Here is a 141,761-nt window from a genome sequence, read left to right on the forward strand (position 1 = left end):
CCACAGTAGATTGGTGTCATGTGTTAGTGATAGACTGCCAGCTGGAGGCAGGGTGAAGGGGTGAAAGGGCACAGGACTATCCAAGGCCACCACCTCCTTAAGTTACCCTCACCTGAAATAGTCACAAGAAAGGATGAACCATACACAATCCAAAAATAGAGATTATGAGTATAGCCTCTTTGTACAATATATGTAACTATATCCACATTTTAGTGTTAAATAAAAACAAATAAATGGTACAAACATCCAGCTTCTTCATCAGCATTTGGAGTTTCCTAGACTGAGCAGTGGAAAGCTTTGGAAAAAACTAGAAAGTGGACCTTTAGTCAGGTCATTTGGACTATTTGTAGTTTTGAGCTGAAATTTTACAAATATTGGATGGATTGTCATGAATTTTGGCACACACATTCATATCGCTCATCTAGTGCCATCATCAAGTTAAATTGTAAATTTGTCCAATACTTTGATGTATGAATAAATACCAATGACATTCCCATCAGTCTCAGCTGTACTTTGTGTTTTATGCTAATCAGAAAATGTTAGCATGCTAACATGCTAACATCACTAGGATGGTGAACAGGGTAAACATACCTGCTAAACGTGAGCATGTCAGCATGGTCATTGTGAGCATGTTGCCATGCTACCATTAGCATTTAGCACAGCCTCACAGAGCTGCTATCAAGGCTGTAGACTGTTAGTCTTGTTTTTTGTCAAACTTCATTAAACAAATTAATACAATCAGGTAAGAATTATATGGTGGTTTCATGTTTTGATTTTATAAACCAGGTTGCAAGTTCTCTGGTCTGTAATGCTTAAGGATCTTTACTTTTTTTCCAAATCCAAAATTCTGGTTGTGGAAGCTTGGGATCATACTAATGGCAATATTAAATTCATCTTGTACATCTGTCTGGTGCAAACAAGAGCAAGTCCTGGCCTGAGACACCTTACCTTACTTGAAAACATTAACTTAATATGACCCCAGGGTGGACCAGACCCAACCTGAGAAATTCTAATGTTTGTGTATGTGTGTGATTTGGTCTCCTAAGGACTTTAACAGTAACATTATGAGTTCAAGGTCCAAGAACAAAGACATTAAGAGGCATTTTCCCCTTTACAAATAAAAACACCTTTAATGGAGCTAACAGTTGACATGCAGGAAGAGGGTTGTGTCTACTATGAGCAGTCCCCTGGAGGCAAGATACACAAACACACATGTACAGTACGTATACACAAACCCACAATAAGTGGCGGACAACCTCAGGATATTACCATAGCTTGAGGTTCCTGTCACGCTCACTTGTGCTGCATTTCACATCCTGTTTGTGTCTTTACTACTTCCTATCTGTGTGTGTAGCTTTCACTGTGTGGATTATTTAAAGGATTTTCATGTCAGCCCCCCATCCCCAAGAGTCAGCTTTACTGTTTTCATGTCTGCTTAACTGATTTACCAGAGCATAAGAAACCGGAGAGCTGTAAACAATATCTGGATTTCTAGAAGGACAGCCACTTGCTGCGATACATATGTTGTGTAAACTCCTTCCTCTGTGGGTGAGCCAGAGGTTACTTTAGGACAAGTGGGACTTATCACCTGATTTTTGTTTGCAGCACTTTCTTTCTTGATCCATTTAGATTTTTTAAACTTGATAGGACGTCTTAATGTGCTTCCAATGATAGAGACAGTAAGCAAAACTCTCCTTAACATAAATAGGTGAAGGTTTCCATAATAAGCGGTTGTTGAGAGATTATTAAAAGATACACAGCTGGAAATCTGTCACTCTGCCTGTTGCTACCCACTTCCCTTTTGCGTCTGTCTGACAGCTGCAGTGTGTGTGACTGTACATGTGTGTTTGAGCCATGTGGCTGTGTCAGCTGTGTTTGTGTGATCTATGTTTCTTGTGTTTCTTCTTCTTTTTGTCCTCTCTGTCGGGAGTGTGGTCGTGTCGCCTCCTCTTGGATTTGCATTCGCTACTGCTGCTGCTGCTGTCACTCTCAGACTCCTTCCTCTCCCTCTTCCTTTTTTTCTTCATTTTCTTCTCCTGGAGGAAAAACATGCAAGAAGAGAATTTGTTTTGTGTGGCAATAGAAGGAACTTGACAATGCAGAAATACAAATAAAGCAGACAGCAGTTTCCATACCTCAAAACTGCAAATCACTAAACAATTCTTGTTCATTATATCAGCACAAAACCACACTGTATTCTTTCAAACAACACTTTTGACAGTTCTCAAAAAGCTGCCTTGTATCTCTCAGTGTAAGCAGCCACAGGCATGCACCATCATACAGAGATGTGTGGGCTGTTGCATCAAATGACTCACAGGTGAGAGACACAACAATAAAGGTGGAGGGAAGCTGGGGGGAAATAAGGAAGTGGGAGCCGTGTGGGACATTAACTGTCACATATTCACCTTCTTCTTCTTCTTCTTTTTGTCTGAGTCTTGCTGTGGTGCAACTGTGGAGGTCTGCTGCTGGGGCTCTTCCTCGTCCTCTTCAGGCAAAAGAGCGTACTGCAAGCCCGGAGCAGAGAAACAGTCCTTTGTAAAGTGTCCTGAAAAGAGTAGTGATTTATTAAAAACTGCTGCAGTGATTTGAAGCAAATTTCCCAGTAGAAAGTTGTAGGAAACAAATGCAGTCTCTCTGTTTTGTTCTTTTAAGATATGACTGTGGTTTCATTCACGTGGTTGTCGTACCCTTGCAGCCGCACTTTGAGCACGTTGTGTTGAGTACAGCCTCCAGTGTGATCCTGTTGCCTGTGTGATCTCTATACAGCTTACGTCGCCTCGCATCCTGCCTACAATCACACACAGACAATAATAACACACACCGGCCCATGCACCCATGCAGATACAAATATATATGGCAAAATAAAACTGTAAGCACATACTCTGCCATAACATTGTTTGGGTCCAAGTCCCGCCCTGTTCCCTGATTGACAGCTTTCATTGAGAAGGACAACTTCACCTTGTCATCCCGAATCTGAGAGACAGGGGACAGAGCTGCAGTCATCCAGCTCACTTCACTGACATGGCATGGTGTGTCTGAGTGTGTGTGTGTGTGTGTGTGTGTGTTGTTACCTCTCTCCCAATGACTTTAATCCACACCTGTTCCCCGACATCGACAACCTCTGAGGCATTCTCAACCCGTGTGGCTGACATCTCACTCACATGTACCAGGCCTGCATTTGTCAGGGAAAAAGTACAGATATAAATCTAAAAAATACATAAAATGCTGAGCAGAAGGATTTAGACACACAAATATATCTTTGTTTTGCTCACGATGAAATATATGCCTTCATTTCATCAAGACTCAAAGATTCAAACATTGTGTTTTGTGACCATTACAAATCTTAAAAGACATACAAAATGCTGTTGTCAGAATATTAACTAGAATTAGTTACATTAACCAAAGGTAAATTTTCACATTACATCCATTCTGAACTCCCTTCACTGACTCTCAATTTAAACTAGTTATAACTTAAATAAAATAAAACATTTCAATCTAAAATAATATTTTTGCTGCAAAAAAACAAACAAAAGAAGTTATTTTCTCAGGATTTGAACACCATGGTTTGGGTGCTGAATTTATCCCAGTAAACGTTGCTCAGTTCGCCCTCCAGTGGTGAAAATGAGCAGTTAGCATTCAGTTTGACATGCAGGTCCACAACTGTGTACCACAACAAATCATCATCAAAAAATTAACCCTTGTGTAAATATAGATATTAGACATCATCAATCTGTTCCACTTCTTAACAACCCTGCCTACCCCAAACCCCTCCTATTCTTCTCTACATGCACATTACCTTAGATTCATTTTACTAGGAAGTCATAGTGACTGGAATAAACTCAAATTGGGTTGAAAATTAATCTTAACAGTGATTGTGCTAATATATAAAAAAAGGTCCACATATTAAAAGCATGGGCTTGCACTGTAATATTTACTCCTCCACAAGAGCATATAACACACCAACTGTTTCTTGCAATCAGAGAAGGAATTCTGTGGAAATGTTGAAATCCTACTCTAGAAGCATCATGTAGCTTAGGCGCCTTGTGGTCTCTGGCTGAGATGGCACTGTCATAGGCTGACACAGACACTATGCACTTTGGCAATGAGGGCTGCCTCTTGGTTCCTGCATCCTCTGCACTCACTCTGCATTGCTTTTGGCTCTGGCCAAAGTCCCATCTCTGACACAGTGATTTGGACCTGGCAGTGGCTGCAGGTGTTGACTTAGCATCTTTCTGCCACTGCATGTTCCTCTGTTTTATAGTTTTTCTTATAATTGTCAATGTTACTGTAGGTTTAACTGTTTTCACCCATTGAAAGCTCTGCAATACTTTCCTAATAAAGATTTATTCTTATTGTCTCTGCTACTTACTCTTCTGTATTTTGTGGTGTTTTTTGCCTTATTTTACTGTACTATTTCTTCACATTATTGTGATTCATTTCACTAATTTTGCATCTGTGCATTCCTTTTGAATAATAAAATCTTGGAATAATACGTCTAGACAGATAAATGAGCTTCACTTTTTACCAACCTTCCTTTTTGTATCCTGGCAGTCTGACAAAGGCTCCGTAGGTCTGCAGAGAGACCACCTCTCCCTTGGAAATGCTGAACAATGGTGGCAGACCATCCAGTCCAGCCGGCTCTGTTGCTGGGCCATCACTGTCAGACATTGTTACAATGGAGGTGGACCACAGGTATCACTGAGTGGATCTAGAAGATTGATAATGAAACACATTTCAATATTTGCAGCATCATAAAAATAGAGAATGTCCTTTTTTTGAAATTGACATTTTAGGTTGTTTTTGTCCATAGGAAATCCTGCAGATGAATGCAAATCCAAAAAAAGTCAAGTTAGTTTGGGGTTACAGAAAACACACATAACATCAGTGTCTACTTTCAGTCTCTGTACAGTTTACATTTTAACAGGGTACATTAAATAAACAGACTAAACCAAACTAAATAATACAATATGTTTTTGGTACAGTGAAGACTTTATTCCAATTCATCTGCCTAAACAGTCCATTCCTCCCAATTTAACTGAACTTATAAACAATTGGGAGTAAGAAGAGGCAGTTTCACCATAACCTCTTAGAAGCTGAATCATACCAGAAGGAATTGCATTAAATATGGTGTGTAATTCAGTATAATAGGGACACTGTACTTAGTTATAAAGTCTTCCTAACCAGTCACCTGCAATATTTAGAAATTGTTAAGCAAAAAAAATGCATCCTGGTTAAAAAGGGTTTGAGAGTTATATGTCTTTATCATTATGATTTAAACATATATTTTAGTACTACTGATGGTTGCCAGAACTAAAAAGCTAAAAAAAATAACTTTAAAAAAATATGACCTATTTCTGTAAAACACCCCTGCACAATGACTCTTACTCTTATTTGTTTTTGTAATTTTATTTAGCAATTTTTTATTTGTTTAAATTAAGATAAAAAAAAGAGTGGGTACAGAAGCCTTCAGGTGACTTTAGAGGAACCTCAACAACACGAAGAATAGTTTATGTTAAGTTGCAAATTATTCCATTTTAGTGGTTAGCACAGTTAAATCCCTCTTTTATGCATTAGAATCACTTTTGAAGGCAGAGTCATTTAATCTCTCCTCCGCAGTATTTCCTTGCTTAGATGCTGCGGAGTCTATTTTATCCGTATGCGAGATAACATATAGCTGGTTCCCGTGACCTGAGACCCAGAGAGTACAAATGTGTGCAGCTAATTTAACTTTACATCTGCTGTAAGAGAGTAGCTTAGCTTTACTAGTAGCAGTGAGGCTAACGTTAGCTAGCTAGATTAAAGCACTGTCTTCTACCTAGCTAACTTGGTTAACTCGATAAAAACACACAAACGGGATAATTGGCCCGTGCGTGAAGTATAAATATCAATCTATAGAACGATAGACAGTGTAAAATATAGCGCTAATTCAGGAGAAAAATATATAAAAATGAAATATTGTTACCTTTCGTTTTAGCAAAGCTGCTTCAGCTTTACATCCAGTGCAAATGAGTTTAACAACAAGCCGTGTAACCAATCATCGCAGTCGGTGCAAACCTCGACCAATCACACGCCTCATAGCCAGCGGAAGTACTCCTTCTCTGTTCTTCTTTGGTGCTGCGTCGCTCGACGTCTCTTCGTGAAAGACGTCCATTCGTTTTTTGTAAATTATAGCATTAAAATTTAACACTTTTGCTGTTTCTTGTTGACTAACTCGGGATGATTGAACCTAAGAAGAGAGTGGCGGATATGGCGGTGGTTCCTACCGCCGTGAAGCGGCCCAGGACGGAGCTGGTGGCGGCGGCTCAGTCTCAGCAACTCGTGGCCATGGTACGGAGGGTACTATATACTGTATAACGTTACTATATATACTGGTGACTAGAAAGTACTCATAGCAACTTGTTAATGGCGACCAAAACATATACACCATCATTAACAACTGCACATTTACCCAACATGTTTTTAAGTGCACTAACTGGACTAGAAATTGTTTTTAGGCCCATAAACGGGACTACGGGCCAGCTAAAGAGATAAGCAGGAAAAGTAAATAACATTGTGTTAACTCAACAGCAGGAAATACTGTGATCTGTTTAATTCACATCCAGCCATGCTCAGCTAAAGCTAACATGAATGCGACACTCTTGCAATAGGTTATAATGTTCAGTTTTGTTGAAACAGTTTTAGGCAGTCTTTGATTACATTTTATGGTCATTTTGGAGTGTGTGGCTTCAGCTTTTACATGACACTTCACATTAAGTTCAATGTCAGATTTCTGCAATTCTTCTATTCTTTAAAAAATGCAGCCTTAAAATGATAAGCCCTGGTTGACTTCCTATTATCATGCAGTCCACTGTGATAAACATGGATAAACTAATATTGGGCTGGTAGGCTCTAATACTGAAAGATGGTCTTGTTATTGTTCTACAGCACAAATCTATTTAACAGTTCACCCAGCCGTAACCTCAGAGTCAGACACCCACCATATTTGACCATTGATGTGTCTCCCATAGGGTCCCCCTCGCAGCTCCAGCCTGCAGGCTCCCATTATGCTCATGTCTGGCCACGAGGGCGAGGTCTACTGCTGCAAGTTTCACCCCAACGGAGCCACGCTGGCCTCCTCAGGATTTGACAGGCTCATATGTATGATATTCAAAATTTAACTAGTGCAAATAATAGACTATCCCGCAGTTCACACACTTATTCATACTCCCAGTTACTGCGAATCACTTGTTGTCCACTGTGTTTCTTTGCTGCAGTGATGTGGAATGTGTATGGAGATTGTGATAATTATGCCACTCTGAAGGGCCATAGTGGAGCAGTGATGGAGCTGCACTACAACACAGATGGCAGGTACGAATGGTCATCGATGAAATAAAACGTAGATATACTCTGATGGACAAACAGTCAGAATAATAAGCTATATTAACAAAATGAAAACTTGAAGTTTGAAGCTGTGAGTGAATAACTTGTAATCATTGTTTTATATGCATGCAACAATTAAATTATTAACACGCAATCCTTGGAACTTCTTGAATGACAGTTGTCAGAATAAAACATAGTTACATTAGCTGCAAATATTAGCTTTTGGCAGCTTTAGTTTCATAAAAGCCTGTAACATTATCAGCTATCCATCACTCATATTAGTCTAAACCAAACTACCAAGCAAACCTGACTTTTTATTCGAGTTTCTGTAATCGATGGAGAGCAACACACATTTCCCATTTGTTATTTACTAGCTGGCTGAGATAACTGGTAAGCGACGTTTGAAACTCATGGTTAATCCAGCGGGTTGATAGATGTGTCTAGAAATGGGTTGAGCAACTGTGGGGTTTTTTTGCTGTGCATTTCAGCCTGCTGTTTTCGGCGAGCACAGACAAGACTGTAGGTGTGTGGGACAGTGAAACAGGTGAGAGGATCAAGCGTCTGAAGGGCCACACCTCCTTCGTTAACACCTGCTACCCGGCCCGCCGAGGGCCCCAGCTCGTCTGCACCGGCAGCGATGACGGGACAGTCAAGGTGAGATTTCCAACTGCCAATTAGTTTCATTAAATTCATTGACCTGTGTAGATATTGGATGATATTTAATTAAAACTTTTATCTGAGATCTTTGGGTTTAATTGTTGGGAGATTTAACCCCACTGGTCTCAATAATGGACTGTTTTGGTACATGACTGTTGTGTTGTTACTGATTTATCTCAAATACTCCAGTTCAGTTGTTGGTCTGATGGCTTTTGTTTATCTTTCTCTATGTTTTTGTCACCATGGTAGCTGTGGGACATTCGTAAGAAAGGGGCGATCCACACTTTCCAGAACACCTACCAGGTGCTGGCTGCAACATTCAATGACACCAGTGATCAGATCCTGTCAGGAGGCATCGACAATGACATCAAGGTACCAGGCTCCAGCATACACAGAAAACCCACTGAAAATGAAAATGTCCAGGAAAATCATTTTTCATTCAAAATGAATCTAGAAAATATCACTATCAGATCTGAGTTAAGACATATACATATTAGTTGATGCTGGCAAAATTGGGATGGGGAGTATAACCAAAAATCAATATCACTATCATTTTGTAAGGTTATCTCTAACTATAAATTGACAATAGTAATTTCTTTGCAACATTTTTTGAAAGCGCCTGGGGAAAGCTTTTGAAGAACATATCAGCATGGGCAAAATTAGGTCATTAGTTCATTCAGTGACTGCTATTGCTGGTATCTCAACGTTTAGTTTATCGTCCAGCTCTACTGGCAAATAACAATAATAATAATAATAATAATAATAATAATAATAATAATGATAATGGAAAACCTGCCACCTACTGTGGAGCAAGCATGGAAATTGATTGATAGAATTGAGTAGGATCAGATCAAAATTTGACTCTACAACTTTTTGGCATTGCCTCTCACAATCAAATTAAATGTGACTTTATTGTCCAAAGAAGTAACTGTATTTGGTCAAAGCTGTACATTGTCATGTGGTTCTCTGTTCTTTATGTTCTCCCTCCCTAACTGCTGCATTTTCCCTAATTACCCTCCTCACTGAATAAATAATATACCCTCCTCTAATCCACTGATGCACACAAAGTACCACAGTTATGACCATAGAAGTAATTTTAAAAAAGCATAACAAAAAGATTAAAGACCAGATCAATTAGATACAAACCACGAAACAGTGCTGGTAGCTTTTGTTACAGATTACGATGAAGAATGCTGGGGATAATAAACGCTGTGATAGCGTCAGGAACAAAGGATTGCTCACACTTCTGGTGAAGGTGATGAGTTCAGTCATTTAGGATGCAGTGTATCGCATTTAAAATAAGGTCATCGTAAACCCACGTCTCAAGAATAACACGGGTGTTTTGTGCCTCGTTCTGTCTTCTGCAGACCCTGCTGCAGGCTCCTTTTGTGATTTTGTAGTTGACGTCATGTTGCAGTGTGTTCATGTGCTTTAAGAAGATCAGTCTTTTGTTTTTCTTTTTTCCCCTGGACTCGGTCGGCAATCAAGACAGCTGGCTTTTGGCCTGTGGCTACTGCTACATATCTGACAATGACATATCAGCCTACTCTTTACATATAGACCTATATACTTTTGCATAAACCCTGTCAAAGCTGTTTTTTGTGTTGTGCAGGTGTGGGACCTGAGGCAGAACAAGCTGATCTACAATATGCACGGCCATGGTGACTCAGTAACTGGACTCAGCCTGAGCTCTGAGGGATCATACCTTCTCTCAAACTCTATGGACAACACAGGTATGATGTTTGTGTGTATATTTACAGCATAAGAAATCCCTTTTCTCAGGTCATAACACTGAATTTTCTATGGCTGAATCCTTTATTTGGCTTTTGTCTGTGTCTCTGTGTAGTGCGTATTTGGGATGTTCGGCCATTTGCACCCAAGGAGAGATGTGTGAAGATTTTCCAGGGCAATGTACACAACTTTGAAAAGGTAACATAAATACCTCTCTTTATAGTCTATGGCAGATGTGGTCTGCTTAAACTTACAGCACTGATACTACTTTCCATTGTTGATACCACCCAGGGTGAGGGATTGTATATATTTGGGAAAGTACTGGAAGGAACAAATCTTTTTTCTCACCTAGCAGAATCCTGGACCACTGAGTCACAAATGTATTTTGAGACTTAAGTTTCAAACATTCTCTTTTCCTAAAAAGGCATCAAAACATGTCACTTTCTGACTTGCAATAAACAACACATGGTACTTTCATCCTGAGAATTGACACAGTCTGTAACTCTGTCCATAAGTGACTAACAGCGGCAGTCCTGCTGGCGGTGTTTACGCCTGTTGTCGGCCACGGGTTGCATGACATCGCCTTTCATCCTCTCCCATCACTCTCTGCTGTCCTTTCTAATAAAGAAAAGATCATCTCTTCACTTTAAAAGCAGCTCACGTGTAGAGATGTTGTGTCATGTTGCTAATGCAGTTTCTAACATCTGTTCCTGTCTTTCAGAATTTGCTGAGGTGCTCCTGGTCTACTGACGGCAGTAAGATAGCTGCAGGGTCAGCTGACAGGTGAGAGGCAACGAAACACACACACCACATTTACATGCTCTTGCAAACACATAAACTAAGAGCGATTCAGCCCTTGCCTAAAGTCCCACACATGGCTTTTTTTAATGGTTTTGTTTAGTTTTTTTAGAAAAAAGAAAGGTTTAAGTAAATTAAGTGTAACAGCGTAACGTCAAATAAATACACCGCACAAAATGTTTTGTAACATGAATACGATAATCCTTCAGTCTCATATTTCTCCGCTTTGCATTGTCTCACATAAGCAGTCATTCTAGCTATTTACATCTCCGTGTTTATAGATTTGTGTATATCTGGGACACCACATCACGCAGAATCCTGTACAAGCTGCCTGGCCACGCTGGCTCTGTCAACGAAGTGGCCTTTCACCCAGAGGAGCCTATAGGTGAGTCAAACAACTGCTTTAGTCTCAGCGTACACGCTGTAATACATGTTAGCAGAATGGAATAGCAAAATTTGAAGACTTGAGGAACAGGTTAGTTTTTTTTTTTTTTTTTTTTTTTTTTTTTTTTTTAGTATGAACAGAGAGCCGAGGGATCTGGAGAGAAGATCGTTTTTATATTCATGTGGTTTTGCCAGAAATAAGAGTGTCGTCACCCAACACTCTTATTTTCTGTCTGTTAGATTTCATTTGACATTACTGGTTAGTTCACCTGAGGCTTATGACTAACAATAAGAGTTTAATCATCTTTTTCTCTTTGCCCCTCTACACAGTGCTGTCTGGCGCCAGTGATAAACGGCTCTACATGGGAGAAATTCAGTAGGGGGTGTGTGTGTGTGTGTGTGTGTAAACTTGGATGAGTGTGAAAGTGTGTGTGTCCTGCATTTGAGGGTCCTGCTTTAGAAGTGTATGGGTGGTGTTCGACAGTGAGTTAGGAATCTCTGTAATTTCATGTGCGTCAGCTTGTCACAGAACAACCTCAGGACATGTGTTTGAAGTTTATTATGCTCAGTCACAACAACCTCCAAAATGACTTGTTTTTTTATCCTGATTTGTTTCTTTTTAATAAACTTCAGTATTCTGTAAAAAGAGTTTGTTAGATTCCTTTGTCATTATAATACTTTCCTTTGTTTATAGTAGTTTTACATGCAACCTGCTGCATGTCTGATCTGTCTTATGCACAGACAAATCAAGCTGTTTTATATCATTCATCCACTTTCAAAGAAAACATTGTACCTCAGACTCCACTACATGTATTTGACAGTGGTATTAACTAGTTACTTTGAGTTCAAATTAAGCAGCAGTATATGGAGTACTTCTTACAGGTTAACACATTAATATTGTGTATATATGATGTATATAGATATTGATATAGAAGTTGAACTTCAATATGAGCACTGAGGCGAAATGTAAGAAAGGACAATAGATTGTATTTTCTGTGGGAGTTACATGTTTTAAATGTGGACAGGAAGTTTATGGTATCATTTTACATGTCTGTCCTGACCTTTTCAGTTATTTGTAGGTATGGGAATTTAAATGTGTGAAACAGGAATGCATTGAGCAAAATTGTCAAGGTGGGTGATAAAATCACGGGTGAGCAGCAGCCTTAATTTTTTAAAACATTTTTAGATAACAAATCACAAGGAAAGCTGAACCCATATTAGCTCATCTGGACTATCCTCTCTGGGATGTGAAGGAAAATTAGGTTCAAATTTTCACTAATTCTATGTGCAATTAATGCTCTTAATTCAAATATACAATGAACTGTCTCTCAGTTCCCTACACAACCTATCCCTTTATCTCATCCTGCACTTTATCTTATTTGTTGCAGTTTTTTAATGAACTTTTTACAAATCTGAATAGAGATATAGTTTACATACTTTTAATATCTTATTTTGTCTTATTGTTAAATTACGTTTATATTTTTTATCTGCCTTTCTCCAAAAAGAATGTCCTCTTGTCGGACAGTGAAGAGATGAACTAAACTGATAATTTAATATTGAAAGGACCGTGTTAAGAATGAGTTCTATTACTTTTTTTTTAAACGCTAGTGCAATTTACTGAAAATACTTCTATGAATTTACTTCTTTAAAAAATAAGGAGTTTTATTGGTGCGTCTTTTTTCTCCATCTTATGAGGTATGTCCTCTTTAAGTGCAGGAGTTGAGCTTTTCCAACTTCTGGATTAGTCTATGGTGATAAATTAATCAGGTCAGTTTAATTAGCACTACATAGAGTTACTGGCAAGTGACTGCTGCTGTTCAAGTTTGTTTCTTTCTCCAGTCTAATTACACAATGAACACGGGTTTACTTAACTAAGTAGGGCTTTGATTATGGGTCACTTTATCTATTATAATTCTATATTTTTTTGTTTTGCTCTGTAGTGAGGCGAAGCAAGTTTGTTTAGCACCTTTCAAACACAGGCAGGTGCTTTAAATAAGGTGGAGAAATGCATCAGAACATTTAAAAACACAATAAAAGGAAAAAGATCAGTTAAAATAGAATAAAATGAGTAGGGTCCATTATGAAAAATATTATACAGAGCACAGTCAAAGGTGAACATGCTTTAAAGGGACAGTTCACCCCAAAATCAAAAATACATATTTTTCCTCCTACCTGTAGTGCAATTTGTCCATCTAGATTGTTTTGGTGTGAGTTGCTGAGTTTTGGAGATATTATTTTTTTTAATAAGCCAAGTGCCACATAGTCCCATTAATATATTCATCTTTACCTGTTTAATCACTCTTTTATTTGAGAAACATATAGAGTGAATGTAAGACTGATTTTAGTCAACTGGATATGGCATTTATTTCTTAGTGTTGTTTTACCATTGATTGTCATATGGCCTCGCGATAACATCCTTTGCGGTCTTTATCTGCCTCTTCATCAGTCATAGCTGACTTAACTTGTGTGAAGCTCACTTTGTTACCCTGTCGCACTGCTCATGGTAAGTAGCTGGGATTAAACAAGGCTGTTAATTGTGTTTTTTTCCGCTCTGAATAACCGCAGGCTGAAGAGGCGAGCAGCAGGACCGCGGGTCAGTGCTCTCTCCTCGGTCTGTGTCCACACTCGGATGGAAGTGGGAGGCGATTAGACTTTATTATTTTCGGCTGTCTGAACCTCCTCCACCACCGCGAGCCCCCGTTTCTTTTGTGCTCCTTTCGAACGCCTCGCGGGGCTGCTGCTCGGCCGCGCGCACGCACGCGAGTCTGCAGAATCCATGCAGCTCCTCCTCGAGGGGGTCGCGGTGACTGAGAGCCCCCACCCCCTCGTCGTCCCCTCCACCCCCCGGCTCCTCCTGCGCCCGCCCCGGCACCGATTGTTGACAAAAGACGCTGCGAGACGGAGCGAAGGAGCCCGGACCCCGGTACTGGTGAGCAGATCTGCCCGTTAACTTGACTTCTTTCTCTGAACAGTTAGAAGAGAAGAAGACCGGGACGACGGGGTTTGGGGAGGGGGGGACGAGGACTAACGTTACAGTTCCTAGAAAACCGCGAGTCACAACGGACTGCTTTGTGTCCGTAGCGGATTGCATGTAGCCCAACGTTAGCCGTAGTAACACTGCGGGGTCGGTCCTCCTCCCCGCCGCCCCCATGTGATTCGGTATCATATGATGCTCATTTCTGTCTGCAGCCCGAGGCAGATTATGACAGCTTTCCGTCTCTCTTTGTGCCTTTGTGTGTCCCCTCTCCGGAAGGTGTGGCCGAGGTGATTCGGTTGTCGGTGGTGGTCGGACCGCAGCAGGCCGGCGTGAAGTGGACGCCCCCCCCCCACCCCCTCTTCCATCCTCCTCCTCCTCATCTTCTCTCTCCTTCCTGTAGTGAAAACCACCCGTGATTGGTATTTACCGACAAAAGCAGCGGCCGAGATGGGTCACTCACTGTGAGTGGAAGCGCCAGACCAGCGTTACAGGAGGAGGCGGCGGCGGCGGCCTTGGGCAGGTCTATTCAGCCGGGAATGGTGTGAGCTGAGACGGCCAGGCAGTCTGGATTTGACCGGGGACCCGTCATTCCCCAGGAGCCTCCGCGGCTCTAAGCCGCGTCCTGAGCCCTCCAAGATGGGGAAGTGCGACGGAAGATGCACGCTGCTGGTGATATGTTCACTGCAGTTGGTGAGTGTGTGTATGTGTTTGTGTGTGTGCACGACCAAAGCTGCCTCTTTACTCACTCACCATAAAGATATAATTAGAGCAGCGTGCTACAGACACGCACATTGTAATCAGGCATTTTTGTCCAGCCTCTCCGTACAGTCACACCAAAAAAGCTTTGAGCTGCAGCTGCCGGGGTGCCATGCTACATTACAGGCGAGGGTGTCTTTGAGGCAGAGGGATCAGGGCAGGGGGGCGCTTTGGTGTCGGGGTGGTCTGTATGTCTCCAGAGAGAGAGGGGTGATCCGGCAAAACCATGAGAATGTTAAGCACAAAAGGGACAAGGAGGCCCTGTTCACCATCTGGTCTCCATTCTGGAGTTAAAGTTAGCTGTTCCTTGTGCCTACAAATAGCTTGGGACTATCCCACTAAAATGTAATAAGTGTGTAATATGAGACAGTATGGGCCCCTCCTGTAGTGAGCATGAAGCAGGCATGGCAAGGAGCAGCAGTGTGAGGGCTAGTTGTCCAGGCTATTGTTTGCAGGGCCGATGAGTTGTTGTGTGGCAGGGGGATTCGGCCCATAGATTTCCATTAGTTTGGGGGAGCTTTTGGGGGGGTGCTCCTCTTTTACAGTCACTGGACTGGCTGGTGCTCCAGGCAGTTACCATGGAAACAACTGCGGCAGTCCTGTGTATGTGTGTCCCTGTCACTGTCTGTGTGTGTGTATATGTGTGTGTGTGAAATCTTGATTACTTGTGTGAGTTGTGTTTATGTGTGTAGCATTTGCACATGTCCTCAGATATGTGTGTTTGTATGTATGTATGTGTCTTTTCCTCTGATGTGTGTGTATATATGACCCCCTGTCCCCTGTCCCCTGTCCCCTAGGTGGCAGCCCTTCAGAGGCAGGTGTTTGATTTTCTGGGCTACCAATGGGCTCCCATCCTGGCCAACTTCCTGCACATTATGGCCGTCATCCTGGGCATGTTCGGCACTGTGCAGTTTCGCTTCAGATACCTCATCTTTGTGAGTATATCCTGCACCAGCTCCTGTTTACTTTAAATTGATAATGTATGAGGTTGTGTGTACTTTCATACAGAGACTGATCTCTGTATCTGTTTGGCAGTATGCAGTATGGCTGGTCCTTTGGGTGGGTTGGAACTCATTCATCATCTGTTTCTACCTGGAGGTTGGAAACCTGTCTCAGGTAAGTTCTGTGTGTTAGTACTTGTGGTTGTGTGTGATAACATTAACAACTTGGATATTTGCTCTAATTAGAAACACTCTCTTCTTCTATCTTCAGTTAGATTAATCGCTTAGGTGCGTTACATTTTGATAATCAATTGTTTAGCTCATTGGTTCCCAAACTTCTGTCTGTTTGCAACGTCTTGTTACAGTCAGCATTTATCCACATGCTGTTACGAGTTCACCCTAAGAGTGGTTATTCCTTCTCCATTTGTTTCATTTGAATGTTTTTTAGAGGCCCAAAGATGTAAAATTATTCAGTAATTCATAAGAAAAAAGCAAAGATTTGAAAGAATGAGCCCTAATTTTGTGTAGCAGAAATACCTTTATTTCTGCTTTCTTACCTTTTTAACCGTCTTACATTGCGACCCCTGACATTTACCTAGTGACCCCTTGGTGGGTCCTGACCCCCAGGTTGGGAACCCCTGGTTTGAATCATGTATCATGCAAAAATGTCAAATATTCTCTGGTACCAGCATCTCAAATCTGAAGATTTACTGCCTTTCTCTGTTTTATATCATTGTTTCTGTGTTTTATATCATTGTAAACTGATGTCACCTTGGGCTCTGGGAAATTGTGATGGATATGTTTCACCATTTTCTGACATTTTGTGGACCAATTGGTTAATCAAACATATAATCGACTGAGGAATCAGCAGCGAGAATAATTGTTAGTTGTAGCCCCATTTTTATGCGTGTGTGTGTGTGTGTGTGTGTTCAGGACAGGGACTTTCTCATGACGTTCAACACATCCCTTCATCGTTCGTGGTGGATGGAGCATGGTCCTGGTTGCATGGTTACGCCAGTGCTAGACTCTCGCATGGCCCCTGATGACCACCATGTCATCACTGTCTCCGGGTGTCTCCTTGACTACCAGTACATAGAGGTGTTGAGTTCAGCCATTCAGATCCTATTGGCTGTACGTATCTTAACACACACTCATACACAGTGTTTCTTTTACATTCAACACACAGCTACAATTTTCTAAACACTGTTAAACATTTTCCATGAAACACAGGACAGACACTCTTACTGTAAGTCAGCAGTGACTCAGCCTACACAACAACAGTCACCTAATTTCTGACCATCTCTCTTCTCTAACAGCTCTTTGGCTTTGTGTACGCCTGCTATGTGAGCAAAGTCCTCCAGGATGACGAGGACAGCTGTGAGTGCTTTTATCTTTTCCTAAAAGCTTGTCGATTCTCTTCCAGCGCCTTGTTCGGCCGATTAGGTTTACTTGTGTCATACTGTCAAGAAGGCTTTTGTGTTACGGATCCACGGCTTTGGATGTGAGTGCTGATAGCTCATTGTCTTCTCCCGCCTGAGTCATGCTGAGCAATATCACCACCGAGGTTTCCCTCTATGTGGTTGGGTGCGCTCCATCTGTGGGGAGTATTAGAGATGTCTGCCGGAATATGCCCACCGTCAGAGTGTCCGTCTGTCTGCTGGCGAGTGCTTGTCTGTCGGCTTGGGTGTGCCATCTGTGTGTCTGAACGGTTCTTCTCCTCACGTGCCTCTCGTGAGCGTTTCACTATCACTCAACGGAGGAAATTAAGTCCCGTAGTTAGGATATGACATCATAAGCTAGACTTCCTGTAAAAGGAAGTGTCATGCTGTGTCTGCGATGTCTTAACAGCATGCTATGTCATAATTATGTACATGTCATAACATAGTAGTGTTGATGAAATAACAATATTTTTTCACAACCAATACTGGATTTTTGAGGCCATTGCCGATATTATCTATATATTTGATAGTTTAAAAAAATCCAGTAATGACGTATGGGTGGATATATATACTTTTTTTTTTTTTACATAAATCCATAACATGAACTAAAATTTTGTACAAGCATCCCTTAAATTTGTTTTTATTATAAACTGTGACCAACATATGTTCTGAGCAGGACATTTAACAGTTGAAAAATAAACTGGTGGACAGACTATGTACCAGAAACACGGTTTCTAAATTAACTCAAACTTATCTTAAGCATTTATGTTCTGCAATATCTTTCTACATATTGGCATATATATATATATATATATATATATATATATATATATATATATATATATATACACACACACGTGATACCAATACGTGATACCAATACTTTGGCCTGGTTGATTTATCTGTCTTAACTAATTCATACTTGCACAAGTTTATTGCATTACATGTGTAACATGTTGTAAATTAAAATAAAGCGATTTTATAACTTTTTTTGCCTTTGGGCATGAAGAAAGGAAGAACTGCAACAATACAACATCACAGGAGTAATTTCATTAAAATGTTAGATCTTGCCTCTGGAGAAAACAAATCCCTAACTTGTGGTCTATATCTCCACTGATGTAGACAATCAGGGACTGTTGTCCTCTTCAGCTGGCACCACATAAGTTTGTTCCTCTGAATCGATTGAGAAAGATTAGAGCAATGTATCAGTGACATAGAAGCAGTGAGAAAGATGATGTATCGGTGCATCTCTGCAGATTCTGATGTCACAGTGGGTGTTATAAAGGTATACTGAACGCATTATGATACCATCTGATGCCTTAATAGATTTTCATGTCAAAATAGAATCTGATCTTGAAATACAGCACTTAAAGATTAAGGGAATGATGTCATCCCCTCTCTTTCTCTCTCCTGAAGTTGATTTCATTGGTGGCTTTGACTCGTATGGCTACCAGCCTCCTCAGAAGTCCTCTCATCTGCAACTGCAGCCTCTTTACACGTGAGTTACAAATATAACATCTTCCAGTTTCCCTCTACTTTGTTCTCCTTTTTGATCTTTTTGTTGAACATGTGTCTTTCAAGGGGTTACTCCAGTGATTTAGTGTTGCACTTCTAAAAAGTCTGGGGCCCCCACAGATTAAAATCAATGCAGCATAGGCCGAGCTATCATGGCTCCTAGTTCCCTAGTGTGGGTCAGTGCTCCACTATGCAACTCAACAGCACCTTAATTTAGACCCTCCCTGCCTCCTAAAGGCCCACTTCTTTTAAATCCCACACCTCTGGTTTGTAATGCATGATTCTTGTTAAAAATGTTAAGTCTCGAGCCCAAGCTGAGATAACCCTAATGACATCATCAGGGTTATTATTTCAAACTTTGGAAAGCCCCCTCCGGAGCCACAGAAGAGATTATACAACTGTAACTAGTAATAGTTATCATGACGAGTAAATCGAACTTGATGTGTAAAATCGGTGGGGTGCCCCTTTCATGCAGTTATATCAAAGTACAGTCTACTGTAACACTGATGTCTGACAATGCCAATTCCCCTGATCTTGTCCCCTCTGCATACCAGGGCTGGTTAACTGTTGGTAGCGCCCCCTTCAGGCCAAACCCTGACGGTGTCACTGTGGATGGAAAGCGGCGGTTGCCTTGATTACACTCACTCTGTGTGTCACAGTTTACCCGAGGAATGGACTTACCCCACCTGGAGGGAGAGACGTCTGTGCGTGTGTGCATGTGTGCTTGTGTCTGAGAAAGAGAAATACAGCCCTGAATAGAATGTACAGAGCTCAGGGACGAACCAGCATGCCAGGTGGTGTGATAAGATGAAGGAGAAAGGAGGAGGCAGGGGAGGAGAGATACAAGAGAACAAGAGCTGGGGACACCTCTGTCAAATCACAGAAGACACACTTCACTAAACTGCCAGCTCTCAACACTCCCACAAGTGTGTGTGCGTGTGTGTGTGTGTAATGTGTGATTGTGTAACTCCATAGGACTAGCTGGTGCTTTGTGGTTGCACCCTGGACGCTAACCACTCGGTGTCCCTGTGAATGATTTTTTTGGGGGAGCTCGTGTGTGGGTGTGGGTGTAGGTGTGGGTGGGGTCACATAATAAAAAGAGGCACGGCTCGTACCTGTTGTCGTTTTAGAATGTGGTGATGTCAAACTAGAGCAGTCTTACGATTCCATTCCCAAAGCCATCTTTCCTTCCTCCCATGCCGTTAAAACCACTGTTGACATTCAAGCTTTTTACATTACAGCCTTCGCCTGCTGAGGTAGGAAAACAGAGCTGGTGGAGCGGAAAGGATGAACCGCTTAAAGGATCAGGCTGGCAATATTTTATAAAATTTTTTATTGTCCAAAACCAACAATGCGTTCATCTGTCTCTCAATACTTTTTTCCTTTTCAGAGATGTAAATCTTTAAAAAAAATGAGTCACGGAAATATACTTTCATTTTAAAAAAAAAAATCTAAATAATTTCCTAAAACAGTAGATTTTAGCACATCTAACGCAAACCGCAGTAAGTAGTGCATTTGTTTAGGACTATTTAGATGCGCCAGCGAGTATTTACAGCAGCAGGACGGTGTATGTGGGATCATCTCTAAATAAACTACAGTGCCTGACTACATCATAATGAAGGAAAGTGTCACCCAGGGCAACAGTGGGGCTCACTGATGCGTTTTTAAAGGTTTTGGACAACATTGGATTTCACAGAGGAATACGCTCCATCAGGTTTGTTAGTGGGATTAATTCATTGTTGGTTTTGGTCTTTTCATGCGATTTGTTGACGATAAGAAAAATATAGAATATGACCAACCTTATCCTTTAAAGTTCTGGGTTACTGCAAAAATCAAGTCAAATGTCCACTGCCAGGATATTTTGTTTTCAGGAAAATAAATTCAGCCTAATGTACATGTAATGTTGTTGATTAGGGATGCAGATGGCTTTGGGATCAGGCATTAGTGTGTCTATGGTGGGGGTGGGGGTGGGGGGATACTGTGCATGTAAATAACCAGCCAATGATTGTTTTGTTGGTTTAGAAAAGGAGGGTTGCATTAGTGGGTGGGTAGTGCTGGGGGAGATGGGTACACATCAAAGTTTTTCTTCATACCCATTTCTCTTGTTCTCTCTTTTTGGATATCCTCGTGCTGCCCTCTTCGAACCCATCTGCAGATAATTCTCCCTATCGTCTTTCTCACTAACTACATTCACAGCGATAAAGGAGACCTAAGAGGTAGACATGTCATGAACATGCACGGTGACATGCTCTGAGTAGTTTTTGTAGATGTAATTGGAGACAGGAAGAGGCAAGGAGGGAGACAGGTATGAGGTGAAGGCCTTATTGAGTGTAAGGTGAAGTTTGAAATAATAAAAATACACTTTCTACATTAAACGTGACTTCTGTTGTTATCTGTAGACACATTTGTCTCACTGAGCGTAACAAAAGGTTTAAATAAAATGAGTGCTTTCATTCCTAGCTTTGATTACATTATATTAATATCTGGATTATGGGGCACAGAATTACATTTTTGCCAGATTAGTTTAGAAGATTATATAAATAATGCACTCTGGTGAGCTGATATTGTACAATGGGGGTTTGATTTGCCAAAATACTGTGATGCATTTTATAGATAGCCCAACATTACCAAAACAGCACTATGATATTCATAAAGAGACTTATTTTATGCCTGCAGTGCTAGGGAGTGAGCTCATTGTGTCCATTTCATTTAAGTTATTTTAATAGTACTAAGTTGATATTCTACAATGAAGATTTGATTGCCAAAATCAAGATCATCAACTTTTAGAATGAATATATGACTTTATATGTATACATTTCAGGCTATTTAATCTAGTATGGACCGCACAAGTATGTTTAGCAGCCTTTTCTAAAAATGTCCATATGATTACCATAGTTTTTCTTCAAGGGCTGCCATAATCTAGTTGCATTACGTCATCCACACACCGGTTTGAGACAGTCTTTTCTCGTCTCGTCTTCTGTCTCCAGCCTTGGGGTCGCCACTGGCTCATTTCCAAAAAAGCCAAAAGGGTATTTTTGTTATTTGGGCCACACGCTCCCCTTTTCACACCGTCCCCTTACATGCCGGAGGTGTAACGGAGCGTCCAGCAGCCACACACTCCCGGACCGTTGTCATGGTTGCCAAGCACCCAGTTACCGTAGAGACCCCGTACATGTGTACAGTCCATCCCCGACAAAATCAATATCCCCATATTAAAAGTAGATAATTACATTGTGTTTTACAGTGTTTTCTACCACTGTACAGTGTTTAGTATGGTAAATATATGTATATATATATATATATATATATATATATATATATATATATATATATATATATATATATATATATATATAATTTTGTTGTGATATTTTTTATTTCAGTAGGATTTGTTATTTTTGTAGTTTATTTTAGTCACGTCCTCTGTTCCAGTTACTGTACAGGCTGTACAGTCTATTTAAAAAACTAAAGATATTTTTTACACCATTAACAAATAATGTGAATTAAGTCAAAACAAAATCCGTTATAAATGTACACCATAATACAAATAGAGTACACACACATAACAAAGGGACCGGTCCGGTAAGGCCCTCCCTCCCCAACCGCCCCGGTTGGCGCAATGAACCGCACGCTCTCTGACATCCCTTCCCGTCATGCAGCGCTCTTGCCTGCTCCTCCGTCGAGCCGCCATGTTGTCGGAGTGAAAGCTTGGGGTGTCAGAAAGAAACTGGGGCCGAAATCCGCGACCATCCACCCTCTCCGCCGGTGAGTATCACCTCCTGCCCGGTCGCGGCACCACGGGACATTGCTTATTCACGCATCGGTGCGGGTATTGTTGTTATGGCGGCTCTGACAGGGGCTAAAGAGGAGTATTTCGCGAGGCTGAAGCGGCTGCCTCCCTTTCTGCTGCTTGCCTCCTTCCTCCCGTTGTGTCGGTCTTCCGCTCCAGACAGCTCTCGGGCCTTTGTTAGCATCCGCGTCACCGGGACCTGTGGGGCTGCAAGGTCTGCAGACAGGTAGAGACCCCCGGGTGATTATTAATAACAAGAAGGTGATGTAAGGGGACCGCTGCCGCTGTTTAAAACATTGTGTGGAACCCGTGTTTGGCCACCGGTTCGCCCGGGCTGAGCTTGTATCGGGAGGCCGTGTTATTGTTGGTAGACATGGGCAGTGAATCCTCCATAACAGATCTGAGACGGGCGTGAGTGGACGCAGATGCATGAAAATGAAATCCCCGGTAACTGTGACCACCCCTTCCACGGAACCTCTACATATTCCCTTTCGTTTTGATGTGTCATGTCTGTTAGGAGAGACATGTTTGGTCTGTGTTCAGACACCTAACGTTATCTCCTGCTAGCTGCAGGTTGCCTGCTCGTATTGTCACACCCCTCTCTGTGCCCGGTATGCGGTGGATTGATCTCCGGTGTTGAATAATGATTAACCCAGTTAGATTTTGGAGCACAGTGCCTGTTTCCGTGTGCTAAATTAAACTTGTAGCATAACAAGCCGTGTGCGCCTCGCTTTGGGGAATGGCCACAGTGTTGGATTTCCGGGTGTTTCTCTACCTGATTCAGAGCTGTAGCGAAGGAATAAAGAGCTAACATTTCCTTGTCGCTGAATGAAGACTGGAGCAAGAAAACAAACGCACGAGTAACTTGACATATGTGAATGATCACATGGCAAGATGGTTTGTTTTGTCTTTTGTGACAGCTCGTGGATTTTTGTCTTTTATGGAGGTGGTGTGTTGCACAGCGGTTTCAGCAGACTTGAGAGAAAGCTGCATGGGTTTGAAGATTCACAGTGTCAGACAGACTCTGGCAAAGTTAATTACTGTATATGGCTCGGTGTAAAAAAGAACTGCTTGTAATTTCCTTATGGCCTGTAGGGACACTTAATGTGAAACTGGTAATTTAGAGCTTGTTGGAGAAGGAGAGGTTGTAAAATACAAATTATATCCCTCTGACTCTTGAAAACCACCGAGGTCGTCGTTGACCAAGACCACCAAACAGATTGGTCCTTCCACATTGTGTATTTCTTGGGTTTATCAATGCCCACCATCCTTAAACCTGGGTTAAACCACAGGGCCTTTACAAAATACACCAGTTTGTCTCCATTTCTTGGTAAACAAAGTCAGTAACCCCCCCTTGCGCAAACTTACTAATATAATTTAAATTGTTCCCATTTACGCAATACGCGTAGTTGGCAGTTTATTAGGTACACCTAGCTTAAAGTAATGCAATCTATTACAGTTAATAACAGTTAATATTGGTTTAGAGAGGTGTTTATTCAACTTTATGGTCATTATCATGTAAATTGTGGTGCTGTTGAACTGCACTGTGCTACTCTCAGAGGTGTTTCTAATATTTAGCCTACCCTCACTGATATAAATGGGTTGGACAAAATATTAGGGACACCTCTCAGTATAATGCCATACAATTCAATGGCACCACAAACTGCAGCCTCCAAAATTACCATAAAGTTGAATACGCACCTCTCTAATAAAGCAGTTTCAACAAAACTGAACATTATAACCTTCATAAAGGTAGGATTTATTGCAGGACTGTTGAACTGCATTTGTTTTAGCTGGGTGTACTTAATAAACCACAGCTCTGGTGGTGGTATAACATATCAGCTGTAACACTTTGAACTTCTACAATGACCGGTAGCAGTGATCTGCAACCATGTACCACCTAAAGTCATACATACAGACAGACAGGCAGACAGACAGGTTTTCATAGCAACTAAATTTCTGTAGATAGCCTTCTCTGGTTTAAGGTGTTCTAGCAAAACTGTGGCCGATATGCAGATCTCTGGGATAAGTGTCTAAATAGTATTTGGGGTTGCTTTAACATAGAAACTTTTAAAAAGACTTATGAGTAACTTATGAGTAACAGGTCAGCAGTTAAATCACCTGCCTCCTCGGCTGGCTTGTAAAGTGATTTGCTGGTTTGTATCTGTCGATCCCAGCTCTCTTGTCCTGATTGTCGGCAGTTAAGTAGCTTTAATGGCAGGTTCCTACTTTGCTCCAAAAATGTTATGATTACTGTATGATTAATATTAGTGCTGTCCCTTGTGTGGCTGCAACCTACAAACTTAATAATGTACGTTGGGTTATTTAGAAGGATTAAACTAATTAGGCTTTAATTTGATATTTACATTAAAGTCTATTTAAATAGTACTGTGTTGCAGAAGGATGCAGTTCTATATTCAAAATAGACATTACATTCATTAATTTTACTAAGTAGACCATTTTCAATCAAAGAGGGACTGTTAGTACAGTGAACTGCTGTGGTTTTTGCTGGCGTGAAAATATCCGTACTCTTCTATGGCAGTTTTGGAAACAACTGGCTGAGAGGCAGCATCCTTTATTAGGTACACCTACCTAAAACTAATGCAATCTAAAACAACATCACTGCAACCAGTCCTTCCTTTATGCATGTTATAATGTTCTGTTTTAGTTGAAACTGTTGTAGAGAGGTGTGGATTCAACGTTTGTGGTTATCATTATTTATGAGACTGTGGTGCTGTTGAATTGTGCTGCATTATACTGAGAGGTGTTTCTAATATTTTGTCTACCCCCACTGATATTAAATTGGATGGACAATGGAGTATTGGAAATGCACATTAACCTTCATAAAAGTAGTTTTTATTGCAGTGTAGTTGTAATAGACTGCATTAGTTTTAGGTAGTTGTACCAACTGGAGTGTAGTTTGACATTAAAACCATTTTGAAGCTACAATATGTGTTGAGATGTTTTTTGCTTCTCTGGTGTGGCTTGAAGTTGTCAAATGTGGGAAGTCCATTTCTATTCTAAAATGACAGATAGATACTGGTCCCATTTACATGCAAATACATAGTGCTTACCTTTTTCATTCATGTAGGACTAATGTATTGAGAGATTTATAGAACAGCAACACTGACTCTGAACTTTGATCAGAAACCATTTGGAACAGGAAAATGATTAGACGACCCATTTGTTTTAGTCCATATTTTTTCTGCTGACACCACTGTTTTTTTATGAAGTAGGGTTGTAGAACATGGATCATAGTTTGTCTTTGTCATGATTTAGTTACTGTGAACATTAGCTAGTATAAGCCAACACGCTGGCATTAAGACCTTAAAAAAAAAAAGTTGTCAGTGCATGTGTTATTTTGGAATATAGTTACAAAGACTTTTAGCCTGACGTGCTGCATCACTCTGACTGGATTTATGTTGTTACAACAGAGGTTTGCATGCTTCAAACATGCTTAAGATTCAGTTGCCTGCAGTCAATATAACAGCACTGCAATAAATCCTGCAAAGGTTACAATGTTCATTTCTAGTTCATTTCCCTTTTTAGAGAGGTGTTGAGTCAACTTAATGGTCATTTTGTAGGCTGTACTTTGTGGTGCTGTTGAATTGTGCTGCGTTTTGCTGAAAGGTGTTTCTAGTACTTTTTCGCTGTTAGGTACATGGAGCAGGTGTGCTTTTTAAACCACAACCTTGTTACTGCTTATTGAAACAGTAGCAGTTTCTGTGAAAAAATATTATTAGACTCTTTATGACAGATTTATTGCAGTGAAGTTGTATTAGACTGCATTAGTTTTAGGTAGGTGTACCTGATAAACTGGCAACTGAGCATAGGGTCTCCATCCTGAATGAGTAAATTCTGTGTTAAACTGTTCAGAGCTTATCAAATATTTTCTTTGTTCACTGTATTGGCCCAGTATGCTATTGTTTGCATGTGACAGATGTATTTCTCCCTGGACAGGCTGTGGTGGAATGAGCAGTGTGTGTGTGTTGAAGAGGAAAGCAGTGCTCTGGCAGGATTCATTCAGCCCCCACCATAGAACTACATCTCCCAGCATGCCCGTTGTGCTGAGCAGCGGAGGACATGCCCCTCCAACTGGGCAGACCCCTCAGACCACACCCCCCAGCCAGCAGGTAAAATCTTGACATCTTTTACATATTTCATTCATTCATGGGCAAACATCTGTCAATTAGGAACATCTCACTGCTAATATGTGGCTGTCCAGTGTGTGCTTTTGGTCTTCTAGTACTATAGCCATTTAAGTGCCATTCATAAAGATAGAGACATTTGTATTCTCCCTCTCTTGCAAGCCATCTCACAATCCCTACATTTATTAGCGTGTGTCACAACATATTAAACAACAGTAGCCCACATTGGTCAAGCTCTCTTATCATGTTGGCCTAGTAAAATAATACGTATCAGTGCAATGCAAAACGACCAAATAATGGTTGTATTATTAAGGTTGGTAAGAGTCTGTGAAATGGTAAATGTCCATTTATTAGCTTAACTAATTAGCGTAACTGACTATTAGCAACTATACTTGTTATTTTCTGCATATCACAACAATAGAAAATGACCACCAATAACTAGGCAGGTTGTTGCCTTTAAGCGGAACCATGCTACTTAGGTTATCCCAGCTCATATAGCTAGCATCGTCGGTATGGCAAATGCTAATCGTAAGAGCCTCTGCTTGTGAAAGAGTAAATTATAACAACACTGGACAAAGAGTAGTAAATCAGATAGAATCTGTTGACATTGTTGAACTGAATTTGGGCAACATTACGTGTCTGTGAGTATATCAAACATGCTTGAGCATGCTTGAAGTCATCAGCTTGGGCTCTGGTCACTTATGATGGTCATTTGTCATTGATTAATTGAAAACAAAAAGGAACTGATAGATAAATGAATGAAAAGTGTTACTTTCAGCTCTAGTTAGGTTAGAGCAACACCTAATAGTCATCACTCTGTCTTTATTCTCCTGGCCAGTGGTGATGTCGATGTTCTTTATGTATTAAAACTTATCTGTAGTGTCCTCTGCTAGTTAATTGGGAAGTTTTTTTGCAGTCAGAAATACAGTCCACAACTCTGAACTCAGACTGCAATAAGGGTCAACAATGTAATGTTGCAGCTTCAGTGCACTGTAATGTCCCGAATGGGAAGATCTGTTAAGTGTTTCTACAATGTTACTTCTTGATAACAGGGTTAGCATTTGTCATGACAAATCCTGGAGAAAAAAAAAGTCCAGTCCATTTGATAAGTAACAATTTAGTCTGATTGAATGACATCTTGGTAGCTTGTTCTGCCGCACGCTTTGCGTGTACAACAAATGACCAAGCCCAGCTGTTTCCAGTACATGTTGACTGATTCTTTGATGAGTTTCTTGTGGGGAATTTTGTGTTTGCCCTCAAAATGAGTAAGAGAGGAAGTCACCATAAGCTTTGCCAGTGAAAAGAAATGATGCCTCCTATTTGGGTATAGTTGAGTTTTTGAACAGAGGATGTGGCTCTAAATAAATCAAACTACGGTGCTGTTTTGATGATGAATTTTTGAAAATGTATATGACAAATTTGGTCTCCTTTTAATGTGTTCATAAGGTTAAAAAAGACACTTGGATGAATTGTTTTCAATTACCTGGCAGAAAACCTCTGATTATTTCCACCTGGGATTTAATGTCTTTATCTTTATAATGTCCAGCAGATTAATGAGTATTAATACAGATATTGAAGACCTAGTATCCATCCCATATTCTCTGCTAAGAGACTAAAGAATGGGGTTTTTTTCATAGCAGCACACACAGTGGACATTAAATCATTTGATTTTTTGTGTTTGTATTTACATTCTGATTGAGCTGCCTTTTGATCTTTGTATTATTTATCACATGTATTTGGCTATTCAGTTACTGTATATTGATGTTGATTTGTATGTTCCACGTGCATTAAAATGTATGCATGCTCGAGTTTGTGTTGTTTTGTTTTTATAATAAACTCTGTAAAACATTGGAAAATACTTAAGGTCCTGGCGATACCTGCATGTCTCGAGTTGTTGCTCAGACACAGTCTGCTTGTTACTGTTGCCAGTAATTCCAGGATAATATGCACGTCTGTGTATGTCTCTAAGGGTGTGGCGGGTGCTGGACGTTCCCAGGATGATGCCATGGTAGACTATTTCTTCCAGCGGCAGCACGGTGAACAGCCCGGCAAACATCGCTGGCCCACTGGAGACAACATCCATGACAGCCAGGTGTGTGTGTGTGTGTGTGTTAGTGTTGCACAAGTGGTAACATACAGTATATTGCAGCACTGGTGCTGTTATCGTATTATGCCAAATGTACCATTGTTTGCTCAGACAAAGATCACAAAAAACTTTATTCTTCAAATGTATTCCTATGTAACCATAAAATCCTGCCTTAGACATACTTTAAAAAAAGAAGTTTTAATTGATGCCAATTTGAACAGTTAATTTTAGTGTCGCCTACTCTAATGTATGGGGCAAATCATTTATGAAGGTAATTACTAATTTTCATAGGTAATTAGAGTTTGAGTTTATGTCTCTACATTGGTATGATATACACAACATTCTTTTCATGTCTCACTGGGCTCTCTGTCTGCAGGTGCGGTCCATGGACGAGCTGAACCATGACTTTCAGGCTCTGGCTCTGGAGGGCCGCGCCATGGGAGAGGTGAGACCTCAGGGTTGATGGTCGGTGACACGTATTGTCTAGAAGAAGATGACTTATGTGACCATGTAGCTTAAATACCTCCGCTGATAATGGAGCATTTGGGCTGTGGTTACTCACGGCGTGTTAGTGCAGTTTTGATATTTAAACTTTGGATTAAACTCACTGGATTTGAAGAGGTCAGATGCTACATGGCAACACTTGTATTTTGTGTCTGGGGCAGCTGGCTGAATAGACACATGATCGATTGCTCGCAGAGAGTCAAACTTGAATAACCGGAAATCCAAGGAAAAAGAAATGGATCCGTTGCTCAGTACCTTTGAGCCAAAAGTATTGTGGAGTGAAAGATGAGAAGAAACTGAGTAGAGATGCCTTTTAATTTAAGATGGTTGGACTGAACGTTGGCATTTCTCAAACACAGTCTACACTCAGTCATTCTGTTAATGTTGGACCAGTGCCTACAATTAGTTTTTGCTCGTTGAACATAGGCTGATGTATTTTCGTTTGTATCTCATATTGGGTGAATATTGTTTGGCTGTTTATAGACTGTAATACATCTGTAATGAGCTGTATTAACATGTTACAAAAAAATAACATGCTACATTTTTTGTTTTCACCTAGAAATGGCAGATCAGTTTAAACAGATTTTAAGTCCCCATGCAACCAAGAGTTGTTGTCTTCTGTTGCCAGAAGATACTGATCACAGTAGTTTACAGAAACAAAGTCTTTTTATAGCACGAAAAGGTGCTGACTGTAATGGAAAATGAAGAGATATATGGATAGAGATATGTAGAGAAACACAAATGTGCTGCTAAGATGCTAGAGTCTCTCAGAGTAAGTCCAAACACTTAGAAGTAGTTAGAATTATTCAAAATGATTGACATTTTGTTAATAAAAATAATGAGCCCTAATTGTTTTATGGTTGCTCTTAGACACTGGCTTCAATTGTGGTAGTGTGTTATTTTGCTTTTGCTTCACTCATCCAGTTAGAATGGCCTGTACTTGTTTTTGCGGTGCAGTCAGGGGTCAAAGTACTTCCAACTGATGTGTGTATTACTGGAAATTGCAATGCAGCACTGGTGGCTGCATTGCTACTGACACCAAAATAAATAAAAGCAAAAGACATTTTGACATCTTATACCGTTCTGCTCAGATGGCCAGTTATACAAACTAATCACTGATATTTATTTTTATAAATATATTTCTTCCATTTTTCATGTACTTGCAATATCTGTGTAACCATTTTTAATTAACCTGTTTCTCCTCTGTGTTGTCCTGTGTCTTTGTAGCAGCTGCTAACAGGTAAGAAGTTCTGGGAGACGGATGACTCTGGGAAGGATGGACCAAAAGGGATCTTTCTGGACCAGTGGAGGGACAGTGCATGGGGTGCCTCAGGTATATACAAGTCTGGCCTTACCTTTGTGATAAGGTGGCAGATAGCTGGCTGTTAAGAATGCAGGAAGGTTTGTGAAACATGGAAGTTTTCTTTTCACCAGCACATCAAGAAACCAACAGAACAATCACTGTTTGGTGTTCATAAATATAGACTTAGATTCCTGTCAAAGTGAGATCACGCTTATTTTCTCCCAGATGATGATGAGATTTGACATTTCAGGCGTATCATATCAACACAGTGCAGTTATTTCTGTAGGCAAAAAAATATCCCTGTGTTTTAGAATCAGGACAGAGTCTTCAGTCCTCAGTTTATAGCTGTGGAGAAAGTAATACATACATTTGTAGAGTGAAATGCTTTGGTTAGTTAAAAAGTAGAATGCATAATAAGCATAAAATCTAGTAAAATACAGCATTTTAAAAGAAGTGCAGCAGTGCATAAATGCGAAGCAAAGAGCAATAGATATAGAATATCTATAGGTAGTGGCCCATAGCATAATGGGAAACAAAATGTAAGACACCTTAGTAGAGGCAATTCAGATACCCCCAACGCAGCTGTAGGCAGGAGAGACAATTACAAAAAAACAAACAGAAAGTTGTAACAGAAGTAAAACCCAGGGTGTTTATACTCCCATCAGTGGGATTATAATAAGACTGATACAAATAAAGTCCAATAAAAGACGTCTAGTAAAATAAGTAAAAAGAACAGGTTCAGTAGTGGTTAAATGGAAATGTCCATAAATATTTGTGAAGTTTAAAAAACAAATAATAAAAAAAAAAAAAAACTTCAACAATATTATCCTGTTAATGGTGCCTATGTGTTGGGAAGCTGTCGCTTTCATGCCTGAACAGTTCGTGGAGCAAATGTAGTGTTCCCCCGTGCACGAATGTTATTTAACAGTCCCTGTTCCCCTCACGTCAGATCACTCGGTGTCTCAGCCAATCATGGTGTCCCGTCGGCCAGGGCAGGGTTTCCATGGCGGTGGTGAAGTTGGGGTGGGCTCGGTGATGTCACCGCGCTCCGAGAGTGGAGGGCTTGGAGTTAGCATGGTGGAGTACGTCCTCTCCTCCTCACCGGCTGACAAACTGGATTCCTGCCTCCGAAAAGGACCCTATGTAAGTCTTGAAGTCTGTTCTCTCTTTCTGTCCATCAATGTTAGTCTCATTACTCATGTATTACACATTCGCATTAACTTTTCGATACTACTTCAGCAACCATAACACCTTCGACAACCTCGACTGCACACCCCATCTGTCATTTTTCTCTCACTTTGTGTCCTCACCGCCAGTGATCAAATGGGGACAGGTCTTTCACCATGTTAGTCTGTCCTTCCCACTCTGTCACTGTCAGGTTATCGGCACCTCTATATTTCATTTTTTCAAGTTTATCAGTTAATAGTAATTAGTTTTCTTGTCTCTCTCCATCACACGGGCAGAGGGATGGTGAGGTGGAGGAGGAGAAGAGGGAGAAACCAAAGGCAACATTTGAAGGAGAGAAACTGAAAGAGTTGACAGAAGGTGAAGCTGATGTCATTGGCGACGTCATCAACCCCAATGGGCTACCTGTGCAGAACGGCCTCGACGTCGATGTCAAAGAGTTTGGGTAGGACTCAGTGTGATAGAGGCGCACACATACTCACAAGTTGAAATGCTTCTCACTCTACAAACAGCCTTTTAGATGTAAACTGAACTACTCCTCCTCCTTTCTCACCCCTGCAGTCGTCCCCAAGGCAACATGCCGGCCCCTGGCCCCGAGGGTGACCTGCTTGGAGGTCCCGGGGGTGTAGGGCCTGAAGGCCTGACACCCCTGGGAGGTGGTGGAGGCCCCAAACCTCCCGAGGACTTCTCTGGCGTGGAACAAGGTGGTGTCACCATGGACCCCATGGAGTCGGTGATGGAGCCGCTTCAGTTTGACTACAACTCCCAGATGCAGATGGACTCTGCGCCCACTGTGGGCTTATTTGATTACACCAACCAGCAGCAGGTAAGAGCAACAGGCAGAGAGCAGTACAGCAAACAGTAAACATTTGTCATTAAAATGTGATTCACCTGTCGTTGTGCTGTTTGCAGCTGTTTCAGAGAAACAGCGCCCTAGCGGTGCAGCAGTTAACAGCAGCCCAACAGCAGCAGTACGCCTTGGCAGCAGCACAGCAGACTCACATTGGTAAGAGAGTGAGTGTGTGCATGCATGGACATGAGCAGGAGCGCTGAATGTCGATGTCTCATTTGTTATTTGACATTTCGTTTCATTCACTTAATTTTCTCTCTGTCGGATTTCCTTATAATTTGTGTCAGTTAAGAGCCTGCCGAGTTATTGAAAGTTTCTTTTAACACCATTGGTCTTATTTTGTAGCTTTCCCCATCATTCCTATTGATTTATAACATTCTACTCAGTAGTTTAGTAGTGATGGGATCACTACATACCACCATACATCACTATACACAGCTTTACAACAGAATGGAAAGTGCAACCACATGATTTTACACCATTTTGTTTGGTAGTAAAAAAAACAAAGGTAACTTCACCTGAAATATCAGCCCAAAAGTAAGACTTATACTGTCCCATAAGTAATTATATTATATTTGCCGTTTGTTGATCAGTACCAGTGACTCAGTGGGTGCTACAATTATCTAGTTTTTCATTTTGGAGCAAAAGAACACAGAAGTTACAAAAAACTACATGTTGTTGCAGTCCCATGGCAACTAATTAATGCTGGGTTAAAATTTCTTAGGTTTCCTCAAAGGCAAATAATGCTTAACAAGCCTAAAGAGTACGTGCAGAAACATTGTGGTCATGCAACTTAAAATCTGGAGAGCTTTATTTATTGCTTAGTATCTAGAGTCTTAATTTTTGCTTTGCTAGAGTATGTCCTGAAGTGTTTATCATGTGTTGAAGGTTCATTCGAGTTTCTATGAATTTATTCCATGTATTATGTGAAACCTTTCGGCCCTGGTTCACCTTTTCCCTCCATGTGTTCTCAGGTCTGGCCCCAGCTTTTGTGCCCAATCCTTACATCATCAGTGCTGCTCCACCAGGGACAGACCCCTACGCAGCTGGACTAGCAGCAGCAGCTACACTCGGTGAGACTTGTGGGTTTTTTTGTTTTGTTTTGTTTTTGTAAAATGGACCCTGAGCTCCATTTAGATGCTGTTGAATGGCTGTTGGAAGGATTTAGAAACATTAATGTTACTTAAAATTTTCCACAGTAAGGAGATGCATAAACACGGACACAGTGTTCACCTCTATTTTGTTTATTCGTTTGCGTCTAGGTCCGGCAGTGATGCCTCCCCAGTACTATGGTGTGACCCCCTGGGGGGTCTATCCTGCCAACCTTTTCCAGCAGCAGGCTGCTGCAGCCAATAACTCGGCCAATCAGCAGGCGGCTAACCAGGGCCAGCAGAACCAACAGCAGGTCAGTTGGCTGCTCGCCAAAAAAACTGGCTCAAGATGTTTCTATCAGAGCTCTCCTTATGTGCCAGTTAAAATGTGCATTCAGTCTTACTGCTGCTCTACTAGGATCTATAAGCAGAGATAGCCTATGTACACTATGTAGCCTGTGTACACTATAGGCCAATCAGGAAATGTTTCATCCAACTGCTGTTTATTTACTTCTGCTTTGCTCATATATGCTTATGCTAATATAAGGAATGTGCCCTTATCCTGGCTATTTATTACATGGCTCCATTTGTCTTGTCATTGTTTTAGACATTAACAACCAGAGAATATGAACATGATAGAAACTCTAATCTACTAACTCTAATCTAATCTAGGTTCTTTGCTTTGGAACTGATTTTGGAGCACTGTTTCTGTATTAATTTGCATACTGATAATGGCAAATACCTCTTGTTTTTCTTACTTTGTAAAGGTGATGCGTGCTGGGGGCAACCAGCGACCTTTGACCCCCAGCCAGGGTCAGCAGGGTCAGCAGAATGACCAGCTGGTTGCAGCAGCAGCAGTCAACTCAGCCCTTGCCTTTGGGCAGGGGTTAGCAGCAGGAGTTCCTGGTGAGTATGACACTCTGCTCTCTATCACACTTTTTACTGCTTTGGCAAAACTCCCAACAAACCCAATTACAAATCGCTATTACAGCAAAATTTCCAGATCTTAGTTATATATATCCAAACAAGAGGCAGTCTTAAATGTCACTCTGAAATTGAAATGACTCTTCAGTCAGTGAAAACTAAAATAACCCACAGCCACCCATAGCTACATGAAAGAAACAACATAAGATCAATTTAGGTACACTGAATATTCCTTTGTTGCCCTCTCTTTCTCAGGTTACCCAGTCCTGGCCCCTGCAGCCTACTATGATCAGACAGGGGCCTTGGTGGTCAACACTGGAGCTAGGAGTGGCCCTGTCCGCCTCATGGCCCCTGCTTCTGTCATCATATCTCCTTCTGCAGCACAAGCAGGTAAGACAGCAGTGCACGGACAGCGTTGGTCGAAGGTCTGGCCTGACTGTGTTGTTTGCTTCAGCCAACAAGACAAAGAAGGATGTCATGCACACAAAACAATGGATTGCACATTGTGTTCTTTAAAAACATGTTCTGAATGTCCCATTCACCCAGAACATGTAATTAAGAGATTATGAGACTGTACCATTGAGTCTGGCCTTAGATTTTTACAAGGAGTTCCCATGAGTCAGTGTTAATGTGTTTAAGTGTTTGTGATTTAAAAAAAAAAAAAAAAAAAAAAAAAGTCTCCCTAAAATGTATCTCCTGAAGAATCTATGTGGCACTTTGAATTTCATTAAGTATGACTATTTACTGTTTATATGACTATTTAGAGTTGTTAGAAACAACACTTTGGTGGGCCAGAAGGAAAACCTGTGAAATCACTTATTCTGTTTTCTCTCCCTCCAGTTGCAGCAGCAGCAGCCTCCGCCGGTGGTGCCAACGGTGGTCTGGGTGGTGGGGCCAATGGTCCATTTCGTGCCATGACGTCCCAGCAGCCTCAGCAGCAGGGTGGCCCTGGTGGCGCTCTGGGAGGAAGCTCCTTCTACGGATCCTCCTCCCTCAGCTCGTCCTCCCAGAGTTCCTCTCTTTTCTCACAAGGCTCTGGCCAGCCTGGACCAGGTTCTGCCTCTTTGGGCTTCAGCCAGCCTAACTCCTCCTCCCTCGGTGCCACGCTGGGGGCCACCCTGGGAGGCTTCGGCACAGCAGGTAAGAATACACCTTTCTGACATTGACTCACTGCTGGAGAGTCTGTCAGGTCAGCTGAAGTTTTTTGGTGTTTCATAGTTTTAAATGAAATAAAAGTGCATTAAAATGTAGCTGTTAATGGTTAAACAAATAAAAGAACAGTAATTAACATTTCACTGTTCCTCCAGATACCATGGTCTAATTTATATCTTTGTCTCCCTCTAGTGGCCAACTCTAGTGGTGGCAGCGGTTCCAGGCGGGACTCCCTGACAGGCAACAATGAGCTGTACAAACGCACGCCCTCCAGCCTCACCCCGATTGGCCATGGAGGCTTCTATAACGGCACCTTGGGCTTCAGTCCTTCCCCTGGCCCCGTGGGCATGCCCCTACCAAACCAGGGCCCCTCCCATTCCCTCACACCCCCACCTTCCCTTTCCAATCACAGCTCCTCGTCCAACCTCAATCTTGGTAAGTGTGTTTGATTCAAGTGATTGAGATTACCAGTGTCGTTGGTTGTGTGTGTTAACGTGCCTGAATATGCCAGCTGTGACTATCAATTGGCATAATTTACTGCACCTAATTGGTCCCAATATTTTCATTGAGCATGTGTAGGACAAAGCTGTAAAGACTCCACAAGCTTCCCTGCAGCATCAGTTTGAGTTTAGTTCCAAGTTTATTGAAGCTTAACACATGGAGCTATCTGGAATTTTAAATTATATGGTGTTAATATGCACCACATGCATAATCTTTTGAGTACTAGGCCTAAACAGGAAGTTTTTGTAGATGCCCTGGTGTAGTCTTATAGCCAAGGAATGTATTGTTCACACATCTACATTTATTTTGTAATGTATGTAATTAGATGTTAACATTTTCACACTGTTTTTAAAATAGTGTTGCTATATGTGTCCTACCTAGCTCAAAATCAACTGCTGTTCCAGTTAACAAGATTTTCCAAACTAAAAGACTGAAATGTGACAGCAGATTTGTAAAGCAGCATGTTTTGAGGGATTAATTACCGACTGAGACTTTTATTGCTTCCTCTGTGTTTTCCATGATTGACAGTTGGCAGAGTGAAGTGTAATACAAACACAAGCGTGATGAATCAACAATCAAAGTGACAGTACACAGATATGAACTTCAGTAAATAGCAACTTTTGAAGGAAGGAAACTGAGACCTGAACTACACTGTGTACAGACACTAACTGAAATATTTGTATATATTATTCTTCAAAATAAGACGGTGTAGTCCCTCATTCGTCCAGGAGTGTTCTATCGTAGAAAAGGTTTCAGTCGTAGTCATCTGGACACTGATTTCAGAATCAAGACGTTTCGGCTCCCATCCGCTCCCATCAATTGAGAATGACTTCCGGATGGGAGCCGAAACGTCTTGATTCTGAAAACAGTGTCCAGATGACTACGACTGAAACCTTTTCTACGATATATATTATCATGTTACAAATCATGCTTCACCAACATTTAGCTATCACCTGGTACAGATGTTGCTTCAGTTTTATGTACGTTCACAACGCATTCATTTTAAAATAAACAGATTAGACATAATGTCATTAACACTTACACAACATAATCTAATGCAGTTGAACAAATTAAACAATACATTTGTTTTTGTTATGACTGTGTCAGAGAGGTGTTAATTTTTCTTTGGTTTTGAGACAATACTTTGTGTTGTCACTTTTTGTGTGTTCAGGACATTTTCTTAGTATAGACCAGCTTAATATTTGAGGCATTGCTGCCATCCAGTGCTATGTTTCTGTGCTGCATGGCTATAATATAATTTTCATTATACTGTCTCAAAAATGTAGTACTGCAGTGTCATCAATTTAAAAAAAGAAAAAAAAACATGTTAACCCATGGAAGTAATCATTGCAGCAGTATTTGACAGTGCAATGAGAGAGAAATTCCTTTTCACCCTGCTTTTAAAAATTAGCATGCACCATGCCAAACTTAAAAAAGAAAAAACAAAAAAAACCCAAACAAAGCTAATTTAAAATAGCTGTCCACAAGTAAGACTTTTTTTTGCCTTTTTATAAGATGCACATGTCTCCACCACTCTGGATATTTGTATGAATATATGGGAAGAAAGTTACTGACATTCTGTTGTTTTTTTAAAGAAATATTTAGCATGGTCTTTGTTTTATGTTCATTGTTTTTGGTTCAGGCTTTGATTAGATTTCCTCTAAACCTAGAGCCTTTCTTTCTTCTGAGCACTATTGGGCTATTAGACTCTGGACAGTGCCAGTTCTAACAATCACCTCCCTATTCTCTCTGACCCCTCAGGAGGCCTGACCAATGGCAGTGGGCGTTTCATCTCTGCAGCCCCAGGAGCGGAGGCCAAGTACCGCAGCGCAGCCAGCTCAGGCTCCTCCCTGTTTTCACCCAGCAGCCAGCTGTTCCCGTCGTCACGGCTACGCTATGGCATGTCAGACGTGATGCCGTCAGGCCGGAGCCGCCTGCTGGAGGACTTCAGGAACAACCGCTACCCCAACCTGCAGCTCAGAGACATCGCTGGCCACATCATGGAGTTCAGCCAGGACCAGCACGGCAGCAGGTACGCAAATATCACTTAAAACATAACAACACAACATATAACATCAGTGCCCTGCAAGTCAGTCCCAATTTGCCTACCTAGAGTTTCACCGCAGATGGGGAAAAAACATAATGTAAGTCCACCAACCATCAAAATTTGATGGCTAAAGGCCCCTATTCACTGTGAGATCTTGCAGGTTCATTGCATGTCAAACAGTGCAAAGTAGGTCTAATAAAATCTTGGTTGTAATCTGTCAGATTGTATAATATACAGTTTTAATCAGGTCAGATTGTATGATCAATGCCTGGTAAATCAGAATCAGAAATACTTTATTGATCCCCAAGGGGAAACTCTTTTGTTACAGCAGCTCCCTATCACGTCAGGGCACACAGGAATAGAAGTACTAAGCAAAAAATATAATACACTATAATACAGGTCAGAAAATAAATTAAGTACCAAGTGGGTATAAGTATAAAATTTAAAAAAGTACAAAGTGGGATACCGGTTGATGATGATAATAATACGGTATAAGGTAATAGTCCATGAACTGTCAAGTTAAGTGTAGCTTATTAAGATTATTATGAGACGGTGGATATTGCACAGTAGTAATAGAAGTATGAATAAATATCAATAAATAGGGAATTTTAAACTGAAGAGTATATTGCACAGGAGTATTAACACAGAATATTGCACAATTATGTCAAGTATTGCAGTGATGTTAATGATCCAATGTCCAGTTCAGTGACCTAGGGTCACATAGACTGACACTTAGAGGGAGGAGTTAAATAGTCTGATAGCCACAGGCAGGAATGACTTCCTGTGGCGCTGTGTGGTGCATTTTGGGGGGATGAGTCTTTCTCTGAAGGTATTTGACCAGCACGTCATGGAGTGGGTGGGAGACACTGTCCAAGGTGGCATGTAGTTTGGCCAGCATCCTCCTCTCTGACACCACCGACAGAGAGTCCAGCTCCACCCCCACAGTGTCACTGGCCTTACGGATCAGTTTGTTGAGTCTGTTAGCGTCCTACCCTACCCTCAGCCTGCTGCCCCAGCATGCAACAGCATACAGGATAGCACTGGCCATCACAGACTAATAAAACATCCTCAGCATTGTCCGGCAGATGTTGAAGGACCTCAGCCTCCTCATAAAATAGAGGCGGCTCTTGCCCTTCCTGTAAACAGCTTGAGTGTTCTTGGTCCAGTCCAGTTTATTGTCCATGTGTACTCCCAGGCACTTGTAGTCCTCAACAATGTCCACACTGACCCCATGGATGGAAACCTGGCTCACTGGTGCCTTGGCCCTTCGTAGGTCTACAATCAGCTCCTTTGACTTTGTCGCATTGAGCTGCAGATGGTTCTGCTCACACCATGAAACAAAGTTCCCCACCACAGCCCTGTACTCAGACTCATCACCACCACTGATACATCCCACCACAGCAGAGTCATCAGAAAACCTCTGAAGGTGGCAGGACTGGCTGGTGAAGAGGAAAGGAGAGAGGACAGTCCCCTGAGGGGCCCCAGTGTTGCTGACCACTGTTGCTGTGGTCTACCAGTCAGGTAGTCAACAATCCAGGACACGAGGGGGGCCATCCACCTGCATCGCTGCCAGCTACTCACCTAGCAGGGCTGGCTGGATGGTGTTGAAAGCACTGGAGAAGTCAAAAAACATGATCCTCACCATGCTTGCCGGATTGTCCGGGTGGGTGTGAATGCAGTTCAGCAGGAAGATGATGGCCTCCTCAACTCCCAGCCGGGGCTGGTAGGCGAACTGAAGGGGTCTGACCATGGGCCGCAGCTGTTCCAGCACAAGTCTCTCCAGGGTCTTCATTATGTGGGAGGTCAGCGCCACCGGTCTGTAGTCCTTGGAGCCACTGGGACACGGCGTCTTCGGCACAGGAACGAGGCAAGATGTCTTCCACAGAATGGGGACCCCTTGAAGACTCAGGCTCAGGTTGAAGACATGTTGAAGGACTCCACATAGCTGGGGTGCACAGGCTTTTAGCACCTCGGGGCTAACGCCATCGGGGCCTGCAGCCTTGTTTGAGTGGAGTTTCATCAGCTGTCCTCTCACCTAATCAGCAGTCAGGCACACAGCAGAAGTTACAGGCGGGGGAGGGGGGAGTCATCAGTCTGAAGAGGGCCGTTAGCCTGAGAGCCAGGGGCTCTCTGGGGGGGCTGTATGTGTCCTTAACGTTAGCATACAGCAGGTCCAGTGTCCTCTCCTCTCTAGTAGGACAACTCACATACTGGGTGAAATTAGTCAGTGTTGTTGAAACACTGACATGGTTAAAGTCACCCGAGATTAATATGAGTGCACTCGGGTGCTGAGTCTGGAGTTGTGCTATGGCTGTGTGAATGACGTTGCATGCCAATGCTGGGTTAGCAGAGGGAGGGATGTAAACAGCCACAACAATGGCATGTGAGAATTCACGTGGCAGATAATATGGCCAGAGTCCCACAGCTAACAGTTCAATGTCCGGGCTACAGATACTCTGCTTGATAGTAACGTGACTAGGGTTACAACATCTGTTGTTGACCAGCACAACAAGCCCCCCGCCTTTCCACTTACCACACCTGGTGTGATCCCTGTTGGCCCGAACAGTCTGAAAGCCATCGATGGAAACGTTGTGATCCGGGATATCCTGGTGTAACCATGTCTCTGAGAAGCACATCAAACTACACTCACGGAACTCCGTCTGACTCCGGGCTAACGGCGTTAGCTCGTCCATTTTATTCGCCAGTGATCTCACGTTGCCCATTATGAGAGAAGGCAGACACGGCACAAGTATTAGTGCTACAATGTGAATAGAAAAACAAAATGCAAGTAAAAGAGGTCATCAACTTGCATCATCGATCTGCACCGCTTTCATGTTTTAAAAATGCAGCAAAACAAAAACCAATCTTTGGCCATAGCCGTGAATGTATTACGTGTTTTTTTTAGTAGGGCTGTACCGAATAGTTCGAAGCTTCGTTCATAACGTTGACATTCGAATTCTAAATCAACATTCAAATACTGCTCATACTATAAAAACGTACTAGCAACCAGGTTACATCGCTGCCTCCGTCTCTCTCTTCTACTTTCCATCTGTGCCTCAGATGCATAGCTGCAGGTCATTGCGTCTCTTTGACCGAGGGCGGGGCCAAGTCACACACACAGCAGACAGGCAGAGCAGACAGTGGAGACAAATTCCCTCTCACAGGATTGTTACGTCGATACAAAAAAAAAGATCATATCACTTTATTCAAATTGAGGATTCTGTTAGCGGAATTAAAACATTTTTTAGGGTGATGATATCATAAAATATGACAACAGACATTCGAAGCTTCATTCAAAACTCTCAATAGAAGCTTTGAATGTAAAATGACATTCGGTGCATTATTGGCCATAGCGCTGGCACTGTTTTTTAAACTTTATTCAGAAGTGGTGCATGGAATGTCATGTCAGCCAGTGTATAACACATCATTTCATATCTTATTCCAATTGGTTAATTTGTAGACGTGGGTCATAGCAGCAGTCACATTGTGAGAGTTGGGTCTGATTGCTGTACTCCAGCAATTTAGTGTTGCACTTCCGTAAATTTGGGGGACTTGCAAGAGACAGCATACAGAAAAACGATGCAGCTAAGGTCCAGAGATCCTGACTTTCAGTCCCTAGTGCGGGTTATGCTCCAAAAACACTGGATCCTACATTTCCCACAATGCAACACATCATTCATTAGATCTACTCTGACTGGTTTATGCCCACGTCTTTCAAATTTGACTTCCCCAGTTTGCAATGCAGGGATTCTGATAACATTTGTTATCGCCAAGCTCAAGCTGAAATGACAATTGAGTTATTTTCTCAAACCTGACAAAACTCCTCTTTTGCTCCTTTTAAATTCCTGACATTGCTGTCTTTGGTCTACAAAACTTTGTATTGGAACGTGATGTGGAATATTTCACACGGCCTCCTTTTACAAACAGTTTGGTCTGTGTTATGCTGCCTCTTTAGGCTGTATATTCTCAAGTATTGGTATTGATAATGGAACAAACTGTCATTGATATGTTTCCATCTCTGTGCTAATTTGAGGGGGGGCAGGGCACCCTGGAGGCCACTCTGGGGTCCTGGATTCTAGCTCTGTCTGGGTTGAACCAGCCCTACCTCAGATGCAGACTTTTCCACTCTAATGATCTATTAATACAACATGACGTCCAGTCTGCAAATTCCAGACATATTCTTTCCTCAGTCTCTTCAACATCTCTGTCCTTTTTATCTCCTTTTGCTTTTTGCCTGGCATCTATCACTTCACATCACAGGCTGCGTGGTTCCTTCTTCCTTGTCTTTTCCCCACTCTGAATTTCATCTCCTTTTGTCAGACTGTTCCCTCAGGTTAAAGATACAGGAGCAGCTCTCTCTCTGTTTCACTTTATTGCTCTGTCACTGTCTGATGTGTTTATTTGTCTTAGTCTACAAGTTCATCCAAACTTCGTAAATCCCCTTTATATACTAAGTAGGTTTTAGGAGAGCAGGCTGTATACTTTCTCATGAGGCTTTTATTTATTGCAAAAGCTAGCGAATAACAAAATAAGAGAGGTAATGTATCTCTGGAACTTAATACAGAATATATCTGTGGTTAATATAATGCTTATCCTCTCTGTCTCTTAAAGGTTTATCCAGTTGAAATTGGAGCGAGCCAGTTCAGCGGAGCGCCAGCTTGTCTTCAGTGAGATACTGCAGGCGGCCTACCAGCTCATGGTGGACGTCTTTGGAAATTATGTCATCCAGAAATTCTTTGAGGTGTGTATGAAACACCGGTCATTATCAACATCATTACAAAACTTGATTTGAGTCGCCAAGATTGAATTCATGGGAACATCTCAGTCAATGATTCTCTAGAACTGCACCTGATTTTTATGTGCTTTGTGGCCTGTGTGAATGTGTAATGTATGTGGTATTGTGTCATGTATTATCAAACGGATTTAAGGATTTACAGGCTTATTTTGTGTGTGTTTCAGTTTGGCAGCCTGGACCAGAAGCTGGCTCTGGCAGAGAGGATCCGAGGTCATGTGCTGTCCCTGGCCCTGCAGATGTACGGCTGCAGGGTCATTCAGAAAGCTCTGGAGTTCATCCCCTCTGATCAGCAGGTCATTGTAAGTACACTAGTTCTCATTGCACTTTATGAAAGTATAAATAATGGAAACAGATTGTAAATTTGCATTTAACTACCTTAATTAAAAAGATCTGCATAAAAAAGCAAAATATGCTTTGAAGTGTCCCAATTTCAAAGCATATCTACTATCCGTGTGCTCGTAATTCAGTTGTGAATGAGGATGCGTTGCTCATGGATCACTAATTTCTGTTTATATAGCAGAATGCTGCATCGATAAAGAGGTGATCCTCGTGCTGAAATGGCATTTTTCATCTACATTATGGGTTTTATGTTGGAGCTGCCTCGTGAAGCAGCAGGTTCCTTGCAGGCACTCTGTCATCAACGATGAATGAGGCTAATGATACCACAGTTTATATGCAAATGTTGAACTGCAGGTGTTAAGATAAATCTGTTTGAATATCATCAGGAAATAATTTTGCGTGTGTGTGTGTGTGTGTGTGTGTGTGTGTGAGAGAAAGGTATCCATCTCTCCTTAATGGACCTCAATAGATTTCTCCAGGGCAACCGTTCAAAGCCCAGTGTTATTTGTTGGGCTGTGAACCACTGTGAAAAATGAAGGAGATTGGAAAATGCTTTCAGGCAATATTTGACTTCTGACAACGATTACATGTCCCTCTCCACATTCTCCCTCTTCCTCCGCCTCTGTCCTCCTCCTCCTCCCTGCAGAGTGAGATGGTGCGGGAGCTGGACGGCCATGTGTTGAAGTGTGTGAAGGACCAGAACGGTAACCACGTGGTGCAGAAGTGTATTGAGTGTGTCCAGCCTCACGCGCTGCACTTCATCATAGACGCCTTTAAGGGACAGGTGGGGCCACTCTGTGTGTGTGAGCGCGCGCACACACACACACACAAAATTTCCACATTCAATCACTGAAGCCTGCTGGTGCTTGGCTGACAGCCACACACACATACATTTATTTGCACTCATACACTGTTACTGCCTTGAGGCAGCAAGCATATTGTCACTGCCAAAGTACATATACACAGTACTCAGTCCTTTCCAGGGACAGGGTAAGTTGCTATGGCAACAGAAACCTCAGCCCAGTGGCAACAGCCATCTTCTATCCACCAGCTAAATGTTACATTAATATAAAGTGTTGAAAGAAAGAATTAGTGTGTTCATGCATGTGCCTTTTGTTTGATACAAACGAAAGGTTTCAGTTTTCAGGAGTCACTCAGGATGCTCTGACAGTAAATGTCGCTGACGTGTGAGCGTTTTGCTTCTTACACATTTGCATGTTGTGTAACTGCATGTTTTCTACTCAATGGCTCAGAATTGTTTGTGTAGCTGAAAGCATATCAGGAATTTATTTTCACCTTCCCTGCAGGGGTGGGCTGGGTGTGTGAAAGTATGCTTATCATTTGGGGTTGTAATCCAGTGGACTTTCTGCACCTTTTTTAAGTGAAAACAGTTTGAACAAAAGTAAATTAGTGCCGTGTTCAACTCACTGAGTTCCAGGACCACTTGGTATGTGTTGAATAAGTAAAGATGTGTAATTATGTGCGTCTCTCAGGTCTTTGCCCTTTCCACTCACCCTTATGGCTGCCGAGTCATCCAGCGCATTCTCGAACACTGCCTTCCTGAACAGACGCTGCCTATACTAGAGGAGCTCCATCAACACACAGAGCAGCTGGTGCAGGTAACACACACACACACACACACACACACACACAGTGCACAGTTAGTGTGCATTCAGGTTAAAATCCCCACCGGGATATAAGAACATGAAACACACACACAAACTAGCACTCGCTGCTGTCTTTCTTCTTCCACCAGTTATGTTTTTCAGCATAATGACACCTCAAGCTGGCTTAAATAAAGCTTCTCTTGGTCCAGATTTTTGAAGTTGGCTGTGTGTTTGATGTGACGTCAGAAGCACCAGCTGGTTTCCTCCCGTTTTAGTTAATGTGTCTGTGTGGTTTGTTTTATTTAGGACCAGTATGGCAACTATGTGATCCAGCACGTTTTGGAGCATGGCCGAGCTGAGGATAAGAGCAAGATAGTGGCTGAGATCAGAGGCAATGTACTGGGACTAAGCCAGCACAAATTTGCCAGGTAAATTCCAGTTCAAATACAAGGTTTCGGTCTTATCTTCCCTCCTTCTTCGAAAAAGGGTTTTCTTTTGTTTTACCACAATTGCAATCAGACTTTTCTCTTCCTTGTTTTAAACGTGTCTTCACACTCACTCATCCCTTCCTTTCTTTAGTAATGTGGTGGAGAAGTGTGTGACCCATGCGTCGCGGGCAGAACGGGCAGTGCTGATAGACGAGGTGTGCAGCCTGACTGAGGGCCCCCACAGTGCCTTATACACCATGATGAAGGATCAGTACGCCAACTACGTGGTGCAGAAGATGATCGACGTGGCCGAGCCCACCCAGCGCAAGATCGTAATGCACAAGGTAGGTGGAAAGAAGAGGGTACTGTATTGACATAATCAGCTTTGGTCAATACAGTATAGCAAGGAGAGGAGCTTTCAGGCATTCAGTGTTACAATTAGTGTCTCATTTTGAATATTTTCCCTTCATAGCAAACAAAAGACTGTCCGTGTGATTTGAGAACATAATCAATTGTATTATGAAGTTAATGTTATGTGCAACCCTTTCATTCAATGATTGTGAACATGCGTTTGTAGGCTATTAAGAGTGCAAACAAGGCAAGTACAGTGCCACTGTTCTACAAACTATCTATTTATTTATTTATTTATTTTTTACAGAGGGCTACAAACTTGTGTTTTTGTATATATATGTATTCGAGATTACTACTAGATTACTTATTTACTGTTGATGTGTCTGTAAAAGAGGCACCACCAAAACCCATTAAAACGTAACAAAACTCAGTGATGTCGTAAAATTTGTTTTGGACTCACCAACAGACATAAAACACAGGTATATAAATTACAATGATACAAAACCTATAAACGGAAAACAACTTTTAAACAATAATCACAATTGTCTGATTAATTTTGTTGTGATTGACAAATTGTTTCAGCACTAAATATCAACCTGGGAAAAAAAGCACGTCTCTGTCAACCCATCGACCCAACCCTTCATTTACCTGCACATCAATAAATCTTAATCATGTCACTGGTGTCAGTGGTTCCCTAGGCAACGACACAGAAGCTGACATAAGTATAAGTGATCATTGATTTCCAAATAAATGGGTGGTGGTGTTGTGGTAGTGCGTAACGCCTGCACATATGAAGGGGAAACACCAAAAAAGGGTGTGTTGGAAGTGCTTACTGCCCATATCCAGTTTGAACATGTTCATCATGTGTGTTTTGGTCTCTGTACAGATCCGGCCCCACATTTCCACCCTGAGGAAGTATACGTATGGAAAACACATCCTGGCCAAGCTGGAGAAGTATTACATGAAGAACGGCGTTGACCTGGGTCCTCTTTGTGGCCCTCCTAATGGCATCATGTAAACCGACTACCCCTCCCCTCCAGCCTGAAATCATGTCTATCACCTGATCACCCTCCTAATGCTGTCACGTCTCCTGTCCCTATCTGACCCTTCAGGCACAGTGCCCACTTCCCTCCTCCAAATCCTACTGATGGAGGACGTACAGTACCCTTGTACCCTAGTTTCCATGACAACCCTTCGGGAGGAGCCTATTGCTACAGGCAGCCTTAGTTTTTGTCGGATTTTGTTGCCCCTCCCCCACCCGAGCCCAGGCCTTGTGAACTGGGGGAGGGAGGGGAGGAAGGCAGGGAGTGGAGAGAGGTGAGCCCTGTTCCACTCATCGCTCCACTCCCTCCTTTTGTGTTGGATTTTTCCTTCCTTTCGTTTCCTGTTTTCTGAAACTCAAAAATAATTTCACTTTTTGCTACTGCTGCACACACAATCCTAGTGTCCCCTCCCCCTCCTCCCATCCTAGCTATTTACCACTATGAGATGGAACGAGTATTTAATTTGTCTGACATCACAGAATCATAGACGAATACACACACACACACACACACACGCCATCAGCTAACCAGCAGACAGATCATTTAGCATGGGAGATTCGTTTTCTGGTCTTGCTTCTATAAATATAACGTGTATACTTGGTGTAGACCTTTGCATATATATATATATAAATATATATATAAAACTTTGTAGTTTTTCTGGTTTTTGATGTTGAATCTGTATCTATAATGTATCCTAGTAGTGACCACATACTTCTGACTGTATAATTGTACATTTGTAAACCCTTGTAATGTAAAAGTGCTTTACCACCCTTTTTGGTATGAGAAGAAAAAAGAAAAAAAGCTCACTCTGGAAAAAAAAATCTTAGAAAAAAAACCCTGTGCATTTCAGTGTATATTCTCACCTCCTTGGTTGTGACATATGAGTTGTTGTATATTGTAAATTGTAATATCAAATTTTTGTTTTGAAAAGCCCTTTCTATACAGCGTAGTACTTGTACAAAGATTCGCCACGCTTGGTTTTATCTTCATCTTGTCACTGCTTAACTTAAGACATCGATCTCCCACTGACTCCCAATTGGACACGTTATGTTAGACTTAGTGCTGTCTTCTGGTTTATGTTGAAGGTTTTGTTTTTTTCGACCTTTTTTTAAGATCTTTTTATAGGAATGCTTTACCCCCATGAAATGTGTCATGTGTATGTGTATGCTGGCTGGGTGGGAGAAATAACTTTTACTCATTCACCCCCCCAAAAACCCCTCAGTTACCCATGACTGTTTTCAGAGGGGTAAACCCATGGATTGTACAGAGGAGATTCTTGTGTTTTTTGGCATTTCTCTAGTGCTGTAAGTGCTGTATCATACTGTCTATGTCCTTTTGGGTGAGAGAGGCAGCCCGCCACAGCGCGGTGTACATTTGGAGCAGCCTTGTGTATATTTACTACGAGCACACCTGTAACCATATGTGTATAGTTAACAGAACCTGTGTATGCTTATTGCCTGGGCAACTATTTTTTGTAACTCCTGTTGTAGATTGTCTCTAAACAATTGTGTGATCTTTATTTTGAAACCAAACTGAACAAAAAAACTTTGAAAATTTAACTGTCTCAAGTGTGCTTCATTGATACACTCACACAGGGTGAAAGGACAGAGCAGACAAACTGCTGGTTTTCCTACTTATTTTTAAGTGCCTTGTAGAAAAAAAAAACTGGATCTGTGCCATAGTTTCTGTTCCAGCCATCTGAATGAATGTGTACGCAGTGATATGACTGCGATAACACACATCATGAGTCAGAGAGGGGCCCGGGGAGCTTGCTCCTGATGCTCCACTTTCTTCATAAATGTGACTGGTTAATCAGGCTGGCATTGTAGCATGGCATGGCCCTGACTAATGACAATCAACAGTGTTAATCAATTACAGTAATGGCTGCTCCCAGTAAGGAATAGCTTAAGTTTAGGTAATGGATAGAGATAACAGTGGCTATTACTTTGATTCAGAAACTATCCCTGGGTTCATTATCCAGATAATCATTTACATGATGACGACTGGATGAGCAACAGTGAAAGCCTTCCTGTCATAACTCTAGGCAGAAGTGAAAGTCTACTGGTTTTTGAAGAGAGAACAAAAGAAAAGTAAATCCACACAACAGCCTAATACTCTAAAATATGTTTGACATGAGTAATGACCCCAACGTTTGCAACAAGAGATTATCAGAATACACTGCAGTGGTGAGCAGGTGTCTTATCAGAACACGCCATCCCGCTTTTGCTTTCAATTTTATCTTCTAAGGAAACATGAGGACAAAATAAACCTGCCCTCACCTGTCCAGCTTTTGTTTGGAGCATGCTGTGCCTAAGCAGAAACAGCCAGGATGTTACTTTGAAAAACAGGGCAGCTGGGGTGTGATGTTTGTGGCAGTAATCCAATGGCATTGTTGATTTCTTAAAGTGGATAATAATAAAACCTGAAGAAGTGAGGGAGCACTATCGGCAGTGAATTTAAACCACCTGAAAAGAACTGTAAGTTTAGGCTGTGGTAGGCTACAGTAGTTAGGCCTATAGGCTGTTGTTTTATGGATTACCAACCGGGTAAAAGTGGGCAACTACCCCTGGGCCCTTTCCCACAGGGGCCCCAAATGCCCATATTTATTGTGTCAGTTGGTTTGTGGTAATTTGATTCATTGTAAAGTTGTTTGGGAATAGGCTATACAACCTCAACCTGTCTTGTAGATGGGCCCTGTGTCAAAATGTAGCCTACATGATGCATATTCCTAAATACATTTGTTGTATTACAAAAGAGGCACCTAATGGATTAAGTTGACAATGGTTTATGAAACAGCAACACACAACAAAACAAAGTCAACGGTATAATATATTTATATATAAATATTGATCACACAGATTTTAGATAGGCCTATAAAGTTGTAACTTAGATGAAAGTGGGCGTTAGGCTAGATCTTTCTCAGCTGATCAGATATTAATCAAATGCCTGTTTTACTAGTGCTTTAGCTACCTACAAGGTCACCAGAAAACCTTTAGTTGTTTGACAAAATAGTTTTACAAAGTCCAATTCAAGCTTTTTTTCGGGGGCTTTCAGGAGCATCTCACAAAAGTGAACAACCACTATCCACTACGGTAGACGGCGAGTGGACCTTGAGTAAAGATTATTTTGTCCAACTGCTATTTCTGGTAAAGAATAACTTTCAAGCTGAAAAAGTAGCTGTAGAATATTAGCTGTTGAATTAGCTAACATTATCCATCAATTTAAGGTGTTAACAGGTTTCAGTTTTGATTTTTGATAGGTTTTATACCCTTTTCAATAACAGGTTGTGGCTTTAAACAAATTAAATGCAAATTTTCCACTTTGCAATTGTCTTTGCAATTGTCAGTAACGGTTAGCTAAACTACACGGTAGCTAGGCGACACAAGTAGGCTACGTAGCGCATAAATATTAATTCTTGTTACGTAGGCACAGGTGTGAGCTCATCGGGGATTCTGTTAAAAAAAAACGGTTGACCGTGACTCAGCCAATCACAGCGGAGGACCGGAGCTGACCTGTAAAGGTGTGTAATCATGGCGTGCAGCCAGCCGGTACCACCTGAGCGCAAAACAAAAGGCACAGCCAGGGAGCAGCCATGAATGCCCTGCGGGTGCGCAGTGTGCCCTGTCTCCTGCATATGTGCTGTATGTTTAAAGGGCTGCGGGTGCCTAAACGAGCTGCAGGGGGCATCCTCGCCCTTGCTCGCGGAGATCTCCCACCTCTCTCTTAACACACACACACACACACACACACACACACACACACACACACACTCCTCCTGCCAGACTCCCAGGCCAAGCAGCGTCGCCATACGGAACATCCTGCCCTCAACGGAGAGGGGGAGAGAGAGAGAGAGAGAGAGCTCGAGTGTGTGTGTATAGAGAGAGGGGGATAGAGAGAGACTGTGTGTGTATTGAGAGAGAAAAAGAGAGAGAGACGAGGTCTGGCGTCTCCCGGTAGTAAATCTATCAGGTCTCGAGCACGAAAACTCGGAGAAACAGACAGGGAAGAGGGAGAAGAGGCCTCGCGGTAATCTCATCGTTTACTGGTGACCTGGACCAGCAGCAGCAGCAGCGCGTGAAGCCTTGGATTAAAAAGCCCGACTAGAAGGACGGATGGTCGCGCGGACGGGCGGCGCGCTCTGAAGTTGGACAGACTACCGAGGCACCGACAGCAAGCAGCAGCAGCAGCAGCTTTTGTTCCCCCCATCTCCCCGAACCCCGTGAAGGCAGCGGCGGCACCGGGACGCTGTGCCCGCGCACCCAGACCATGAAGCTGCCTTGGCTATTGGCGCTCACGGCGCTGCTTGCTCACGCCGCCACGGTAAGCGCGAGCCTCAGATCCTTTGTTAACCGTGGAGCCCTTGTGCACACAGGAGCCAGGGTATTTTTTGTGGATGCGTGTGTGAGTGCGGTGCGCTATCGTTGATGAGACAGTGATGTCGGTGATCGGTAGGAAATCCTGCACTCGACCTACTTATCAGCCCTTATTGGCCGTCCCTGACTCCCGCTAGGGGGGCTGGCGACTCCCGTGTACCCCCACCCCCCGCTTTTACGCACACACCCACAGACACACACACACACACCAGCCTTTGTGTCTCAATGTCGGGGTTTATTGTGGCCTGTGTCCCCTCGAGTCAGGAGGTGTGTGTGTGCATGTGTGTGTGTCGGTAATTAGCGAGTAATCTCTAATTGAGTTTGATTACAGGTCTTTGTGCGGTGCCTCGGTATGTGGTGTCTGTGTTACCAGCTCACATCCTGCCGTTAATTTGAGAGGCTCCAATCATACTGCGGCTTCAACGACTTTATTACCAGGTAGTCGCGCTGTAGGACGTCTGTGTGTGTGTGTGTGTGTGTGTGTGTGTTTGGGGGATTGGATGTGCGATCTCCAACCTGTGAGGTGCACGCTCCTTTAATTGCAAGATAACGGCGGCCTCATTGTCCGGATGCCAGAATCCGACCAGGGGCATCCTCCCGTTATAACCAGAGGTGTGTGTGTGTGTGTGTGTGTGTGCGGCAGTGTGTGTTTGTGGGTGGGGTAACGGGGAAGTCAACGGCGATGCGGTGCGCGAACGAAAGCTTGGATGGAATGATGTCATCGGGAATCGCGAGGAGGGAAGCTGATTAGGAATGCACGAGCCCCCCCCCCCCTCTCCACACACCTCCTCTCCGGAACCATCCACGCCGAGCTTCACGCGCCCCCCATAGCACGCCCACACCTTCCGTTACCGATTAATCCAGATTTATCCTATGAGGAGGAGGAGGTGGAGGAAGAGGGGGTGGAAGCTCATTGAATCATTGAGAGTAAAGGAAACAAGCACCAAAAACAGTCAACATGCAGATCTACTTTTGAATGTAAATTAAGAAGAAAACATCCTTTATAATATCATAATATCGGTGCTCAATAGCGATTTTATATTTATCTTTATAATTACTTTATACTGCATGGTGTTTTATCCTTTTTTTTTTTACCAGATTAAGGTGTTAGGGAGCTTTGGAGCAAAAATGTGCTGTTGGGCCCCTACTGATCCCACCTACCACCCTCTGTGCAGTGTGTATTTACCCTGTTGCCTCCAAGTTCCCATAAAGTCCAGTGCAACCAGTAGGCCTACTCCTTTGCTGGACTGATAATTAAAGATCCCCTCCAGTGTGCCATGATTGGCTTCCAAACTTGTGACATCACAGATCATGCTGGTACGTCCACGTTTTAAAACTCAGGTTTAAGCTGAGCACAGAGGAACTTTCCTTCTTCAGCAGCTTTAATTTGTGGTATTTTCATTGAACAGAACTTTATTTAGGAATATCTTGTTGTGAGCACAATATAAAGTAAAATAGTATAGCTCTTTAAAGTGGATTTTGACACTAGACACGGCCACAAAATTACATTTAGTCGTGCAAGTTCCCTAACAAATTTTCAAATAATTATATTAACAAAACCAACTGACATGCAGTGTATTTGAGGCTTTTTGGGGCCCCTCAAGGTCTGCAGCCCCGAGCCTTGTCTTGCCTAATTCAGCCTTGCCTTCATCTCTTCGCTTGGACACAGTATTTGTATTGTCAACATCTTGGAGTGTCATTATGCTGCTTCTGCTGTGATGCTGCACTGGTTTTGGCAGCACCACACACACACACACACACACACACACACACACACACACACACCACACACACACACACTGATTATTACTGGGTCAGCCGGTTGCAATCTTTGCCAAAGATCCTTGGCCTCCAGCTGACCTAATCTGTCTTTAAGTGTACAGATGGAGACCGGTGTGACACATATATACACATGCAAACACACACTTAACACAGATGGATGCAGGTAACACATACACACACGACAACAGTCTAATAATTTGCAGACTTACCTCAAGCAACCGAGGCCTTGAACACACACACACACACACAGACATGATCCACAGTCACAAGCATTTGCTGAAAAGATCTTTCTTTAGATGCCTCTTGGCTTGAAACCATCTGACGCTTGTGTGTGTGTGTGTGTGTGTGTGTGTGTGTGTTTCTTCTGATGAGTTATCCCCGGTGTCGTGTCTCTGTGGGTATTTCCTGTTATTGGAGTTGTGATATCATATCCGGTTGACTATATTTTACATGGGAGACCGATTTTCCCACAGACATCTGTTGTGTCCCACGGATAGCGAGTGTTTATGTGTGTGTGTGTGTGTGTGTACATCCGTCTGCCTTCATGAGAGCTCTGACTGTCCATCTGTGACTGTCTGTGTGTGGGCTCAAAAATAGTGAATCTCCACTGCCAAAAACTTGTTCTCGCCAGCCTTCGCTCTTGGAAAAGTGTGTGTGAGAGAGTGTGGCGGAAAAGCGTTGTGTTCTTGAGGATCATGTTTAACTCGTGGAATGAATCAGTGTTTTGTGCCGCTGATAGCTGACAAAGCCCCCCATAGAGAGACGCAGAAAGAGAGAAGGAGCAAGAATGAGGAAAAAATAACCAGAGTGAGGTGGATTGAGGGAGAGTGTGGAATGTGAGAGGCAATTTGACACAGGAAGTGGGTCCTTCTCGCTCTCCTGGAGGACAAAGTCCCCTCACACACACACTCACACACACAAGCTGGCAGGTAGAAAACACTCCCGGTGTGGAGGAGGTATTTCAGGTGTGTGTGTGAAAGGATGGGTGAGGGTATGGGGGTCACCTTCCAGTGGAGAGAGGAAATGAAAAGGATCACGGTTCATATCCGGAGCTGCATTCAGATGGCCGACGTCTGGAGGTGAGCGTGGTCAGAGAGAGAGAATAATGGCGGCCTTCAGTGAGAAAAACATCTACCCCCCCTTTGGCTATTTATGTGTGTGTGTTGGATGTGTACACATGCTGCTCGCTCATATCTGAAAGCAATTTCTTATCATATGGGAAGGACTGGCTTTCCGCATTCGACTGAAATTAGTTTTTCTTTCTCGTGGAGAAAGTTTTAGCATTTGATTCAACTCAGAAGGAATGGAATTTCCCATTTACTATTAGACTGATAACAGTGTGTGCCGATGGAGAAACCTGCTGTTATTTCTGTGTGTCCTCCCTCTGAGCTGAAAGAACAATGGGAACAATTTGCAGCTAAATCTGGAGTTCCACTAACTAAAAATGAACTAAAAGCTCAGATAGAAAACTATCAATTTGAATGAGGATGAAACAGAGGCCATCGTTATTGGCCCCTAGAGAGCTAAAAAGACCTTGCAGCAATCTCTGGGACCTTTAACCTAACCAAACTGCATACTGATAATTCAGGTGTCACATTTGAGTCTTGTCTGGATCTTTCTTCTATATTCTTATTAATAAACTTGTGCAATCAGGCTTTTTATAATCAAGCACATAGCTAAAAACTGCTATTTCCTGAATTTTTATACAATTATATCAATCTAGCAGATAAAACATGTGTATTGGTAGAAATTAGTAACTTTTAAGACCTAGTGTCCTCATCTCATCCTGTCAGGCTGCATAGTACCCCAACAACCTCCATCAATCAGAGGGTAGGGCAGCCTTTAGGTAGCCTGGGAGGCAAACCTCAGGGCATCAAAAATCCATAGAGCACTGTAAAACATTTGTAATCCAAGGAATTAATCCGTGCTTTTATAGACTACATTATTGTAATTCATTCTATACCTGCCTCAGCCATGGAGCTGTAGCTCACTTGCAGCCTGGGAACTCATTACTCCAGTCTTGGCCTCTCTCCATTGGCTACCAGTGGATTTTAAAATTCAATATAATATTTTAGTTATTACCTACCAGGCACTACATGGTGAATCCCCCTGAGTACATACTTTAATGGAAAGTCTCTCAGGTTGGCTAAACATTGTCCACTAGACATTAAACTGGAAGGGTTTACTTCTCACTTAATAGTTTGAGGCGTAAGGAGGAAAAACTCTCCAATATTTCACGGAAAAGCAAAGATTAGAGAGAAGTCCAAAAACCTAATACAAATATGTGTAGTAGAACACCTCAGATTGATCTTGTAAATACGTATACATTGATGCTTAATAATGTCAGTCACAGGGGCCATTTTACTGCAGAATGAGTACTTTTGATACTTTAAGTACATTTAGCTGATAATACTTCAGTATGTTTATTTAAGGATTTTAAATGCAGGTGTTTTACTTGTAAAAAGGAGTATTTTTACATTGTGTTATTGGTATTTAAGTAAAGGATCTGAATACTTTTTCAACTACTGGAAAAGTGCTACTTAACTAAATCTTTACTTAGTGATACCCAGGCTGAGGTGCCATATTGTTGTACTTTCTAGTCTGAATCTCTGTTCCCACTGCCAGTCACAGTTTTGAAAGTAATTGTTTTCTTCAATCATTTGGCTCCACAACATTGTGCAACACTAAACTTTCCCTGTGGAATGTGTTCAAGTCGTCCCACGATTAGAAAGAATGCAGTTATAGCCTGAATTCATCCAGCTGGAAACTTTGGCTCCTCTCATCACGACCAGTAACACACAAGTGCAGACACGCTTGCTCACATATATGCACCGATGCACATTAACATTAAAATCCTGATTATCATACACAAAGATACACTACATTCATACACACACACACACACACACACACACACACACTCACTACATTCATACACACACACACACTCGCAGTGCTAGTGGTGGTGTGCAGCAGTTTTGTTGATTCAGTGAGTCAGAGGGAGACGGAGAATGCTGGAGGTGTTTTAGGTAGGTCAAAATGGGCTAGAAACACAGCTTGTGTAGATACTAAACACACACACACACAGAGTCTCCCTTGCAGTAATTGGGCAGCACTGCGCAGACATACATATGTATTCTCTGGAGAGGGGGGGGTAGATGAATATAGAGAGAAGAGGAGGGAGAGGAATGGAAAAAAGGAGGTGTACAGGACACAGGATAATAAGAAAGAGGGATGGAGTGGAGGGAATAAAATGGAGAGAGGTAAGGATGGAAAAAGAGTTAAGGTAATGGCAAGATGGGGATGCTAGATAGCGTGGGGAAGACGAGCAGGAAAGACTGAAAAAACGAGAGCGCTGAGTGATCAAAAGAGGACGAAAAAAAGAAGGGGTCCAGAAACTGAGGGAAGGATGGGACCAGGAGTGGAAAGAGAGAGTGGGAGGCAAGAGGAAGAGAGGTAGAGAAAATGGAGATATTGGGACATGGAGATGGAGAGACGGGGGAAATGAGGGCTGGATGATGGGGATGACAGCGAGGGGATGGAGATGGAGACAGAGCCAGGATGGAGGGATGTTGAGCGAGAGTGTGAGGGTGGGGGAGGGAGAGAGGCGTGCACTGCTCATTCCCAGGAGACCGTGCTCTACCTGCTCTCCATGGCCGTCGCCATGACAACCAGCATGGCTGCCGCTGTCACAGCTTTATCGCCCCACTCTCCTCTCCATCCCCTCCCTTCCCTCTTTCTCTCTCATTCTGTTTTTTTCTCTTCTGCTGCCTCTGTTGCTTCTCTCATTCACAGCTTTTCATATCTCATTCTCTACTTTCTGACTCCTTTTTTCTTCTTCCTTTCTCTTTCTCTCTCTTTAAACTACTCCTTATACTCCTCTCTTCCTCCTCTCTTCCTTTCTTGTCCATCTGTTTCACTACAATAAATTAAAAAATAGAGAAGGGGAGAGCTGGCAGTTGTGTTTCACCTTTACAGTAATGTGTTTGTGTGTGTGTGTTTCATGTTCTTATATCCCGGTTGGGACTTTAACCTGAACATTAACCCATGGGGACTTGTGTCACTGTGGGGACAGAAATTGAGGTCCCCATAGGTAGAGACTGCTTTTTGAGGGTTAAGACTTGGTTTTAGGGTACAGGCTACAATTAGGTTAAGGTTAGGCATTTAGTTGTGATGGTTAAGGTTAGGGTAAGGGGCTAGGGAAGGCATTATGTCAATGACTGTTCCCCACTGGGACAGTGAAACAAACGTGTGTGTGTGTGTGTGTGTTTGTGCTATTACTGGACTCTAAATTAGAGAGCATAAACGCAGTGCCGGCTCCCAAAACCACAAAGCATACTGGGCTCTCTGTGAGTTAGAGCTTTCGCTATAAATGAAAACCTCAGAAACAGGGCGCCTCCTTCCCTCTAACAAACCTTTATGTGTGTGTGTGTGTGTGTGTGTGTGTTTGACAGAAGTTTGAGAATCACAGATGCCGTCCACCAGCATTATCATTTTCACTTGTATTATCATTGTGTGTATTTGTATCTCTTTAATACTACTCTCTTTCCTCACACGTTTCCGTAACAATGGGGTAATTTGGTTAATGAAGGGCCGGATGGGCGGGGTCATGCAGAGCTGAAACTCAGTGCGGTCCAATGGGACTGCTGGAATATGTATTTCCTGGCAGGCAGCTGATAAGAGCAGGAAGAGGCTGTGATAAGGCCGGCATTCATGCTCCCGACCAGACCCTGGACTCCATCTGACCTCCAACACGACTCCCTCCATCTCCCTCTCCATCTGTTGGCCTGTTTGTTTGTCTGAACTTTACATTTACTCTTTTGTGTCACTTGAAATTTTGTTTTTAAAATGTTTTTGGCCTCAATTTAACGTCTAGTTGAATCTGAAAACTGAGTCTATTAGTGAAATGGTTAGTTGATTAATTGCTTAATTAATTAGCTGGTCAATAGAACATTAATCTTGAATGTTCATTCTTAATCTTGGAAATAGTGGTTTGGCAAAGTCCAAATTACTAGCTTCTACTTCTTCCACCGCATCAAATGGTCTTCTTAGTCATCATGGAGATGGATCTGTTAACATACGAGCTCAGTAACTGTTTCATCCACAGTGCTATGGACTTTCTTTTTTTAGAAACAATGCCAAACATGACCTTGTTCCTACTTCTAAAATGTGAATATTTTCTGGCTTTCTTAGTTCCCTATGATATCAAACTGAATATCTTTGGGTGTTGGACTGCTGGTCGAACAAAACAAGACATTTGAAAACGCCACCTCAGACTTTTTGAAATTGTGATGGACATCTTTTACAATTTTCTGACATTTTATGGACTAAACAATTAATAGAGAAAGATAATTGACAGATTAATTGATTATGATGATTATGATCATTTTGTCAAAGAATATTAATTACCAACAATTTTTAGGATCGATTAATTGTTTAAGTCATTTATTTAGAAAAAATGCCAAGCATTTGAGGTACACTGGTGGCAGGCTTTTAAGGCGCGACCATCACAGTGTCCCCAGTTTGATTCCGGGTGGGGACCTTTTTTGAGTGTCATTCCCCATCTCTCTCCTCTCATTTGCTGTAATCACTCAACTGTCGAGTTGCTAATAAAACCATATAATGGCCAAAAAATACTTTAAAAAAGAGCCAAACATTCTCTGCCTCCAGCCTTGTAACTTTGATGATTTACTGCTCTTCTCTGATTTATATCTTTGTAAATCTAACTTCTTTGGGTTTGGGACTGTTGGTACTTTGGGCTCTGAGAACTTGTGATGGCTGTTTTTCACATTTTATAGACTAAACAATCGTCCATGGACACTTGACAAGTATTGATATGGCCATAAAAAAATATCGTGTATGATCAACTGTGCTGTTTTTCGATGAAAAACTAATGATGAAACCTTGGAACAAGGTTGTAGTTTTCGCTTCAGTCGGCCACTAATGACACCAAATCTCTTCTGCTTTCGATGCTCTGTGCAAGGAACTTGGTTCCTTGGCTGCATGACATTTTTTCCTGCCTCTGGCTGGAAATGCTATCACTGTTCCTCTGGGAACCCATCTTTGAAAATGGCCACTATGGCCACTCAAAGCACTGGTAAGTTTGTTTGCACTTAATAGTGGTAGAGAGTGCTTGTAAATGAAGACGCAGTGGAAGACAGGGAGTGTGTCGTCCCAGGGGATTGTCTTTAAGGGTCTGCAGGAAGTAAAATGTCATGCCAAATCTAAACGGAAGAGATTTTATATGCGTGAAAATTTGAATGGCTTGTTGTACGGTGATACAGTAATTTGTGAAAGTACTTTACTTCACCTAACAGCTCTCATGTCTCATGGGGTGTTTGTGGTTGCAGTGAAAGAGGCTCAGGTCAGCGCTTCAAGGGGAAAAGTACAATGAATCACAGATTTTCCAAGATGCATGCGTGCACGTGATTGAATATATAATTTGTCATCTCTTCATTTTGACTTGTGTTTGCTCTGTCAGCGTCACAATTCCTATTTTCAAACGACCTTCATGTCAAATTTTTCTCTGATAACAAAGAGATTTTGTCAGTTTGGATTTACAGATATCCATTTCTGATGCATGTTTTTCATCAAGGCAGATAGAGAATTAATTACAGTTTCATTTTTAATAGCAAGTTGGTCTTATCTGTGGGGTTTTTGACAGGAATATTTCATCATAATTTCATTAAAATTCACACTGAGGCAGAGATCTACTTGTCTGCATACTGATGTGTGTTTGTGTGATTAATTGGTCATTGGTTGCTCAATTGGTTATAGGAAGGACACAGGAAGTGTCACAGGAGGAGTATTTATAGATCCGGCCTTTAAGCTTTAAACCAGGAGGGAACTTCCCGAGTCGTGCACAAAGAGGGGTTTTTATATAGGTGTGTGTTTTTTCATGCGTGTGTGTTTACATGTGAAACAGAGGCAGAGAAGGTGATAAAGGAGCACAGGGAGGCCGCTTGTGCGGTCGAGAGCGAGAAATACTGTGTGCGAGAGGCATGTGACTATGTATGTGTGTGTTTGAATTATTTAGCCCAACGTCCCGACAGAGGAGTGAACGAGGTCAGGAGCTCATTGCTGCAACGTTTTTCTTCTCTCCATCCATCCATCTCCACACCCTCCACCCACCAGCCCTCTTCCTCCTCGTCCTCCTCCTCCGTCGCTGCAGAGCTCCTCGTTTATTCTGCCTGTCTTAATAAACAGGAACTTAGTAACAAAAGGCTTCCCACGTGTTACTCGTGTCCCCTCAATTATGGGCAAGCCATGAGGGAAAAACATCGATCCAATTAAATACTGAGCACTGAAACCCGCTCTGTGTGTGTGTGTGTGTGTGTGTGTGCGTGTGTGTGATAACCTGAATGCACACTGACCCATGGGGACTTGGTTATGGTTACGGTTTGGGTAAGGGGCTAGGGAAAGCATTATGTCAATGACTGTCCCCCACTGGGATAGTGAAACAAACGTGTGTGTGTTTGTGTGGACCCTGTCAAGTAAACCTTTGAACCCTGGTGCTTTAAATGGCTCTTTCAAAGGCGTTTGCAGTTTGAATGAGCCACTGAAGCTAATGAGTTATGTATGTGTGTGTGTGTGTGTGTGTGTGTGTGTGTGTGGGGTTGGGCGGATAGGGATTCTGTAATATTGCTTGGTGGTTGCAGCAGGTTCTCTTTCCCATAGGACCTTTCTATAAACGCCTCCATGCACATGCACACACGCTCAAACACACACGCACACACACACACACACACACACACACACACACACACACACAGACTTTTGCGGCAGCAGGTGATTCATTCTTAATCTTTCATTCCAACAGTTGTGGATTAGCCCTAATCTTAGCCAGCAGAGACCCAGGTCTGAAAGGCTGACTGACACTGACAGTGTGAGTGTGTGTGAGCGTGTGTGTGTGTGTGTGTGTGTGTCCTCGAGTGTATTGTTTATTTAGCCGTATGTGTGACATGATAATTGTTTCCCTTGTTGGACGGAGTGGGGTGTCTGTCTGACAGGACATGATATGGCTGAGGCAGATACATATGACAGATTGACAGGTCACACAACACTGAAACATTAGACACAGCAGCAGGAGCAGGAGGAGGCACTGATAGAGGAGAGGCATCACTTCTTTTGACATTAATTCCTTTCTTGACATTTTAAAATTAGCTCAATCACACACAATGTCAGTTGCAGTTATATTTAGTTAGGGTTATAGTTTCCTTTTAGGGTGACAACTAATGATTATTTTTATAATCAATCAATCTGCAAATTATTTTCTTGATTAAGCTATTAATCGTTTGGTGTACAAAACACCAGAAAACCTAAACATCCTCAGTTTATAATGATGTTAAAAAGAAAAGCAGCAGCTTCTCACATTTGAGCAGCTAGAACCAACAAATGTTTGACATTTCTGCTTGAAAACGTACTTTTGATTAATCGATTAATTGTTGCTGCTCTATTTTGCTGACACTAGTGCCGATACAATACCTGACTTTTAGTACCAATTCCAAACTGATTTTATTCGATAGCTTACTTTGAGAAATATACAAATACAAAATCCTTTTTTAATTTAACAAAAGAAGCTCAAATGTTAATTGTTGTCTCAACAGAAGCAGTCGTACAAGATTTTTGCCTGAATAAAATACAACTGGGCTGGAACTAGCGATTCATTTCATATTGATAAATCTACTGATATTTTTTGCTTAATCAATTAGTTTAGTTTTTAAAATGTCTGAAAATAGAAGGAGAAATGCTCATCACTATTTCTCCAAGGTAACGTCTTTTGCTTCTTTTGCCTGGCAAAAAGCCCAAATTCGACAAAATTAGGTTTATTTATCCTGACGCTTCTCCAATCTTTTACTTTTTCTTGTGAAATCAGGGCAGTTTTTCCTCTCTCCTTCTATACTCACTGCTACAGACGAATTTCTATCAGTACCAAAATAGAACTGAGGTTCGGGTGTCATGGTAGCCTAGTGGTTACGAGGCATACCATTTACTATAATTACAACGTCCCAAGTTTGATTTTTTTTTTTTGTTGTTGCACGTCATTCCCCCTTTCTATCCCCTCGTTGCCCAAAAATACTTAAGCATATATTGTGGTTCAATACCCAAACCTAATTGTGACAAGAAATATTTGGCTTAGTCATTGCGGAGTATAAATTGTATCTTAACACCTAACAGCTCTTGGGAACTGTTCCTAAAAAAAAAAAAAGGAACAAAGCAGAAAGGTGTGGCGACAGATTTGAAAGTGATTAGATATTGTGTTGAGATGGAGGGAGAGGAGATTTGAAGAGAATGAAAGGGGAACGAGGTCAGAGGCAATCACAGACAAAAGTGATATTAAAGCAGGGGTGGTGACTAAAATGTAGCAGAGGAAAAAAAGATGCAGATTGGAGAGAAGAAGATAACGCAGCAGACATGGAGAGGAAAGGAGGGGAGACTAGACAGAGAACAGAATTTGTTAATATGTAAAAGTGGTAAAAGTATATGAGTGGCTCATCAGAAAATAGTGTGAGATGAATGGGGAGGGATTGGCTTTAGGTAGAGTGAAATGATAAAAGAGCAGAGGAGCTGACGAGGAAGAAAAAAGCGAAAATGAAAGGGAGATGGATGGGGTGGAATGGTGTCCTGGTAGCAGCAAAGAGAGAGAGAGACTGGTGGTTAATGCAGGCCTGTAAAGAGCTTAGAGCAGCTGAGACGGATTGGATGGAGAGAACAACCTGGACAGGATTACACCGGGACAAAAGAGAGAGGAGGGCTGTAGGAGCAAGATCATATCACAACCCATATATATTCCCTGTCCTCCAGTTACACATTTCCACAGATTTACACAACGACACTAACCACAAGCTCCACAATCACACTTGGTTAATTAAACCGAGCCCACAGGATCAAGGAATTAATGATCACCAATTGTTACACCAAACACTCTGAAGCTAATCTATGCGTCATTCTCCAGCCATTAGTTTCTTAAATCCACCTCTTAATGAATTAGTCAGTGAGTAATGTTGCCTACTGAGGGATGAAGCTATCTTTAACTGTACTGCTAAAGAACAATCAGAGATTCATGAATACGCTCGCACCTGAAGCTTGTTATAATATTTATTGAGGTGAGGTGATTCAACAGGCTGAAGGGAGATAACACTGTCTGAGTGGCAACAGGAAACTCCTACCAGAATAATATAATACTGTTACCCATTAATCCTCATTATCTACTTGCTTACACCTCAGTGTGACGACAAGACTTTGGGATGCTGGGCACAGACAGCTGTTCACCAAGAAAGCAAATAAGCGTATTTCCCAAAATGTTGAACTAGTCCTTTCAAGTGGGACCCCTCATTACTCGTTGCATACGTCTATTAGCCTGACTCTTTGGTTGAGCTGCAAGCTGTGACTTTCCCTGCTCATATTATTTCATTGGAACATTTTAAGATGCCTGAAGATGAAAAATTATCTAATAATTTACAAGAAAAAAGCAAAAAAATTAAAGAAACGTCAGGATGAATAAAACTAATTTTGTGTCTTTTCTATCTTGTTAACCTTTTACCTCCCACTGTTCTACCTGCAAGATGCAAGCACTCTATACAACTTTAAATGCTCTGCATGTACTATGAAAATTTACATGAATAGGAACATGTAATATATGTATTGATAGATTGTACTCTTGTCTAGGGGTGTGACTTATGATTATTTTCATTATTGATTAACCTATTAATTATTTTTTGGTTAATTGCTTAATCCCTTAATCTGTAAAATGACAGAAAATACTAAAACACCAAACATTATAGCCCTAGGTAACTTTTACAAATGTCTTGTTCGTGGTGAAAGAAATCTTGATATATATTGTAAAATATGGTATCTCTGGGGGAGTGGTTGTTCTTGCATCTTGCGACCCTTTAGGTGGGTCCTGATCACAGGCTGGGAACCACTGCCAAATAGGATCTGATAAATACATCATATCAGATGATGCAAAATATAAAATAACATCCACCGAGACGACACGAGCCATTCAGTGAAGTCCTGAAAAATCAGGACAAAGCAAATGCCTTATTTCCTTACTAGTTTCTCATGTTGGCTCATGATTCATTTAAGTCTTCTGACAGAGTTAATCAGCATCTCATGATAAATATCTGATTAGGTCACAAGCATTCAGTCTGTGTGGCCCATCAAGACAGAGACCATATGCTGCTCTCGTCTTATCAAGAGTTCACTCCGCCGCCAGGTCTCACAACCTGCTTAATTAGTGTTCGATATCGAGGGCTGTTATGATACATGAAGAATCAATCGGCTAACTGGCTGCGCTGATGGTCACTTGACCTACAGTCTATTGGCTGGAAAACGCTCCAATGCTCGGGATTGGCTGCCAGTTCAAAGTCAGTCAACCAATGGGAAGGAGCCAAGAGAGCGTAGCGAGGTCAGCTGCTCGGGATGCCCCTGGAGCAGCAATTTGTTTACCTCCTCTGTGTGTGTGTGTTTGAGAGAAAAAGCGAGATACGGCGTGATAATAATATGCATCATGCCCTCTGCACACGTACTCACACACTCGCAAAGGTGCATCTTTCCATTCCAGATTGAATTACACAGGGCTGATTGGATTTTTCTCCTCTGCATCAAAGACAAAAACACTCCTCTCTCGTTCTCCACCCCCTCTGCCTCTGGGTCCATCCATCCCATCATCACCCCCTGCTTTTCTTTTCCATTTGCACCTTTCCTCCTCTAAAACTCTGCCTTTTATGCATCGATTTCTCTCCTTCTCCTTGCCATTCCTTCCTTTGGGTCTGTGAAGTCGCATGACTGTCATTAGCCTGATTACACAAGCTGTAATTATAATTACACACACACAGATGCTGCCTTGTGATTCACATCACTGTATATGGGCAGAAATGTGATTCTCATCAGCGTCTGTTTGTGCGTGCATTTTCTTGTATGTGTGTGTATGTTAAGGTTTTCGATTTGGGGCTGAAAAGAGACCATTGATTACCGTTTCTGAGTGTACTCTGAGTGCCCCTCTCTCTCGCTCGCTGCTACACAAAGACATCATGGTCCGCGGGGCGCTCTCTCTCGCACGCAGCCACATTTCTGAGCGCTTTTAAAAAGTTCCTTAGAAACACCAGAAAAGTTCCAGCCACAGGCGCCACGCCCTCCCACTGGCCCTGCAGAAATAGGCCCATTGAGCCAGGCTATAATCACACACACACACACACACACACACACACACACACACACACACACACACACACACATAAATCCGCATTCAGCTTCGCTCCTTCTCCCCTCTCTCCAGCACTTCATAGAAGCAGCCACAAAAACGCAGTTATTGACCCACCAGCCAACCAGCATTCACTGCTCACTGCAACATTTCTCCAACCAAACATCAATACACTCACTAACACACACACTCACTGATGCTCCTTGAACGCCTCGGACAAATCTTCGAACACACACCATCATAAGCACACAAATACACAAATATTGTGGAGTGTGGGAGCGGGAGTTGTGTCAGAATCTCAAGGCATTTCTGGCAGCAGGACAGTGACACACACACTCACGCTCTCACTCAGAGATGCATGTTTCATAAGGTCATATATAATGGAGGAGGATTCCACACAGAGAGGCCTGGTGTGTATGTGTGTGTGTGTGTGTGTGTGTGAGCTAGCCTTGAGATGTGGTCTTTAATCCTGTTGAATTGTCAGATTAGTGTAACAGCTGGGTCCTACATACAGATATACATCTCTCTGTCTCTGTATCAGCCCTCCTCCCATCACACTGCTCCTCTATACTCCTACAAAGCTGCGTGGATCTATGCATTAGTGTGTGTATGTGTGTGTTTGTGTGTATGTGTGTGTGTGTGGTGGTCTCACAGCTCCAGTCCATTACATGGTTTCAGACCAACTGATGTGTCATGTGACCTCTACTGAGTCAGCTGCTTTTTTTTCAGAGATACTGAGACATTAAAGGTTAAACACACTCTGTCGCTGAGGGCTCGAGTCGCTGCTCCTTCAGCCCTGATCAGCCGATCGTGTTCCCTTCACACACAAACAAAATATTCAATTTGTCTTTTGTTTTTTTTACATTGCATTTATTAATTTATCTCATTTCTAGTTGTAATCCTTAAGATTTCGTTGGTTAATTTGGCAACACGTGAGATTACCGTGGTAACAGCAATTGCCATTTAATACTACAACACTTCTGGAGTGAGAACTACTTTGTCAGAAATATAACAGAAGAGCAGCTGAGCCCCAAAATGTCTGTTTTGTAGACGCTTTTCTGCCCTAACCTTGGTGACAAATACATTGCGTTTCCTGTGACCATCCTGTGTCGCCAGTTTAACACGTTTAATGTGAAGCAGCAGCAGTAGGAAATGTTTGGTTTGCATTAGCAGTAATATAATACAGCTTTGATATGGCTGTAGGAATAGTGAACAGTGAGGCTGATATCCATTGAGATAAAATTATGTTACATACATGCATTGTTTCTTGTGAACCCCTTCTGTGTAGGTAGGTGGAAATAGTGGACTCCAATACAAACTGCTATATAGAGTAGTAATTACAGGAAAACAGAACAGAAAAATTTATATATTGTTGGCAAGAGGTCAAAATGTCTGCTTGTGAATGTGTTTTAGCAATGAAGTTGCTAGAAAGTATTGACTCTCCACATAATTAATGAAGGGAAACCAGATTTTATTATATTGTGATTTATTTAAAGTGAACCTCAATTTCTCAATATTAAGACACACCATGACTTCCAGAATCAATTTTATAAAAGAGGGAGGGCGGGAAGCCTTCCACCCAATGAGGATTAATCATCAGGCTAACAATGAAGCAAATGTTATTGCCTTTGTCTGATATGAAGTAATGCTACGCTCTGTTGAAGGTACACTGAACATTGCCATGAATGGATTTCGGTCTATTGTTTTGTAACAGATACATGAGCTAAATATTGAGGTCTTTCCGCATGAAAATGGATTCAAATTGCTTTTCAGTGATCCAGATGCATGATTTTTCCTCCACTGTGCACCTGTTCTATCCCTGCAGCTCTCTGACCAAACCATTCGATGTACCAGATACCATATTTAGCAAATGCATGACTTTCCATGAGGGCATTCATCACTTAGATCATCTTTGTCCTTATAACTCAGTGGAGAAAGATAATATTAGAAAGATAATATTAGTGCTTGGATGCTTTTCAGCTGTGGTTTGGTGCTGCACTGAGACAGCTTTAGGGCCGGAGCGAGCTAGAATAACAAACTAGAGCCAGTGTAATGCCATCCTCCCACAGGTTTTGCATGGGGAATTAATACAGCCAACGTGGCTGCAATTTGGATCAGCCATGGTAGCGCTATCAGGAATTTGATCGGCAAAAAGGACTAAAAATAGTGGAGTTAGAAAAAGTGTTTCACTCATTTCCTGGCTGTTGTACATGAACATGTTTACAGATTATGCTCGGTGGTTCACATTCATTGGTCACAGAGAGCACTCGTGTGTGAAAAACTGAGAAAAACATGCAGGAAAAGATCACAAATGTGTTTGGCAAGGGACTAAGTCAGCGTTTCTACCTTCCCACTCAGCGGCACTTACAGCACCATGTCCATCTTTTTGGATCTTTTTGGTGTTAAATAGCTGTTTTAAATTATTACATATTTATTAATAACATAAGCAGCTATAAATGTCTTTATTAACTTTATTTTTGTTTTACACCCCAAATTAGTCTGAACACTGACATCAAATATACTTTTTCTATTAATTCCCATGTAGTCGGATTTTATCCAACATACCCAGAACCACTTCCCATCTTTTAAACAGCTAATCAGTATAAAATTGCTCAGCGGGTTCCCTTTTGCAAACACAAAGTGATGCCTGCTTATGACCCCCTGCTGCAGCTGTTACTGCAATGAATCTCCTGACACTAAACAATAATTTAACTTTACAATTTGGAGCTATTTCACTTGGCTTACTGCCTAAAAAAGAGGCCTGGGGGGCTGAAAATACCCAAAATTCACAGGAGGAGACATTCATCACAGACATTAAAACTGTGACAGTAAATGTATGTATTAGAAATATAGCTGGAAAATCATTCTGATGGATGCTGCTGAATGGTTCTGAGCCACAGGGGGAGGGTTTTTATATGCCATTTATTGTGTGAAAAATATAGTATTCTTTTTATTTAAAGGTACAGTCCCTGATTTTTGTATAATACTGCCTAATAGCATCACAGCTCATAGTTGAGTTTCATAGCATCAACAGTGAAGGAGGGAGGACATTTTATGATTCGGGGCCCAGTTAGACACTATTAAAAAAATGGATGCATTACTGAACAGGGGCCCAGGGGCCCAAGGTGTCAGGGGCGCCCTAAGCAAGAGTTTGAAGTTTTTCATTGATGACCTCAGTCAAACATAGGAATGTATAGATCACATTTTTCTGATTCTTTAATATCAAATATCTGTTTATACTAAGTCTGATCTGATATAGATTTTCATTGTACTTTTGTTAATTTTTCCCTAATACAGCTGCACAGTCCATACATACTCCTGCTTTAAGGAATATAGCCTGCATCACAGATTTCTGATGATGGTTTACTATAATATTTATGTTATTGTATTTTGCATCGTTTCTGTGGAGAGGAGTGTCAGTAAGTGCGTTTCCATCCACCTGTTTTTAAGCATTTTGTGGAAACGCTGAAAATTTTAAATAATCCCCCACAAAATATCGCAACAACGTTTTCATGCTTGGCTGAGGTGGAAAAGTTGGTGTATCGATTAAAGCGAAATGCGACAAAGTGCAATGGAAACAGACTTATCGAATAAATCATGACGTACATGAAGCATGTCACATTACTTTGCATTTTCTTTTGCAGATTTTCTGGAAATCTGTTTAAAATTTGTGCTACATTTGGATGGAAACCTAGCTAGTGTGGATCTGCTGTGGCATGAGGGTTTGGAGAGGATTCAGTCAGTGTCTTTTCTTCTCAAGCATGAACAAAATAATTTCGATCAACAACAGAACTTTAGAGTTAAAATGAACCTGCAAAATACCACCGTAAAACATACAAAACCACCGACAACGTGCAGGGGTGTTCTAGTGAGATGAGGAGGCCCTTTTATGTGTCTGTGCCCAGGAGCCCGTTGCCTCATTATGTGTCCATGAATAAGGGAGTATATTTTAGGATTTTAAATCACCTCCGCAGACTGAGACAGGATTTCTTTGACCCCCTTGGCTGTAGTGTGCAGGTGTTAGCTGTTGTAAGGGTCTCGGGAGTGCACCTGACGTCACTGCTACAAGATACTGTCTGGACACCCGTCAGCGAGTGTGTGAGCAGTGTGACTGTGCAGAGGCTTTCTGTGCTAATCGCTGCTGAAAGTGGCAGGTGCCTTAACCAGGCCATCACCTGGTAACCTACTCACACACACACACACACACACACACACACACACACACACACTGCCTGCCCTCTATCTCTCTCACATCTCCTTGTCTGACTGTAAGTGTGTTAGCACCCAGGTTGGCTGCCATCCAACCTGCTCCAGCTGGTAAGAGAGGAAGAGCAGGGCGGAGAGTGAGACGAGGCGGAAAAGCAAAAGATGGAGAGAGATTAGAGGTCACTACTGACAGGGTCGGAGAATCACTCCGGAAAGAAAGATGGGTGTGGAACGATACAAACAGTAAACAGGCTGCAGTTTTTCCTGTAAGTGTGCGAGTAGTCGGAGGGCTTGTGCCAAGCGGTCTGACCCTTTCCAGGTAGAGAGTTATCAACGGTTCACTTCTGTCAGCGAGCAGCATGCCTCAAATTGTCCAACTCATATCAGTGTAGGTCAGACTGCTCTAGACACAGAGACAGCCGTGAATCAGCAGCTACTTTACGAAGCGTGGGCACTCACACACCTACAGTGAATTAAACTGCAGGGAGGTTAGAAATGTGGCCCATAAAGATCACTTTGCCTCATCTGGGTTTCAAATTCCTGCCAGATGATTATTACTGTCGTGCTGTGTTCAAGTGCCTGGTCGACACGTTTGGCATGCAGCACTTCAGCTCAGTCAGGACAACCACCTCGAAGTTTAAACCATTCATTTCAACAATAATAGCCATTTAGTTTAGCGATGTGGCTCTGCTCATATGAGGCTTTGGTACAAATGTGAGCAAGCGCGACCCAGACTGTCTTTTAGCTGAGCTAGAAATACACACATATACAGCCTGTAACACACGTAGACACTGCTTCAACTTGAGGGGTTAAAGGGGGTGCCTTAATTTGGTAACTTTTTTGAAGATGAATTTTAAGATACAGTGCCTCTATATCATGCTTACATTTGAGAAAATATTCAAGGTGATTTATTCCCTTCCAAAATGAAGAGTGTGGTGTGAAAAACGGTCATGAAAAAAGAATACAATGAACACAACCTCTGTCTTTTTCATTGCATTTCTGTTCCCTCTTCTCCTCCAATACTGTGGATGCAGTAAATGGAGGGACAGCTAGAGGAGTGGGACTCACAGATGGTGACAGAAAGCAGAGGGAGTATTCAAATTATTCTTCACAGTTCTCAGAGATGCTGCAGCCGTCCAGAACATTCGCTCCGATAAAATCTCACATATTTAAAAGCACAATTATTATACACGATTATTTCTCCAAAGCAGAGCGGCATTGCGTCTACTGTACCGGGAGCTGAAAATGCTTGTGTGTGTGCATGTACGGATGTGTGTGTGTGTGTGTGTGTGTGTGTGTGTGTGTGTGTGTGCCAGGCATTGTGCAGCAGCCTCTCGGGTTACTGAGGAATGCATTTGAAGTCAATCACAATGAAGCTTTCTATCTACCCAGCTAGCCTGAAGGGGATTGCCAAACTGAACTGGACCAACCAGAAAATCAACCCAAAAAAAAAATCATCTTTGGGTCACACACACACACACACATCTGCCAGATAATCAGATGTGTGTGTGTGTGTGTGTGTATGTGTGTGAACCCTGGTTTGTTGAATTAGTGTGTCTATATAACTACCTCTGCCTCCTATTGTTATCTGACTTCCTGCATCTTAATGTTAGCTGAGCTGCAAACACCCATTGTTCCTACAGACAAAACACACACACAAAACACACACACACCATGGTCTTTTTCTCTCCCACACTCATGCTGGTAATTGTCATATAACCTTCACACACACACACCTTCTCATTGTCAGGTTGCTGCAGTGTTGCCACTTTAATGTCACACATTTTTTTCATTGAACTAAATTAAAATCTGGAACAAATCAGCTCCTGTGGAATATTAATGTGTGAAACTGCAGCTTTGTTAGCTCAGGTATAAAATCCAGGCTCTGTAGCTGTAAAACGAGCTGACATACACACACACACACACACACACACTCACAGAGCAGCTGTAGTGTATAGGATCAAATGTAAAGTGCGAAGCCTGATGTCAGCTTTAGATCAGGTTTCTACCTGAGTCACTGCAAATGTTGCAACACCCCTCAGAGGACGCACCTGTGCTCGCTTTGTCAGGACATGACATTACCCCAACAAACACGGATTCTTTGTCTGCTTCTGTTTTTTTTTGTCCTTTGGTTTTATGTTTTCCCCTTCTCTTTTTACACAAGTATACATAATTATATATTCCACGCTCCCAGATTGTTTTAAAATGACTCCAACTGGCACCGCATGTCTTACAATGGCAGTGCTTCATACGTTGCCAAAAACCAGGATTGCATTCACTCCACAGATCCAGCGGAACATGGCTGTCATCTTACAGTTTCCTTTTATAACGAATGGGAACAAAATGCAGTGGTGGAGGGAAATTGAGGGCAACATACAGATGATTTTGGCCCCGGGTCATGCGTGCGGTGGAGGAGAGCTCGTTGCGTCTCGTTGTGGTTAGTTAGCTATGTGGCGCAGACAGAAAGTACAGCTGTTTATAGCTCCTGAAACAGAGGCAAAATGCAGAGCTGGCCCTATTCGACTCCCCCAAAATCACGTAAAATGCACACACCCACACAAATGGGTCTGAGGGACATTTGCGTGTGCATGAACACACACACCACAAACAAAACCTGTGATTATACCCATTCAGACACACACACACACACACACTGTTATTACACATAGTGACGCACTACTGCCCGCCATACCGTGAATTCACACTTAGAATATCGGCTCATAAATTAAACATGTCGAGACACAGAGGGTGATTACATATTACTCTTAAAGGTTAGGATGAACATAAATGATGCTCATTTAAACACACACAGCACACACCAGGTCCAAAACTGACAATAGGCAAACAGCAGACTCGCCCTCTGCAACTACAGTATGTGCTGGAGGTTGTTGTGTGTATAGGGGACTTGTAAAAGGGGCCCCTAGGGTGGGATCTGGTGCCGCTTTGGGGGTGGGGGGTCTGTTTATTTAAGTATGTGTATGTGTGTTTTTTGGAGTCATGCTGAATTTAAGGGGCAGCCTCAAGATAAGAAATGGGAGTTTAAGATGAAAGCAAAATGGGGCGAGGACGGGGATACACTGGCACAGAGTTTGTGGATCCAGAGGGGGGAGACGAAGGGAGGCAGAGTGGGGAGGGACAAATAGAGGGGGAGCAGTCTGTTTTGATGTTGGTTTTTAGGGTTGTTTATTTGATGTTACAGAACACCTTTGCTTATGCAGTTAGAGCTCTTATACGTGTGTGTGTGAGAGAGAGAGAGTGTGTGTGTGTCTGGTAGCTTCTCACTGGGAGACGGGAATTTCTGTGAAAGGCAAAGGTTGCCCATAGCAACGGCCTTCATTGTAAAACTGATCCTTGGAATACAGCACGGACACACACACACACACACACACACACACACACACACACACACACACACACACACACACACACACACACACACACATTCACACCATGCTTGCACTGAGACGTTGTGTCACCACTTTTCGGCACTTTTCGGCACTTTCAGGGTTTGAGATCACCAGGCCTTCGCACACACATTTACTGTCGAAGCGTGATGCACACACACTCTCATCCTTCCACTTTGTGAAGCCCATATCCTCCATGTGTCGAGGCTCCAAACAACTTCAAGTCAATTTCATTTTCAGGAGGTACATATAGCGTTTCAGCTCCACCTCATGCTGAGATGTGATGGACTGAGATGCTCGGGTTTCTAGATTCCATTATGCTTTTATTGGCTTTTAAAGGCATCAGGTTTCCTCTGTCTGGAGCCGGGGAGGAGCTTCTGCTTCTGTGTGTGTGTGTGTGTGTGTGTGTGTGTACAATTAGTTCACATAGGAGACACAGCTCTATAGGGCCTCAGGATGGGCTTAAGATTGCTGAGGAGATAAGTTTGTTTTGGTCACATTTTCAGCAGTGGACTGACTCTTTTCCAATACCTGGAGCAAAACTGAACCCTTTGTTCTTGGCATCGCAACATTGTACTACTTAGTGTGTACTGAGCTGAATCTAGGTACAAAATGCAGTGATGGCAGAAGTGTTCATCTCCTTCACTTAAATAAAAGTAGCAATTCCACACTGTAAAAATATATTATAAAGTTCTGCAAGTAAAAGTACAGAAGTATTATCAGCAAAACGCTGCTGTGTCATATTTTTATATTAACAATAGATTATTTGTATGTAAATGAGGTCGCTCGTAGTGATGAACCCACAGAAACTTTTTACCCAAATCTGCAGTGGCCCTCAGCTCTATATAGCGTTTTATCATTTTTCAGCTGATTGTTTGTTTTGTTAAACCGCAGATGGACAAAGTTAGTGACTAGCTGCGTAGCTGGTGAACATAGTGGAGCATTTAGCAACTGAAAAGAGATATTTTCCCTCAGGAGTTGGTGGAGAGCAAAACAGAAATAAAGGAGAGTGATGAATATTGGACTTACATTCATCAGGTGGTCAGAAACACAACTTCAAATGAATGCTAATGTTGTTCTGTGTCTGCTGGTTGTGTAAATAAGCAACTCTTTGCTAACAAGTTCCCCATATTTTTCCCCATATTCAACTTTGTAAAGTGATAAAAATTTCAGTGTTGTGTTTACAGCTTGTTCCGCTGCCCTGAAGTGGCAAAAAAAACATTTGTGCAACTTTAAAGTATCAAAATTAAAAGTACTCAGAATGGCCCCTTTCAGAGTTACTATTACTGATGCTATAATGTGTAAAAACATTTTATTGTCAAAACTGGTAGAGGTGGAGATAATTACTGCATTACATACTGTTTGGTAGTTTAATCTATAACAAGGCTTCATATTTTGTTCTGCATGTAAAATCTTTATCTGCAAAGTAATCAGAAACTATAGCTTGTCAGATAAATGTACTCGAGTGGAAGTATGAAGTAAAATTGTAGTTAAGTACAGTACTTGAGTAACTGTACTTAATTACATTCTACCAATGACAAAATAGCAATAGAAAAAACATTTAACATACTGGTAGAAATCAATAGAGAGACAGTATATTTCAAAATCATCACACAGTACATTGTATTTGTAAATGTGAACGTATTTTGAAAGACCAAAATAGGGTGTCATTTGGATGTATCTACATGACATTTGTTTGCCTGCAAATACTTGAAATGAATGCAGTCTACAAGTACAGTTACAGTAAAACTTGTCTTGAAACATCGTGTGGTATGTACTGTAGCATGAAATGTATCTTTGCACTGCAGTACGGGCGGTGTCTCTTAAGCGCATGCATTTGATAGCAGTATTAGCTGACCCTGTGTGATGGATGAGCGCTTAAGTTTGTGTTTAAACATCGCAGGGATGTGGGATTGAGGTCAAGAGAAAAAGAGAGCAAGATGAATGAAGAGAGAGGAGGGATCAGCCTCAAAGGAGGAGGCTGAGGTCATTCACTTCAGAGGTTCAACCCCCAAACGATCTGCGACTAATCTCTCTTGCCTGACCCTGACGGAGTTCGCCAGGCACACTTGTTCTTTCCCCTCACAGACGTACATGAAATAGGCCTGGATTAAGGTGCAGTGATGAGCAGGGAGGATGCTGTGAAATGATCCATGAGAGACAGTTACAGACATATTACTGGCAGAGAGGCTTCAGAATGCAGCTGTAAGAAGAGCTGGTGATTTTATCCTACTCAAAGTTCACACTAGGAGTTCAAAACAGTACTGAAAAGATTTACCAACAACAATAATGATCATAGATTATAAAGCAAAAATATTGGCTTGTTACAGCTTCTCAAGTGTGATGATTTGCTACTTTTCTCTGTTTCTGTTAAACTGAACATCTTTGGGTTTTGGACTATTGGCCAGACAAAACAAGCACTTTGAAGATGTTACCTTGTGCTCTGGGAAATTGTGACAGGCATTTTTAGCCATGCTAGCTCCAACTATTAGATGGATTGCCATGAAACACTTTGATTTATGACCAAATACCTGCGAAACTAATGACATTCCCATCAGCCTCAGCTGTACTTTGTGTTTAGCACTAATTAGCAAATGTTGGCATGCTAACACGCTAAACTAAGATGCTAAACTTGGCAAACATTATACCTGTTAAACATCAGCATGTTAGCATTGTCATTGTGTTAGCATGCTACAGTTAGCATTTAGCTCAAAGCTCTGCTGTGTCTTAAGTACAGACTCACAGAGCTGCTAGCGTGGCTTTAGACTCTTAGTCTTGTTCACTATTTTAAAGATAAAAACAATTTAGTGCTGAAACAATTAGTTGATGGATTAACGTTAATCGTTTATCAAGGAAATATGCCTAACATTTTCTGGTTCAAGCTTCTTGTGAGGATTTGGTGTTTTTTGTTCAGTTTTATATAATTGGAAACTTAACATCTTTGGGTTTTAAACTGTTTTAACTGACAAAATAAGACATTTGAAGACGCCACCTTTGGCTTTGGGAATGTGGAATGAGCATTTTTCACTGTTTTCTAACATTTTATAATCTAATAAATAATTGATAAATCAAAAAGAAAACAATTTACAGATTAATTGACGATGGAAGTAATTGTGAGTAGCAGCAGCCAGAGTTCAAGAGTGAACTGCTTCTCCATACTCTGCTACTTTACAGGCTGAGCATCACATGTAACTGACACGTAAGCAGAGACTGAATGAAACCCCTCTCTTCTTAAAGGCTTTGATGTTCCTCTGCCAAAATCCCAGCTTTAGATCAACTCATTAACTATGCTCCTCCACAGAGCCACAGACGGACAGATGTTACCCTGTCCACCATAATGCTGCCAGCACCTCCTCTTGGACAGTTGTGTGCGTGTCTGTGTGTGCGCATGTAATCTGCCAAAGTGGTCTCTCTTTCAAATGAAATGACAAACAGCTCAGTCATTCATGCTGAATAACTCTAATCTCTGTCATGTGTATCCCCTCCTCTCTGTGTCTCTCACAGGGACAGACTTGGTCGCCGTCTATTGATGATGAAGGCTCGACGAGAGACGAGTTCTACGATGATGAGGACCTCTACTCGGGCTCCGGCTCTGGCTGTAAGTGTGTGTGTTTCAGTGTGTGTGTGTGTGTGTGTGTGTGTGTGTGTGGGGTTACACACTCACGCCCTGGTTCTTTCAAACTCGACAGCTGCTGGGTTTCAATCTGCTGACCCTGAAGACCCCACACCCCTCCCTGTCCTGGAGTTATGGTCGCTCTGTTCACCAGACTCACATGCACAAAGGCCACACAATCACACAATGCAAACACGCCGTTTGGCTAGACAGACAAGTTTTGATACAGATTTACTGAAAACACCTTCAAATACAGACACACCCTTGCAAACAAGCAGAAACCCAGGCTCGATTCCCCCAGATCTTATTTACTCTAATCAGATTACAGTCCACACAGTTTAGGCGATCACACACACACACCAGCAGTCGTGTGCACCTATCTGCGAGCGTATGTCTGTGTTTGAGTGAGATGGCTGTCTGCGTGCGTAGGAATTACCTACTTAACGTAAGTCACATTGGTGTAATTCAGGCAGATTTTCTGATCTGGCTGTTGAAGCCTGAGCATGGCTCTCCTTATTAAGCATGACTCACTGAGGGCTGCCCTCGGTTCAGGCACTGCGCTAGCGGCGAGCACGCTCAAAATAAATTACAATTCAGAGCAGGAGAGTGCAGCAGAGGCACCCCTGTGGTTGAAACAGCAGCCCGGCAAATTGCTTTATCTCAAACCGTGATACAGAGCCATCTGATTCCAAAGGAAAAGCTAATTTTCAACAGATGGATGTGCATTTTGCGTTGCTGCTGCTTGAGAATGTGGCATTTTGAGGCGTCTGATAAATTTAACAGAAGCTGCATTGTTCGAGTCCATATTTCAATATCCTCTCCAGCTCTTCTGTCAGCCTACATGTCTTTGTGCCTGTAAATTCAATTTGTTTCTCTTTCAACCCAGGGAGCTTCACTGCTATAACAAAATGAAAAGTGGTATAATACTATTATGAGATTTAAGAAGAAAATGAATCAGTCAGCACCGGCGTCTCTTTTCCTTTCTTCTATTCTCTTCTCTTCTCTCTAAGGACAAAACAAAAGGAAAACAGTTAAATCTCTTCTTCTCCATCTTCAGTTGGCCAACAGCAAAACTGCACATCACAGCCAACATCTGGTCAGGAGAGGGACAGACTGTCAGTTGGTTGAACTGCCACCTCCTGCTCTCCATGTTTTAATACAGCTGAACTCACAATTTACTGTAGTCGTACATATTTTCCTGTTTCTGTTGTCAGAGAGCAAAACGAGCGGAAAATGTTGATTTGATTGCGGCTCCCATTGCTGCGCTGAGTCATCAATAAAATCACTACTTTATGATCCTAAAGTCATTTGACAAAACAAACATAGCTGATTGGCTATAGTGACATTTAAAATTTGTGATCACGGAGAGGGAATGGAAAATTGTCCTCTTAAAGAAACACTCAGTCTGCGTTGTATAATGCCTTCTGTGGATCTGGAGGAGCTTTGTCTGAAAAAAATAATGACCTTAATGATGTCATAGTGATAAAACACAATAGAAGTGTTTTCAGATTTATCCACTCTGGAGAGATATTTTGACAAGCTCCATTTTCAGGTGAAAGAAATGCCAGCGTAGTGTAGATAAACAAAATGCTATGAAAAAATCCCTTCCAATTTACTATATAGTGCACTATATTTACTATATCTACAGTGTGAAATTTATGCATGATATCGAGTCCTCAAAAATCCTCTCAGTGAAACGAAATAAGATTAAAAGAAATACAGTCGTGCAACACTACACCTCTCAGTTTCTGGTTTACTGTTTGTGCGGGTGTGTGAGTGTGTGGGCGAGTGGGTTGAGAGATGTGTGACTGAGTGAGCTGTGTACCTGTATTAATTTTCTGCCTCCTCTGCTTGTTGTTGTTTATTTTTATTTTCAAAATTCTCCCCTCTCCAGTTCCTGAGATCAGTATGAGGCCCACATCGGTGGGTGTGTCTTTCACCACGGAAGAGCCCCTCCTCCTCTCCACCACCCAGGCCACCGGGCCCGCCCCCTCTGCCTCACCTGCAGCTGAGCCAAGCCCCAACCCAGAGGACCCCACCACCACCCCACTGCCCACCGAGGCTGACGGAGAGAGCGGTGTGTTCTGGGAAACAGAGAGAGAGCTGGAGAAGGAGAGAGAGATGGAGGTAGAGAGGGAGAGAGAGAAAGAGCAAGAGAGGCAGAGGGAAGTGGAGAAGGAGAGAGAGAGGGAGAGACAGTTAGAGAGGGAGAGGGAGAGGGAAAGAGAGAGGGAGCGGGTCCGAGAGATGGAGAGAGAGAGGGAGAGGGAGAGAGAGCGCGAGCGAGAGAGGGAACGTGAGAGAGAGCGAGAGAAAGAGAGAGAGAGGCAGAGACTGCGTGAGCTTGAAAGACAGAGAGAGCTGGAGCGAATCAGGGCCGCTGCCCAGACCACCGCTGCCCCACGATCCCCTGCTGCTGTTCCTGTTGTGACCACCAACCCAGCAATCAGCCCTGCAGAAAGTGCAGTGCCCTCTGCCGGTTCGGATGACCTGAGCACCACAGAAGAAGAAGATGTCTACCTATCACCTGAACCTACATCGTTTTACGCAGACTTCGACATGGAAACCACCAGAGAGGAAGACATGCCCACCACAGCAGAGACCACCCCTGAGCCAACGACAACTGCACCTACTACCACCACCACTGCGTCCACTGTCAAGACCAGGTTCCCCTTCAGGCCCAGGGTTCCCATGACGATAGCCACTCAGGTGGTGCCAACAGAGAGAACAACCCGCCCACAGCAGCCCACAACTACACCGGTGAGATTCAAAATATTAGTTTAGTCTGCCAACTCACATTAGAATATGAACAGTGTCTATATTTGGTGTCAAGGTCGGACCTCATCCCATCACCCCCCACAAGAAAACTCTAAACACAGCCCAACAGGGAGTAGGGAGTGACAATATTAACTCCCTCCCATAAAGGAACATAGTCTCAGAGTTACGTAAAAATGACAACAATTTGTGGTTTTAGGGGGAGTTACGTGTAACTATTTCTTGATGAACAACAGTTGCCCGTCCACCCAACTTCACGGTGATGACAAGATTCTGGGATGTCACTGCGCCAAGCTGTTGTTAGCCAAGAAACACAGCACCCCTGTAACCACAAAGTGTTGTTTTTACATTACTGTTTGTGTATGGTTTAAACTAACAAGATACAGCATGTAAATTAGTGAGCTTTACAGGTGCTGGTAAGTGTATTTTTGAGCTTTAGACAGAACCAGGCTAGCTTTTTCCCTTTGTTTCCAGTATTTATGCTAAGTTAGGCTAATCGCCTCTGGTCTCCAGCTTCGTACCTAACTTACAGACATGAGAGTGGTATCAATCTTCTTGTCTTACTTTCAGAAAAAAACTGACCAAGGAATCAAACTATTCCTTTTAACAAAAGAAGCCACATTTCGCAAATGTAAAATGATAAGGCTGGTGTTATTCTTATTCTCTTTTCGGATTGTCAACAAATCCCATGAAAAGACCAAAACAAATAACATCAACTTAATACTTTCACTACTGAATACTTTAACACTTCCCTACCCTGTCTGTGGCATCAGTCTTTAAATGCAGATCACAAATTAATAGGTTCATGAGATTGTTTCATTTCCACTAATATATGTTTTTTTAGCAAATATTACTCAAACAGGAGTAAATAGTGTATTTGTTGGGGACTATTTTCAGCTGTGGATTAATACACATTATACTGAATATTATATAATATATAATATACAGCAGCAGGATGGTTTATACAGAAAATCTCAAAATAAACTACAGTGCCCATGTTCATGGTGATGCCAGAACAGGTAACTCAGTGCAACAATGTGGCTCATTTATGTGTTTTAATAGTTTTTGGACAAAAAAGGAGCTCTTTGGAACAGAAGAATAAGCTATATCAGGATTTACTAAAGGAATCAATTCATTGTTGGTTCTGGTGATTTTTATGAGATTTGTTGACAATAAGAAAAATATAGAATATCGCCAGCCTTACCCTTTAAATGTTGCATAAACACAAGCAACCGTACAATAACTTTGCCTAAATAAAATACTATCCGAAAAAAATGTTCTTTAAAAAAAAAAAAAGAATATGTGAATAAGATCTCAAATCTGACCTGGTACTCACATACTAACTTTTTCATTACTCTGTTCTAATGGACTCATTTCGGTCAGTACCAATAAACTATTAGAGTTTCATACCCACCTCTTCTTCCTCTTTAACACTGACAGCTTAATTATTTACAGGCCAGAGTCATATCTCTGATTGGTGTGCTTCTGTTTATTTGCAGCAGTCCTGCATTAAAGCATGATGCATTTAGATTTGTCTGGTTTTCCACATTGTAATTAGGCTGCCAGATTTTATGAAGTGTGTATATGTGTTGGACAATATGCAACTTTCCAACAATCAGAACATACAGAGGCCCATTGTTCCAAAGGCCAACATATGCCATGGAAAGTTCTATGTTAGTGTTGGTTTGGATAAGTTTCAGTGTAGCAGCTCCATGGAACAAATGTGATTACAGCAAATGTAAATGTCCTGTCACTTTTCCCTCTCTGTCTCAGGATGGTAACAATGACGTGGGTGCTGCAGGACCAAGTGGAGATTTTGAGATCCGCGATGATCGCCGCAATGATCTTGGTCGAGGTATAATGCCAGTGGATCCTGATCTGAGCGGCAACACAGTGGACGGAGGAAGCTCTGCCGCCCAGCTGCCACAGAAGAACATCCTAGAGAGAAAAGAGGTCTTGATAGGTAGGAACATCTGTCAGTTAAGTTAATGTTAATGATATTTTTTGTACGTTTGTCACTGCATGTCTGTCTGATCCTGTCTGTCTGCCATTCTGCCTTTCTGTCAAATAAACTACTTAGTAGTCACCTCTTAGATCGACAGATTACATTTCCCAGTTGCCTCCTGTATTCTTTCCCTGCTTTCCAGGAGCTGCTAAGATAAACTGGCATTACCTCACGTTCACGTAGTACAGATTCATCACGATAAGTGAATGTGCTACTTAGCCCTGTTTGACTCGTTGAGAACAAACAATCCTCTTCTTGGGTCATCCAACCCCTCCTTTCTCCCCTCCTTTTCTCATCATTTTCCCTCTGGGTGAATCCAATTTCTTTTCAAGTGTCCCCTCTCCTCATCCCAAAGAGCTTTTGTAGAAAGTGAGAGAGCAGCCAACTTGCCTGACCTGACTGGCTCTCTGTCTCTCCTACAGCTGTTCTGATTGGTGGATTGCTGGCGGTGGTTTTCGCTGATTTCCTGGTCATTGGTAAAGAGCCGGAGGCAACAGACTTTAGACTAGACTGTCTGTATGATAGAACCAAATTACAACTGGAAATGTCAGACTCATATATGCACGTAGTGCTGTACATGTGTAGTCACTTTCATCTATGGGAGTAACATGTTAAAGAACACGAGAGATACAGTGATTTGCAGGTATTTAGTATCTTTGACTTTTCACAATGATTCAGAAGACTTTGAGATTTGGATTCTTTGCCAAAGTTATGACAAAATGTGTCAGTAGAATAGAAATAATGTAATTTTTCAAAGTTTTGATAAATAAAACAATAAGATTTCCATTTCAATCAGGCTTTTTTTGCCCCAGCCAAATATTTCGGATCACATGGTACTTTGATTGCAGTTGTGTTTCCTTCATATTGTTTTTCATCCATAACTATTGCAATTCTGCCTTTTACCCCCTGAATCTATTCAATGTTTCACGGTACTGTGGCGGGTGTGTCAATATTTTAACAAGACTAAGAGTCTACAGTCATGCTAGCAGCTCTGCGAGGCTGCACTTAGGCACGGCAGTGCTTTGAGCTAACTGCTAATTTCAGCATGCTAAGCATGTCAGCATTCTCACAGTGACCATGCTGATGTTTAGCAGCTATAATGTTTACCATTATAGCCATCTTAGTTTAGCATGTTAGAATGTGGATATTTGCTACATAGCAATTACAGCTGAGGCTGATGGGAATGTCATTAGTTTTACAAGTATTTGGTCATAAACCAAAGTATTGGACGAATAAACATGATGGCGCTGGATGAAAAGTAATGAGATCACCAAAGTTGTTACAATTCATCCTGAGGAGGGCATTAATGTCTGGACCAAATTTAATGGCAATCCATCCAATAGCTGTTGAGACATTTAAGTCTGGACCAATGTGGTGGACAGACCGATTGACATTGCCATCTATGGACCCATCTTTGTTTTAGTCAGTGATGGTAATGAAGATTTGATATTATGGATTCAAGGAAAAGTATTTCTTCTAAAACAAAGAAACCGCAAAGGGTTCAATTAATATTTCTCATGTTCAATATCACAATTGTCTTCCACAGTAAAATCAGGGATGGTAAAAGTACATATTTATGCACAATATAACACATAAAAACTGCATGATCTGACAAAAAAATCTAACGAATTAAGTTTATTAATAAGATTTAATTACAAGAAATGGTGTGAAAAGTCAAGAATGGTGAATACCTTTGCAATGACAGTGCATGTTATTTTAAATACCACAGCCTATGCACTCTGATATTGGCAGTGATGGAATAAACAAAGTACACACCTCCCACACAATGAATGGAAACAAAGTGTTCCTCAAGCTTTTTGGAAAATAAACAGTTTGTACTCGGTTTTGGCGTCAATACCAATTAGCTTAACAAGGGAACCCCCCCCCCCACCAATTTGATAACCACACATTAATCTATCGCACACAGCAAGAGTTCATTAGCGATGTGTGCAGAAGGAGGAAAAATGCAGCTTCTGCGGATTGGTTACACCTAAACTACTATGTAGCACTGCAGGGCTGTGATTTAGCACAAAGCTGTTGGCAGCACAGAACGTATGTTGGCACATTCAGGCTCATCAGTCTTCACTTAGCAGCTAGCTGATAGTGATGCTGTGATAGGTTTGTTCTGTTTTCATACTAGGCGTGTTTGAAGCAGCGCATGTTTATAGTGATGTAGTCTGCTGCAGGATGTAACGGTGGCTCTAATGCCATTGTAGTGTTTGTTTATGTGTATTTCTAAGTGTTTGTAGGATCTGATCTGTAATGTTCTGCAAAGTTTTTAAGATATACACCCTCTCTTTTTGTCTTTCTTTAGCTGTGATAGTGGGAGGAGTAGTGGGTGCCTTGTTTGCTGCCTTCCTGGTGATGTTGCTGGTGTACAGGATGAAGAAGAAGGACGAGGGCAGCTACACACTGGAGGAACCCAAACAGGCCACCGTCACCTACCAGAAACCAGACAAGCAGGAGGAGTTTTACGCATAACACTCGTATGCCAGAGAGACGCACCGCACACTGAGGGAGAGAGAAAGAGTGAGAGAGAGAAGAGAGAAAGATACTCTAAGCCCCCTTCCTCCTCCTCCTCCTCCTCCTCTTCTTCTTCGTCGCTTCCCCCTCATCTGCTCACCTCTCCTCATCCCTCTCTCCTCTCGTCTCCAAAACACTTGAGAGCGCCTTTCTCTCTGCAGACTTGGAACTTTCTTTTCAATGAAAACGAAAAAGAGGGAAAAAAAACAAGAAAAAAAATCCAAATATATTCTGAAAAAATAACACATACACACAAGATGTTTTTAAAGTAAATGTTGTTATTAATATTCTGCAGATTCTCTTGTTCTGTATGTAATGATATGATTATTTTGTAAAAAAAAAACCCAAAAAACCCAAAACACAAGCTCTTAACCTGTGTTTTCCAGCACAAAAAAAAGTTCCTCCTCTGTTTTTATGGAGCAAATGAAAAGGCTAAAATGAAAGAGGAGAGGGGCGGTGCAAGCTGAGCAAGACACAAAACAAAAAGAGAGGGGTGGGCTCGATTCTGCCCCTCACCCCCCAAAAAACACGCAGAGCGTCTGGTTGGCCGCACAGAGCCCAGGGTCAAAGGTGAGAGGAAAGGTCTCTTTTGTGCCTTCCATCCCTGTGGTGCTCAAAGACGCATACACACATCCATACAGCCACATAAACACAAGCTTACACACACGCACATGCATACACACACACTCGCATCTGCTTGAAGGTGGCTCTGACCTCTCTCTCTGTGCTCGGCCAACCAGAAAACAGTGCTCAACCCTCGACGTGTTTCACAACATTGGGGAGCCGCTGTGGAAACAGTGTCTGGTCACATAGACGTTTGCTCACGCTCACACCGAGCCGGCGGCCCGTCTGCTCCTCTAAGCTGTACAAAGACTAGTTACGGATAGTAATAATAACCAATAATATATCAATGTTTTGGGGCTGGGTGGTGAACAATAATAATAATACCGTAATAATAATAATAATGATAATACTTAAACGGGAGGATGTGTATTTAGCAGTTTAAAAAAAAATTTATATGTAAATATCAACGTATCCTTTCTGGCATCACTAATCATCTGCATGATCATGAAGAGTTTTTATTCATCACATCTGTCATCACTTTAGATGAGCTGTGCTCTCGTCAGCATCATGCACACACACACGCACGCACGCACGCACACGCACGCACACACACACACACACACACACACACACACAGGTGCAGACATATACTTGCTGTGCATTTAAATACACCACACAGACTTATAAATATACTGTACATCATATCATTAAAACACATATCAAACCCATCATCATCATCATTGTCATTGTGATACAAGCGAGATCAGGTGGTTTCAATATGTTATTGATTAGTTATGGATCAGTTGCCGGTTGGTTTAGAGTTTGGTCTGTTTGTGTAAAAGCACAACTACGTGTCCAGTCATCACGTCATCTGATAACCCCACCCCCTCACACACACACCTTTTGCATGCCTCACTTTCTTTTTCGTCCACCATTGGCTCTCTGTTTGGGGATGGGAGGGGCCTCTGGGAAGCGAGGGGGGCTTTAATGAAAAACAGGAAGTGTGAATCCGCGCAGGACGTTGTCCCCATTCAGTCAACTTTTGTCATTTAAGCTTTGGTTATGAGAAGAAACAGACTTTGAATTAGCGTTTATGGGGTCAACTTTAACCTGCTGTTGGACTCTTTTTTGGGGAGGGGACAATGGGGAAAAGGGGTTAGGCTTTGGTTTGGGAAGGGGAATGTGAGGAGACAGGAGGGCTGTGCTTCTATCTAAGAGATTGTAACAATAACCACACCAGTGCGACTGGGCTAGTAGCTTCTATTATACTCAGTACTGTAGAACAAAAATGCATGGGAGTCAAAACTATACTAGTCTGGGTGTGTGTGGATGCCTGTGTGTGTTTTTGTGCGTTTGAAAGAAAAAGAGGGGTGAGATAAAGTTGGAATGTACTGTGGTCAAGTGTGTGTTTACCTACTCCAGCAGTTCTCACGCTCTTCCACAGACAGGTAACACACCTCTTCCACTCCTGTGTGTGTACGTCGCCTGCCCCCTCGCCAGTGTGAGAACATGGGTGTGTGTGTGTGTGTGTGTGTGTGTCTACACCTCATCTAAGTGAGTGCTTCACCTTGGTATTTCACAGCAGACTCTTGTGTACACTGACTAGCCTGTCGACGTGTGTGTGTGTGTGTATGTGTGTGTGTCTGCGTGTGTTTAGTCTGTTCACTCCTGAATGAGGGGCAGCTGGTCCCTCACAGTGGCTTTCACACACACTGACTGTCTTTTCACTGTCTGTCTGTCTGCCTGTCTGTCTCTCTGCCGCAGGGCAGACGGACAGACAACACGCCACTTTTTCACAGGCAGGAATGATCTTAACACGTACTGTCTTTTTTAAAGTGACTGTGTAAGTGTAAACGTGTGTGTTTGTACCCATCTAAGCCTGCGTAGCCAAATAAGATGTGTGTGTGTGTGTGTGTGTGTGTGTGTGTGTGTGTGTGTGTGTGAGAGAGGGTGAATTTGTACGTGTGTGAGTGTAGGTATGCATGTATGTGTGTTTGAGTGTGTGTGTGTGTGTGAAGCCCAATGGAGGCTACACTACTCTATGTTTGCTGTTCCCATTCCTGTTTTTATACATTTGCATTTTTTTAAGGCTGAGTTTCTGTCATTGGCTGAGTGAGCGAGAGGAGGCGGATCCTCCACGCCACCGCCCTGTCACTAATCTGCCACTCTGTTCCAAATAAAAAACCTGATTGGGTCAATCTGTCCTCTCTTGTCTTTTTTAAGTGGATCAATCAAGACATCTATAATTTTCCATCCTGCTGTTAGTGTCCTCAATAATACATGATGGACTTGAGATAACTGAGTTTGAACTGGGTCTTGTCACAGACTAATAACCCAAACAACAAATAACAATCACATGACAATCCCAATATGCACTTTCTCAACATTTCTTTGCATAATTTTTTATCAGCAGTGAAAAATATCGATTTACAATGAACTGTTAGAGGGCCCTTTGTAAAAAATGTGTTGTTTTGCCTCAAAAGATTCTCTACCTACCACCTTCTGTGCAATGTGTATGTACCCTATCACCTCCATGTTCCCAATAAAGGTCCCAAATAGTTTGATATTTTGGAAAATGCACTTATTTGCTTTCTTGTCTCGAGTTAGATGAGAAGATTGATACCACTCTCATGTCTGCCTGTTAAATATGAAGCTACAGCCAGCAGCTTGTTAGCTTAGCTTAGCACAAAGACTGTAAGCAGAGGGAAACAGCAAGCCTGGCTCTCTCCAAATATAACACATTATATCTGGTTTGTTTAAAGGTGGGGGTATGTGATTTTAATCCAATACATGTCTTTTTGTCAAAATTCAGCGAATATCTCCTCATGGTCTTCAGCTCTCTGTTCAGTGTGTGTGCTGAAACAAAATCTGGTGACTGTACACAGCCCTGGCTCTGTAAATGGGAAATAAACAAATACAACACTATTCCAGCCATGATTTGTGTGTCAGGTAACGTTAAATGACTTGCCCACGGACATTCAGCTTACTTCCTAGTTTGCCAAGACATGCTGTTGTTGTGATGTTGTTGTTTCCCCCTGTTTCCAGTCTTAATGCTAAGCTAAGCTAACTGGCTGCTGCCTGTAGCTGATATCAATCTTCTCATTTCACTCTCGACAAGAAAGCAAATAAGCATATTTTGCAAAATGTGGACCTACTCCATTTAGTTCAATGCGTGCACACACTAGACTACACATTGCAGCTTCATTATTTGCCTAGAAACCAACCAGTACCACTAGTAAAAATACTACCTAGTTCCAGATTTTCTGGGGGTCAGTTTGCCAAATAATATTGATTTTGACACAGGGTTCCCCTACAAAACTGGGCTAAAAGATTAGGCAACAATACCAGACCAGCTTTAGTTTATATTGTACTTTAGTTATGCTAATTCCCTAACATATTTACCATTATTTAGATGACCAAAACCAATTAACATGCAGTGAACCTGGGAATTTTTGAGCCTCTAGGGGTCAAGGTAATCCAGCTTTGTTCATTAATATAATTATGACCTGTCCAGGGTGTACCCTGCCTCTCGTCCAATGTCAGCTAGGACAGGCTTCAACTCCCTGCAACTCTGCTAAAGGATAAGCAGGTATAGATAATGGATGAATGGATTGAAGGACTTTTAGAATAGCAGGAAATACATAATAAATGAACTGTTTTCCTCTTATGGCCCAATCACAAGAATATTCAGTTTTAGGAAGCTCTTTTTTACTCATACAGCAAACTGTGGGAAGGGGGCTTTTCTGCAAAATAAAGAGTGAATTAAATCAAATCAAGAAGTCATGAAATGAAATCAAAATATTGTCAGCTCCGTTTTTCTTTTCACTATCACCAGACCTGCTACTTGGAATAGTTTTCAGAAGAGCTGCTTATGTACTTTAACTTGGAGTTTTCAACACAACTAATCCTGATTATACTTGAGTAATAATTAAATTAACACTGTTTTGACTTCATTAATAGTACTCTCTCCAGCCTCTAATTAAAGCTGCAGTTTGTAATATTTCTAAATGTGACTTAAAGGGTCAGTTCACCCACATTACAAAAAGCATTTTCTCACTAAACCTCTGGTAGTATGTAGCCTTATATATAGGATTGATTTTATTTGCCATTGGTGGTGCTCACAGCAATTCTAAAATTTCCCTTTCTAGATAAAGTGTTGCTCTGGATCTTGCTAATCCAGATAACAGGCTATCAACTTAACAACTTCTCTTGGTAGAAAGTACTGTAGTTCCAGTGAAAACTGCTGTCAGTGTGGTCTTTGGATTATCCAAAGTAACCAGGACATTGTTGCTGGAAAGACACACTACTGCTGAATTATTTAAATGTAATTTTGAATGCTGTAAGCATTACAACTGAAATTCCATTTTCTCCACTTTGCTGGGCTGGAGGAAGAAATCTCAGAGACAGATATCTCGAAACATTGGCAAAAAACACAAAAATTCCTCCAAACAAAATGGTTTGCATTGCATGATATCACAAGATGTAAGTGGAAAAATATGTTTTTTTGTAATTTGGGTGAACTGACCCTTTCAATCAATGGTCTTTTTGGCTATGACTCAAACAGCATTTGTTCGTCGGTTCACTCAGGACTTGAAACAGCGGCTAAACAAAGGCAGCTCAGAATTAAAATATATTTCAGTGACATACATTCAAAGGAACTTGCATGCAGACACGAAGTCTCGCTCTGGTGTTAACACACTCCAGCATTAGCTTGGCCTTCATACCATTTCTGACCTGGTGACATTACACGCAACCCTGTATGCCATGATGCTACATCTGATCTGACAGAGCTACTATATGTATGATCACAGCCTATTAACAGCCCATTTACACTTGCTTAACTCAGTAGACCCTCAAGGGAAGAACAGCCAGAGATGTTTCCTTATATAAAAATGTACTTATGAAGTGATTAGATAAACTGTCCGTTGGGATTTGTGAGCACACAGGAAAGGAAATTATTCTAAATGGGGCCTCAGTTTACATTCTTTGCAGCAAACCAGATGAAACCAAGGTCACCTGATGTGGAGGAGTACCAGGGAGTCTGCAGATAGCCGCTCCCTGGATCCAGAGAAGACAATAAGCTGTCCTGGCCTTGGGTAGTGGGCTGCTGATATGAAAATGTGCCTCACACGGAGGATGAGGAGGGGTTTATGTGAGAACTCTTCTGTGTGGGAGGGGTAGAACAGAGGAGTAAAAGCTGAACAGTAGAGTTGGAGTAGACAGAAGAAGGTTTAAGAGCCTGGGGTCCAGTCAGTACCCCATCTGGTGGGTAACAGAGGAACAACTGCAGCAAGACAAACCTGATTTTAACTTTGCAGTTTCACAACTGAAGTGCAATAGTTTGGATTGGGAGTTTGTGTATTTCAGATACACAAACTCATGCTTTCCATTAATCTTAATGCTTAATCTTTTGTTTTGTTCTTGTAAATTATTTTTGTACCTTTTCAGGTCTTTCATCAAATAAAGCGAGGAAACTCACTCTTTGGTTAAACTGGTCACAACTGGGTACAGCATTTGCAACTGGTGACAAGGGGTTGTAAGTACATTGCTTTGTTTTAAAGGGTCACAAGTCAAAAAGACTTGATACTCTTTAGCCACAAAGCTTTTGCTTCAGTTTTCAGGTGTTTGTTTTTATATTTTATGACACATCTGAATAAATTATGTGAAGAAATTGTAGCCCGTCAGTGTTTAACAGTTGAGTCAACCTGCACTGAAAATCCCGAAACACATTATAATGCGTTAAATGACTCAACTTTCATAATAAAATCATGTTTTATTAAGCTACAGTATAATTTTATGGTGATATGATTCACAGGGGTATGATTATTTTTTAATTATAGGCTACATGGACTTTTATTGTTTGTACCCACTCTTACAAAACATAACTTGTCCCATCTGAATTATTATCATTATTGCACATTATAGTGATACCGTGGAAGCTATGAAGAGATAATTGAGATTCACTTCTGAGTACCACAGATGTACTATGAATATCAGTGGTGGAAGAAATACTCAGATCCTTGAAGTACCAATACCACAATGTAAAAATACTCAATTTCAAGTAAAAGTCCTGCATTTAAAATCCTACTTCAGTAAAAGTACAGAAGTATTTTCAGCAAAATGCACTTCAAACATAAAAAATTCCTGTGTTACTAATATATAATCTTGTAAATGATATTATTAGATTGTTAATGCTGATGCATCAATACACAAGCACCATTTTACTGTTGTAGATCGTTGAGGTGGAGCCAGTTTTTTTTAAAGTAATAACTTTATATGCAGTTAGTTTAGTTCAGTGGTTCCCAGCCTGTGGGTCGGTCAAAGGGTCACAAGATAAATCACAGGGATCAATCTTTTTTAGGAGATATTGAATACTTTTATCTTTTTGGGCCTGAGGTTCTGAGAAATTTCGAGAGGAAATCTTTCTTTACTGGAACTGCTAACAACTCGTAGACATCTGAACTCATAGTTGCTGCTTTTTTTGTAAGGGGTCTCATGCCAAAATGGTTGGGAACCAACAGTTTAATCTTTACTAATGTGTTGTTTTTTTATAAGCTTATCAAAATTTGTTTTTAGTGTAAAATCTTAATCTGAAAAGCAACTAGTAGCTGCAGCAGTCAAGTAAATGTACTGGAGTAAAAAATACAATATTTCCCTCTGAAATGCAGTGGATTAGAAGTATAAAGTAGCCAAAAATGGAAATACTTAAGTAAAGTACAAGTACCTCAAATTTGTATTTAAGTACAGTACTTGAGTTAATGTACTTAGTTATTTACCACCATTGATGAGTATACATATTACATGTTCTTCTTGCTTCATGCCTTATCTTTTTTTTTCAACACAGTTTTTGAAACAAATATAACAAGTACAACAAGTGTGCAGCAGTTAACAGACAATATAACTTGTGCATGCAGCTTGTGTATATAATCACGTCAGGGGAACTAGGATGATAAAAGATTAAATGTATTGTTTGACATAGATAATCAGCTTAGAAAAGTTTAATTTCTTGCTTATAAATGTTGAAAATTTGGCCAACAAAACAAATAAATGGATTAAGTGAAACTGTAAGAAATCCTGTCATATTCAGTGAATAAAAACAACACATTTTTCTTAAATAATGTTAACTGAGGGTGAGTTTGTGTTCATATTGTCTCGGTTGTATGTCTCGGACTGTAGCTACAGGTTTTGATCTGTTCCGTACACTGATTGGCTGGTTGAGCTTCACGCTTCACGCGATAATTCTCCGTCACACTGCTCAAGGAGGTAATCAATCAATCAACCTCATTAGCCTCCAGTCCAGGAGCAATTCGCTTCGTGACCCTACGTGGCTTAATTGATTATTAGTACAAGTTTATTGGTTTTGACTGGCGTGAGTCGAAATGGATGACGACTGTGCTGAAGCTTTTGGTAAGGACATTTAGGGTGACATTTAATTGTTTTATTGGTTATTGACTTGCCTCGGCAATTTTCACCTGCCGACCAAAGACAGGCTTTTCTCAACTTCTGTGTCATTTTGTAAACTCTGAAAGAAAACTTTCTGGATGTATTTAAAGCTCGTAATCTTTCCTGTGAGGTGCAGCTCCCCGTGCTGCTCAGCTCCACAGAGACTATTTAAGAATTTAAAAGTCGGTTATTAACATTCACGACCCGGTGTTTGTAGATAGGGACAGGTTAGCTAGTTTAGCTGCAGCTAGCCGGCCAGAGTTAATTAACGGTCAGGTGAGGTGGCACGAGGCGCTGCACAGCTGGGACACTGATTAAGTCACTGCAGGCAGCAGCTCCTCCTGCGGATGACGTTTATCAGGTTTCATTCAACCTGCAGGTCACTTCATGAAATATGAAAGACATAACGCCTCTAACATTGTCAAGTTATTTCTTTCAATATAGGCACTTTTTCAGGTGACATAATCAATACTTAGAGACTCCAGGGGCTTTAACTCTATAACTTTTTATTTATTCAGCTAACTGTTTAATTATATTTCCTGTATTTTTTTTTGTTACATTTACACCCAACATGGTCTGAATACAGAGCTGAAACAATTAGTTGATTTGATTAGTCGTTGAGAAAAAAATGAATCTGCAACTATTTAAAAAATTTTTTTTTATGCAAAAATGCCAAACATTCTGTTGTTCCAGCTTCTTAATTGTGGATATTTGCTGAATTTCTTAGTGATTTATGATAGTAAACTGAATATCTTTTGGTTTTGGACAAAACAAAGCATTTTGAAAATGGGAAATTGCAATAGGCATTTGTTTCCTGACATTTTTAGACCAAAAGATTAATTTGACAAACTAATCAGCAGATTAACAGATAATGAAAAAAATCTTAAGTTACAGGCAAACAAGTTACTAAGCCGTCTTCACACTTATGATGGAGTCTCTTCATTTATTTATTTTTTGGTTGGCCTGAAAGTCAAAATTAAAAAACAGTGAGCTTAAAAATGCTGGAATCAGCCTATGATATACCCACCATGTGACAGGTTTCTTTACACTGTTGCATGTGATTCCCATAGGCAGCTTAACCCCCAAAGATTCCCACTAAAATACACTGGCCTGTTTGCAAATACTACTGTGTCAGAGGGGCCTATACCAAAATGCTATAAAGAAATTACATTATGTCAACAGGGACTCATTATGAACTGCTTTGTGTCTGGAGAGCCATCATATGAAAAAGTTTTTCTATTAATTGTGACAAACCAGAGACACTTAACTCAACAGCCTCCCAGCTTTGTTTACTGTATATATCAAATTACATGCTTAAAGGGGAAAACTCAACGTCCTTCACATGGAGATTAAGAAGGAAAGAAAGAAGATGGAAAAATACTACTGCTACTAATGAAAATAATGTTATTAATAATAGACGTTCACAGCAAGCACACATGAAGACACACACACACACAAATAATTCTATTAGAAAGGATGTAATACACATCACTGAAAAGGAGAAATGAGAGTCTGAGCACACCCTAAGTCATGGGAGTCAGGGAGCCTATTCCAGCAACTAGGAGTCTAAACACTAAAGGCAGCTTCACCGAATTTTGAAATGAACCTTGGTACAGCAAAAATACAAGAGTTAGATGACCTGAGTGGTTCATATCTTATATACTTATATATACTTTTGGTGGAGCAAGACAAAGGCAGATAAAGAATCTTCCTTATCCAGGTCTGGTTTTCATTAATAGTGGGAGTTTTAGAGACAAAGTACAGATAACTGACCACAACCAATCACCTGTTATGTCAGTGAAAGTGCTCCAGGCTTTAGAGAACCTGGACAAAAGTAATAAAAAAACCTCTCACTTCACTCTGTTGCAGACTGTCCAAGCCTTCTGTGTGAGGAACTGGAGGATTTGGAAACAAAGAACGACCAATGGAGTATGAGGAGGAGGAGGGAAGGAGAGGAGGAAGTGTTTAATCAGAGTGAGGATGAAGAGGCAGAAAGAAAGTTGTTGTTATTGAAAGTTGTTGTGTCAGGAGAGGAATTGATGGCAACAGAGGGAGAAGAGGAGGAGCAGGTGAAGCCAGAGAGTAGGCTGGGAGCGGAGGAGGCACAGGAGGTGCAGATGGAAGACAACAAGATTGAGAACAACAAGGAAACGATCGCTGATAAGCAAGAGGACAATGAAACTAAAAGTCTTGAAGAGAAAGATGAGAAGAAAAAGAGTAGAAAGAGGCGAGGTAAGAAGCAAAGTGAGAGAGTGAGAAACAGGAGAAGTTTAAAAGATGCTGGTGAGCCGTTTGAGGAGGAAAAGAAGAATCAGATACAGGAGGCGTCAGCGAGGACCTCAGAGGAGAGCTCAGCTCTGTCAGAGCCTCCAATTGGACTGATGAACAGCTGCGACTTATCCGATCCTGTCTACCTGGGTTGTGGGGAGACAGGGCTGTATTGCCCCCCAGTCCCTATTCCCCTGCTGTACTCCTCACAACCTCCAGTCCCGATCCAAACTGCACCTCCACAGCCCCACGGGACAAAAAGGCCACACAGCCCTCCTCTACCTCACAGTCTCCCCCAGCAGGGTCCACAGCCTCTCGAGGTGAGAATAGACTGTCACTTTGTTTACCAATCACTTGCTCGCGTTTGATGAGCTGTGAACATGTATATAGTGGATAATCTTGTACCTGAACCATGAAGTTTGTTTTGTGATCTGTATTTTGTAGGAGGGCTCTGTTCACCACCAGAAGTGTAGATAATCATAGATAAATAAACATAGATAAAGTTCAGAAGAAAATGCCTGTTTTGCTTTAGCTTGGCCTTTGGAGGGGGCTGATAGAGTCTTCTTAACCGACAGAGAGAGCACTGACGAGTACATTGTGAGTATAGTAGAGCTGAAACAATTGGTCGATTAATTGATTGATTGACGGGAAAATAATTGTCAGATATTTTGATCAATTGATTAATTGTTTGAGCCTTTTTCAGCAACAATTTGATGGGTCCAGCATTCCCAGGATTTGCTGCTTTGAATTATGCTAAATTGGATAGTTTTAGACTGTCAGACAAATTAAGTAATTTGAAGACATTACTTGAGCTCCTGGGTAATTGCAATGGGCAAATGTTTTCTGATATTTAACAGACCAAACAATTGATCGATTAATTAAGAAAATAATGGCAGATCAATTGAAGATGAAACACAGACACAACTGGAAATTTATGATTTGGTCTTTGACGTCCTGAGCCAACTTATATTTCCAGAAAATCATTGTTGCATTTCTTTGTTACTGAAACATTCAACTCTGCACTTCACAGTGCACCTCAGCGCTGTTTTGGCAGACATACATCCCTGTTGGCTTTTGGTCTACACCTCCATTTTTTTTTACATACTCCAAAATTGTGTTCAACTTTAAATAAATGTGATTATTGACAATGAGAAAATCATATTTTTTAATAAACCTGGTAAATCAGACAGTACTGATTGAATTTAACTGAGATAATGTTTGCCTGGTTCATGGCAGATGGAGATAACCCAGGTCTACTCCACCCGACGCTCCATCCGCTACAGTACCAGGGGCCGAGGCCGAGCCCTGAGCTTCTCTCTGCTGCCGGGGTTAGAGACTGTAGACAGCTGCTTGCTGCCGCCTGCACCGAAGAAGAAAACACGAACGCTCTACAGTACTGGTAACCGAATTGTCAGTTTGTCCAGGTGTGTTCAGATTTGACTATGCAAACAGTTGACCTGCGTTTGGTGTGTGTGTGTGTGTTTGTGTGCATGTGCATATGCGTGCAGATCAGTTAGAGCATTTAGAGGCCTTGTTCCAGGAGGACCACTATCCTGACGCAGAGAAGAGGAAAGTCATCGCTGCTTCAGTTGGTGTCACACCTCAAAGAATTATGGTTAGACAGCCATCTTGCTCTTTTGATTTTCTAAGAAATGTCCCTTATGACTCCTTTTATATTGCTTATTTGGTGATGTACCTCCTTGAAGAAAGAAAAACTTTTAGCAAACAGGGAATTAAGTTTTCTCTCCCTTGTCTCGGCGTTGACTCTCCTTCTGTCACCTCCCCTCTCATCCTGTTTCCATCACCTTCCATTTTTATCGCCACCATCCTCCATGACTTTTCCTGATATACATTTTATTGTCTCCCTGTGCATGTTCCTGTGTCCCAGGTCTGGTTTCAGAACCGCAGAGCTAAGTGGAGGAAAGTGGAGCGCTCCATCACAGCAAAGGTTGAACACAGACAGAGTAGAGCTGGATACAGCAGCAGCCCCCTACATCACCAAATAAATCCCACACTAGCACCCCACAGGTATTACGGCATTGTCCCCATGTGTTTTGTAGTTTTCTGTCCTCACATGGTGCAAATTATCTATACACTTATGCTTATTACTTGTATATAAGCTTAAAGGAGGGGTGTGCGATTCTGGAGAAATCCAATACCATGACAAATACCATGATATAGAGCGAACAATGACACAGTAAGTAATGCACCTAACATTAGCTAGGTTATGGATTAGTTGCTGCTGCAAAGCTAACAGTCAGAGAGGACGAGATGTTTCCCAGAGCCAGCACAGCAGCTCCAGACAGCGATACTCAAAACTCTCCTGCTGCTATAGCTAACATCACAACAACAGCATATCTTGGCAAACTAGAAAGTAAGCTGAATGTCCGTGGGCAAGTCATTTAACGCTACCTGACACACAAATCATGGCTGGAATAGAGTTGTGTGGCTCGGTCCGAGACACTTTTTTGTTTCCCATTTAAAGAGCCAGGGCTGTGTACAAACACCAGATCTTTCAGCACACACACTGAACAGACAGCTAGCTGACCATGAGGAGATATTAGTTGAATTTGACAAAAAGACATGTATTGGATTAGAATTGCATACCCCACCTTTAATTTGTTCTATGACTTACTGTTATTTATGTTGTGTTCTTTTTTTATTTTCAGTAAGGGAGCTCCTTCTTTTACTGGGCACTTTGCCACCAAGCTGCCTCAGCTCACCCCTGCAGCACCTTCTTTCCCCACCCTGTCCAACCAGACTCCGCCCTCCTACAGCAACCTGCTGGCCAGCCTCAACAGCCCAGGTCTGAGGATCTATGCTATTTTCTTGACTTAACCAGAATCAGGATGCCTTTGTGTGAAACTAGAGGATTTGCTAAATGGTGAAAATAAACTAATGTAATCCATGAATGTCTATGTGATTAAGTAGCTGACAAATGTGTGATATTGGGCTATATAAAAAAAGAAATTGACTTGAAATGGCACCTTCTCCATAGCTGAGGATTGAATAATCTAATTCAGTGAGAACACTGGGTTGGCACAGTGGCGATGCTGAGGCAGAGGGCCTCAGCAAAAAAACTGCAGGTTGTCTGGCAAAGATTTTAAACTGGTTCAATTTTTTTTCCACCTTTCAGGAGTTGTAAAATCCTGTCTCATATTACAGCTATAGCCCTGTGTATAGCTATAGCCACTAAGAGGAAGGGCTGCCTGAGAGGTCCTACTAAGGCCACCAAAGTCCCCTAAATATTCATCATCTCTGTTTTTGCACAATTAAACTGAAATAGTAGGAAGTTTGATCTCAGTTTATTATTAATAGTGAAATTAGTGGCTTTATAACTACATGATTTACAGTTTGTAGTTGGACCAACCACCAGTCTTTGGTGCATTTTCCTTCTTTGTGAGAAGCTTTATCTTGATGCTGTAGAATCCATGAATTGAGTTGAGCTCAGTTTAAACTCACTGCTCAGTGGACCTTTACCCTGCATGTTGAGACAGTAAAATTCCCCAGAATCCAAACTACAGTACCGCTTTAATCTCAGTGTTTAAGCTCTGTTTCATCTTCAAGGTCAATCCAGAGTGAGAGATGGGGGCCAGCACCAGCTTTCCTCTCAGGGGGGGTTGGGAGAGTACCACCCCCGCCCCATGCACAGCCCTCCTCCCCTGCGGCGAGCCAGTCTCCCCCTTTTTACAACGACCTACAACCCTGCCAACCCCACTCCACCTCTCCTTAACACCCTGGCTCACACTCCACCCCTGTTCCTGGATGCTCTGGAGGGTGGCTCCTCCTTGGCCCATCGTGACTCCCAGTCTATGCAGACTGACACCAGGTTAGTTCAACTCAGTCGACTGTGACATGAATACTAGAAGATGATTTGAACAGGGACAACGAGTACAAGAGATGACAGGAGGACAGAGGGTTGGCAGGCTGCAGACATGAGCAGGGATCCTGTGAAATACTGATATAATGATGCCTCAGACAGCGCCTGTATTAGTGGGGAGTCAGTTTCAGCTGGCGCTCTGAAATATTTCAGAAATCATGCTGGGAGACATCTCAGTTAGTGATTGCTTTGTACAAAATGTTTGTTTGCCTACAATTATGTATCACTGTGCTAAAAAATCCCCCAATGCAAGACAATACAAAAACTAACAGTGGATATTAATGCATTTTCCAGTCCTGCTGTTAGGAGACTTAAAGGGTCAGTTCAACAAAAGAAACTATTTTCAAAAAAAAAGTTCCTTTTAAATTGTTTGCTAATGTGTATTTGTAGAGTAACTGAGATATTCTGTCTCAAACAGTGTTGCTTTTACATTTTTTAAATGTAATTTTCAATACTTAGAGCACAAAATACATTCACCTCCACTGTATTGGAGTGGCAGCAGAAATCTCAGGCAAATAATCAGAGAATTTGGGCATATAGTATAACCCAAAAAGTACTTGCAAGGCTAGATGTTAATAGACGCAAGTGAGAAATTTTAAGTTTTTACCCATTCTAGCGGCATGTGTCTGTGGATGACAATGTTGGCTTTTCCTCTAGCGCCACCTTGAGGTTTTAATGAAATATTATGACAACTATTGAATGGACTTCCGTGAAATTTGGTACACATGCAAAACTAATGACATCTATCTATCTGTCAGCCTCATAGTAACATGCTAAGCTAAGAGGTGAATATGATAAACATTACCTGTTAAACATCAGTATGTTAGCATTGTCATTGTGAGCAAGTCAGCTTGCTGATGTTAGCATTTAGCTCAAAGCGCCGCTGTGCATAAGTACAGCTTCACAGAGTTGCTAGCATGACTATAGAGTTTTATGCTGTGTTCACACATACAGATACAAAGAAGTAGGCAGTAATTAAATTGGCATGTAATTTACATGCTCTGCTCCGACTGGTTGTTTTTTTTTGTTTTTGTTTTTTTGACGTAGCCACACTGCACTGGATCAGAGAGATATGGAAGTATCTGGTCAGTTTATGACCATAGAGGTATCTCTGTAGTAACACTATATATTTATGGGTGTGTGTGTTTGTGACTAAATTCTTCTTTGTATTGTCCTCAGTTCTCTATTTGACTTTGGGGAGAAGCTCGACTATCTGACCTCAAACCAGCAGAACAATGCTCTCTCCTACCAGCTCCAGACCTCCTACCCTACCAGCCAGCCCCAGCACCAACCTCAAGCATCTCTGCCACACATGGCCTACCTCACCCCCTCCCCCTACCTCACCCCCAAACCTCCAGATTCCAACCCTACCTCCTACCTGACCTTTGGCCCCGGAGGAAACTCTACTGGGATGGTGACCTACTCCACTGGAGGCCACGCCTACTTCCAGTCCCAGAGCGCAGGACAAATCCTGCTGCAGTCGGCCAGTCATCATGGTGAGTCACTGGAATGAGATTTGATATTATGTATTTATGGAGCCGCAAAAATGCACCAATCAAGGGGTTTACATGTAAAAGTGAGAACATTGTTACTAACCCAAAATGTTAAAAAACAAATGCAACAAAACCACTGAATGTAAAATCAAACAATATAATCTTTCATCAGTACAAAATAAACCAAAACATAAATATCCATAAATACAATTATTTAGATATCATCAATAAAATACAATAAATATTCTAATAAAAAATAAAATTTCATTAATAACCTGTCACCTTACTCCATAAATAAGCATCTAAAGGCACCTCTAAAAGTCCTGCTTCTTTTTGTAAAATTAATATAGGACACCTTTTTATTTAAAAAAAAAAAAAAAAAAGCATCTGGCTTCATTGTGTGGAGTCATAGAGCTGTGAAATTATTTTTACCACTGTAAATTGCCATTTTAAAGTTTTCTTTTAATGATAATCTCAATGTTCCTCAACATAGAAACATTGGAATCTCCTGGATGATTTAACAATACTAAATGGTTATTATTTATCTTTAGTAATTATTTCAAATCATGTTTTTTTTTTTTTCTGCCAGTTTGGTGTAGTAAAAGGCTCTATATACTATGATACCTCTGAGCCTTAACTGCTGTTACAGTGGAGAAGAAGCCAATCAGAGGTGCGAATCAGATATGTAGCAAAGTCAGAAGCTGTGTTGTGGCAGTTGGGAATAAAATACTACACAATTCATCCACAATTAACCCAGAATCTTAAAATGAATTGATTTAACCTGCTGAATGTATTATCAGGTTTCTACAAAGCATACTTTTTAAGGTTCAACATGCCAATAGTAATTGGGTGTTTCTCACAGAAATGCTTTTTATTTACGCAGGGCGCCCTAGTATAAGTGTTTATTGAATATGAAATGTATGAGTAAAGATTTGCAGATGAGATTGGTGGAGCCACCATAGCTCCTCGGGACACCTAGGGGACTGATGAGAGAGAGAAAAGGGGCGTCATTGTGGGGCACAGAAAAAGAGAGCAAACAGGTATGCAGGGCAGGTAGGCATTTATAGACCGAGAGAGGGGTGTTTTGAGTGTGGTCCTGCTCCTGAACTCGAGCTAAATTACCTCCAGTAAAGCTCAGTTGCCACATCTCTGTTTGAATCCATGTGTTTACATGCAGGTGGGATCACAGCGTACCAGTCGTACCCGTGGGGTAGCATGTACAGTCAACCAGCCATCCACCAGCGTACTCAGTGCCCTCCAACTTACCCTGCCAGCTTGGGAGGTGCTCGAGATCACCAGCCGCCCTCCTCCACCACCCTGCCTCCCCCTTCATTCTTCACCCGGGGGGACCATGGGCCCTCACATGCAAACTCCCAGCGCTCATCACACACCCATACACACACCACCACCAGTAGCAGCACCACCGTCCTCCCTCCTGTTTCCTCTCTGCGGCCCTCTTGCCTCAGAGTGGAGAGCACTCCAACCAAGGCTGCATCCCTGCTGCCTTCTCAGGTCAGCCCTGCCTCTCCAGAAAGCCCTCCAGTGCCACCTTGTGTCAAGATAGAGTATGACAGCCCTCGAGAGATTCACAGCCACTTCCACTGCGACTTCTCCCCCATACATTTTTGAGTACATGTTTGTGAGTGTGTTTGAAGTATGTGTGTAAATATATCCAGTGTAAATGTGAGTGTTTGTGTATTTTCCATTTGTATTACTATTAGGATGTTCTCAGTAGAAATATCAATGTTATCAGGTTTGGTTGGGCTGCATTTAGCTTGGCTGCAATAAATGCTCATTGCTCTGTTAACCTTTTATTTTTGCATTTAACTTACTTTGCAGGGGTTTCCAACATATAGTTTTTATCTGCGGACTGTTTTTATTGAGGCAATTTTGTTGCGTACCAAATAGAGCGGAGAGCGGACAGAGACAGGTATGGGACGTAGGTTAATTGCCAAGCATAATGTTTTGCCACATCCCCATCAGTATATGCATGCATGTTCACAAATCATGATTGTTTTGATTCAGGCATGATAACCTCCCAACACACAAAGAAGCCTTGATTACAAGTTAGAAAATGACAGAGGGGGAAGGAGAGAGTAAAAGAGTGCACAAGAGAGAGTGGGCAAGCGTACATTTTGATACGGTGTAGTCCCTCATTCGTCCAGGAATGTTACATCGTAGAAAAGGTTTCAGTCGTAGTCATCTGGACACTGTTTTCACGTCTTGATTCTGAGAACAGTGTCCAGATGACTACGACTGAAACCTTTTCTACGACGTACATTTTGATGTATTTAGCATTTACATTCAGTATGTAAACATTTAATAAATGGTTTATAACACACTATGATATTGTTGTAAGCAGATATGAGTGTTTATTAGTGTATTTGTCAACAACTGTAACGCCTCCAGGCTGCTGTATAAACAGATAATGAATGACAATATAGTAAAACACAGTTGTAAAAATATAAAATATTTTCATGGGATAAGTTAGAATTGTTGACAAATATTGTACATTAATAAGCACGTTAAAATGTCCTTACATCTGCGTATAACTACATTATACTTTGTTATAAACCTTTTTATTAAATGTTTTTATTCTGCTTATAAATGCTAAACAGGGGGACTTAAAGTGAAGTGTTTCCTCGCAGCCTGGTAGCAAATGTTCCAGGGCCTCGGATTCAAGTAAGATATATATATATCTAAAGACCTAAATATATATATTTCAGGTCTGTCTGTAGGCCACAAGAGAGCGCTGTTCTTTCGTGTGAGATGGCCGCATGCTGAGATTTATTTAACAGCACGCTGTTTCCCAGACATTCCTCCATCGTGTGTGTGTGTGTGTGTGTGTGTGTGTGTGTGTGTGTGTGTGTGTGTGTGTGTGTGTGTGTGAGACAATCGCTAATCCGCTGGAGGAGACATTTCTAGGGTAGAGGTATCCCAGACAATCACTGATACAGCCCAAATCCTTAATCTGTGTTGCCATCTGCTGTGTTCACACACTTACTGCACTTTCCGCTCTGTTTATTCTTCGTATGCAAATTAGTTGTAAGGGCTTGTGGAAACCAAATCCGTGTATGAAACTTCACCTCTGAAAGAGCTGAAGGCATTTTCCTGAGAATAGAAAAGACGTTTGGGACCAGCGTGTCATTTTCAACAAAAAGTTTCTTGTTTTAACTCTAGTTAATATTCCTGGTTCGTAGTCCTGCTGTATGTAAAGTTAAGTTTGAAGTGATGCTTGGATGATGATGTGGGAGTAAGAGAAGGAACTGTTTGAAGAGTGCAAGGAGGAGGTGGCAGGGACCAGGGGAGCGGATAAAGGAGGGGGTGAGACGGAGGAGTGAGGCAGTGTGTTGGTCTGGGAACAAGGGAGGAGAGCTGAGATGAGCTGTTGCTATGGGAGGAGGAAAGGCTGATGGGTGGGCTCTGCCAGCAGACGTGGGAGGGAGAAGAAGATGGGGAATGAGGAAGGAGTGTGTTCCTTCGTAGCACAGGGGGTTCTGGGATGAACAGAACTGGTGGTTATGTAACTGCTGTATTTGGGTTTTTAATGAACCTCTCTCTTCCTGTTCACTGGCTACTGAGCTGTTACTGTTGGCAGGAGAAGTGCAGCGCGTGCACACACACACACACACACACACACACAGAAATACACACATAAAAATGAAAAACTTCTTTTGCAGTGCAGAAAACTCTCTTGCATAAAGAAACACACACACACCACATTCATTTGTGGAATGAAACCTTTAGTGTGAGAGCTCTATTCAAACCTAGTGTAGCAAAGGTTTTACTCTGGATTAGAGTTTTATTTGCGCGTAGGTGAAGCCCATCACTTTGTGAATCTGTCTCTTGGTGAAGTCCACGTGTCAGTACGCATAGTTTCATATTTCGTTATATTTATGTGTCAGTGAGCTTGCATGTGTGGCTGAGGAGGGTTTTGTGTAGCTTTAACTTTTCAATACATTTTTCCATATGTGTGTGTGGTGTGTGTTGATGTATGTGCATATGTGAGTGTGTGTAAGCATAGGTATGGGATGCTTCAGTCCACCCCGATTCTATCGTGTCAATATTTACTCAGTATTCTGAGATTTGAAGAAAGGGAACTTGTTTCAATATTTATGGATGTGGTCAAACACGAAATCCTGGCAGTCTTTCCAAACCCTGTGACTGTACACACACACACACACACACACACACACAGGCACACACACACAGGCACACACTGACAGGGAAAAAAGTCAAAAAAACCTTGCTGGATACAGTCAAGTAACAAGAGTTTATTGATATTAGTGGATAAAGTTTATTGATATAACTGATTGAAAGTAATAATGTTTGTTGTGAAACAAAGCTGAAACATGGTTTGGAGATCCTCCAGTCCTTTTGGTTCTCTGGTTCAGATGCCATTACCATGTTGATTTTTGGTTTGTTTTGAAAAGATACGACAAATAGACTTGTGTTGGGTTTGGAAAAACAGGGAATACGAGGGAGAGTGCCTCGGGAGAACAACAACAACTTATTTTGATAGAATGAATAGATTTGACTGATTTAGAGAGATTTAAATGTTGTGTAAAATGAAGACAAACAGTGGAGGGTCCAGATTTGACAGAGATAAAATATCTCACCTAACCATGTTGATAGTAAACATATTCACTGGAAGTGGTGTTATTTGAATGTGGTCTTGTATAAAAATGCCTAATGGCATGCAGTGTGGCTGAGATGGAGGAATTTGTTTGTTTTAGACTTGTTTTCATTTACTCTATGGGTCTGGCAGTACTATTGTGATGAATATTCTCTAAATTGAGCTCCCTGAGGTGGCTTGGCTGTTGGCAGTGAAAGAGGACTTACAGGAACATTTCCTTTTTCAGTAAAAAAAAAAAAAAGCAAATATGCTATGTCTTTATATTAGATTTCTATTTTGCTACTGGAAAGTAAATGGATGAGGAGAAAAGGGAAAACAGAAAATATCTTTTGGGGTTAGGGTAAATTTGCTACACTGATTTGTCACTAAACTTAGTGGTGCTGAGTGTGACAAACCATTGAATTAGTGCTGAAAATGATATTAATCATCAACAAGTTTGATAGTTGATGAATCTAGGGCTGCAAATAAGGCTTTTTTAAATTATTGATTAATATGCTAACTATCAAAGAAGACTAAGAAAAACAATGAAAAAATTCACATTTGAGAAGCTTGAACCAGTAAATTTTGGGGTATTTTTCTTAAAAGTAGAAAAGTCACTATCAAAATTGGTAACATTTTGAAATGTGATTGATTGTTTTCGGCTATAGATAAATCATCAATCATTAAAAGTCAAAAATATCAAACATTCACTAATTCAAGCTTCTCAAATGTGAGGATTTGCTGCTTCTCTCTGTTTTACATTATTGTAAATATTTTGGGGGTTTGGTCGGACAAAACAAGACGTATGTAAATGTCTCATTGGACTCTAATTTTAATGACTTTCTGAAATTTTTTTAGACTAAATGATTAATTGAAAAATAATAATTTAAAAAATCTTCTTGCAGTCCTACTTCGAAGGTATAATGTGAATAGTAAAGGTTTTTATTGGAACTGACCTTCTAAAACTGTAATATCATGTTGAATACACACAGCAGATTGTCATTTTTTATCAGTTTAGACACATTTCAGGCCTTTTTTCTTAACGCCCACATCTCAACAGTCCTCTGTTGCTGTGTCACTCTAATTGTATGTAAACACAGCATGAAAAATTAGTGAATTTCCTGGCGTTGTGAAATAGTTCACAAATGCTGATGGATGCAGGTAAGGCTCATCCAGCTACCTGCTTATGTTTGTGTTTGTCCTGCCTGCCAAGCAGGCGTGGTTACATAACCTGTGTGTGTGTTTGTGAATGTGCTGTATATGTTTGTGTGTTTACACGAATATGTGTACGTGTGTCTCTGTTGTGTCTTCTCTTATAAGCCAAATAGCCCATTCCCAGAGTTGACATGATGTCCAGGAATAACATCTCAAATCTTTCATGTCCATCCCATCACCACCATAACACACACACACACACACTGTAGATTTTACAGCTTGTTCAGTTCAGTAGGACATCTGTCTGGTTAGTTACTGTACAGCCTAAGCCCCAACTCCTCTTCCCCTCCCAGACTACCCCCTGAATTGCGGCTTGTTCAGGTCGTGTGTGTGGATGAAGGTGTGTGTGTGTGTGGAGGAGGAGGAAGGGGAGGTGTAGAGGAATGCAGGGCTGGGTCGGGTGGAGCGGGATGTCGAGAGGGTAAAAGAGGGGTCTCTGTTTAATGTGTCTGTGGACTCCATAGAGAGATTAAAGATGTGTATGTGGGCGTATTGATGAAAGTGTGTTTTCCTACTGTGTTTACTGGGTCTACCTGCCTACCTGTCAGTGGAGAGGAGCGTAATGGAGAAATAGGCGGGAAGAAGAGTCAGAGTGAAATTGGTTTCTTCTTTTGATCTGGTTGCGATCTGGGAATCTTTACCTTCTATTTGTATGTTTTTGCTATCTGTTCTGTGGTAAATTTGATCTTAAAATATATTGAAGCGAAGTCAGAGGCTTTAAAAATCTACAAAAATGCTAAGTAGGAAGGATGGGAGCAAAATGACCAAACAAGTGACAAAAAAACAAACATGTTATGTATAATTAAGGAGCACTGAACTAAACTGAGCTGTACTTCAAGAATCAAGGAATTGGCTTGTATACTTCAGGTTATACAGAAATGCATGCTTATGCAGAAATTGCACACACACATCCCAACGTGCAGAGCAGCAGGAACACTGTAGGCTGTGTACGGTGGCTCTCTTTCACTTCCGCACCATAAATGTGTGTTTGCCATATGAGGGAACACGGGGAGAAAAGAGGAATTCATGTTGGTGTTTATTTGAGCTTTGGCCAAATCCAACCTGGGGCGGCTGCGTTGGCACACACTCTGCACCAAACCCCAGCCGCTCCTGTACCCCCAGCCAGACACACATACTGTACGCACTCAGGTACTCTCTCTCTCTCTCTCTCACACACACACACACATATACCTGTCCATCCTAGCTATATCAAGGTGTGTTTGTCTTTCTCTGCCCACCATTTTAGGTCCTCCCAGAGCAGGTATTTCCCTCTCTTCCCCACAGACGCACACACATTTACACACACACATGCTGCAGCTGAGGGGGGCTGTCTGTGGGCTGAGTGTGTGAAGCACTTGCATTGATAACCTGCAGCTCAGAGTCACTCAGTCTCACTCTGTGGCCGTCCCCCTCGCCTGGAACTCCCTTCGCCCTGCTCTGTCTCCTTTCTGGCTGCTCACTCTAGGACCGTCTGTGGACGCACTCAGACCCCCGCGTTTACTCGTCACCCTTCTGTTGCTGTCACCATGACGCCCACCCCACCGCTGTTCCTGCTGCTGCTCTGCCTCATAGGAGCTCAAGCCACTGCCACCGTGGACCTCCGCACGGCTGCCGCCATGGGTGAGAATGATGACCTTTAACCCCTAAAGCTGATCCTAACTCCAGTCGAGGACTCAGAGTCTCTGATGGTGTGATACCTGACATCTAACACTGGTTTTTCACTCCTTATCCTTAAAAAATGTAACTCTGAGAACAGTAGACCTCAGAATAGACGTTATAACATGATTAAGCTAAATTAATTCTTGACTTTATATTATATTCCTCTAAAATTCTATTCAATTCTTGTTAGTGAAGGACCCAACTTTAATTCTTGTAATGGGTCCCTCTGGTCTGTGGTCAGTCTTTTCCATATATCCATGGTGGCATGATGTGTTTGAACTAGTTTCATGTGGTATAAACTCCCAGAGGAAACAGAATTGAAGGAGAGGAGTGGGAAAAGTCAAGTATTTATTTAGCTTAGTCATGCTTTACATTTAAATTGGTTTGGATAATTGTTTCAGTATTGTGATTATTTTGTTTAAGGCAAAAAGAATATAATTCCAGTTATACTGATTTCTATATTTTTCCATGTATTTGTGCATTTATTGATTAGAAGTTATTAGTCAGCCAATGTTAAACACCGCAGTGGTTTCTGTGTTGTTGCTGGTGGTTGGATGGTGTATGACGTGCACAGTTTGAATGACTGTTTCAGGAGGGAGTGTGGCAGTTGGCACGCTCTGTCTGTGTGTGTGTGTGTGTGTGTATGTGTGTGTGATGGAGTAGAAGGTGGAGAAGTTTGTAGGAGGAAAAACTGAAGGGAGGGAGAGAGGTGAAGGGTGAGAAGGGAGATCAGTGATGTTTAATAGACACTGGAAGTTTTAGCGACAGATAATTTAACAAGGCCTCAAATTCCTGGACTGTCACTGAAAATCCGACACATCCTCCCTGTTGCAAACAGTCTAGCTTTATTATTATTACCAGACACTATCACAAAAACAGCTTTCTGTCCTTCACACACGAGGTAGCTCCAACAGTTAAAGCTTGTTCAGCAAAAATGTTTATTATAATAATAATATAACAATTTTGACAAAAAAAACCCAACTCCAGGTCCCCCTTTGTTGAGCTTTTTTTGAGTTCACAGTCTTCCTGATTTTGCTCAGTTGTCATTCTAATAATAATTTATTAATATTATTATCTAAGAGGTACTCTTTTTGAAAAATTATTTTTAATATATTTAAAGCACATGGCTTCTCATTTGATCTTTCTCTGTCCTTCATACTTGTTTTTCTGGCCAAGCTTTTCTCCATCTCTCCCTCCACCCTCAGCTCTCTCCACCCCTGTTGCCTCCCTGCATCCTGTTTTTCTGTTTCCTCCCACTTTCTCATCAGCCTCCATCCACTCCGCCCTCCCTTTTTCCTCTCAATACCGCCGTTCTCCCCATGCTCCTCCCCCCTCCCCCCTTTCTCCCTTCTTCATCAACTTAATTTCTTTATCCATCTATATTTCCGTATCATTTTGTGGATGTACAGCTGTTATGCAAACTATTAAGATATGAATAAATAATAATCTTCTTTCTGTCCCTTCATGTGTAGCGGCAGGTTTGTGCAAAACTCGTCCCACAGACATTGTGTTCATCATCGACAGTAGTCGGAGTGTTCGCCCTTCAGAGTTTGAGCAGGTCAAGGTCTTCCTGGCCAAGGTCATCGAGGGGCTGGATGTTGGACCCAACGCCACCCGTGTGGGAGTTGTCAACTACGCTAGTCGCGTCAAGAATGAGGTACAGGGCTCATCTAGCCTTCACTAGCACTGAGCAAAGTTTTTATTTATTTGTCAAACTATTTAATATCACTAACCTTGCTATTATTCAACTGTAGGTGTCTCTGAAGACACACCGCACCAAAGCCGGACTGATTAAGGCTGTGACTAAGATCGAGCCCCTTTCCACTGGAACAATGACCGGTCTGGCCATCCAGTTTGCCCTGAATGTGGCCTTCAGTGAGGGCGAGGGCGCTCGTGTCAAATCTCCTGATATCAGCAAGGTCAGACACACATTTATATGCATTCACACATGTAATTCAACATATTACATAATTATGGTCATCTTATTCTTATCTAATTTTGCTCCTCTTCCTTCACAGGTTGCCATTATTGTGACCGATGGGCGTCCCCAGGACAACGTGAAGGATGTGGCTCAGCGTGCACGGGATGCTGGTATTGAGATTTTTGCCATCGGTGTGGGACGTGTGGACATGAGCACCCTGAAGCAGATGGCCAGTGAACCTCTGGATGACCATGTGGACTACGTGGAGAGCTACAGCGTCATCGAGAAGCTCACCAAGAAGTTCCAGGAGGCCTTCTGTGGTAAGATGGGAGGAGGTCAAGGGAAGAGGAAGTGGGAGAAGAAGAAGTAAAGATGATTATTATTTAAAGACAGATGCAGAAAACAGGGATTAGTCCTTAGTGATGGAAATAGACAAAGATGGCTGAAAAGAATTACTGTCAGGGTGGGTCATCATCATTATCCATCAAGCCTGCAGAGAGAGCTGTCTGCTGGCCCCCCTATACTGAGGGTAAGGTGTCAGGACTGTCATCTTTTCATTCCAATATATTGTTCCCTCCCTTTTGTCCTCCGCTCAGCCTCAACAAGACTACATAATCATTCAACCATTCAAACTCATTAAATATTCCCAGTGCACGGGGGCATTAGGGCAGGAACAACCTTTTGGAACGAAATTCGCTCCTGTTCTTCAGTCAACTCTCACATAACTGAGACATGAGACTGATCTCTCTGTTATTACCAATCCATTAGTAACAATCATTAAACCTCCAATTAGTGATGCCCTTTGGCTCTCCCAGTCTGCAGCAGTTTTGGTTGCTGTCTGCCACTCACTATGCAGCAGCCAATCTTGCTGCAGATGTTTCGTCCACGGGCAGAGCTGCATGATCGCAGTGTTGGATTGTTATTGGATGAGCCTGTGCATCACATTTAGAAACAGACAAACGGATCTTGTTTTTTTGAGGCTACTCCAATCTTTTCCACCTGATTGTTTTAAGGATCCACTGGATTCATGCATCATCCACACATGTTAAAAATTGTTCAGGTCAACTGCAGGTCACAGTGGATCATTAAAAATCAATGCTAGATTTTCCCGTTTTCAAACTGACATAGTTTCATTCTCTCCTCCTAACCCCCCGTGTGTATGTGCCTCAACATATATTCTACTATGTGTGTGTGTGTGTGTGTTCTGCATGCACACACACACACAGTGTCGGACCTGTGTGCCACTGGGGATCATGACTGTGAGCAGGTATGCATCAGCAGCCCCGGATCATACAAGTGTGCCTGCAAAGATGGCTTTACCCTCATGGACGATGGTCGCAGCTGCAGTGGTGAGTGTGTGTGTACATGAAGGTATTCGTCCAAGTGTGGTCACTGTGCTCCCAGAGTAACATGCCCTGTTGTGTGTTTGACATCACCAGCTTGCAGCAACTCTGCGACAGATGTGGTGTTCCTGATCGATGGCTCTAAGAGCGTCCGTCCTGAGAACTTTGAGCTGGTCAAGAAGTGGATCAACCAGATCGTCGACAAACTGGATGTTTCTGACAGCAAGGCTCACGTTGGACTGGTACAGTACTCCAGCTCAGTCAGACAGGTACGTGTCTGCGTTTGTCATTTAGTGTCACCTAATAATCAGCTTCCTTCTTCTTCTGTATCAATGTTATGTTTCCATCTCCCTCCTGCAGGAGTTCCCCCTGGGACGCTTCAACAACAAGAAAGACCTGAAGGATGCTGTGAAGAAGATGGCCTACATGGAGAGGGGAACCATGACAGGCCAGGCTCTCCGCTATCTGACAGACAGCAGCTTCACTCCTGGTCAGGGCGCCCGGCCTGGAGTCACCAAGGTAGGCATCGTCTTCACCGATGGACGCAGCCAGGACTACATCGGAGATGCTGCCAAGAAGGCCAAGGAGCACGGTGAGAGGGAGAGGATAGATTACTTTCTAATGGTAAATTACTTCTTACTTCTTAGTGCCTACTTTTACTAGTCAGATGAGGGAAACCTGTGTGTGTTTGTTACAGGTTTCAAGATGTACGCTGTTGGAGTGGGTAATGCGGTGGAGGATGAGCTGAAAGAGATTGCCTCTGAGCCGACTGGAGAGCACTACTTCTACACTGCTGACTTCAAGACTATGAACCAGATCGCCAAGAAGCTGCAGATTAACATCTGTCAAGGTCACACATGATGATTAAATACAAACATTAAAAATACTTGCGTTATCATTGGTTATTTCACTATACAAACTGGTACAATAACTTGAACTTGTGCTTTCTGTTCCTGCAGAGGAGGACCCTTGCGAATGTGACTCCCTCGTAAAGTTCCAAAAGAAAGTAGAAGATGCCCTACAGGCACTAACAAAAAAATATATCCTTTACAGTGGGTGAAATGGTCTGAGAATATGATGTTGGGAGGGAGTGTGTTAACGTTGTTATCATATTTTCTGTCTTATTGTTTGTCTTCATTGTTCCTGTCCTTGACAAAATCTTACTAGAGAGTATGTCGAAGAGGATCGCCTTGCTGGAGAACAAAATCGTCTGAGGACTCACATCCAACTTTTCCCTATACATCTGCACACACCCACATACACACACACACAAACAAGTTTTACTTCCTGTAAAATACTGAAGAGGAACCGGTGTGTGTGAGTGAGTGAACCCTGACCTCCGCTTGTAACCTGAGCTTTCCCAGACCACCTCTGCCCCCTCCTCTCAGTCTTATCTCTTCCACCCTTGGGTCTCCTGGGACACGAAGCGCCGGTTGCCATGGGGACCACGCCTTTGTGTGTGTGCGCGCTCCGAAGGTCATCCTCCATAGCCAGCCTGTGTGTTTTTTTAATAAAAGTCTTCCCTCATAGGGAAACGGTACACTGAAGGGGTTTTCTTTGTTGCTGCCACAATGTTGAATTTCCCCAAACCCCATAGAGTCTGTGTCTTGTCATGTCAAACAGAGCAGCACATCACCCTCACTTGTCTGTTTATATCTGTCACTGTCATCTTTCCCTCTCTCTCCTCTCATATCTGAAGGCATCAGCTTTCTTCTCTTACCTCCACATAAAGGTATCTAATATTTTATATATATATACATATATATATATATATATATATATATATATATATATATGTATATATATATGTATATATATACATATATATATATATATATATATATGTATATGTATATATATATATATATATATATATATATATATGTATATGTATATATATATATATATATATATATATATATATGTATATATATATATATATATATATATATATATATATATGTATATGTATATATATATATATATATACACACACACACATAATAAGATATGTCTGATAATAAGGGTACACCATTGATGTTTTTATTTTCCTAAATAAAGCTGATTCAGGAAGTACATATTATAAATTGTGAAAGTATTGTATGCCAAATTAACATTACAGACACAAATACATTCTTATTTCTATGCAGTTTTAGCTGTTAAATAAATATAAATTAGTATTAAAAGTACAGTGTACAATGTTCCTATGGTCTCTGGCTCCAAAATGTGGGCTCCGAGGACCACAAGGGTTTGACAGGTGTTCCCAGCTAAATGGTGAACAGTTTCAATTCAGTGGCAAAGATTTCTGCAATGGCAGTCCTTTACACTTACAACTATCTGTTCTGCGAAAGTCTTTGAAGTTATAAAATTCTTCCCTGATGGCAATGATCAGAACCAAATCAAAGTTGGATCCATACTCTAGTGTGCAGCCATGGAAGTAATGTAGTGTTGAAATAAACAAATCATTTATTTGACTGACACAAAATTAATCTGTTAGCCCTTAATTTTGACAATTTTTTTTTTTCTTTTTCTCAAGAAACAATAAATATCAGCTGGTTACAGCTTTATAAATGCTACAGTTGCTGCTTTTCATTGTTTCACATAAAATGGAGAGCAAGTTTAAGACATTGCCTTAGGCTCTGATAAGATTCGAATGATGTGCCTTTGCCATCAGTTTTGACATTTTATAGACTACATAAGTGATAAATAGATGAATGGGCAATTACAGTAAATACTTAGCTACAGTCATCTAAACTAGACATTTTTTTAGAAAGCTAATATCAAATATTGCAAACAAGTATATGTACAACATTTATATTTTATTAGTCATTTACCAATTTTCTGTTAGTTTTAGCATAATGTGGTAACATACAATTAAGCATTTAAATGCAGAAGCCTATAACAGTTTACAAAAAAGTACAATACAACCAGTAAATCAGTAACAAATGATAGAAGCGAAAACAAGAACACCCCTAATAATTATAAATAACATTTTAAATAGTTAATGGTGCATACAGCAGGTAAAATAAGTATTGAACACCATTTTTCTCAGTAAATATATTTCTAAAAGGTGCTATTGACATGAAATTTTCACCAGATGTTGGTAACATCCCATGCAATCCACACATGCAAAGAAATCTAACCATAGATGTCCATACAAACAGTCTTTAAATTGTGAAGGCTCTGTGGGCCTCTTCTATGAACTCTGATCTTTAGTTCTTTCCATAGGTTTTCAATTGGATTCAAGTCAGGTGATTGGCTGGGCCATTCTAGCAGCTTTATTTTCTTTCACTGAAACCAATTGAGAGTTTCGTTGAGGGATGTTTTGGGGGTGATGTGCGGTGCCATTTCTCCTCCAAACATGATGTGTATTATGGCATCCAAAGAGTTCAATTTTGGTCTCATCTGACCAGACTATATTCTCCCAGTATGTCACAGGCTTGTCCAAATGTTGTAAACGAGCTTCAACATGCCTTTTCCTTCAGTAACAGAGTCTTGCGTGGTGAGCGTGCGTATAGGCCATGGTGGTTGAGTGCATTACTTATCATTTCCTTTGAAACAATTGTACCTGCTAATTCCAGGTCCTTCTGATGCTGTCCACAAGTGGTCCTTGGCTCAACTCTTCTGATAATTCTTTTCACTCCTCTGTCAGAGATCTTGCGAGGAGCACCTGGTCGTGGCCAGTTTATGGTGAAATGATGTTCTTTCCACTTCGGGATTATGGCCCCAACAGTGCTCACTGGAACATTCAGAAGTTTTGAAATCCTTCTGTAACTAATGCCATCAGTATGTTTTGCAACAATAAGGTTTGTGAAGGGTTTGCCAGAGCTCTTTGCTTTTACCCATCATGAGATGTTTCTTCTGTAAAACCTTGGTCATGAGACACCTTTTTATTGGCCATCAATTGACTGAACCAGCTGATATTAATTTGCACTGACAAGGGGCAGGATTGCTTTCTAATTACTGATTGTCTTGACTTTCCATGCCTTTTTGCACCTCCCTTTCTTCATGCGTTCAATACTTTTTCCCTGTCATTTAACATTATAACACATAACTTAATTTATGGACATGCATCGGGTTAGAACAAAATGACAGGAATGAGAAAATCGAAACAATTGTGGAAGCAGCAAAAGAGTACCTCGGGATGTCAAGTACAGAATGTAAAACAATACAAGAATTGATGAACCCGTTCATATATGATGTGTCTAGTGATTAAACTTGTAATGGTACTTACCATCTTTCAGTGGACTAGCAGAAGCTTAATAGCAAATGGACAGGAATTTAAGGTCATAAAGGATTTAAAGGACAAACCAGATATAATATGCATTCAAGAAACATGGCTGAGACCACATCTAGATTTCGTATTGGCAGGATACAATTCAGTCAGACATGATCGAGTAAATAAACAAGGGGGTGGCTGTCTCACATTCATTAAAGATAATTTAGCATACAGAAGAATACATCCTTCATGGGACATGAATGCACAGTTATTGAGGTATACAGAACACAAGGGTCAATCAAAATAATTCATTATTACAATCCATGTCAAACCTTAACGGCAGCAGTGTTTGAGGAAATACTGGGAGAGGAAAGTCAGAAAAGTTTGGTGCGGTGATTTCAATGCACACAGTCTGTGGGGAAGTGATCATACTGATTGTAATGGTACAGTGACTGAAGAAATGATAGATACCAGAAATCTTGCTTGTATAAACAATGGTAAAGGAACAAGATTAGATATAAATAGGAATAAGATGTCATGTATTGATTTAACACTGGTTTCTGCAAATATGGCTAGTCTATGTGAGTGGAAAATATGCAACGATGAAATAGGTAGTGACCACTTTCCCATTATAAGTAATATAAATATAGATAGATATACCCAAGAAAGTTCTCCTATATAAATATGGTCCTATATATAGAATGCTGCGGGGAATTAGCTAGTAACATTAAAATGAACAGAAATGGAGATGACTGTGCTAGTGAAATTGTGAAATTACATGTATGATAACTGAAGCAGTCTCAGAAAGTAAAACAGTGATAACAGGGAATCAGAGAACTGTGCCATGGTGGAATGAGTGTAGCTTGGCTATTAAAGAAAGAAATAGTGCTTTCAGAAACAACATGAATATTGACAATTTGATGGAATATAAAAGGAAAAGAGCCATAGCACGCAAAATAATTAAAACAGCTAAAAGGAATACCTGGAGACAGTTTTGTTGTGTTATTGGAAGAGAGAGAGATGTGGGTCATGTTTGGAATATGGTTAAAAAGATGAGTGGGAGAAGGATAAACAATAAAATACCAGTACTTGCAGATGGAGACCAATTAGCAATAACAGACATGGAAAAAGCCAGCCTCCTAGGAAGAGTATTTGCCAGTGTTCACAGTGGAAGTCACCTTACTGAGAGACATAAACAAAGGAAAGAAGAAGTCCTAAAAGATAATGAAAAGGTGCTTGGTAAAAAGGTAGAAACCAGCTCCGCTCTGGATATGGACTTCACCTTGAGGGAAATGAGAAGGGCATGAAAGGGCAGCAGATATTCTGCTCCGGGACAAGATCAGCTGAGTTATGCTATGTTCAGCCAGTTACCAGAGGGAGCGTTAGAAATAGTGTTGACGTTTTTCAATAAGATATGGACAGAGGGAAGACTACCTGTGAAGTGGAAGATGGCATTAATTTTACCATTTGCTAAACCAGGAAAAGATACATCAAATGTTGAAAACTACAGACCAATAGCACTAACTTCACACTTACATAAATGGATGGAAAAAATTATTGTCTACAGGCTATCATACTTTTTAGAAAAAAGAAGATTGTTAAATGAGTATCTGAGCGGAAAGGAAGATCCACAGCAGATGCTCTAATTAAAGTAAGTAATGAAATTGAAAAGACTCTTAATATGAAGGAAATGATGGCTGTAGTTTACTTTGACAGTGAGAAAGCTTATGATTCCATGTGGAGAGAAGGTCTGTTAATTAAATTGAACAACCTAAGCAGAGGTGGAAGATTATGTAACTGGATGGGTTTCCAGTGGGGATCATGGATTTTCTATCAAACAGAACATTTCTAGTTAAAGTAGGATCAGAAATCTCAGATAGTTTTGTCATTTAAAACAGAATACCACAAGGTCATCAGTCCAATTCTATTTAATATCATGATTAATGATATCTTTGAAAATACAGGGACAGGTATACAGTCAGCATTGTACGCAGACGATGGAGCAATCTGGAAAAGGGGAAAAAGTTGCTCACGTGTTGAAAAGTATACAGAAAGCAATAGTCAGTGTAGAGAGATGGTCTTATGATTGGGGATTCAAAATTTCAGTAGCAAAATCGTGCCATATGCTGGTCACTAAAAAGAAGATAGGTAACGCAGGGGTTAACACTTTATAGCAAGCCCATGGAAAGAGTCAGAGTGTTTTAAATATCTTGGTCTATGGATTGATGAAAAATACACATGGGAGAATCATATTGAAAATATTGAGACAAATGTAAAAAGGTGTTAAATTTAATGAGGTGTGTGGTCGGGATCGAATGGAGAGCTGACAAAGAAGCATTATTACACACATACAGGGCTTTGACGAGAGCTACTTTGGATTATGGCTGCATGGTGTATGAAGCAGCAGCAAAAACTCACCTAGAAACACTTGACAGGATACAACACAGAGCACTAAGACTTAGTTTAAGAGCAGTCAGAACCACGCCCATTAATGCATTGCTCGTTGCATCTAGAGAACTGCCTCTGCATCTGAGGAGAACTAAGTTACCTCTAACATACTGGAAAATAATCCAGGGAGGAGGAGAGGGAAACTTAGCATCAACCATTCTGCAGAACTGCAATACAAAGTATACAGTCAGGAGAAACAGTCCGAGAGGATCTTTTAATTGAGGTTTATATGAGCCTACTGAATCTGCAGCAACTAGGAATAGATGTTAATTTCTGCTGGATACCAGCACACGCTGGAATAGAGGGAAATGAGATTGCAGATAAACTTGCTAAAAATGCACTGAACAACAATGATAATGACATTTTAGAAATGTGTTTTGGGAGATCAGAAGCGAAGTCACTAACTCATCAGGGAATAATGACATCATGGCAGGAAACATGGAATAACGACAGTAAGGGTAGAGAATACTATAAAATCCAAAGATCTGTCAGAGACAGAAATAATCAAGGTAAATGCAGGAAAGAGGATGTTATCTTTTCTAGGCCAAGACTAGGACACACAGGACTCCTTGTATACCATGAAAAAGTCAGTGTCAGACAAATGTGAGACTTGTAGCTGTAAGGAATCTGTTGAACACGTGCTGATGGGATGTAGGAGGTTCAGTGTAGAAAGAGAAAGACTGAAGGGCAGAGAGTGGAGCATGAACGGTCTGTTAGAGACAGGGGAGAAACAGTTACAGGGTCAAAGGGCTTTATTCAAATATTTAAAAGAAACAGGTATAATATCTAGAATATAAAATCTCTATAAAGTGTTTATTTTTTATGTACTTATTTATTTTTGTTTTGTTTTGTTTTCCCCCCCAGTTTGTTAGTTTTGGTTAAAGTCATGATGTTACACACTCCGATACAGTAGGTGGCGGCATGCACCTTTAATGTTGGTTTGTAGTCCGCCAGTAAATCGAAGAAGATTAGTGAACAGTTTTGTGCACGTCACGATGACGTCGCACAGGAGGAAAAAAGCTCTCCAGCTCAGAACAGCTGAATGAATTTAAGTTTTTTTGGATTCATCTCAGTTTATTTTCTTTTATTTAATCATTAGTGAATGTATAGTTAAAGTCCCGATACAAACTCCATTCCAGTTGGTGGCGGTAATGCACCATAACGTTGATTGCCAACCGCTATAAAACTTTACGAAGAAGAAGAACAGCTTGGAACGATACCAGCGAGTGAAATCTAATTTTGTTTCTTGGTGCCTCGTGAAATCTGATTTAAAAATTAAATTAGATTATTCTCTATTCTGGGGAGTCCAGTCTAAACATAGACCACTTGCTCACAGTGTTTTTTTATGGTCGAGTACGCTGTTAAACCAGTTTGCAGCATCTGCTAACAGCAGCTAGGCTAGCTGAGCGAGCTAACCCGGCAGGCTGACTACGGTCAGGTAGCCGGGTATGAGACAGCTTTGAAGGTGGGCCGTCAGCGTTAATGATTTGTGGAACAGATGATTGCGCAATGAAAGAAGACAGGCGACGGATACCTCAAGTATTTGGCAGTTAAGGAAACCAACGTTTGCATCAAGTTAACGGCCAGGTTAATACTTCAACAACAGTAGCTAGCCGTCACGTTAGCGTTAGGCGACTCAACCCAGGTGCTTCAAGAAGCAGTCCGAGGCGCTTGGGAACCAATACAAGAGATGGCCAGTAATCCCGTGACAGGCTTTACCTACCAGGCTAACGGAGAAAACACCCCGGGGCGAGTGGCCGGTTCTGGCCGCTCATGTCGCCACCAGTCCGAGTCAGAGTCCGATGTTGGTTCGACTGTCAAAACCTTAGCACGGCTGTGCAGCAGGGACGAGGACGAGCGAGCAGCGGCTCTGGAGGAGCTGAGCCAAGGGGTTCTGCTGTGTTTAGGACTGGACCGGCCGGGTTTGGCACTGCTGAGTAAACAAACACTCCTGCATCTGCTTCGGCTGTCCCGGTCGTGTCCGCTGCAGGAGGTACGGGGGAGAGCAACTGAGCTGCTGCGAACCGCACAGGTAATGTTGGGATAACGTTACTATTCAGAGTCCTTCATAATGTCTGCAGACCAGCAGGAACACAGAAAAAATATCAGACTAATTCAACGGCAATGGGGTATATTTTCCACCAAGAAATATCTTAATAATAATAATAGTGATAGGCAGTTTGCCTTATTTTAGGACCTTTGCTTTTGCTTCTTATTACGAAATTCCAAGATTAAGTGACTGATTGATTCATAGTCAAGATAGTCTTGCAAGTTGATTAACCGTAGTTATCAGCTGATTAGCATTTTCTGTCAGATTGCTGGATATTTCATCAGACATTGAACTGTAGGAGGTGATGCAAGACTCTGATGCGGTGTGCAAAAACAAGCAGGCCGGACACGCCCCCTCTCGGTCCCCTAAAAACACAGTAGACACACCCCCGAGTCTTTTCTCAGCCCACTGGAGCTTCTAGAAACGGAAAGTCAGGGTGCGTGTGGCGCATATTCAGTTTATCTGTCGCCTGTGTTGGATATAACACGCGTTGACCTGTGTTAGTCTGCTGCCGGCCTTCCGATGATGTCGGTGAGTTTAACACATGGTTTGGTTTTATGGGCTTCAAGTTGCTTCATAAAGTGCTACAGTCGAAGTAAGTCAAGTTAAAGGGGGTTGAAGCTGTTTGCAGATTTTCTCATTTATCTTCAAATAATCTTTATTATCACCAGCCGCGACAGCACGGCAGGTAATGTTTTCACCTCCTGGGTCTGTGTGTTTGTGTGTGTCATCATGGAAACTACCACAGAAGCCTTTTGAGTACTTTGCCAGGTGTTTTATATGTCTGTCTGTCTCTGTGGACAGATTTTGCCAAGCATAGAGTCACAACCGTGCAAGATGCAGTCACAAAACTTTCCAGGTGTGTAGCTGAGATCAAAATGAAGGAGGAGTTCGAAGATGGGTGTGGTGCGAGCAGGGGAGCTGGGAGTAGGGAAGGGGCCATTGCCCCTCCATTTTACACCCTTGGCCAACATTCATTTTAAGTCCTGGAATCAGCTTTGCCAAGATGGCAAGATCCAGGCAGACAGAAAAAAAAATGGCTTTAGCATACAGTGATCCAGCGCCATCTAGATAACATTCAACCTTTTTATAACAACTAACAACAGCTACTAACATGATACATCTTACATAGTCTACACATACTAACATAGTATTTTGCGGTCTCTAGTGTATGCAATATATATTACATCCACATTAAATATACTGAAGTTTTTAAGAGGATAACATACTGTTGATTCATTGACAGTCTTACCCTTTTAGTTGTTTGCTCAAAACATTTTTATATTTTGATACAAATTAATGTATAAACCTAATATTTTAGACATGTCAATGTAAAGCTGAAACAATTAGTTGATTAGTCAATTTGCTGATCACCAGAAAAATAAGCAACTATTTTGATGATTGCTTGAAAAATGACACAATGAAACAAAAATGCCAAACACTCCCTAGTTCCAGCTCAGATGTGCTGCTTTTCTTTGTCTTATGTGATCGTAAACTCAATATCTTTTATGCTTTTGACTGCTGACCAGACAAAACAAGCAATCTGATGACATTATCCTCGGCTTTAGGAAATTATGATCAGCATTTTTCACTTTTTCTTAATTGTCAGATTAATAATAAGAAATTAAATTAATAGTTATTTCACTGTATAATTAACTTAACTTTCTTCTTTCTTTTCACTAGGAACAAGGAGTTGAAGTCCCCCGGGCTCTGGCCTCAGGTCCAAGTGCCTTTATCCATGCAAAAGAGGTGTGTATGGCTTGTTTTTAAAAGTAATTGCCTAGTTCAGTGCTAGTATAAGCAGTGCTTGTTGCTTCATGTCATCAAGAGAAGCAACACCAGACATGTGTTGCCAAAGCTGATGACTGAAAATGCTGATTTTTATGTGACTCACTCCAAGCTTTACACCGGAGAAAGGGCGAGTGTTGTATCCGCTCTTTAAGGCTGCTTATTTCCGGCTATAAGAGAAACATTTTTAAGTGAATCCTTGCCAGTGTGTCCTTAAGCATAGTAAAAATATAATGTTAGTTTAGTTGTCAGGGAATCTGTTGTCAACTTTGAACATGTATTTTGTCTTGCTGTTCCTCTTCAGATGTTGAAAGAAGGGCCGGACCAGGACGTCCTTATCGAATCTTTTCTTTCATTGGGTCGCGTAGACCACATCACCATGGTGATGGCACTGCACCCTGCCTACCTCAGCTGCTTCCTGAGGACCCAGCATGCTTTGTTGGAGCTGGATGGCCCCTTGCCCCGTCACTGGAGACATTACATTGCTGTTACGGTAAGAAAACCAAAATATAAGATTGTTAACTAGTGACACCTATCAGAACCTTCAGATCAGTGGCAGTGACTTCAGGCCTCATGTACAGTCCTGAATGTAAAACTACATCTTAAATAGACATATTAAAAAAAAAGTACTTCAAACAAAGATCCACAAAATGTTGCTGAATATTTTGCAATAAACTGAATATAAAAAAAGTCAGCAGTTTCCAAAACACCATTAAGCATTTGCAAAGACAATGAACCATGTCTCTGCTGTCATTGACATCAGCTTGAGTAGTTTCAGACTTACCCGTGTTTCATGGTTATCCCTGTACAACCAATATACAAGACAATACTACGGCACAATATAATAAATAGTAATAAAATTTATTTGTAGGAGCAATATATTTAAAAATGAAAAGAAATGATCCAACAAAGACAGCTTTGATTTGAGCTTGATTGTGTGTGAGATCAGCTCCCAATGAGGTTGTAGTCCTTTTATCTCTAACTGTAGCTGGACAGCTTGTATCAAATTGTTTTGTCAACAAAGCAATATACAGTATCTAATGTGATGCAGGTACTGTATATTGTTGCATTGATTGGTGTATTGCTCTGCAATGTTATTGCTAGTCTCTTAATGTTTTTACTCCCACATCATGACAGATGTAAGAATAACATGGTAAATAATATTAATATTGTTCCATTTGAGTTGCTGTGTATACTGTAGATCTGTACATGCACAATCAACCATTATTGGACTAGATGAATACAAATAAATCCCGTCGTTTACTATAAACAGATGTTGGTTAGATTTTCCACCACAGTGTGCAGAGCTCAGTGCTACAAGCAGTGACACTGCAGGTTAAATCATAATGTCAAATAAATTACTACTACTATTACTTTCTGATCTAATTCATAAACCTATGAGTGAAGTGTTAAAGTGGTAGTGACCATGTGTTTGTCTTGTGTTTATTTGCATCTGTATTAATTGTTTTTGTGTCAAATGAGGCAGCAATTACGCTATAAATGCTCTAAATCCTATAATTGGTATCTGAAAGGCTACAGGTACAGTGAGTCTATCCTTTTAAAGTTTATCCTAGATATTGCATGACTAAACATTAACAATAATGGCAGACTCTGCAGTTACGATTTTTCTCTTTTTGTGACCGAGTCAAGGGTGCCAATGTGTTTTTTTTTTTATGGTTTCTTTTTTTATACATACATCTAATAATTGGCGATACCGTTATTCCTGCCTCCTCTAGTAGGTGGACAAAACCAGTATTGCAGTTAAACAGTTATATTAATATTTCCATAATGCTGTTTCCACTGCAGCCCAGTCAGTGCAGCTGTAGCAAACAATAAATCAGTACATTCAGACTGGCTCATTGGCTGAAGCGGCCCTCTGAGTGATGTGATATCACTTCTGCTTTTCTATATTTCCAACAGAAACTTCCACAATGCCATAGCTGGGTGGACACAGCTGCAGCTAATAAAATGAATGGAGTTAAGTTTGATTTATGTGTGCCACTTACAGTAGAAGGCACTGACAACAATGATTTCTGTCAGCATGCGATCCTTCCAACCAGACTTCCTGTTAATTGTATTTGCTGCAGCTGTGAAAAGGATCACCTGACAAACCAATGTTTACAGCTACATATGTTAAACAGTTTGTACAGCTATAGCTAAAATCCAGTTCTCTGAATACAGACTCATTACTTACTGAACAAGGGATGCATTTCAGACACACCCTGATATATCAAAGGATTTAAAAGTAGATGTGTTCTAAAGACAAAGGAAAGTTATAATCAGGCAAATTCTAAAAACACTCTTAAATGTCATTATTTTTCATTCAAGGCATGTCTTTCCTGTCCAGTGTGCTGGTAGACCTCATTTTCTTCTGAACAATTAGAACATTTATGAGACTAATATGTATAAAAAATATTTCTGTAGATATCCCAATCGAGTATGTGCATTTAAGGATACTACAGTGGTTAAATTAAAAATATTGCACAAAAATCCAAAGCGAAAAGTCACGAAATAAGATATTTTTAAGGTATAGGAACCTATAAATCAGGAAACTGAATGATCTTGTTGTAAGGAGAAACAGCACTGATGCAAAATGGACTTGGCAGGTCATTCTCTTCTTGAGGGTTATCCAGCTACTGTATCAAAACGAGCCATTAACAGGTCTGCCAAAGACTGCGATCCTCTCTATAAACATTTAATGACTCTCATCGCTCATATATACATCACATTAGCTGCCCTTTTACTTCAGAAATACCAGTCTAATGACTGGCATTTCTGAAGTAATGATAAAGAAACAAAATGATCTTCTGGTGGAGAAGTTTAGCTGTGTTGCCTTAACCTTAAGCCCTTTTTATATTTATGAGCGCAGCCAGTTCTTATGCATTATGTAGTTGTTATACACAGTCCAGTGATTGAGGTTTGTCTTTAATGGACGGGGTACTATGTTTGTTTGCTCCGGTTAACTCTTCCTGATGTTTCCCAGGCTGCGGCTCGACACCACTGCACGTACCTGGTGCAGCAGCACAGCGCAGGCTTCCTAGAGGCTGGAGGGGAGGAGAGCTGGCTGAGTGGCCTCGAGCACGCTCCCACCAAACTCCGCAGCCTGCAAACACTCAACAGGCTGCTGGCACACAGGCCCTGGCTCATCACACAGCAGCACATCCAGGTCAGACACAACACCCACTTGCTCTCCTGTTCCTGTCTTTTGCTCATAGTCTGTCATCATATAATAGTAATATGATGTAATACACTGGATTTTAGGACTCCGTCATTGACTCACTCACTATATAATAGACATTCAGTAGTTATAAATTAATATTTCAGACACTCATAAATTATCATTTTGCAACATCAGTGACATGTGTAGTTTTGCCTCTATAAAATGTGATGCAATGCACTGTGGTACTGTATTTTTCACAGAAAGTAGTGTCAATTTGTTCCATTGTGGGAATTTTTGAGAGCACTGTACATTGGATAAATTTAAACACTCAGAATGCGGACATTCAAATCAAATGGCAGACATTAAGTAATGCACAGCACTTATATAGTAAAGAGCGAGTGATTTTGGACACAGTGTACCTGTTGTCATGCAAAGAACCTTTTCCTTATGTTTGGCAAAACAACTTAAAATTCAGTCTGTATAATCCTGTATGTCTTCACTCATATGTAATGCCAGTGGTCCATAGCAAGCTAGTTGTTTACCTCCACAACACAGGAAGGATATATACAGTGGTGTGCAAAAGTGATTGCCCCCTTCCTGATTTCTTATTTTTTTGCATGTTTGTCACACTTAAATGTTTCAGATCATCAAACAAATTTAAATATTAGTCAAAGATAACACAAGTAAACACAAAATGCAGTTTTTAAATGAAGGTTGTTATTATTAACTGAAAACAATCCAAACCTACATGGCCCTGTGTGAAAAAGTGATTGCCCCCTAAACCTAATAACTGGTTGGGCCACCCTTAGCAGCAACAACTGCAATCAAGCGTTTGCGATAACTTGCAATGAGTCTTTTACAGCGCTGTGGAGGAATTTTGGCCCACTCATCTTTGCAGAATTGTTGTAATTCAGCCATATTGGAGTGTTTTTGAGCGTGAACTGCCTTTTTAAGGTCATGCCACAGCATCTCAATAGGATTCAGGTCAGGACTTTGACTAGGCCACTCCAAAGTCTTCATTTTGTTCTTCTTCTTCGTCTGTCAGCCTCACTAGAATGCTGTATCAAATTCACATCTGAATCCACATAAGGTTTGGCTATTATGCAACAGATGTTGAATAAACATTAGCAAACAGTTTGCTCAACTTATCTCCACTAGGCCACTCCAAAGCCTTCATTTTGTTCTTCTTCAGCCATTCAGAGACCCCACAACAACATCCAAAGAACTCATGACTCCACCATAAGAAAGAGACCGGGCAAAAATGGCCTGCATGGCAGAGTTCCAAGATGAAAACCACTGCTGAGCAAAAAGAACATTAAGGCTCATTTAATTTTTGCCAGAAAACATCTTGATGATCTCCAAGACTTTTGGGAAAATACTCTGTGGACTGACGACACAAAAGTTGAACTTTTTGGAAGGTGTGTGTCCCATTACATCTGGCGTAAAAGTAACACCGCATTTCAGAAAAACAACATCATACCAACAGTAAAATATGGTGGTAGTAGTGTCATGGTCTGGGGCTGTTTTGCTGCTTCAGGACCTGGAAGACTTGCTGTGATAACTGGAACCATGAATTCTGCTTTCTACCAAAAACTCCTTAAGGAGAATGTCCGGCCATCTGTTCGTGACCTCAAGCTGAAGCGAACTTGGGTTCTGCAGCAGGACAACGATCCAAAACACACCAGCAAGTCCACCTCTGAATGGCTGAAGAAGAACAAAATGAACACATTGGAGTGGCCTAGTCAAAGTCCTGACCTGAATCCTATTGAGATGTTGTGGCATGACCTTAAAAAGGCAGTTCATGCTCGAAAACCCTCCAATGTGGCTGAATTACAACAATTCTGATAGATGAGTGGGCCAAAATTCCTCCACAGCGCTGTAAAAGACTCATTGCAAGTTATTGCAAACGCTTGATTGCAGTTGTTGCTGCTAAGGGTGGCCCAACCAGTTATTAGGTTTAGGGGGCAATCACTATTTCACACAGGGCCATGTAGGTTTGGATTTTGTTTTTCCTTAATTACAACCTTCATTTAAAAACTGCATTTTGTGTTTGCTTGTGTTATCTTTGACTAATATTTAAATTTGTTTGATGATCTGAAACATTTAAGTGTGACAAACATGCAAAAAAATAAGAAATCAGGAAGGGGGCAAACACTTTTGTACACCACTGTATATTCTACAGTCCATTAATAAATACAACCTTTTGTGATATTTTTTTAGGCTTTTCTTTTGTGTTTTGTCTGGTGTTCATTTAATTGTATCCTCCTCTGTATTCGGTGGTTGTAACTTAACAACAGTAAGAGTCTACAGCCATGCTAGCGGCTTTGTGAGGCTGTACTGACACAGCAGTGCACAGCTCAATGCTAACATCAGCATGCTAATATGGTCGCAATGACAATGGTGGTGCTTAACGGGTGTAATGTTTACCATGTTACCATCTTAGTTTAGTGTGTTAGCATGCTAACAGTTGACAATTAGCACTAAACACAAAGTACAGCTGAGGCTGATGGGAACGATTAGTTTTGCAGGTATTAGACACATTAAAATCTTGACCTGATGATGGCGTGAGATAAAAAGTTAAGTATCCCCAAAATCATTACAATTCATCCTGAGGGGATGAATTCTCCAATAATTGTTGTTAACCTACTGTATGAAACTTTACTTACCAACATCCGCCCCTCTGCCCTGCAGGAGCTGGTTTGTCCCAGAGCAGAGCCTCGCTGGTCATTGGCTGAACTCATACATGCTGTGGTCCTGATGGCACATGCTCACTCACTCTGCTCTTTAGTGTGGGGCTGCGGCTTAAACCCTGAACCTGACCACATTGGAGGTTATACCTTCCAATCTCCATCACCCAGTCACCATCCTCGTAGCCCTCACAGCCCTGCTCATGAGGACGGCAGGCAAGAGGTGAGTCAAAAAACAGTTGTTTTTCACCACAGGTCTAAACTTAACAATGTCAACAGGACAAGGACGAAGAGGTATTTGGTTCATTCCAACTTTGTTTGACCAGTCACACCAGTTTAATAACAGTAGAAGACATGGCTCACTTTACATTGTTAGTACAAAGTACTAAATAAGACGGTGTAGTCCCTCATTCGTCCAGGAGTGTGCTATCGTAGAAAAGGTTTCAGTCGTAGTCATCTGGACACTGTTTTCAGAATCAAGACGTTTCGGCTCCCATCCGGAAGTCATTCTCAATTGATGGGAGCGGATGGGAGCCGAAACGTCTTGATTCTGAAAACAGTGTCCAGATGACTACGACTGAAACCTTTTCTACGATACAAAGTACTAAGTTAGTTCTTCAAGCCCTTCTCCCTCTTTAAAAAAAAAAAAAAAAAAAAAAATCTTTTCCAGTTGGTTGACGGAGCGATGGAGGTGGAGGTGTTGATGAAGAGGATGGTGGAGCTGCAGCAGCAACAGGAGGAGGAGTGTACACAGGAGGAGATGGTTACTCGCTTTGAGAGGGAGAGGAGCGAGAGCATACCAACAGGTACAAACATGCCTGTTTATCCCATGCATCACTCTTGTTATTCACTTGCTTGTTATTTGTTTACTCACTACTTCCTCTGTCTCGTGTTTGTTTAGCGGTGGTGCGGGGAACACCGCCTGATCTGGTGCTGTGCCTGGTGGAGGATCCAGAGTTCAGATACGAGGACTTTTCCCCCAGAGGAGAGCAGGCACCACCCACCATGAGAGCCCAGGTAGTTCGGAGCATTTCTGTGTGTTCAAGTTGATTATATTTTGCAGATAGACCACGACACACATTCCCAAGTTATTCATTCATACCTTTTACAGTGTACAGTGCCTGTTAATAGTTTCATAGACCTGTGTTTGTTGATGTTGGTGTCTGACGTGTGCAGGACTATTCATGGGAGGACCACGGCTTCTCTCTGGTCAACAGACTACTGCCAGACATGGGCCAGCTCCTGGATGAAAAATTCCAGGTATCTTCACCTTTAACCGAGTAGAAATACACTAATAAACACCAATAAGCTGATTAGAAACTGTACAACACTGATGTGTGGATAACATGACAGGGCATTCTGCTCCAGTGAGTTTAAGTGAGTGATATATAATGTTAACTAGCTGAAACTAGGATCTGGAGGAGATAATGTGGACCTACATGCTTGTTTACACACTTGCAGTGAAACTACTTAGTGTCAAGAAAACACGTGGTTGGTGACTACAGATGTATTGTGGAACAGTTGTTCCCAACCTGGGGGTTACTATCTGGGTAGGAAATAAAACAAAATCTAAATTATGCTACAGAAAATTATTTTTCAGTTGGTGGACAGAGTGAAATACTGGATAGTTCTACCTCTATAGTCCTATAGTTTGAGAAGGGTAAATTACTCTTTAATAGAACTGCTCACACCTCATGGACATGCAAGAAGGGTCTCAAGTAGACATTGCTTTGTATTAAGGGGTCACAAGCAAGCTTGGGAAGGACTGTCGTTGTCTACACGCTACACAGCCCAACAAAGAGATCAACACTGGGAAATAAAAACACAAACAAGTTCAAGTGGGCGTCCTGACAACCAGATGATGAAATGACTCCTTGAATACTGTATACATTAGTTTATCAGTAGAGAACAGATTGGTTGAGCATATTATAATGAGATTAAATGGTGTCTTTGCAGGTTGTGAGCAACTTGACCTATCACAGGATGGCCATGCATGAAGGTGTAGACACTCACACTCTGAGGAAAGCTCTGTGGAACTACATCCACTGTCTGTACGGGATACGGTCAGTGTCGCGTAATCAACTAATAATGAAATGGGTTTTTGTCTCTGCTGTGTCACTAACTTTTTTTTATCATTGTACCTGTGCAGCTACGATGATTACGACTACGGCAGCGTGAACGTGCTGTTGGAGCGCTCTCTGAAGGTGTTTGTTAAAACCATGGCCTGTCACCCCGAGCAGACCACGGCTCGCATTTACCACGCCTTCTGGAGACACTTCAGACACTCTGAAAAGGTACGAATGAGTTCAAACACCACCTGACCCTGGCCTCTTCAGCCACAATGACTGAATCCTTTGACATTTTAACATGTCGTCTGTGTTTGGCACCTTCTCAACAAAGAGTGAAGCGTTTGACATTTCAGCGTGTCCTCTCGTTTACCCTCCTTTTTTAAAATGTCATTAGATATGGAAGCTTTACAGACAGGACTTGAAAGTGTGCCACCTAGTAACCTGAAGGTACTGACATCCTTTTTTTTTTTTTCCCCCAGGTTCATGCAAACCTAATAGTGATGGAAGCCCGGCTACAAGCAGCCCTTCTTTATATCTTACGGGCCATCACACACTACATGAGATGACACACTCACTCACACATGTTTTGCAGATGCTGAGCCAGCTGTGACGTACCACAGCCCAATGCAATAAACATGGATTGACAATCCTGCACACACACACTACATTGAATGTTTGTATATGCATATATTATGTTTCAGTGTTAATGTTTTGATGCTGCTTTGCGACTGCAATATCTGATATTTAAATTGTTACTTATTTTGCACTGAAATTTATCAGGTTTTGTTTCCCCACTTGAGCCTCAAGTGTTGTTCTAAATATCTTGCACAAGTTTCTGTCTCTCTCTCACACACACACACACACACACACACACACACATATATCTAAATGCTACATGCCAGGTATGCATGTGGAATTAGCTCTGGTATAACTGTGATTCAAGTGTTTTCTTTGCAGAAGTTTTGTTGTTTATTTGACTTGTCTGTTCAGGCCAATATCTGACACCTACAGACAGGCACTCTTCACCACATCATGACTACTCTTAGTCCTCTGTGTCTGCAGCACACAAAGGCTGAGATTAAAAAAAAAAGTCACAATAACTTGTATTTTTATATACAATAAAAAAATTACTTCGTTATCAAAATTAAAACTGTGTGTTTATCTGAATGTCAAGACCGCTGGACACAAGCCCCGACTTCTGGGTGTGTTGCTGCAGGAGTTGCATTGACGCACCATAAGATGGAGACAAAGACTTGAAAAAAATGTGAAATGTCACTACAGTTGTCTCCACCAAGTCTGCTCACTCTTCAAGGTGAATCCTAATAGTGTAACAATACATTTGTCCTCTTTCTGGAGTTAGAGCTAAAAGTGCATGACCTGGTCATTATCCATTGATGTTAACCTTTTGATGTAATCCGTTTACAAAGTAATAATAAAACAGTGACGTGTCATCAATGAGCACGACAAAGAAGACACGGTCTCATTGTACGCGGATATCGCACATCTTATTTAGTCTTCCTGTAGTTCACACCAGTGAGTGAATGTGTCGCATCTTGCACTTGCACATCGGTCTGATATAAGACAACGTGTCCCTACCTTGGTGTGTTAGGTGTTTATATTTGACATGACAATAATTCTTGGGCATATATTTTCCTTAAATAGGCTGAAAAGCTTTGTTCTAAATAAATTCTAAATTTCTAAAAGGGTGGATAAGAATCATTTTTATTAATATTATTTCTATTAAATATAATAGATTATTTCAACTGTCACGCGCGCTTTCCTTTGGGGTGGACCTCATTGCGCGTGAAGTCCGTTCCAAAAGCCTTCCGGATGAGGCTCGCGCTCACTTCTCACTTGCTCAGCGCAGTAGCGCGAGGCTTTTCTCTGTGCGTCCCGCGAGTCACTAGACACCGCTGACATCTCGGTTCCCGTGCGACTGACCCCAGGATTCCCCGGGATAACGACGTATTTTGTGTCAGGTATGTCTGCTCTGCGTATCATATAATGGCTGAAAATATAATATACCTTAGTATTATCATTAAAGAATGAGTGGTTCGTGTTTGAAGAACTGCTTATGTTTTATCAGTAAACTGGTGGAATCTCACGTAAAAGATGATACATATGGATAGGTAGTTTTGCAACATTGCTTATTAAATGGGTTTTACTTTGAACTTTTTCACTGTTTTGTTCTGTTTGGGTGGAGGAAGTCGCCTGTAGTTCACATCTCTGTCAAAGAGACTGAGAAAAGGAAGGTAAAAATGACACTGCAGCCCACCACACCAGTGTCCTCTGTACCTTTTTTAAAATATAATAGTCTGAAATCTGTTGACTGTTTTTAGTGTTTGTGAAAATTGGGTAACTTCGGAGTGTTTACTATTAGATAAATGTAAGTGTGGGTAGTTGTGAGAAGTTAATGAAATGCGGCTGCTCTTCATACTGGATGGATACCACAGAGGATTATATTTAGAAATCAAACAGCCAACTATGCAGTATTGAAAGAGTGGAATTTACCAGATGATTTAGTCACAAGTCCTTTAACATGGTATCAAAGACCTATTAGTTTTAGGCAAGGGTTATATGGTTATATGGTTGTAGTAATACAAGATTTATTGTTAACTCTAAAATGTCAAAGGGTCAAACAATAGGATCTGGATTTGTGGCCAACGGTAACTGATTCATCTGGGATCAACTGGGTGCTTTTGTCTGTAAGTGTACTGCATATTTGTCAAATGTCATTGACTTTCAAAAGTAATGTAGGCTTAAGGCCTTATGTCTGTCTGTGAAAGACTATGTTTAATTTTCTCCAGAGGCAGCATATTCCTTCAGTAAATGTGATTTATTTGGCAACATGCCTACAGGAAACCACCTTGAGGAAAAGGCAGGGCTGGATGTTTCCTCAACATGTCCATCCATCGGAGGTGTTTCTGTGGCTTTAACGTGGTCAGATTGGTGTAGGTGTTTATTCTTTCATCATGATAGGCTGCAGGGAGGTTGCATAATCACACCTCCACCTTCCTTTAAATTATCCACTACTGATTTCAAGGGGAAGTGGGCTTGTGTGTCTGCGTGAAGGAGTTTTTGTGGAATTTTGAGGGTTGGATGGGGAAAAACGCGATTAGGCTGTCCAAGGCCGGACTTCATCACTTCCTGTTTCTTTACGAGGTCAGTTCCTGTCTTTAGCCTCGGTCCTAGGCAGGAAGGAAGGGGGCGTGGAGTTGTTTTTTGGGGGGGTGGGGGTGGAAATGGACATTACCATCATCACACAGTTTTCCCACCAAGCAGCTGAGGGCTGTGACAGTGAAGTGCTTGTCCAAGATGAGCCCCTACAGCCTGATACACCTGGATAGAGGGTGTCAGCTGAATCTATCATTTCGGTCAGGGGCTTTGCAGTTTTCAGCCTCTGGCACAACCTGAGGAAGACTCTTCTTCTTGTTGCTCACATAGGAACAGGCCCTGAGCCAATAATGCTTAAAAAACAGGATTGGACTGTTTTACTTAAGTAACTCAGTTCATGTAAATGTTCATGTATGCCTTCCAAAAGCCACCTCAGTCCTCTGTATCTGGAGGATATGATGTCTTCATGTGGAAACAGGAAGTCCCGATGACCAAGACACCTTACTTTTCCATTGCCCCCACCGCCCTCCAGTTTCTCTCCCGCTCCTTTCTGAGTGTGTGTTATGTGGGTGAGGATTTTGGTGACAGCTTGCCTTCCCATTGTCCTATCATTCCTGCTCCACTCACACTCCGCATCCTGTGGGACTTCCTGCTAATGAGGGAGAGAGTCAGAGAGAAAAAGAAAGGTAAGAAAAGAGATGGAGGAGGAGGATTGGAGACAGTCTGAGCTTAGCACAGAACTGATGTAGAAGTACAGAAACTCAACAGATCTGAACAATCCTGTGTGTGTGTGTGTGTGTGTGTGTGTGTGTGTGTGTGTGTGTCTGCTGTGAATTCCCCGCTGGGAGCAGCTTATCTGCAGTCCACTGTGCAGGAAAGGGTGTGTCATTTGGATTTGGATGTTTGCCAGTGTGACGATGGAGGGTGATGTTATTGTGATTTTATAAGAATGCACTGAATGCGTGTTAATGCTTTGTAGGTCAGAATTTATTTGTTTCTTTATATTGTATATAAATAGTTCACAAATATACTACAATTTACTATTCTGCAGTAGTGGAAAGTGACAAAGTATATTCACTCAAGGACTGTACGTAAGTACAATTCTGCTTACACACTAATGCATCAATTATAATGGTCCAATAATATAATAATATAACACTGAAAGGAGCCATTTTGCATACTGAGTGCTTTTACTTTGGGTACTTTCAGTACACTTTGCTGATTGCAGTATTGCTACTTTTACTTAAGTAACTGATCAGAATACTTTTTCCATCACTGCAGTTCTGTGAAAGGTTTTTCTCAAAGGGTCGGTTCACTAAATTACAAAAAAACCCCCATGCAGATAGTTTTTGGTTTTATTTGTCCAGGTTTTCAGGTATCCAAGTTTTCTGCCTCCAACTCAATACACTGGAGGGGAATTAAAGTTGTGGTGCTCACGGCACTGAGAGGTAGCGTTAAAAATTCAGCAGTCTTTCCAAGTCTTTCCAGAGACAGTTTCCACCATCACTCTGGAAAATCCACTGATCTTAGAGTAAGTTTTCTTAGGGACAACTTCTTTCGTAGAAAGTATTTCCAGTGAAGTCTGTGAATTACAAAATTAATCTCCATTGTATTGGGGTGGAGGCGGAAACCTGGGCAAAAAAAACAAATTTATTTGCATGTCTTCATACCACCAGAGGTAGGTTAGAAAATTCCGTTTTTTGTAATTTGGATGAAACAACCCTTGAAAAACTGTCAAGGACATGATCACTGATGCTTAATATCTAAATATTATGAACTATTAGTCTGTGCTGTAAAAGGGCCTGTCGTTGCAGAGACTTTTTCATAGACCAATACCACACTTGTCGTCACCAGCGGAAGGTGCTTCTGTTTCAGAGAATTCTAATTATTTCTTCTGCCAGCTGCTATAAAAACCTGCTGTGACTGTCAGAAACCAGTCAGTGAAGGGCAGTTTAGTTTTGAAAGAGCCAACAGAGGACTCAGAGGAACAGAGGAATACTGGCATATCTGTAGATTGAGTATAATTAAAATTTATTTTGGAGTATTCTGTGTCAAGAGGCAAGCTTTAATGGCAGTTGCATCATGGAGAAATAATGACTGTACCATTTTTTTGTTGCCCCATATCCAGGTTTTGCAACTGGTAGCAGAAGACTAAACATAGTTTAGACAAGGTGAAAGGGACTGTAAACTCTGTGGTCAGTTTGCTTATTTTATTTTTTAGGTATGCAAGGATATCACTATAGCTTTCATTGCCTTAAATACTTACATAATAAGAGAGTAATTCCTGACACAGCTAAACTCAAAATCAAGCATGGTGTGTGTGTGTGTGTGTGTGTGTGTGTGTGTGTGTGTGTGTGTGTGTGTGTGTGTTTGTTTGTTACATACTTTATCTCATTTTTGAGGCAAGGACGAACTCTGACTGTTCTTAAATTGCTGTGGTGTGATCAGTACCTATGCAGACTATTGTCTCACACATACACACACACACCTAAAAAGCAGCAACAAGTATTCTATGTGCCAGTTCGAATCACCCATCACCACCACACACCCACACACTCACATACAGACACACTTTACTCTGGTACCTTTAATGTTTGTCACTGATTCAAACAAAAACCTAATTATCATAAACACAGTCAAAAGTGAGGAAATAAACACATACTGTACATGGTGGTTTGTGTTTAGTTCTGCACCATGACTGGTTATTTAACAATATGTTGGTGCACAGTTGCATATTTTGGCTCTCTGTGCATGCTTGCTCCGTGAAGCATTTGTCCAGTGGGCCGTGTACTGTGCTCTGTGTGTGACTTTAGTGTTGAAATGTTTTTTTGTATTTTTTTTATCAGGTGGTATTCATGAATTATCATAGCTTCTGTGTGTAGAGAGGAAGACAGATGAGAGCAGGAACATTTAGTCAACAGGAACCCAACAGAGAACAATGACTGCATGGTCGCCCCGCAAACAGTCCACTGTGTGTGTGTGTGTGTGTGAATACATTTCCCTGTTATTTTGCTGATCATCCCTGTGGTAATCTGTCAATCCTAGAAAAGCAGAAAAAGGAGATGAGAGATAAAGATGAAAGAGAGGAGGCCTCTTCTACACCCTCTGTAACTTCTCCTTTCTAAGGTTTATCTGAAAGAGAAAGAAGGCAGCAGCTGTGGTTCAGTGGATAGAGGGAATATAAAAGGTTTTTGTTGGAGGGGTGTGGGCACGGTGTAAAGAAAAACAGCAACAGAGAGGAAGATGTTTGTGTGTGTTTGTGGCCCTGCAGCTGCTTTGTGTGTGTGTGTGTGTGTGTGTGTGTGTGTGTGTGTGTGTGTGTGTAGATGGACTCTGTCCTCAGTTTCCAGGAAAAGGGGGGAGCCATCAGAGGGGTGGACAGGAAACTCTAACAGGGCTAACTTCCTGTAGCTCTCCTGATGGCTGACCTGATAGTGAATGAGTGTGTGCGTGCGGGCTTGTGTGCACGTAAAATTTTTGCATATTTTGCTTTAGACTCTTCTGGATGTAGCCCATAGTAGCTTTTGTTGCTTTACAGACTGAGAGGAATTTCAGGGAATTTGTGGGGGTGGGACAAACTTGACGCTGTTTACTGGGAGTTCTGGCATTTTTTATGATGAAAGTGAATTACTTTTTGTTTTGTTGTCGCTCCATGCCATAACCTGTATTGTTCTTCCTGTGTGTGACTTCCCTCACATTCCTCAGTAGGTGGGGAGGCTGCAGTTTGAAAGGTTGCCAGTTTGAATCTTAGGACCAGTCTACACTCAGTTGCCTGTTTATTAGTTACACCTACAGTTGCTAACACTAATGCAGTCGAATACAACAGCCCTGTGATACACTCATGTCATGAAGGTTATAATAATCAGTTTTGTTGAAACTTTGATTCAACTTTATGGACATTTTAGAGGCTGTAGCTGGCAGTGCTGTTGAACTGTATTGCATTGTACTGAGAGTTATTTACATTTTTTTGAAGATAATTTTCATTATTGGTTAATCTGCCAATTATTTTCTCAATTGAAATCTCTATAAAAGGTCAGAAATGAGCCAATCAAATTGCACAAACAAATAATTGTTTATTTTGTCCAAGCAACAGTCCAAAACCGAAAGATATTCAGTAACTATCACATAAGACAAAGAAAAGCATCGAATCCTCACAATTTAAAAGCTGTAATGAGATAATTTTTGCTTGAAAAATGACTTTTACAGTTTATCAATCAAAATCAATCAAAATAGACTTATCGTTTCCGCTGTAGTTTAAATCTGAACCTCTTAAAAACACAAACTGAACATCATAACCTTCATGAATGTAGGATTTATTGCAGGGCTGTTGTGTTGGACTGCATCATTTTAAAGGCACAGTTTAATTTCTGTTCAGATAGCGATATAGAGATATAACTTAATTAGTGAGCTTTAGATGTGCTGGTAGGCAGATTTTGTTACCATTGAACAGAGCCAGGCTAGCTGTTTCCCCGTTTCCTGTGTTTGTGCTAAGCTAAGCTAACTTGTTGCTGGCTGTAGCTTCATATTTACCTTACAGACATGAGAGTGGTATCAATCTTCTCATCTAACTCTCTGCCAGAAAGCAAGTAAAAGTATTCCCCAAAATGCCAAACTCTTGCTTTAAGCTAGGTGTGCCTAATAAACTATCGATTAGTGCTCTAAAGAATGTCCCTGAGCAAGGCACTTAGCAGTAGGCATATAGGTTTTCCTCAAGAAATACTGCTGAAAAAAATGCACTCTTGTTTATCAGGAAAGCTCATGTTGATGACTTCTTGCAGGCGCCTCTGCACACAATTAAAATGTTTTACAGTCTCTGTGTTTTTTCCTCTTGATGTTCGCACCAGCTTTTGCTTTGTCAGTGCGTCCAGCTCAAAACTGGAAGTCAGGATTGCGTACATTGTGCATATCCACACAATGGTCTTTGTGAAACACAGTTCACTTTGTCACTTTGTGTCAGTTACCCTTGTCTTATGATGACATTTACAGGTATATTTCACCACAAACCTAAACACCCACACACATGCACATTCACACACACACACACACACACACATACACACATGCACACACACACACACACACACACACACAGCTGTTGACCAGAGAGAATGACTGAGTACCCCATCTCGAAACTGCAAAGCAAAAAGGGAAGTGGCTAACCTCGCATTTCTCTCTGTCTTTCCTTATCTCGAGCTCTCTGTGTCTCCATTTTTTCTAACTTCTCTGTCTCATCGCGACTCCCTTCACGCATCTCTTCATTCTCGCTTTACCGCCCTTGAGCCTTTCTCTCACATTCCCCATCACCTTTTCTGTCTCCGGTTCTCTGCCACTCATCCTCTCTTGCCCTGCTCTCTCATTCCACCCCTTGTCACTCACCTCTTCCCTCTTTTTTTTAGTGGCGATGGTGATTGACAGATGATCTGACAGAGGAAGACATCAGGTGAGAAAAAGTTAACTTCTCTTTCCCACCTTACCTCCAACCCCTCTTCCGCTCCTCCTCCTCCTTCCACTTGAGGGAAGTTAAGGTTTTTATTTAAAGTTTGTTACTTCTCTCTTCTCAGTTCTCTTTAGTTTTTTTTTTTTTTAACAGGGTGACCCCTTCATGTTGTTGATGTGTGTTGCTTTCGCTTTCTACCAGCTTGTTTTTGAAGTCTCTAGTGTCTGCATAGACAGGAATTAGGGGAAATGGATCGCTGAAATTACTTATTTCTTATGTTGAATATTGTGATAATTCACTAGATTCTTGTATTTTTAATTTGTTGATAAGCTGTGATACTGTAATTAATTAAGTAATAGGTAATTACTGTAATTACAGGGGCACTCCACCGATTTTAAACATGACGTTCAGTTTACTTGTCACGAGGGACACTGCTCAGAAAATAGTTATATAATGTCTTCTGTGACTGGGGGAGCTTTCCAAATTTTGAAAAAATATTCCTGATGATGTCCCCGGTGTCACTGCTGCTGTCTCTGGAGTACTTCTTTAAACAGATGGTTCATTTTGGATTTGTATATTCCTTATTTTTATTTTAAACTAACATTTGTTGTTATTTCTGTAAATAAACACTTTATTACTGAAGATTATTATACTGTACTTATACCAGGTAAAAAAGGCTTTATAAACTGTGTACAGCTTTAATCACTATTGTGTAGCATCAAGCAGCCATAAAGAGAAGCAAAATAGACATTTTCATATTGATAAAGTTGTGGCATGTTTCATGGCTACTACTTGCTTTCACAGACGCTGTCTCCGTGCTGGTTATTATGGGGTGTGCCTGTTGCAAGCAGAAGAAGTCCCCCAAAGCAGTAGCAGCAACATCACCGATAAATGTTACAGATCTGTCTCCTAGCAACGTAGATGGAGGGTCGTCCACGGCCTTGAGTCAGGGCCGTTACTGTCCCGACCCCACTCAGACCATCCCAGACTTCAACAAGGGCTTCACATCCAGCACCATCTTCCCCAACACCAACACAAACCAGCGGCCTGGAGGCATAACATGTAGGACTGTGTGTGTGTGTGTGTGTGTGTGTGTGTGTGTGTGTGTGTGTGTGTGTGTGTGTGTATAAGACCCAAGTAAAATGATCTTATAATATTACTTTGATTTTAGAAGGTAAAAAATCAACATACCTATTAACAAGGACAGTTTGCCATACATTAATAATAATAAAGCAATGTGAACCTAGCACTTCTTCAGTGACATTTGTTTCGCTCTCTGTGTTTTCTTAATTCTGTCTTTTCTACTGTGTGACAATGGTCTTAAAATCTATATTGTAAGAGTCATGATAATATGGTGTGATCATGTTTCTCCACCAAAACATAATTCAGAATACTATATAAACATGATAAATACGTGTAGTGAAGAAAAACTTTGTCTTTTGGTATGTACCGTTTCTCTTTCTTGAGTCCTTCTCTGCCCTAAAACATTTTCAAGGATAGGTTAAAATTTTTTAAAGAATGTCTTAAAACAATGCTCACATGTACATTGAAAGAGTTATTAATTGCTGTAATCGTTCCCCCTGTCCACACTGGCCCTGAAGTGATCTCTTTTTAGTGCAATTTTGAAAGTTAATATGTGGCTTCAGCTGTCTCATTTAGACAAATCTAGCGGATATCATTCAAAGTTAGTCTTTTTAGTATAAAATTCACTTTGTGTTTCGTAGATGCAGTAAAGGGATAGTAAGTCTCATATTGGGTCTGGCTGAACTATTAAATGCATTTTTGCATAGAAAGAGGACTTTGGATTTTGCCCCCCATCTTTTACACTTGCATTGCGCTAAGAAGGGATCTCTTCACAGCCAGTATGGACAGGAGGAAACCTTACTCCAATAACTATTTTAATTTACAGTACATACAGGTATGTGAGTATTGTTTTAAGACAGACAGACAAGCGCAAAGCTCTCTTTTAGATAATTTAAAACAGTAAAAATAACCCTAGATGACTGTTAAAGTTCAGTGGTATGAACTGGTGTGTATAACTCTTGTCTCTTGTTGTGTGCGTGTATGTGTGTCTGTGTGTTTGTGCGAACACGTATGCAGCTTGTGGAGTCACTCTCTTCATAGCTCTGTACGACTACGATGCTCGCACTGAAGATGACCTCACTTTTCAGAAAGGAGAGAAATTCCAGATCATCAACAACACGTAACTACAAATTTACACAAACAGAGCTGTATTGTAAAAACATCTGTTTACAGATGTCGTTAGATTTAGGGATAAACACCCCTGACAGGATTGTTAATCGTACACTGTGGCATGAATGTTAACTATGTGATCAGTGTTAAATGTATTAAATGATATCAGTTCTGACTCCCAAAAGGTAATTAATTTTGTTTGCATACATTAAATGCCACAGGCTGCGATTAAATGCCATCCATTAACACTGCTGTTGCCGTTGTCGACAAGCTCATGTTCTTGAACAATATTCTTGTCCTACTCAAGACATCTAAAATCAGTTTATATGATGATGTTTAAATTTGGCTTTGCAGCCAACAGAGGTGTTTGGAGTTACTGTTACTCTCCACCTTCGCACATATGTTCTTTTATCTTCTTTTTTATCTAGAATCCTTTTATTCTTCAGTTCATTTTAATGTAGACAAAGTGCATTTTGCACTATATTGCATTATTTAGACTATTTACGTTTAAGTAAGGCTGGTGAAACTTGAAAGCACAGGTTTTTTTCACGTTTTACTACTTAGGAGGAATAAAGAAGTATTTTTGTATCATCTTTATTATTTTTCAACATTGTTAAAAATATAATTTGCCTATTGAACTATGAACCCTCCATGGTGAGCTGACTGTATTGTTACACTATATCCCTGTTTTTTGCAGAGAGGGTGACTGGTGGGAGGCTCGCTCTTTGGACACAGGCCACTCAGGTTACATCCCTTCCAACTACGTAGCTCCTGTCGACTCCATACAGGCTGAAGAGTGAGTACACACACATACACACACACACACACACACACACACACACACACACACACACACACACACACACACACAGTAGTGAAAGCTACATATGCTGCAATATATGTAACTACTGATGGTCTGCGTCAAAGAGTTTCTCAATGATTGACATGTAGTCTGAGAGCAGAGGTCATGATGTGTGCTGTTGCTGCTGTGACCTGTGTGTTGTTGTCATGGTGACAGGTGGTATTTTGGGAAGATGGGGAGGAAGGATGCAGAGAGACAGCTGCTGGGTCATGGCAACCAGAGGGGGACTTTCCTCATACGAGAGAGTGAGACCACCAAGGGTGAGTACCCCCCCCCACACACACACACACACACACACACACACACACACACACACAGCAGCTTACTGCTATTAAGAGTGTGTATATATATATATATATATATATATATCACGTATATAAACGTGAACGCTTTCAATTCTATTTCTATCTCTTACCTCTTCCCCACTCTATGCTTCTTCATCCACCCCCTCCCTCCTTTGTTCCCCTCACTCTATCCCTCCTCCTCTACTCTCCCATCTCTTTACAGGTGCTTACTCTCTGTCTATCCGTGACTGGGACGACAACAAGGGAGATCATGTCAAGCATTATAAGATCCGCAAACTAGACAATGGTGGTTACTACATCACCACGAGATCACAGTTCGACACTGTGCAGCAGCTGGTAGAGCACTACACGGGTAACACACATAAACACATGCACACAGAAACTAATTCATCCTCTTTTTTTCTACTTCTCCTTCAAAGTGAAAACATTGTTGTGTTGCCATTTTCTGATGCACCTTCAAGCTCCAAAGCGTCCATGGATTTCATCAAAAATTAGTTTTGACTCTTTGCCCAACTGCAAGAGAGAATTTAAGCCTAATTCTGTCTCTGCTTGATTCATATTGTAATTAAACTATTATCAGTGGTGGAAAGTCAGTACTTTTAGGTACAATTTTGAGGTACATTTCTTGAGTATTTCCATTTGATGCTACTTTTTACTCCACTACATTTATTTGGCAGCTTAAGTTTCAAGTTATTTTGCAGATTCAGATTTTACATAAGTATATGATCTGCTTATAAAATACAAAACTCTGAGAGGGGCCATTCTGCCTAATGAGTACTTTTACTTTTGATACTCTAAGTACATTTTTCTAATCTGTACTTTTAAATAAGTAGGATTTTGAATGCAGAACTTTTACTTGTAATGGACTTTGTTATACTTTTACTTTAGTAAAGGATTTGAATTGTTCTTCCACCACTGACTTTTAGGGACTTTTTAAGCTTAATTCAGAGTTGTTGTAACAAGCAGGGTTCACACCCTGCACTTCCTCTGCCCTCTGTCGGTGTAAATCTGCCCCCTAGCGGCTTGTGTTGATATAACAAACATCCTGCAGTTTGTGACTCTACTTTGACATGATCATCAAAAGCAACCTGAGAGATTTGGCCTCATACAGTATATCATTGACTTTCTGCCTGTGCCAGTATTTGTTTTTCTTATTAGCTGTATTGCCCCTGTATTGTCTTTGTTTGTATTTGTACATAATGCTGCTGCTCAGAATGTGTGTTTATGTCTATTTTGCAGAATTTTCCTTGTGCCTTTGCACTTTAGTTTTTGGTTAACTTGTCAGTTGCATAAGCGCATTAGCAACCTGTCTTGTTCTTTCTTTATCTCTGCATTTGCTGCTTTTCTTTTCTCTGTTTTCTTTTTCTCTCTTGTTTCCTTTTTTCTTTGCCTCTCTGTTTGTCTCTTCTCTCTCTCTCAGAGAGAGCGGCAGGACTGTGCT

At 41.4% G+C, this 141,761-nt stretch overlaps 9 protein-coding genes across 18 annotated transcripts in view; 8 read left to right on the forward strand and 1 right to left on the reverse strand.

The window, feature by feature from the left end:
- Positions 1-1,102: 1,102 nt before the first annotated feature.
- zcchc17 (zinc finger, CCHC domain containing 17) lies at positions 1,103-6,101 on the reverse strand. Of its 2 annotated transcripts, XM_044171704.1 has the most exons (7): positions 5,963-6,101; positions 4,530-4,708; positions 3,072-3,172; positions 2,882-2,973; positions 2,688-2,788; positions 2,406-2,545; positions 1,103-2,036 (listed from the first exon to the last, which is right to left on the reverse strand). In XM_044171704.1, the coding sequence occupies exons 2-7, from the start codon at positions 4,666-4,668 to the stop codon at positions 1,866-1,868; spliced, it is 744 nt and encodes a 247-aa protein (XP_044027639.1). In that variant the 5' UTR covers positions 4,669-4,708; positions 5,963-6,101; the 3' UTR covers positions 1,103-1,865. The 2 variants fall into 2 exon arrangements, with proteins under 2 accessions (XP_044027639.1, XP_044027638.1); XM_044171703.1 differs by having other exon boundaries at positions 2,688-2,973.
- An 88-nt stretch (positions 6,102-6,189) lies between these two features.
- Positions 6,190-11,575, forward strand: snrnp40 (small nuclear ribonucleoprotein 40 (U5)). The gene is made up of 10 exons (XM_044171701.1): positions 6,190-6,327; positions 7,008-7,137; positions 7,254-7,347; positions 7,848-8,013; positions 8,266-8,388; positions 9,629-9,749; positions 9,863-9,945; positions 10,469-10,530; positions 10,827-10,930; positions 11,260-11,575. The coding sequence occupies exons 1-10, from the start codon at positions 6,217-6,219 to the stop codon at positions 11,307-11,309; spliced, it is 1,044 nt and encodes a 347-aa protein (XP_044027636.1). The 5' UTR covers positions 6,190-6,216; the 3' UTR covers positions 11,310-11,575.
- Positions 11,576-13,541: 1,966 nt separating this feature from the next.
- Positions 13,542-20,932, forward strand: nkain1 (sodium/potassium transporting ATPase interacting 1). 4 transcript variants are annotated; one of them, XM_044171705.1, is made up of 8 exons: positions 13,563-13,858; positions 14,183-14,596; positions 15,460-15,597; positions 15,698-15,778; positions 16,537-16,734; positions 16,920-16,980; positions 18,459-18,540; positions 19,112-20,932. In XM_044171705.1, exons 2-8 carry the CDS (start codon positions 14,543-14,545, stop codon positions 19,119-19,121), a joined length of 624 nt encoding a protein of 207 aa, XP_044027640.1. In that variant the 5' UTR covers positions 13,563-13,858; positions 14,183-14,542; the 3' UTR covers positions 19,122-20,932. The 4 variants fall into 4 exon arrangements, with proteins under 4 accessions (XP_044027643.1, XP_044027640.1, XP_044027641.1 ...); XM_044171706.1 differs by having other exon boundaries at positions 14,307-14,596; XM_044171707.1 differs by having other exon boundaries at positions 13,563-13,852.
- A 1,233-nt stretch (positions 20,933-22,165) lies between these two features.
- Positions 22,166-48,260, forward strand: pum1 (pumilio RNA-binding family member 1). Of its 2 annotated transcripts, none has more exons than XM_044171709.1 (23): positions 22,166-22,322; positions 26,308-26,480; positions 28,465-28,587; positions 28,958-29,026; positions 30,313-30,418; positions 31,338-31,531; positions 31,852-32,018; positions 32,135-32,399; positions 32,486-32,579; positions 33,398-33,496; positions 33,686-33,828; positions 34,282-34,420; positions 34,694-34,828; positions 35,279-35,578; positions 35,783-36,025; positions 37,853-38,123; positions 42,750-42,879; positions 43,098-43,232; positions 43,919-44,056; positions 44,766-44,891; positions 45,186-45,307; positions 45,459-45,651; positions 46,545-48,260. In XM_044171709.1, exons 2-23 carry the CDS (start codon positions 26,319-26,321, stop codon positions 46,674-46,676), a joined length of 3,486 nt encoding a protein of 1,161 aa, XP_044027644.1. In that variant the 5' UTR covers positions 22,166-22,322; positions 26,308-26,318; the 3' UTR covers positions 46,677-48,260. The 2 variants fall into 2 exon arrangements, with proteins under 2 accessions (XP_044027644.1, XP_044027645.1); XM_044171710.1 differs by having other exon boundaries at positions 30,316-30,418.
- A 2,275-nt stretch (positions 48,261-50,535) lies between these two features.
- Positions 50,536-86,349, forward strand: sdc3 (syndecan 3). Its single transcript, XM_044171711.1, has 5 exons — positions 50,536-51,021; positions 76,176-76,269; positions 78,179-79,044; positions 80,833-81,022; positions 83,379-86,349. Exons 1-5 carry the CDS (start codon positions 50,968-50,970, stop codon positions 83,543-83,545), a joined length of 1,371 nt encoding a protein of 456 aa, XP_044027646.1. The 5' UTR covers positions 50,536-50,967; the 3' UTR covers positions 83,546-86,349.
- A 5,052-nt stretch (positions 86,350-91,401) lies between these two features.
- On the forward strand, positions 91,402-101,042 carry LOC122864846 (paired box protein Pax-6-like). Its single transcript, XM_044172555.1, has 9 exons — positions 91,402-91,558; positions 93,464-94,182; positions 95,099-95,261; positions 95,371-95,477; positions 95,751-95,890; positions 96,532-96,668; positions 97,430-97,691; positions 98,922-99,238; positions 100,413-101,042. Exons 1-9 carry the CDS (start codon positions 91,531-91,533, stop codon positions 100,862-100,864), a joined length of 2,325 nt encoding a protein of 774 aa, XP_044028490.1. The 5' UTR covers positions 91,402-91,530; the 3' UTR covers positions 100,865-101,042.
- Positions 101,043-103,067: 2,025 nt separating this feature from the next.
- Positions 103,068-111,528, forward strand: matn1 (matrilin 1). 2 transcript variants are annotated; one of them, XM_044172562.1, is made up of 10 exons: positions 103,093-106,685; positions 108,197-108,381; positions 108,479-108,643; positions 108,743-108,965; positions 109,872-109,994; positions 110,085-110,257; positions 110,349-110,580; positions 110,686-110,838; positions 110,948-111,028; positions 111,153-111,528. In XM_044172562.1, exons 1-10 carry the CDS (start codon positions 106,592-106,594, stop codon positions 111,200-111,202), a joined length of 1,479 nt encoding a protein of 492 aa, XP_044028497.1. In that variant the 5' UTR covers positions 103,093-106,591; the 3' UTR covers positions 111,203-111,528. The 2 variants fall into 2 exon arrangements, with proteins under 2 accessions (XP_044028498.1, XP_044028497.1); XM_044172563.1 differs by lacking the exon at positions 109,872-109,994 and having other exon boundaries at positions 103,068-106,685; positions 110,948-111,027; positions 111,151-111,528.
- Positions 111,529-117,632: 6,104 nt separating this feature from the next.
- sesn2 (sestrin 2) lies at positions 117,633-129,559 on the forward strand. Of its 2 annotated transcripts, none has more exons than XM_044172556.1 (11): positions 117,633-118,687; positions 120,389-120,454; positions 120,798-120,986; positions 123,477-123,659; positions 126,345-126,563; positions 127,011-127,146; positions 127,242-127,357; positions 127,517-127,600; positions 128,297-128,403; positions 128,490-128,634; positions 128,889-129,559. In XM_044172556.1, the coding sequence occupies exons 1-11, from the start codon at positions 118,346-118,348 to the stop codon at positions 128,973-128,975; spliced, it is 1,674 nt and encodes a 557-aa protein (XP_044028491.1). In that variant the 5' UTR covers positions 117,633-118,345; the 3' UTR covers positions 128,976-129,559. The 2 variants fall into 2 exon arrangements, with proteins under 2 accessions (XP_044028491.1, XP_044028492.1); XM_044172557.1 differs by lacking the exon at positions 117,633-118,687 and adding an exon at positions 118,864-119,236.
- A 156-nt stretch (positions 129,560-129,715) lies between these two features.
- yrk (Yes-related kinase) overlaps positions 129,716-141,761 on the forward strand; it is a 17,509-nt gene continuing 5,463 nt past the window's right edge. Inside the window, exons 1-8 of one of the 3 annotated variants that reach the window (XM_044172558.1) lie at positions 129,716-130,388; positions 136,920-136,963; positions 137,765-138,022; positions 139,061-139,163; positions 139,851-139,949; positions 140,172-140,275; positions 140,523-140,672; positions 141,741-141,761. The exon at positions 141,741-141,761 is cut by the window's right edge and continues 144 nt beyond it. In XM_044172558.1, the coding sequence (XP_044028493.1) occupies positions 137,788-138,022; positions 139,061-139,163; positions 139,851-139,949; positions 140,172-140,275; positions 140,523-140,672; positions 141,741-141,761 (712 nt within the window). In that variant the 5' untranslated portion in view covers positions 129,716-130,388; positions 136,920-136,963; positions 137,765-137,787. The remainder of the gene's footprint in view (positions 130,389-136,919; positions 136,964-137,764; positions 138,023-139,060; positions 139,164-139,850; positions 139,950-140,171; positions 140,276-140,522; positions 140,673-141,740) is intronic. The other 2 variants (XM_044172561.1, XM_044172559.1) reach the window with 2 other exon arrangements.

The sequence above is a fragment of the Siniperca chuatsi genome, linkage group LG17 (assembly GCF_020085105.1).
Source record: "Siniperca chuatsi isolate FFG_IHB_CAS linkage group LG17, ASM2008510v1, whole genome shotgun sequence".
NCBI classification, from domain to species: domain Eukaryota; kingdom Metazoa; phylum Chordata; class Actinopteri; order Centrarchiformes; family Sinipercidae; genus Siniperca; species Siniperca chuatsi.

Coding starts and splice junctions, on each gene's coding strand:
- nkain1 (XM_044171705.1), top strand. CDS start 14,543: ATGGGGAAGTGCGACGGAAGATGCACGCTGCTGGTGATATGTTCACTG. Junction 14,597..15,459: donor TGATATGTTCACTGCAGTTG/GTGAGTGTGTGT, acceptor CCTGTCCCCTAG/GTGGCAGCCCTTCAGAGGCA. Junction 16,735..16,919: donor CCATTCAGATCCTATTGGCT/GTACGTATCTTA, acceptor CTTCTCTAACAG/CTCTTTGGCTTTGTGTACGC.
- matn1 (XM_044172562.1), top strand. CDS start 106,592: ATGACGCCCACCCCACCGCTGTTCCTGCTGCTGCTCTGCCTCATAGGA. Junction 109,995..110,084: donor CGATGGTCGCAGCTGCAGTG/GTGAGTGTGTGT, acceptor TGACATCACCAG/CTTGCAGCAACTCTGCGACA. Junction 110,258..110,348: donor ACTCCAGCTCAGTCAGACAG/GTACGTGTCTGC, acceptor TCCCTCCTGCAG/GAGTTCCCCCTGGGACGCTT.
- snrnp40 (XM_044171701.1), top strand. CDS start 6,217: ATGATTGAACCTAAGAAGAGAGTGGCGGATATGGCGGTGGTTCCTACC. Junction 9,946..10,468: donor ATGTACACAACTTTGAAAAG/GTAACATAAATA, acceptor CCTGTCTTTCAG/AATTTGCTGAGGTGCTCCTG. Junction 10,531..10,826: donor GCTGCAGGGTCAGCTGACAG/GTGAGAGGCAAC, acceptor CCGTGTTTATAG/ATTTGTGTATATCTGGGACA.
- pum1 (XM_044171709.1), top strand. CDS start 26,319: ATGAGCAGTGTGTGTGTGTTGAAGAGGAAAGCAGTGCTCTGGCAGGAT. Junction 34,829..35,278: donor TCCTTCTGCAGCACAAGCAG/GTAAGACAGCAG, acceptor CTCTCCCTCCAG/TTGCAGCAGCAGCAGCCTCC. Junction 45,308..45,458: donor AGCCAGCACAAATTTGCCAG/GTAAATTCCAGT, acceptor TCCTTTCTTTAG/TAATGTGGTGGAGAAGTGTG.
- zcchc17 (XM_044171703.1), bottom strand. CDS start 4,668: ATGTCTGACAGTGATGGCCCAGCAACAGAGCCGGCTGGACTGGATGGT. Junction 3,173..4,529: donor GCCAGGATACAAAAAGGAAG/GTTGGTAAAAAG, acceptor TGACAAATGCAG/GCCTGGTACATGTGAGTGAG. Junction 2,037..2,405: donor AAAAGAAGAAGAAGAAGAAG/GTGAATATGTGA, acceptor TTTTTCCTCCAG/GAGAAGAAAATGAAGAAAAA.
- sesn2 (XM_044172556.1), top strand. CDS start 118,346: ATGGCCAGTAATCCCGTGACAGGCTTTACCTACCAGGCTAACGGAGAA. Junction 118,688..120,388: donor AGCTGCTGCGAACCGCACAG/GTAATGTTGGGA, acceptor TCTTTTCACTAG/GAACAAGGAGTTGAAGTCCC. Junction 123,660..126,344: donor TCACACAGCAGCACATCCAG/GTCAGACACAAC, acceptor TCTGCCCTGCAG/GAGCTGGTTTGTCCCAGAGC.
- sdc3 (XM_044171711.1), top strand. CDS start 50,968: ATGAAGCTGCCTTGGCTATTGGCGCTCACGGCGCTGCTTGCTCACGCC. Junction 51,022..76,175: donor TGCTTGCTCACGCCGCCACG/GTAAGCGCGAGC, acceptor TGTCTCTCACAG/GGACAGACTTGGTCGCCGTC. Junction 79,045..80,832: donor AGCAGCCCACAACTACACCG/GTGAGATTCAAA, acceptor TCTCTGTCTCAG/GATGGTAACAATGACGTGGG.
- LOC122864846 (XM_044172555.1), top strand. CDS start 91,531: ATGGATGACGACTGTGCTGAAGCTTTTG. Junction 91,559..93,463: donor CGACTGTGCTGAAGCTTTTG/GTAAGGACATTT, acceptor ACTCTGTTGCAG/ACTGTCCAAGCCTTCTGTGT. Junction 96,669..97,429: donor GGCCAGCCTCAACAGCCCAG/GTCTGAGGATCT, acceptor TTCATCTTCAAG/GTCAATCCAGAGTGAGAGAT.